This window comes from Plecotus auritus, assembly GCF_963455305.1.
Source record: "Plecotus auritus genome assembly, chromosome: 3".
NCBI classification, from domain to species: Eukaryota; Metazoa; Chordata; class Mammalia; order Chiroptera; family Vespertilionidae; genus Plecotus; species Plecotus auritus.
Window position 1 is genome coordinate 201,989,809 of NC_137772.1, and position 118,318 is coordinate 202,108,126.

A 118,318-nucleotide genomic window follows, 5' to 3' on the forward strand; every position below is an offset into this window, starting at 1 on the left:
TTCCTCCCTCTATACCTCTGGTCTCGTCATAGATGAATGCCTATCCATTCACTGTGCCCAAGAAAGTATGTGGAACAAAGCTCCAGAAAATAAGGGGGTACCTGCTAAGCATCTGCTTCTTATGTCTAAGAAGCTACTGTGTCAGGTCAGATTGAGACATCTAATAGGTAGAGGCCGAAGGAGGACTGCGTTTAGCGTGTGTTCAGATACAAAGTGGAGCTCATTCAGAAGAGCAGCCAGGATGATGAAAGACCAGGAGACCACACCAAATAAAGAAATGCTGAAGGGCCTGGCTGGTGTGGCTCAGTTGTTGAAGGTCAATCTATGAACCAGGAGGTCATGGTTCAATTCCGGTCAGGGCACATGCCCAGGTTGCAGGCTTGATCCCCAAAAGGGGGCGTGCAGAAGACAGCCAATGATTCTCTCATCATTGATGTTTCTCTCTCTCTCTCTCCCTCTCCCTTCCTCTCTGAAATCAATTTTTTAAAAAATTTTTAAAAAGAAATGCTGAAGGAACTAGAAATGTTTAGACTGAAGAAGAAAGGACTCAGAAGACAGGAGAACTAGCCTTAAATATCTGACTGATCAGTTCTCAAGAGGGAGATGACCCCAAGAGGGAGAGTTCACACAAAGGCAAAGAAGCTAATTCCAGCTACTGCTCAGAGCTTGTCCAAAGACGCATGGACTGCCTAGTCTTAGTAAAGGTATTTAAGTTCGAACTGAAGACCATTGGCACCCTTGTTAGTAACACATTCTTTCACTCTCAAAAGAGTCCTAGTTTGGATCTAAATTAATGGTCACCAGGAAGAGGGAACACAGCCCCTGAGCTCCTGGATAACCTGTGTAGGTTTCAAAACATTTCCAAGCATGTCATTTTAAATTTGCATATCCCAGATTTTTTAAGGTAATGGTCCTATTAACTGACTTGTCATTGCAAGAATCATACTTTTTATCTACTGTTCCATCATTTCCATTATGGTATTGAGCCTATTTCTTCCCAGATTTGCTCCATTTTCCTCCATCTGTGAGCTCCACGCCAGCAGAGGAAACAAGCCCAGGAATGTTGTGCCAAATGGAAAAGGCAGGAAAGCGCTGTTTGACTTGGAATTCCATGGCATGTGGCAGGCAGGGTGGAGAAGTGACTGAGCTCTCTGAACAGGGTGTTCTTTGGGGCCAAGGGAACTTGGTGAAAGCATCTAAGTTGAAAACAAATGGGAGGGAAGGGCCGAAGGGGTAAGGAGCCAGGCCTGGGGTTGCTGTGTGCCAGGGGACAACCTTTGCACAGGGATGCAGTTGTCTTTTCCTGTTGTGGCACTGCTTAGTTTAGCTTTGTGCTTTTTGTTTTTTAAAGAAAATACATCACTATTTTAGGGGCTAAAATAGTCATTTTTCAAATTCTTTTTTTTTTCTTCTGGCTGCTCTGATTTGGTGTTTTCAGTCACCTTATCCTCCAAATTGCTGACGTGATTCTCTGTTTCATCAAGCCTGATATTAATTCCTTCTAGTGCATTCTTCCTTTTGGTTATTGTATTTTTCATTTATTACTGGTTCTTTTTTATGGTTTCTATGTCCTTTTTTATGTTTATTATCTCTTTAAGTTCTCACTGAGTTCATTCATTCTTCCCCTAAGTTCTTTGAGCATCCTTATAACCATTGTTTTTTAACTCTATCAGGTAGATTGCTTGCCTCCATTTCATTTAGTTCTTTTTCTGGGAATTTCTCCTGTTCTTTCATGTGGGACATGTTTCTTTGTCTCCCTATATTTGTTTCTGTGTACTAGGTAGATCTGCTATACCTCCCAATCTTGGCACAGTGGCCTTATGTAGTAGCTGTCTTGGGGGCACAATCTCCCTAATCACCTGAGCTAGGTGCTCCAAGAATGTCCCTTGTGAGGGTTATGTGAGCCCTCCTGTTATAGTTGAGTCTTGATTGTAAAATGATCATTTTTAATTACAGTTTATGGGAAGACTTCTAAGAGACCTCAATTAAAGAAAGTCATATAGGAAGATGAAGTGAATAAGTCCTCAGACAGTCTGGGTACCAGGTCCACGTTGCCTCAGTCAGAGGACTAGACTTGAGTTTCCTTCCAGGTTATGATAATTATTATGAAGAAACATTTCAGCCCCGTGCACATTGAGAAAGCAGGGAGCACTCTGCTGGGAGTCCCCTGGTCTGTCCCCTGCTTGACTCTGGAACTTCAAATCACCTCATTTCTTTGAGGTGCAGGATCCACACGTGTCCCCAAGAACGTGTAAGAGAGATGCTTCCAAAGCCCCTTCTAACTCTGAACAGTGATTAAAGTCTAAAGGAGCTTGTAATTTCCCTGGAACATCTTTCTCCAGGTCAAGTGATGAAATGGAAAGAGTAGCAGGAAGAGAATTTGCCCATGAGTGTCTTCAAGTGTTTGCAAAAAGGAATTGAGCCAATGAGACATGCAAGCAGGAAAGTTTTAGACTTTTCCAGAGGATCAATTACCTCTGTCCTCCTCCATGTCTATGATTGTCAATACATGGGGCAAAAGCAACTTCAGATGGCCCCCTCTCGGAAATCTCCTCCAAAAATGGTTGGTCATGGTAACAGGGCCCCTTTTTCTGAGTGACCTGAAGCACAGATAGGAGCCCTATGTGGCATAAGCAACTGATTTTATCATTAGCCAAGTCAGGCTTCAAGCTCCATGGACCAGGTGGACGAGTGAATCACCCAGCACCATGAGTTAAAGCAAAGAATCTGAAGAAGAAAATTAGAAAAATGTGGAATAGAAAGGTGTTAGGGTAAAATACCCTTAAAGCACTAGGAAGCCAAACAGTTGGAGACTGGTCACCTTTTCACAGGGAAATTCTATTCTGGGGTCCTTCAACAGCACCCCAAACACAGCAGTTGCCACCTAAATGCCTGCCAGTGGCCACAGGGGTCTCTGGACCAAGCAGTGACTAGTCAGTGCAAACACACAAGTGTTGGAGTGGAGAGAATATATTCAAGCACATCCCCTTTTGCTTCTGGAGGGCCAGGTGTGGGTCTGTCAGAGCACTGAGAAGGAGGGCCACTGAGGGGGCACATCTCCTGAATTGCCCTGTACAGCAATGCCTCCTGGAAGCCAGCGAAGCGTGTGATGCTTTGAATGTATCTGATTGTCATCTCTGAGCAAGAAGCCACCAATAAAGACCCAGGCCCATAGGTGGGTGACATCATAATAGTATCTGTGTAGATTAACGTCTGTGTACCAGGCTTTACAGTGTACATAGCTTTTATGTATGCTATCTAATCAGATGCTTATGTCAACCCCACAAAGTAAAAAAAACTGATATTATCGACCCCTTCTTCAAAACAAGAAAACTGAGGCTCAAAGTGACCTAATGATATAGTCAAGCTCCCACAGCTAGAGCATTAGAGCACAAGCTCTGATATCTGAATTAATGAAAGGCAGTACTTCAAAAAAAGAAGGAAAGGAGGCATAACCAGTCATCTTTGCTTTGCTCCAGAATCTTTCATTCATTGGCACTGTGGGTGTCAACCCCAGGGTACACTTTCCTGTGTAAGAAGGCTCCGAGTCCCTGGCAAATCAGCAGCCTCTTGCTGCTCACACCCCATTCTACACAGCTCCCCAGAACCGCACTGGGTGGAAAAGTTAATAACAAGTCCTGCTGCACTCCCACACCAATTAGTACTTAATGTATTGAACACCCACGCAGTCCTCACCAAGCCCCACAGAGCTTTATGGCCACAGAGAAAAGGCTGTCTTTATTCTCAAGGAATTTACAGTCTGAAGAGGAAGTAGGAAAAGATGCATATCAAGTTACACACGAGATAAAATGCTTCACAAAACGCCAGGATTAACAGTATATGAAATCTAATTATAGGTGGACAATGTCTCAAGTGAGGAAGAATCATTAGGGTTTGGTCATACTTCTATATCTAAAGATAATTGCTTGAATGAAAATATTTGCTTTGCTCACTGTCCTCAGTAAATAAAAACATATTTTCAAAGGTATGCTTAGATTTTGCAACCCTTACATTTACTACAACTACAACTAGTATACTGCACAATTCTTTTTAACCTTTTAATCCTTTTTATGTCAATTATCTATAGATATAAAAGCCTAAATGACCAACTGTACATCCATCCAACTGTCCGACCGACCAGCCGGTACATATGACGCACACTGGCAATTTAAAAATAAACATTGACTCACGCATGCGTGATACATATAAAGCTCTCGCTGGCACCAATCACATGTGTGTGTTTCATTCTGTCATTGTTGATCGTGAATTTGGTTGTTTTTGTTGACATTCTGAAGCTGAAAGAAAGCAGCGGCATCAACGAAATATGTCTAAAAACCAACTATTGGCAAAACTACCTCTGAAGCTGAAAGAAGCCGGCATTGTCAACAGAATATATCTGAAGACCAACTATTGGCACAACGTACCATTTGAGTGATGATTCCATCAATTCAACAGATGATGCCAAAAAGGAAAATTTTCCCATTGAATTTCTTAATAATATTGCTCCTTCAGGAATGCCATGTCATAGAATTAAAATAGAAAGTAGGTGCAATCATCATGCTATTGAGAAATCTTAATAGTAAATGAGGTCTTTGTAATGGTACTAGATTTATTATCAAAAGATTGCAACCTAACATAATCGAAGCTGAAGTATTAACAGGATCTGCAGAAGGAAAGGTTGTTCTGATTCCAAGAATTGATTTGTCCCCATCTGACACTGGCCTCCCATTTAAATTAATTCAAAGACAGTTTCCCGTGATGCCAGCATTTGCAATGACTATTAATAAGTCACAAAGATAAACTCTAGACAGAGTAGGAATATTCCTATCTGAACCCATTTTCAGACATCATCAGTTATATGTTGCTTTCTCTAGAGTTTGAAGAGCATGTGACGTTAAAGTTAAAGCTGTAAATACTTCATCACAAGGGAAATTAGTCAAGCACTCTGAAAGTATTTTTACTCTTAATGCAGTATACAGAGAGATATTAAAATAAGTTTAATCAATTTATCAGTCGTTTTTATCAATGTTGTTTTTATATGTATTTGTTGTTTTTATATCATGCTTTTGTTGTTTTTATTTCATGTTTTTATTGTTTTTATATCATATCTTTGTTGTTATATCATGTTGTTATGGTTTATTAATCAATTTATATATTATTTTCATATACAATTTACTAATTTTCTTTCATCTGTGACACTTCTATTATAGAGAAAGGGTGAATAGTGGTATTAAAATATTTCTTCTAATTAATTTCCTTTCAATGTGCACCAATCTGTGCACTGGGCCACTAGTTAATAATAATAGCTTCCGTTAATGAGTTGCTTATTCTGTGCCTGCACTATAAAATGCTTTATACTTATTATATTACTTAATTTCCTCTAAGACCCTATGAAGTAACTATTATCTTCACTCTTCAGCTATAGAAATTGAGGATTAGGGAGATTATTTTTTATGTTTTTATTAATTTCTGAGAGAGGAAAGGAAAGGGACAGAGAGATAGAAACATCAATGATGAGAAAGGATCATCGATTGGCTGCCTCCTTCATCCCCCCGCCCCCACCCACTGCGGATCGAGCCCAAAACCCGGGCATGTGCCCTGACCAGAAATCAAACTGTGACCTCCTGGTTCATGTGTTGATGCTCAACCACTGAGCTACACTGGCCGGGCTAGAGAGATTTTTTTTTTTTAATTACAGTTGACATTCAATATTATATTAGTTTCAGGTGAACAGCATAATGCTGGACATTTATATAACTTACAAAGTGATCCTCTCAATAAGTCTAGTATCCACTTTACACCATACATAGTTATTGAGTATATTCTCTATGCTATACTTTATGATTTCACATATATGTGGAATCTAAATAAAACATGAGCCAAAAAAAGCAGAAACAAGTACAGAGAACAAACTGATGGTTACCAGATAAGAGGGGCAGAGGGTTGGGGAACTGTGTGAAAAAGGTGAAGGGATTAAGAAGTACAAACCAGCAATTACAAAATAGGCATGATGAATAGATTTTTAATACACTTGCTCAAAGTCATATAGCTTGTAAGTCAAAAAGTAGATTTGAACCAAGATAAGCCTCAATACAAAGTTCTTTAAAAGTTTGTATTTCTTGCCCAGCCAGTGTTGCTCAGTGGTTAAGCATTGACCTATAAACCAGGAGGTCACAGTTCTATTCCCCATCAGGGCACATGTCCAGGTTTCAGGCTCAATCCCTAGTGTGAGGTATGCAGGAGGGAGCCAATCAATGATTCTCTCTCATCATTGATGTTTCTATCCCTCTCCCTTCCTCTCTGAAATCAATAAAAATATATTTTTTTAAAGTTTATATTTCCTCATTTTAGCTTTATGGCATCCTCATGAAGTGGGAAAGGTTTTAGTAATCCCATTTTAAATATGAGGAAACATTTATCCAAAGTTTCAGTGACTTGCCAAAGATTTTGGACACTAACCTTGCAACTCCATTCTACTTACAATCCATCCCATTGTCTTTCTATGGTACCAGAAACTACTCACATCAAGAGGGAAAGCCAGAATACTATAATACTATAATCCTTCAGAAAGTAGTCCAATCCATGCAGTTTTAAATTGTTCTTTGCTGTATGAGTAGCATTGCATCCAAATATTAAAAATCTACCCTTTACCAATAGAGAATGCAGATGGTTTGGAACTTCAAATCCAAGCTGGCAATGACCCACATTAGAAAACTCCTGTCCTGAACTCTCTCAAAGCCACATCATGCCAGTGATGGTTAGAACCTTGGGCAGACTCCCTTGAGCACTTATCCACTTAAAACTAGCACTTATGTTGCAATCACTGATGACTCAACAGACATGAAAGTCCAATGGAATCCCTCTCCACAAGCCCTGTCCATTCTCAAGTCGCCTCCTTGGAGATTCACCTTCTTTGAACTTCTGCCATATTGGTTAATCACCCTAGTTAGTTGAGTGTGTCCAGGCCCTGGTACCCCTGCTTGCACAGAACTCTGGGAATTGTAGTTCTGCTGTAAATAATCAGAAAGTCACATCACCATCTGTACAGTCACATCCTCAGGTTCCTCCTGGGTAAAATAATATCAATAAGCCTACTTGACTGCATTATGGGGATTAAATGAGACAATGAACAAAAAGGCCATAATATAGTACATTGTAAGTAGTCAATAAATATTAGCTAGCCAATATCATATTGCATTATATTATACAGGGTGTGGCAAAAGTAGGTTTACAGTTGTTCATATGGAAAATGATACAATCTACACTAGTAAAAGAGAAATATGCAAATTGGCCATCACTTCACAACGCCCACCAGCCAATCAGGAGTGTGTATGCAAATTAACCCAAGAAAGATGGCAGCAACCCCACCCCCCAGCCGCTCCAGGCCTCTGGGCAGCATGCATGCAGGCGCGGAGTGGCCAAGCGAGGCGGGACGCCTACTATGAGGGGGAGGTCAGAGGGTGGAGGGAGCTACAGAAGTGGTGCTCTGGCTGGAGCGAAGGCTGTAGGCTCCGGCCAGAGCGAAGATGGAAGGCGGCAGCCAGAGTGAAGGCCTGAGTCCCAGGTGCTGGAGGAAAACTGGTGCTGGCAGCCAGGGGAAGGAAGGCCTATTGCACTAATCTTTGTGCAATGGGCCTCTAGTAATTAATAAATAATAATACAAGAATAAACTGTTTTGCATACTCATAACTGTAAATCTGCTTTTGCCCCACCATGTATAATCACTAAAATATAATATTATTATATTATTCTTATTGCTTCTAATGAGCAGTTTAAGTATATTGAATTTAATTAAGAAGAGTATGACTAATCATACATGCAATTGGATATTTTTTTAATCCAGAATTGGATCCTTTACTCAACCAACAATGGTTTAAGAAGGAAAAAGACAAGAGGTAGGATTATTCATATATCAGATGGGATCATGTTGTGCCTGTGACATCTGAATGGATAGGCAAAAGAAAGCAACGCTGAAAACCACTTACCTTTATGGATTAGAGGGAGGAAAGGCTTGGAAGAAGAGGTGTTTTTGAGACCTTTGTTCCTTTACTCACAGAATCCCTACATATTCAATTTTTCTATGTTCTTAATTAAAAGCAGTAAGGCTCAGAGAGGAAATGCTTTTCTATAGACAAAACTAGAAAAAACATACCTGAATTTACATATATATAAATATAATACAAATATGCATATTATTTGTATATACATATATTCACACAAATATATATGCATATATATTTATGTACATATGTGTGATAGATATATATAAACTCATGAGTTCACACTGATGCCTCTAATTCCAGTGCACCACCACATAGGGTTCCTTCTTTACTCCCCACCCATATTTGATTTCCTTTTCCTATGTGAGAATTCTAGTTCCCAACAGCATGAACACATTTTCACATTTGCCCAATGCTACAATACATCTAAAATAGTTTCAACATTGCTTAACATATCCACCACAAGATGAATAAAGTATATATACTAAAAATATCCAGGAGTTGGTTTCAATTCTCCCCTACTCAACCTCATCCAAGAAGGAAGGTAAATAGTCAAATACTGTGTTCATAAGTTACTTAAATTTTTCTTTCTTTGGCTTTTTCCTCTTCAATGTGGTTGTAGTATTTATTTGAAATATAGTTGGGTTCATTTGTTTCCACTTGTTTCCAGTTTTAGCTTTTTCTTTCCCTTCCCATCTTGCTTTAATTTTATTTTTGAAAATGTAGAACATTAACATGCTTCCAAAAGCCAAAACGATACAAAATTATATATATACTAGAGGCCCAGTGCACAAAATTCATGCATGGGGGTGGAAGGGGTTCCTCAGCCTGGCCTGCACCCTCTCCAATCCAGGACCGCTGGCTTCTAACTGCTCACCTGCATGCCTGATCACCCCTAACTGCCCTCCCCTTCCAGCCTGGTCACCCCTATCCACCTCTGCCTTGACCCCCGCCACTGTGGCTTTGTGCAGAAGGACGTCCAGATGTATGTCCAGAAGATGTCTGGTCTAATTAGCATATTATCCTTTTATTAGTATAAATTATAAAACATAAGCTTTAAGGTAGAATTGCATTAGTAGAAATAAAGAGACATTTCATTAAAAATGTATATTGGTTTGATATGATTCAAATCCACTTGTTTATGAAAAAAATCAAATCTTTAAGAATAGGATTGCTAGCTGGTTTGGCTTAGTGGCTAGAGCTTCGGCCTGAGGACTGAAGGGTCCCAGGTTTGATTCTGGTCAAGGGCACATGCCCGGGTTGTGGGCTCGATCCCCAGTAGAACACATGCAGGAGGCAGCTGAGCAATGATTCTCTCTCATCATTGATGTTTCTCTCTCTCTCCCTCTTCCTTCTTCTCTGAAATCAATAAAAATCTCTTTTAAAAAATAAGAGAATAAGATTGCTTTGCTATCAGTCAAGTAAGGTGTGTCATTTGTTGTCCCTGATGAAGTCTGAGCAGCTCAGCTGCTAAGCGACTTCGTGGGTTCTTATCAAATAAAATCCATGGAGAAGCAACTATGCCCACCATGCATTTAGGCTATAAAGTCCAAAAGTTGGGGAGGACAGAGTGCTTCTGGGGTAGGAGACAGTGAGGGTCAGTGGCTGGGAGGCAGGGAAGACACAGGAATGCCCAGTGCCTGGAAGCACCAAAGGGTCTGGGATATGCAAATCTGCTGGGGGTTGGGTCAGGCTCTGTGCTCCGAGAGGTCAGGTCTGGAGGGAGGGCAGGAGTGCGGTTCCCGGGATCCCCTTCCTGCAAGGCTCCTCCTCCTCCCTTTAACCCCCTAACCTGTCCATTTGGATGAAGGGTGTGGGAAGCAGGTACGCAATGCCTGGGCGGGATACCCCTCAGTTCTGGATCTCTGCCGAGGTAGGGGAGGGGTGTTTGTATTGATTTATTTTATTCTTCTTACACGTTGAAGGGGCTGGCAGGGGAGTGTCTGCCAGACATGGTTTCCTTCTGCTTGCTCGCCAGAGCTGCCCCGTGTGATGCCTTTTCCCTTCCTTCCCCGCTGCCCCGAGCTAATGTGCATGAGATCACCAGGGACAAAAATGGGGCCCCATTGTATTGCATGGCGATTGCACTCCACAGGATTCTGCCTGATCCAGGGAGGGTTGGGGTCATTCACTGCGGGAAAGGCTCAATTTAAATGAAGCCACCACTTAGATAGGCGCTGGCTGAGCTGTTTGCTGAGGGTTTATCATCCCTCCTGGCTGTTTCCTTGGAAACCACAAACTCAAGATAGCAGAGCTGGGGCCGCCCCTGGGCCAGGCGACCTCTGGTCCAGGCAGTGCGGCAGGCCTGTGTGTGCCTCCACCAGTGGCCGCCTCCGCTGGGGGCTGCCCCCGAGCCGGGCAGCCTCCAGGCTGGGCCTCTGTGTGGCTCTCCTGGTGATGGCAATCCCAACCCATCCACTCCTGCTGTGCATGCCTCCTGCTGAGCGGTCGTGACGTTATGGTGTCCCAGCTAATTTGCATATTCCTCTATTATTATATAGGAAGGATATATATATTTTATAAGAACCTACGAAGTCGTTTAGTGTGTGTGTGTTGTGTGTGTGTGTGTGTGTGTGTGTGTGTCGTTCTCAGGGAAGAGTCACTCGCTCCTGAATTCTTTTCATTCCCTTTCTCCAATAAGTAATCAACTCCATTGTTATCTAGTTTATCTTTCCTGTATTTCTTTTGGTAACAATAGGCAAATATACGTATGTTTTATTTCCCCTGCTTTCTTTTTTTTTTAATCCTCACCCAAGGATATTTTCCATTGATTTTTAGGGAGTGGAAGAGAGAGGGAAAGACAGAAATATCAATGTGAGAGAAACCATTGATTGGTTGCCTCCTGCACAAGCCCCAACCAGGGCCGAGGCCAGGGAGGAGCCTGCAACCAAAGTACTAGTATGTGCCCTTGACCAGAATCAACCCAGACACTTCGGTCTGCAGCCCAACACTCTATCCACTGAGCCAAACCATTTAGGGCTCCCCTGCTTTCTTACGCAAGAAAAATGGCATCTATACTAATAAGAGGGTAATATGCTAATTAGACCGGGTCGACTGGACATCTTCCGGATGCCCCACTTCCTCCCTCACAAAGCCACAGTGGCAGGGGCTGAGGCAGAGGCGGTTAGGCACAGTGAAAGGGGGCCGAGGCAGAGGCAGTTAGGGGCCATCAGGCCAGCAGGAGAGCAAGCAGTTAAGGGTGCGATCAAGCCAGCACAGGGGAGCAAGCAGTTAGGGGTGTGATCAGGCCAGCGTTGGGGATCAGGCAGTTAGAGACGATATCAGGCCAGTGCGGGGAAGCAAGCAGTTAGGGGCACAATCAGGCTGGCAGGGGAGTGGTTAGGGGGCGATCAGGCAGGCAGGCAGAGGCAGTTAGGGGCGATCAGGGAGGCAGGCAGAGGCAGTTAGGGGCAATCAAGCAGGCAGGCAAGCAGTTAGGAGCCAGCGGTCCTGGATTGTGAGAGGGATGTCCGACCGCAGAGATTGGGCCTTAACTGGCAGTGGGACATCCCCCAAGGGGTCCTAGATTGGAGAGGGTCCCAGGCCGGGCTGAGGGACATCCCCCTCCCCCACACGAATTTCGTGCACCTGGCCTCTAGTACTATATATTCTCTTTTGCAATTTCCTTTTTTTTTTTTTTTTTCAGTTAATATTTCCTGGCAATCATTCCCTATCAGTTTGGAGAAATCTCCCTTGTTTTGTTTTTGGGGTTTGTTTTATACAGCTGCACAGTACCCCATTGTGTGTACATACCCTATTTTATTCAACCAATAGCCTATGCTTGGAGATTTATGTAGATTACAATATTTTACAACTATAAAGAATGCTACAACACAAACTTCATGTATATTTTTTCATATTGTTGGAGGTGCATCTTCAGGGTAAATTCCCAGAAGTAGGATTTCTGTGGTCAAAAGGTAAGTGCGCAAGGAGATTTATTAAATATTGCCAAATTCTCCTCCAGGGGATGATACCATTCTGGAGCCCCATCAGCAATGAGCGAAAGTGCCTGTTTCATTCAACAGAGCCTCATCAACAGAGCACATTGTCAAGCTTTTAATGTTGCCAATCTGACAAATAAGAAATGACATGTCATTGTAGTTTTAATTTTAATTAACTTACTATAAATGAAGTAGAACATCTTTTGTATATTTAGGGCCAATTATATATCTTTTTAAAAATGATTTGCCTGTTCCTGAACTTTGTAGTATAACTTAATATATGTTAGGGCTAGCCCTCCCCCCCCACTCACCCCCCCCCCCCCCCCGCCCCGCAAGCTTTTTCTTTCCAGTGTTTCCCTAGCTAGTCTTGTGCATTTATTTTTCCATACAAACTTTAACATCACCTTGTCTTGCTCTTTTAAAAAAGGCTCATTGTTTATTCTATTAGGGTTACATTAAATTTATAAATTAATTTAGGGAGAACTAACATTTTGGTCAAGTTAAGACATGCCAAGAACAAGACATTATTCCTTTTGTTCAAATTATAAATATATTGATATTCTCTCCTAGACACTTAGGTACCCTGGCTCATTAAATAAGATAATAAATATTCATTGAGCAGCTATGATGATTAAGCACTACAGAAGTAAAAAAAATAGGTTCTGTCCTCAAGCAGCTTAAAATTTCATGAGAGAAACAGACTAACACACCTAAAGCAATGCAAGCAGCTCAAGACCCCATACAAAGAAGCTATCCATTGTATAACCAGACCACACATGCTGTGCAAGCTCAGAGGAAAGGGTGAGAAATTAGGGCTGGAATAGCAAGGGAAGATTCTTAGCTGGATTGATATGGGAATCAGGTGCCCGAAGGTTGTGTGGGATTTAGGTGAAGTGACAACCAAGAGAACCGAATCCAAGTGACAGCACCCAGGTAAAGCTCAAATGTGGACTGAGTGTGACATGACTCATAGGACAGAAGGCCCCCAGCCCAACTCTTAGCTGCATTAGTGAGGAAGCCACCACCTCTCTCTTCAAACCTGTTATGTCTCAAATCCTCATTATGTACTTACCAAAATTAGTGAACCTCTACTAGGTTTCCAGATAGTAGTCCTTTAGAATGGTAATTTCTATACATCATTACCTTTTGAAGGATGGTCTGGAGCTGTACTATCCAATACAGTAGCTACTAGCCACATGTGGCTCTTGAGTCCTTATAATGTGGCTAGTGTCACTGAGAAACTGAATTTCTCATTTGATTTCATTTAATTTATATTTTTAAAATGGAAGCAGTATAAAATATTTTTCTATTGAACCCAGCTTCATTGTTTTGGAGAAGACTACATTTTATTGCATATCACTATTGTATTGCAGTGTGTGGTTCCATTTTATTTATTTTTTAATGTAGCTACTAGAAAATGTATGTGTGTGTGTGTGTGTGTGGAGAGAGAGAGAGGAAGAGGGAGAGAGAGAAAAAAAAAGAGAGGCTCATATGGTATTTCTAATTGAAATGTGGGTCTCACTGGTTTGGCTCAGTGGATGGAGCATCAGCCTGCGGACTGAAGGGTCCCGGGTTTGATTCCAGTCAAGGGCATATGCCTGGATTGTGGGCTCGATCCCCAGTGGGGGGCATGCAGGAGGTAGCCAATCAATGATTCTCTCTCATCACTGATATTTCTGTCTCTCTCTCCCTCTCCCTTCCTCTCTGAAATCAATAAAAAATATTTTTTAAAAACTCAGTGTGGTCTGGTCAGCATCATGTGGGAACCATCCCAGGCCTTCAGAATCTGCTAGTTTACAAAGACACTCCCCCACCAGATGATTCTTATGTTCAGTCATAGAAGCACTGAGCTGGATGCCTTAGAAGGCATACAGGCCTCTGGTAGGTACACCCTAGAGTGGGCCCTGTCCTTCTGGGAGTTGCGGGGCGGGGGGCGGGGGGGGGGGGGGAGGGCGAAGCAGGGAGATCCCTGCCTGCCACTGTGATGTCACAGAGTAAACCTCATGTGTCAGCCAGCCCCACCCTGACTGGTGAACGAGCTGCAGGACATCCTTTCCATCCTCTCCAGACCACCTCACACCACCTCAGCCCTCTGCAGGCAAGAGGGAGCCTGATTCATCTTCACACCAGATACTCATTCCACTCAACCAGTTAAAACAGAGAAGATAAACTGAAACATCTTGACTCAGAACTTCAAAAGTGAATGAACAAGTCCTCTCAACTGACTCAAAATGTTTGTCTCACCCAGAAGGTAGGTACCTTTATTTTTGAAATCTCATGACTACCTCATGTGTTATCCCTTCTCTCATGTGTATCCAGGAATATTGGATTTGTAATACAGGTTATACAAATTCATCAATTTCTTTCACAAGCTTACGGTAAAGAGCTTGAGAACACACTATAGGATTACACACAATGGAATAAAAATATATTACTCAAGCCCAGTTTTTATTGATAAACCCGGAGATGTCCATACCTTGGCCTCTTGCTCTTTCATCCTCTTCTATTAAAATGTCCATTTCTTCTTCCTTTGCCTCTTCATCTTACTTTTCCTCTCTGTTCCCAGAGCTTCTTGCAGCCCCTAGCTTTTTTTTTCCCTCCATCTGTATGATTCCTGTTGCCAAATTCTGGCTCCTGCTAAAAGACCCAGTGGTGGTGAGAATGAAAAAGATGCATATGACCCTATTGAACTGAACGAGTAGATATTAAATTCTCTTCCAAAGAATGATGAGGCACCCCCAGGTCCTGCTGAAAGCCAGCTCCGGCCTGGAATCTACTGGAACTAAGGAGAGCATAACCTTAAGCTCTTTGGGTCTCTGAGCATCTGTGAGAATCTGCAAGGGTCCTCCCAGACGCTGGAAGACGCTCACAGCCAGCAAAGATGCCTTGGCTTGTTTAGGGTAAAACCTATATCTGGAAGTAACGTGCCTCCCATTTGAAAAAGTTGGGGACTACCAACCTTCAGCTCAAAGGTTTCTAAGAAAGAGTTTTCATTATCATATATCTTGCCATTCTCAAGAGAGAAAAATGAAGCTTATTGTTAAACGCTAGAGAAATGCACACACAGGCACAGAGCAATGTGGTATGCTGCTCGCTGGCTGGAAGTTAGGGGTCTCAGAAGAAGGGGTAAGATAGGGCCTAAGAAAGGGACACTGTGGGGCTGCAGAGCAGAGCTAGTGATGCATTCTGAGGAGCCATCAGTGTGGGCTCACTGCTCCCTACCTCAGAAGCAGCCCCGAAGTGAATAGATGGCCAATTGAAGAATCCTCAAAATTGGATAAGAATATGATAGAAAGGGCCAGCCAGAGTAAATTTTATTTACCACTGGCTTATGAGGAGAGAGTCGGGGAATGTGGGCGAGTCTGGTTATCAGTCTTTACCTGAAGCATAAAGTACACTTAATCCATTGCCTCATTCTGGGTGAGTTTCCACTCTGTGGCCTGCAAAGTGAGCCATTTGATAAGATGGCCGTGCCTTCCCCGTTTCCCGAGGGGCAGCCTGCGGATGAGTCAGGCGCTTACTGGCGCGTGGCCTTGAGCAGTCAGCTGCTCCGAACCTGATTCCTCAGGTTGTGAGGATTCAAGCAGATGCTCGCGAACAGTCTGGCAAGGTGTCTGGTACACGGTATGGGTTCCCTTCCTCAACTCGTTCTCCTAATTTAACTCTGAGGAAATCGTCCCTTGGCGAGAAAGGACTAGCACTCAGGTCGGCTTAGGGATTCGTGGCCCCAACATTTCACAGAAGTGAGGCAAAGACATAGCCTGGTTTTAGCACAGGAGCGAGGGACCCAGGGACGATAGGCGCAGGCAATGTCTGACACTGGGACCCACAGGCCTGGGTGGGAGGAATTCCTCGGATGACCCAGTCCCAGCACTCCCTGCCGCCCGCCCCTCCGAAACGCCTCACTCGCAGCCCCCGCCCAGTTCGGCGTCCACGTGGCGGCGATCCGGCCACGCCTCGTCGCGTCCTAGGCCCCAAGACCACCCGCCCTCCCGCCCGCTCTCGACGGTTCCTTCGCTGGGCGGGGCCCCGCGACGCGGTTCTCCTCAGACGCGGGAGGAAGGGAGGGAGGAAGAAAGGACCCCCGCTCCCCGCCCCGCCCTCCCGGAAGTCCATGCCCGGGCCGCTAGGGCGGGACCCGCCAAACAATGCAAAACACTCTCCCGGCGCGTCGCCGTGGTAACGCGCGCCCGTTGCTAGGCGACCCGGCGCCGTAGTAAACCGCGTGCGCGGTGTTACTCATCCAGGGAGGGGGTTACTCATCCAGGGAGGGGGGCGATGGGGAGCTGGCGGGGACTTGGCCGGGCTCCCGCAACCAGACTGCTGGGGGAGGGGGTTAAGGGGGGGAGGGCGGCTCACCAGGAACGGAAATGGGGCGGCCCCGCGGTGCCTCCCTGCGGCCGCGCCCTGAGCGCCCCTCCAGAGACTACTGGCATTGGGCCCCGCAGCCCTGCCCCCGCCCCGCGTCCCCAAGTGCCCAGGGCCCAGCAGGCCCGAGGGCTCTGACCCGCGCGTGAGCGATTGCCCCACAGGATGTGCAAATGTGGCTGACCCTCTGATTCACTCCAGATGCTTGGGGCATTGAATAAGGCGGCTTCCTCTCCTGGAAATGACTGCTAGAGCTAAAGCCCTCAAACAATTACATTAAAAAGCGGAAAGGAAAAGGCGACGCAGAGGAGAGGCCCCCAAACGCTTTTCTGTGGTCCTTCCCACTGAACATAAGTAGAAGAGTTCCCAGAATTTGGGACCCATGTTAGGAAGAAAGGAGTCGTTTTTATTCTGTGAGCATTTGAGGCCATGTGGACATGAAACATGGTTACAGTTCAGATTGACCCGAAGCTGGGAAATCCCAGAGCTAAGTGTCCAAGGTGACGTGAATATTTTGGACGCTCAGCATGGGCATTTTGCTGGCATTACTCTTCCCTTCCAGTGTCAAAATGTCTTGTGTGAAGACCTTCTGTTATCCTCATCAGTGAACACTTAAATATGAGGCACTGAAGTAAAGATATATATAATTATAGAAGCAATATCTCAGATGCTTCAAGATACATCATCCATAAGGGCTCCGATCCCTAGGGAATCACCGAGCTTGGGAAAGGACAAAACATTTCCAAACTGTCACTGGCTTTTGAGCAATGTGTTTGTACCCTGGACTCTGTGAACTAAAGATAATACTTGTTCATGAGATCATTGCTGTTATCTGGGCTTTGGTCATCCAAAAGCAGGAATGTTTCCACAGGTGGGAGGAAATGTATTGGCCGTGACACTAGGGGTGCATCTGTGTAGAAAGGCAGAGGGTGTGTCTGTGGATCTGTGGACTCTGACTGCAGTTATGTATGTGAATCAGGAGGATTCCTGTCTCCTTCAGCAACCGGAGGCTGTTGGGACACTTTTCTTTATTCACATCTTATCTTCACCTAATAGACTCCCTAACTGTATTCATGGGCCTCCTTCCCATTACACACTTCACTCATTCATGGATGTTAGACAGGGCTAGGCTCCGAGGATCAACAATGAATAAAACATGGCTGCTACCATATCTAACTACTAAAGCCATGTGAGCATAACAGACAAGTAAACCATGTGATGAGTTACATGACAGAGGCACACAGAACATGCAGGAACAGGTGCATGTAGGTCAGAGCCAGTGAGAGCCCACATATTTACACCCCACTCCAGCCTTTTACTTACTGAGTAACAAAGAGGAGGGCATTAATGGGCATGGGCCAGAAATCTGACTCCTGGCGGAAGGACAGAGAACTATTGCCCAGAAGGGCAAGTGAACCTTTGTTGGGAGAATATGCCAGTATGGATAGTGGGAAAAAAAAAAAAAAAAACAGCTGGAAACCTGAGCCCCAGGCTTTGACCTTAGGGAAGTGGTGTGCTATACAGTCTCCTCTGGCTCAGCGTGCTTACCCATTGTTCTAAACACCTCTTATCTACAGTGGACTCACAAATTGAATTCCTGTTTACACAGTATGTGTGGGTGTCCAGAGACCATTGTTTCTCTTATAGATGCCTATGAAATATGGTTTTATACAGTGTGAGGAACAGTGACTGAGAACCTTACAAATATAGGTTGGTCCCAACCCTTGGCTTTGTGATGTCATCAACACTGAGTTGCACATCTATCCCTGTGGGGCTCATCCTTAGATGGTAACAGTCCAACATACAGAAGTTAAATACTGTTTTGAGATGTGGAATCTTCGTGTCTGTGCTGAATCATGAGCTTCTGAGCTGAACCTAATTATATTTATGTTGCATCGACTAGCAATTACTTCTGTTCTAAGAGAGGAAAGAGGAGAAAAAAAAATATTAACACGCCTAAATTACAATGAAAGGAAGTGAGTGGGATGCTAGGCTCTGATTTTTGTGGCCAGGCACAAAACTCATGTTTTGCCAGAGAGAGGAAATTAGACATTTGTGGCCCAGGATCCTTGGGATGGGGGGGGTGGGATCTCAAGATGGAGCACAACTAGAAGCCAGCCAGCCAAGCACTCACACAAAATGCTTAGCCTCCTAAGGGGGTAGATTCGGGCTTTGGAAAGGCCTAAAATAATATAATTTTGGAGGCACTCTTTAAGAAAAACAATACAACATGACAAGTACAAATTAGGTAGCAGGGTCTTGGGAGGGGCCTGCATAAGAGGGGGAACGATGAAGCTGAAGTTTCATTCGTTATATTCTAAATCCACCTCTAGGCCTCCTCATGTAAGACTCCGCCACTCCCATCCGCTTTTCCCTGGAGAAGGCAAATGTCAGTCTATTAAGACACAGGGGGTGCGGTTTATGAGCAGAGGCAATAAAAACCAAAGACATAAGGCTGTGCCAAACGGTGACTCAAGCGGGATATGAGAGTATCTGCAAGTATTTGAAGGGTGTCAGCAGAGAGAGGGGAAAAGAATTGTTCACTGTTCTGGGGTGGACAGGGAATGAGGGTGCAGCTAAGTAAATAAGAATGTGCACAGAATTCATCGGGAAACATTGATAACTGTATTTTCTGATACTATGGTGTAGCATTTCCCATGGGAAGTACTTAAGGATCAACTGAATCACCAAAAACTGGCATTGGCCACAAAAATGTGCTAAAGGAAACAATCCTGGTTCATTCGGAGCCCTGAATTCCATAAGGCTGACACATGTGCTCTATAGATTAGTGTGGGGAGCAGGCCAACCAAGGAAACGAGAACAATCCCGAAGGGAGGAGCCGCCACCTCACCCACAGTTGCTGACTGGTGGGGAGCACATGACTAAAGAGGAAGAATCTGAGGAGATGGTGCCACCCAGCGTTGTGATGACTACTGTAGCCAGGAAACCAGCAGCCAATTCCATCATGAACTGTAACCACAGAATTCCTGCTCCCCGGTCCCAGCGGATAGGGAGTTCTGTCACAACGAATAAAAGGGTCATTGGGTGATATGGGAATAGTGCCTGGGCACAAGCATATTGTGTCAAATGGGCTGTTCACATCAGAGTTAGAAGAATAGAGAATGTGACAGAAGTGAGATCCAGAGAGGCTCCTTTGGCTAAAAGGTAGACTAATAGACTAATTCAAACCCTCTGAGGAGAGCCTGCCTTTGATTCCCTAAGCTGACTACACAAACACAGAATGGGAAAAACCTTCACTTGTTGATGGTGAATCTGGAAGAGGTGGGAGAAGGGTAGGGCAGGGAATAGAGGGTTTCATTAAATATAAGCCCAAAATGAGTCAAACAGGTGTTATTTTAAAATATATTTTTATTGATTTCAGAGAGGAAGGGAGAGGGAGAGATAGAAACATCAATGGTGAGAATCACTGATTGGCTACCTCCTGCACGCCCCTACTGGGTATGGAGCCTGCAACCTGGGTATGTGGCCTGACCAGGAATTGAACCACGACCTCCTGGTTCATAGGTCGATGCTCAATGATTGAGCCACACCAGCCAAGCCAGGTGTTATTTTAATTCCCTGGTTATATATTTTTTCAGTCTGTTCAGCTTTTTACTGATTGTTAGGTCAGAGTGGTGATACACAAGTTGCTTACATGGGGAGCCAGAAACAAGGAGTCCATCCTGGGTATATACTAAGAGTGTTCTAAAATTACAGATTCCTGGACTTCACCCCAGAACTACTGTGGAATCTCAGGATGGGGGTCCAGAAATCTACATCTTTTTCAAAGTTTCAGATAGTTCTGATGTTTAGTCAGAATGGAGAAGTACTGCTCTCAATAAGAGGAATTTATAATCAAGACAAAGTGTTATGAGAGGGGTACAGTGTGACAAGGACAGAGAGGAGGGAACAGCTCCCATTTATTTTTAAAGAATGAGTGACTTTCATACTAATCTTGATGAGAGGCAGATCACCAAGTAAGAAGGTAATACAGAATGTCTCCCACCCTTGTCATCCTAATTAGTATGATTTTTGAAGACAGAAAGAACAACATAAACTTCTAGGTGACCAGAAGCAAGAATATATGCAATCAACACCTTATTCATTTGTCAGATTTTTTTTTTAAGTTTTAGAAACCATCCTATATAATAAAAGCCCAGCAACTGAATGGGGAACGACCAGTTGACCAGTCTCTATGATGCGCACTGACCACCAGGGGGAAGACGTCCAATGCAGGAGCTGTCCCCTGGTGGTCAGTGCGCTCCCACAGTGGGAGCACCCCTCAGCTGACCGGGATGAGTGGCGCTCTCACAGCAGGCCAATCCCCACAGGCCACGCCCCCCACCAGTGCACGAATCCTGTTCACTGGGCCTCTAGTTTAAAATAAAAATAAAAATTGTCATTCCTTTGCCTGGAGATCAGGGAGAAATGGTAGATAGCTGTAGCATTGCCGACCCTGGAATTTGTCTCCTATCATACTCCATCTGCATCCTCACCACATCCCCACCCAACACTCTCTGACTGCCTCAGCATTCCATGCAAAGGGATGATGTTAATAATCCTTAGTAATGATGCTAACTGAAGGGTGGAGACCACCCAAGATACCAGGAAGCTATTTCATATCCATGAGTTCTATGAAGCTCTGACATTGCAGATAATAGAGTTTATTAAAGAGATGGAAAGCCCTACATAAGGGAATGAAAACCTTTGCATTAATGGTGATCCTGTAATATTTGTGTGTCTGCCATAAAATGAAGCCCAATCCATTCACACCAGTTACCTAGGGAATGGCAGTGGGATGGAAACTAAATCATCACTTTGTAAAGAAATGTCCCTCTGTGGGTGCAGGTCTTTGCTTTTCTGTGATTAATCCCAGATCCTCATTGGCAAACGCTCCCATGTAATCTCCCAGAACAGCTGGGCCATAATTGTATTGTCAATTATTAAATGCCCAAGTTTCCTGCAAGGCAACATTTAATCATGAGGCGCTCCAAAGAGAGAGAGAGATGGAAGAGGAGGGATGGTAGGGGGTGGGAGGAGAGGGTGGGAAGGCTAGTTTTCCATTTTTCAACGTTAAACCAAAGAGATTTGGAACCCAGATGGCATCCTGCAGTCCTTTCACACAAGCTGCAAGAGTCTGACCATGGCCAAGGTAACCAGCTTCGCCCTCTTATTGCTCAGAACATACATTGCATAGTTATTTTGCACCTGATTCTTCTAAGAGGTGTGACTGTCTCATCAATTTCTTGTCCATGTCAAGCCTATGATAATTACAAGTTTTTCTGTTAACCAATGTTGATGGAAGAATTAGTGATATTTTGGTACCTATGCACTTCCTATTTATCTGAACCCAAATCTCGGGAAGTCACTCATTGTCCCTTGTCTGTGGAATAGAATTACCTTGGCATGGGGCTTGTCAGCACATGCAAAGATATAACTTTCCTTATGGCTGCTGCTGCTTCATGATCACCTTAAGGAAAGCCCTGCAAAATTATATTTGTTCTTCTATTCAAGAGGTATGTGGATCCTGGGCGGGGCGGGGGGGGGGAGCATATTGTGGGGGAGAAATAAAATATGTGATGAGAAGTACGGTACTATAGGTATCAAAGATAACTCTTGAATGAGGGTTCTTATGTCTATCCTTGGTGGACACTCCTTCTGAAAGAAGCCTCTTTTCATCTTTTGTTTCTCAAATCACCTTTCCTTAAATTCATTGTCACTTTGGTGCTGCAAAGCAGTTGTACATGGTGTGGGGTTCATTATTCTTATTTCTGAATAACCTGCAGAACTTAAAAATATGTGTAAATTGAAATGGATTAAGGGTAGAATTGAAATCTGATGTGATATGATGATAATAAACAAATTTCCAAGCCACCAAAGACTGAAAATAAAGTTGTTGAAAATGTGGGATTGCCTAAATCCTTAGACAAAATGATTAATGAAGGTGTTTTATCTGGAAGTCTATTTCCTATTCAGGCAATGGACAGGAAGATAATTAGAAAAGGTAACTTGTGTAACAGAATAATAACTAAAACCAATAGGGTTTTCATGACTAAAAACAAGATAAAAACATTCTTTTGGGGGTGGCGGGGGTGATGAGCCAACATATGATGCCCATATCTAGCAATATAAGATGTTTCTCCCTTCCAGGTGCTGTGGTTTTTCAGTCCTTACCAAGGTGACCCAGAGTCTTGCACAGTCTGACAATTCTTGGTGGATTTAATTTGTTTTGAGTGCTTGAAAAAAAAAACACAACGAATTAGCAGATTGCTTTCCAGAAACAGTTTATCATGTTTTGTATATTGGTTTTTATATACATATGAGTAGTGTGTATTTCTTATTGCCATAAAATAATCCACATTTTGTCTGTAGCCTGCACTGTTTTAGTCCCTGGAAAGTCTAAAGAACAAACTGTTATATTTCTGAGATAAAGTTCTCTGTTAAATGTAGAAAATGTTAAGCTGGAGATGATGAGAGAGGCAGATTAATGGGCCTATCCCATTTAGCTATGGTTTTATTTACGTCTCTTAAGCTAAGCAGATTTGGGTCTGATTAATTCTGCTATGAGAGTTCCCCTGGAAAGCTCAAGATGGTTTACTTTAAGAAGCATCTGTCAGCAGCTAAGTATGGGCTTCCTTTCCATTCAGAACGTATTAACACAATAGTATAAACATTCCATTACACAAAGTGCAAGACCTGTCAAATTTATTTTTGTTAAATCTGGCTCCAAGCCACCACTCCCCAAAGTTGAAACGTCTAGCATTGGTCATTCTTCAATTAGCCCTTCTCTTAGACTAAAAATATGAGGTCAGGGGCTCCCACCAGAGCCACACGGGCCACAGACCTTTCTGCTGCCACACCCTGTGTCCCGGCTATGAGTCGGGCAGTGCCCCTCCACCGGCCAAAGTCACCCTTTCTGTGGCTCCATGGCCTGGGCACTTGGTGCGCAGCTTCCATGGACACCAAGCAGCCATCTCCCATTTGATTCCTGCATCTCAGTGGCCATGGATGGAAAGCTGGACCCAGATAACCAGGTCTCTCAGAACCCACAGCTCCCTCTGCTCTCCACCCCAGTGGGCCTACTGTTTCCTTTCATCCTCAAGGCCCCATCCCTGTGATCCAGTTAATCATTGGCTGATAGGACCCATCCCCCCTTGCTCCTCTCAGAGGAACCTATGATGCAGGGAAGAGGACAGTGAAAACTCAATTACCATAACAGACACCTCAGCGAGTCACTGCTACTACCTTTCAATGCAGACAACACCAAAAATGACGACCAGCGAGAGCATTTAGAGTGCTCCCAGTTCTTTTTCTCAACCTGATCTATAGCCTAGCCTCAGTGGCTTCATCCCATTCTGACTGAGGTTATTCTCTGATGCCTCTTTGCATTTTAGTATAATATGGTCCAGCTTAAATAAACATCATCGCTAGGGTGCCTACCCCGGGCCACCTGAAGCCCACCTTCCACACAGCTCCTTGGAGGAAACTCAAAGCAGCTGGTGGCGCCAGCAGGTTGGAGGAAAGGGGCCTGTGCTTAGGAGCTGCGGGGAAGGATGTCCGGATCTCCCAGGAGGCTCTGAAAGCAGGCTCCCCCTTGTCTGTCTGTTACAGATGGAGCTCCCGAAGGTCTTCTCTAGCCAATGGACATTCCTATTTGCCGTCCTCAACCTGCTATCACTCAGCTTCTCCACAGCATCCCTGCTCAGCAACTCCTGGTTTGTGGGCACACAGAAGGTGCCCAAGCCCCTGTGCGGAGAAGGTCTGGCAACCAAGTGCTTTGACCTGCCAGTGCCCTTGGATGGGGGCAGCAGCAGCACATCATCCCAGGAGGTGGTGCAATGCAGCTGGGAGACTGGGGATGACCGCTTCTCCTGCCATACCTTCCGGAGTGGCATGTGGCTATCCTGTGAGGAAACTGTGGAAGAACCAGGTAGACTCCTCATCCCCAGCTGCCTGACCGCCCCCTCCCCCATGGGATCTTATAGCCTTCCCCACACCCCATCGGCCTCACCCCCAAGCTCAGCATTTCCCACCACTGTACTGTGTGTTATCTCCTTAGGGGACCCCCTTTTAATAAGGATGAAAGTCCATCTGGCTTTTCACTTCCTGCCTGTCTAGTAGACTCACTGGGTTAAAATAGCATTACCCTTAAAGGGTTTCATTTAGACTTTCAACAATATAAGGATTTCCATTCTAGCAAACTAAAGTTGCTGTTTAGAAACAAAAAAGGAGAGATGATATTACAGGAACAGCCCTGCTCTGCCCAGTTGTGACCTTATTGGGATAACTTCATTTCTATAGGCCTTGATTTTCTCATCAATGAGATGGATCAGAGTAGATCACCCTTAAAGCCCCTTCCTTTCCCTCCCTCCTGAAAAAAGGGTTTTCTCGTTCTAAGTATCTATATATATAAAAGGCTAATATGCCAAGTGTCCCTCCAATTGTCCGACAGGTCACCATGATGCTCACTGACCACCAGGGAGCAGACTCTCAATACAAGAGCTGCCGTGACATGCACTGGCCATTTACAAAGAAATGGCACTGCAGACCTGGTGCTGACAAAGCAACACTTGGCTCCCCCCAAGTGGGACACAGGCCCCGCCACCACCCTGGAGCAACAGCCTATCAAATTGCAGTCAACACTGCCGAGACCCCATGGCGCAAAATGCCGCCTGCAGCCCAGCCCGGAAACGGTGGCTGTGGGCGCTGGGTAATGATGTCACAGAGCAATGCCCGGCTTCCTCTCCCTAGTAACTAGCCTCCTTGGAGTTTCTTCAGCCCAGGAACACAACTTGCTTTATAGCCAGGTAGAAACATTTTACACTTTAACCAAATGTCTGTGAAGCGCTTTCCCATGCCTCATCTCATTTGATCCTCACAGAAGTCCTGGAGTAGGTAGATAGGAGACTTGGTAGAATCCTATTTTCTTTTCATTAGCTGGAAAACAGAGATTTAGAAAGTTTAGAAACTTGACCCGACTGAAAAGAAGTAAGAAATGGTGGAACTTGAAAATGACTTCAGGTTTTCTCACTGCACAGAATATAGTCAAACACTGCTACAGTTAAATATTTCACCCTTTGTTCTCCTGCATGATCTACAATAATAATCTGCTTCGTGTTGATATTTACTGCTGTGTTGCTGACAATTACCTGAAAGAGAAATTGGGGTGCTTCACTGGGTGGAAAAAGTTTAGCTAAATCAGAAAGCAGGTCTAATTAAGCAAGTTTATATATATATATATATATATATATATATATATATATATATATATATATATCTGGCACCAATTGCATGCGTGTCTTTCCATCTGTCACTGTTGATTACGAATTTGGTTGACACTTCTATTATAAAGGGTGAATAGCGATATTAAAATATTTCTTCTAATTAATTTCCTTTCAATGTGCACAAATTCGTGCACCGGGCCTCTAGTTACTTGTAATGTTAAAAGCAGGGTAATTGAAGCTCAGAGAGAGTAATTAGGCCCTATGAGGATGTCAGGGCTCCGGTGTCAGCATGCACCCTCACCCCTGGTCCTCAGGTTAGGAGCAATTAGGTTGAAGTCACCCTCCTTGCTTCCTGCTCAAAGCATTCAAACGTCACCTGGTAGTGAAGCTTTTCTAAAGCTCCAAATCACAGACAATTTGTGATCTGCTCCTTCTCCTGGCTTGGGCTAAGGGGAAAAGGAGACAGAAGAGGAATATAAATGTGTATTGTGTCATTTAATACCACTCCAACTCCAGTCCCTAAACAATTTAGAGCCATTCAGACCAGTGAGACAGCCTCCGCAAATGGCCTGGGTTAACGCTGGGGTCATTAACTCTTCCTGGGGTCATTAACAGGAGCGGGAACATTTCCCTCTCAGGGAAACATTGTCATCTTCATTATCAGGAATTGAGAAATTAATTTCGGGTGACTCTTGTCTATGCCATTCATTCTTCCATGCATTCTTAACTGCTTTCAGAGAGATGTTTACTGCCTGCTGGGCAGGCATTGCGTCAGAACAAATGGAGTGGTGCTGGGTATGGGTCTGGGGACAGATTTCCTCCCAACTGTCCAAGGAAGCACCTCCAAGAAACTGACCCTTGTCTGTTTCAGGGGAGAAATACCGAAGTTTCATTGAACTCACACCACCAACCAAGAGAGGTGAGAAAGGACTACTGGAATATGCCACGTTGCAAGGCCTACATCACCCCACTCTCCGATTTGGAGGGAAGCGGTTAATGGAGAAGGCTTTCCTCCCCCACCCTCCCTTGAGGCTTGTGGCAAGTATGTGGGTTTGATAACAAATTTAATTGCCATTGAGTTTTGGGGCTTCTCTGGATCCAAATCGTACTGTGATCTCCCGCTTTTCTCTTCTTCTGAGCTCCAAAGGGCTGACACAGATTCCTTCTAGAGCTGCCTTTCATTCACATGCAGGAATGCAAGGAAAGGAACAGCAGGGACAAATCAAGTTCACAAATAGAAAACCACAGCTCTGACCTACTCCTGTTGCCAAGTAACCATGTTGAAAAGCTTAGGTTTTTCCTTTTTTTCTCCAATAATTTTTTTGTGTCTGTGTAAAATAGAAGGAAAGGGGGAGACATGGAGGGAGGGAAGAAACAAAACTGTCCAAAATTAAAAAAAGAAACAACAATGGTAAACAGCAAAGCCTATTACTGCAAGATTTCAATGACTCCTCAAATCTCTCTAACAGTATTTACAGTCCATCAATTTTTCTTGATTATATGTTGGGTACTGAGTAGAGTGAGAGCTGTGGGGTGCTAGCAAAGAACCCCAAATTAAGGAATGTTCCCAGCTGGTTTCAGCTTTGTCTCACCCTCCCCTTCTCTGATGCTGCAAGGCTTTTCTCTTTCAATAGGCATCACCTAATTTCCCATCTGATTGTTCTCAGTCCAGTTATTTAACTGGCAGGGTGAGGGTGCCTCTTCCTCTGCTTTCCGACAGAGAACCTATGGCTATCACTGGGAGCCCAGTTTGCCTGCATCGGATTTGAACTCCTCGGTTTCCTCCTCCTATTAACGGACTTGCTGCTCACTGGGAACCCTGGCTGTGAGCTCAAGCTGAGCACCTTTGCCGCTATCTCCTCTGTCATGTCAGGTGAGCGCCCCCAAGGCTGGAGAGGATGGGTGTCCTCTGCGCCCTCTGAAGCACTAGCTGGCTGGCTGGTCTCTGCCCTGAGGGGAGGAAAGAGGAACCTTTGGCAGGGTGTGTGTGGGAGGGAAGAGGTATGAGATACATTGCAAGCCTTTTCCATCTTAAATTGAGATAACATGTGAAATGTCATCTTAGACCATGATGTACTTTGTGAAATGGTTTGTCCCTAGGTTCTTTTTCTTTGCAAATGCCTCGATGTGTAAATTAGCTTGGTTTACTTTTCCATTGTGACACACAGAGCTTTTTAAGACTGTTGGCTGAAGTAAGAGATGCATATATCAGATCAAGACTAAAGCTCACATTGGGGGTATGGGTGGGGAGAAGTCAAGGGGAACGTAGCCCTGAGTGCAGCATTGACTCAGACGTTCTCCAGAGCTCTAAAGTCTGGGGCAGCCTGTTGCAGAAAGTCCCCCTGCATTCAGGGAGTCCCTCTGACAGTTTCGTCTTCCCGGACCTGTGACTGTACCTGATACACAATGAGAAGGTTGCTCTGTTCCCTGTAGATGGCAACGTCAGCCTTTCTCTAAAGGTGCTGCCTTCCTCTCCCTCTGTAGGCCTTCTGGGGATGGTGACCCACATGATGTGTTCACAAGTCTTCCAAGCAACTGCCAACGTGGGTCCAGAAGACTGGAGGCCACATGCTTGGAATTATGGGTGGGCAATCATCTCCTGAACCTTTGACCCAGCCAACCTTTATTAGATTTGCTCCCCTCAAGTAGACACTTGCTTCGTGTTCTTCTACCTTCTCTTCACCCCTCATCCCAAAAGCCTGTCAGTCAAACAGAGGGCTGGACCATCAGGCCACACCCATTCTTTCCCCACCTTCTGAACAGGTACAGAGAGGGTTCTAGTTTGTTTTGTGAGGCTGTTGTCTTGCCCAGTTTTTCTGCTGGTACAACTGTTGCAATTGCTTCTTTACCTGATAAGTATGTTGCCTTTGGGAAACAAGACTGATTTTGTATGGCTTATGGAAATGATGCTCTCTATTTCATATATTTTATGATTTGAGGTATTAGAAGACAGAGAAATGGTCAATTGGCCTTGAAATTTGGATTGAATTCTATTACCTGTGAATGGCTTATTCTCCTGTAATGAAGACTAACTTCTTCCTACCTCCATTCTTATTCCACCAAACTGTGTTAGAAATAAAACTTCCCCTACAATCATTCTCTAATCCTTAGAAAACTAAGGAATCGGTGATTTTTAGAGATCTCTTTAAAAAAGAGAAGCAGCGACCATGACAAAACAAATATAGTCAAGATGAACATCTCCTTTGCTTAAGAGTTCCTCACTTTCTCCCTTGAAGCACATGCTGGATTCAGGCACAGGGGCAACCTGAACTGACAGTAACTATCTGGATAGTGCTATGGACTTTAACAGTGCTGAAAAGATGCAGCGCCAGCTCAAGTTTCTATGCTAAAGAAGGCAATATGGAAAGCTCCACTTGTCGGTTACAAGATCCTATCCCTTTTCTCGCTGCATAATACATGCTATTTGATTCAGGCTGGGTCTTTGGTCTACTTCTCCAGCCACCCTATCAGTTTAGCTCATTTCCCAGACTCACTGTTTCTCAACTTTGCCTGTCTCCAAGCCATTGCTGGCATTACTATAGAGCTCAGACTGCAAAACTCCCACCAGAAGCTTCCCCAGCCTGAGTCTACTTCGTCTGCCAGAGGCTGCAGACAGGAACACATAGTACCAGCATGTGGCCTGGCTTTAACCATCCCTTGGCCTCATGAAATCTCTCACTAACCTCACACAACTTCCTGTTTCCTGGGCCACCCAGAATCACAGGGAGATTTAGGATTTGACTTTCCAAGTTTTTAGGGCCGTGTCTGATCAAGTTCCCTGATGTCTTTCTTCTGTGTTGAACCCATCCAGCTTCTCTTCATCTCTAGCATCCCTTCTATCCATTGTAAACTCCCTAAAGTCAAGAACCAAATTGTTTTCATAATAGGCAAGTTCCACTAGTGCAACCTGTAATACCTCCAAATGTGTAGTAAGTGCTTCCTGAGACTCAACTTTGTGGGCCCTTGAAACTGCTAAGCTCAGAACAAGGGAAGAGGGAGATGATCACTCCAGCATCCGAGTGAAGGAAAACCTTTGGCAGGGTGTGTGAGGGAGGGGAGGGGTTAGGGAGAAGGGGGCAGGGAAGTATCACAGTGGGTGGTGCCAAGCGACAGGTCTATGGAGTCTTGGAGATTACACAAGGGTAACTGCAGCTTGAGAAACAGCAGGCAACAACGTTAAGTGTGTGTGTTTATATACAAAAAATAGGCACAGCAAGTATAAACAAGCACAGCACTAACAAGGAATCAATCCCATGAAAACGAATCTGCTCAACTCCTGGATGGCCTTTAATACCACATGCGTCATTCTCTTTTACTACGAAACATCCAGAGTGTAACCTACTACAACAGACCAAATTAAGTCCTTTTACCCACAGTTCTTTCCCTGCAACACAGCAGAAGTCAGCACAGTCAGATCCCTAAGTCCCTAAGAGGCATTAGCCTAGTTTACTAGTAAGGAAGGGATCAGGGCATTTTTCTTTCAAACCTGTCAGAAAGATTCCGTCTAATTTTTTTTATTTTTTTTGTATGTTTGTTCCTAGTACAGCCTGAATTTCCTTCACCTGCTGCATGGCATCAGCTGTCACCACCTTCAACACGTACACCAAGCTGGTGCTGGAGTTCAAGTGCAAGCACAGGAAGAGCTTCAAAGGAAACTTGAGTTGCCTGCCACACCACCACCAGTGTTTCCTCCAACCCCTACCCAGGTGCAGCCCACCTGGGGGGCTCTCTGACCAGCTGCCACCAGTACCACAATCAGCCCAGCCGCTCTGTCTCTGAAGGAGTTGACTTCTATGCAGAGCTACGCAACCAGGGATTCCAACAAGACACCAGCCAGCTGCTAAAAGAACTGGCTGGGTCTCCTGTAGAAGAACAGTGTTAGGAGTAAGTGGGTTTGGAGAGCAGGCTGAGCCCCACCTTACATGCTTGTTGTCAACACGTGCTTAAGCCAAAGTCTGTTTCTTGAGCATGGTTTTTAGAGGTTAAGGACAAGGGTATGTCCAAGTACAAGTACAAAGTGGGGGGGGGGGGGATGGTTTCTAGAGGTTAAGGACAAGGGTATGTCCAAGTACAAGTACAAAGTCGGGGGGGGTGCCAGGTGCCACTGCTCCCTTTCCCTTCACAGCTCGATCTCCTTTCACCGTCTATACCTCATGCGTTCAGATTCGTTCTCTCCTTTACTCATTGCTTATTATGTGCTGGGTTCTGGGCTAAGCAATGGAGATAAAAAAAAAAAAAAAAAAAGAGTAGTAAAATGCAGTTCTTGCCCTTTAGGGGCTTATCAATCTGGTCATCTGTCTGGGGTTTGGAGGAATGGAGGTGGGCAAATCGAGGATTGTGGCTCAATTTTGTATGGTGCACTTGAATGTCCTGGAAGTCACAGTAGGGAAGACGAAGGCAATTATAGGGGCTTTGACACGTAGATGTCCCTCACACTGCCTTTTACATGCTCTGCATCCACACTGTGGACACCCAATGAAAGTTTAATTAAATATGATCCTAGAAGCCAGAGGGAGATGAATATGGATGAGAAGGCTCCAACCACATGCAGGGACAGGCCCACTTCCAGAAATGGCCCACTGAGGCAGGACTACGCCTCCCCAGTGGAGAACCACACAGGAGACTTCCCCAGTGAACAGGCTGCGGGCTGTGCTCCGCTCTCGATCCCCACCTTCTCACCCATCCCCAGGGGAAAACAAACCATCCTTGATAGCTAAGAATGAGAATGGCACACAAGTATGTTCCTATTCATGGTATTTATTTGTTCTGTAACAGTTCACATTTTATTTATTTTTAAATCCTTATTGTTGAAAGTATTACATATGTCTCCTTTTTCCCCCATTGACCTAACAGTTCACATTTTAAATAGTACTTCCTGACAACACACCAGCTGGTTCTTCTTTAACATGGGCAATAAGGACAGCAATTCACATTCAAGGGGTTGGTGTCATCACACCACACCAGGAAGGACAGCAGACACCATCTGGGGAGTTGAGAGTGTTTCTAAGGGAAGGAAAGATAAGAGACTGGGAGGAGAAACACCCCTGCATTTGCAGCAGTCAGTACTATTTCTAGGGAACTGTCACATTGGCCTTGCTATGGACAGTTCAACCCCATGTTAGGAATAAAGAACGAAATCTGGGTGGGTGGTTGCCTGAGAGGAAAAGTTGTTTAGAGACACACTGAACAAGAAACCCGCAGCCACACTGGTCAGACGAAGCTTCCGCCATCTTTGCCACCATTTACACCTTCTGTACTGGCTGTAAGAGGGAGAGGAAACCTAGAGCTTGTACCATGTTTAGCAAGGAGAGTCAAACTTATCACAGTCAAAACAATCTATGTTAATTTGCAAACGCACCATGAAGAATTAAGGGGCATTATGTTTTTCTAGCTTCCTCTTACATTGTTTCTGGGATTCACCCAGCACAACTACCTAAAACAATCCCCCTAAACCACGTCCTCAGAAAACAACTGCGCGTGTTACTCCTGCCTAAGGGTCTCAACATGGTCGAGAACCAGGCTTAGGCCTACATGGCTCAGCCCAGGCTGCAGGACCACCACCCAAGTTTTAGGTATTCTGTCATCTATAAAAGAGTCTTAGAATTCTCTACTAGACCTTACTCTCTTCTATCCAGGTAGATTCAAACCCTAGAAGTACATCTGGAATCATCCCCATACTCCTGGGTACATTGTTAATGGTCCCTCAAGTTTGTAATAAGCTTGACCTACTCATGTCCCAACACATGCCTTCCAAAGTGTTGAAAACAAATTTGCTTTCACAGACTTAAGGCAGTGAGGTGCCCAGAAACCTGGCAAGGCCAACCTCAGGCCAGGCTACATGCCTGAGGGGAGCTGTTGCTACCAAACTTCTGTGAAGTCATAATGCCTAACAGTAGAGCAGGTAGTATCTATCCCGTCAATGTAGGCTCCCTAATTTTCTGTAATCTATCTATATTCTGAATTCCTTTAGTAACACAAGTTAAAAAATACGGCCTCAAGTAAAGAGAGAACCTAAGTGGCACTCAGAGATGACCTAGCAAAACTATTCACGAGGGAAAGCAGTTCTCTTCCAGCTAACTCGGGATCTCGGCGAAATACACAATGACCTAGTTCAGGAGAGAACTTAATAGAAGAAGGAGAACCACTGGAGAAAATTCTAAAGAACTTAACCAATTATAAAAGTTACAGTATTTACATAGGAATTTTTCTCAAAATACAATGCTTCAAAGATTCTACAAGAAAAGAGGTGTGCAGGGCAAAAGAGATGCATCCTGGGCTCAAGAGCAAGAGGAAAAGTCCAGAAACAGCTTTGCTCTCATGCAAGCAAAGCAAAAATATCCCTGAAGAAAGGAGAGCAAAAGAGAAGCGGTAAGGAGGACGCCCAGTAAAAATGCTAAGGAGGCAGAGTAGAGATGAAGCAGAGAGGAGCGTATCTGCCCCGGTTGTTCCCGACTTCAGTTTTCCTTGATGTTGAGGACAGCATACACATAAGCACTTTCGAAGTTACTGCAGTAAAAACAGATCATGACCGGCAGAACAATCAACACCACAGGGTAACATATGGACCTCATCATTGCTCCCCTTCTGGTGGGAATATGGTGGGAATATGGTCACTAAATATATAGACATGGGAAGTGTGAGGAGACAGGATACATAAGGAAGAGGTGAATGTTGGGGTGGCTCACCCTGGCTCCTGCTATCAGTCTTTCTCACTCTGCTGAGGTTGGGGAAAAGCCGAGGAACAGGTGGGGAAAGTATAGAGGAATGATGAGTGGCCTTGATAATCAGAGGCAGGCCATCTGGAAGCCTCAAGATGACCAAACAAACCAGATGTATTTCAGGACAAGAAACTGAGTCCCTGGAGCTTAGGACATATCTAGAAAATATTTCATCACAACGCTGAAAACCACACACACATGGCATGATGCAAAACAATGCTCCAGTGAGGAACTTCACTGGAATCTCCCAGCAAGAGTTTATAAGTTACACATACAAAAAACAAAACAATTATTAGATTCACATTTCCAAATTATCCACACGGAGTGAGTGCCTAGAGGTGGGGGTTAATGCACAGGTTGAAAAAGTAGGTCAAACACCCCAACCACATGGTTCGTGCCGTTACTGAAGAACTCCAACGTGCCTTCCAAAGTACTCTGCCACAACCACGCAGAGGTGGCGAGAGGAGGTTGAAGACTTCCTTCTCTCCAAAGCACTGATTTTATACCGACAGGAGAGAAACAGCATCCGTTCTGCTCACTTCTTCTTAAACTAGAGGCTGCATCCGACTAGATCTAGGGAAAAGGTGCAAGTATCAGTGGCTGGACTGTTCTTCATGCTAGAGAAATGGAGGAAACCTAAAGGTCAGAATTCTCCTCTCTTTTCCTGTTCTTCTGTGCAGCTCCAACAGCTCCTAAGTGTCCCTCCATAAAGGCCCAGAGACTTTCTCTTGTTCCATGATAAGCTCTTGAATACTGAACTAGACCACAGATGAGGGTTTTAGCATTTTGAGCAAGATAACTCTATGCAACTGCCACAAGCCCAGCATGTTAGCATCACTAGCCTCTACCCAGAAAATACCAGTAGGATCCACCCCCCTCAGTCACTGGGACAATAAATAAAAACTATGGCCCCACCAATGTCCCCTAAGGGAGATGGTACCATCTCCCTCTAAAAACAACTGAGTATCATTTCTCAGGGGTAATGAAGCACCCTTAGAAAATAACACTGGTCTAAACAACTGGTTCCTGACACCCACCTACTCAAGAGGCTCCCATTCTCTCTCTTTTCTAAAGAGCAATGTTGAAGTTGGTAGAATTTGTCCTAAACCCTCAATAGTAACCAGATATTTGTGTCAGAAGCTATTTACCTGTAAGGGAGAATCAACAAACTTGATCCTAGAGAGGAATCGTCGCAGCTCCCCACGGCCAGTTTTGGGGGTGGTCTCCTTTAGCTGGACCATTTGGCCCTCCATCAGTGCCCACCGCAGACTCAGCTTGCTGACCACCAGGGGTGCTGGATGGCCTTTGGAGCTTGGCCCCGTTGTCCTGGTAACATAAAAGGCATCTTTCCAGAGGTCGTTAATTCCAACTGAGGAAGGACAAAAACAAGAGCAGTTAACAAGGACAGGAGACTTCCACTAACAGCAGAGTGGTTTGGTTCAGCAATCAGATTCATTCGTTCATTTACTCCTTCATTAACTCATACAAGAAGTTTATTGAGCACCTGAAAAATGCAAGGCACTGAGCTAAATAGTGGGGTGTAGTGGTGAAGGGCTGGATGCCGGCAAAGCAGCACATTCTTCTGGGTTTTTGTACCATCGTTTCTTTTTTTTTTTTTTCTCACAGGTATGTTTATTATTCATGCCAGCAAGGAAAGGGCACTTCTAGATACAGCGTGTCTCTCATCCCCATCTAACAGCCAAGGTGTATGCCGGGCTGACACTCCCCCACTGCGCACTCGGCTCAGCTGCTAGTGATGACCATGGGCAGGCGTGGGACTCAAACCTTTCAGAGCTGTAGCTTTTTTATCCGCACTCCTGGTCTTGTACACGATGAGGCCTGTCAGCCCCAGCCTCACCTAGATCTCCTGGTAAACGTGGGTGTAGTAGGGCTTCATGGGGACCCACACATTTTTAATGAGGCTCTGAAACATCCCACCACAGGACCAACGGCTCAGGCTGACGCAGAACAGCTCGGGCTGCCATGACCCGCACAGCCAGCTCCTCGGGAAGGTCACCGAACTGTACCATAGTTTCTCTTCAGCTGCTTCTAAGAAAGCCCCAAATCAGAAAACTAGAGGCTATACCAGGGGTGGGCAAACTTTTTGACTCGAGGGCCACAATGGGTTCTTAAACTGGACCAGAGGGCCGGAACAAAAGCATGGATGGAGTGTCTGTGTGAACTAATATAAATTCAAAGTAAAGGAGCAGAGGGGAGAGCAAGAGAACCCTCTGCTCTTTCAGCTCCGCGGGCCGGATAGAACAGCCAAACGGGCCGGATCCGGCCTGCGGGCCGTAGTTTGCCCACGGCTGGACCAACTATGGTGACAATCTGGTAGAAAAGTGAGCACAACAAACTAGAAACTCTGAGAATTCCTAGATTGTCAGCACATGATCATATAAGCCAGTGGTCGGCAAACTCATTAGTCAACAGAGCGGCAAACCGCGCTCACGAGCCGCAGTTTGCCGACCACTGATATAAGCTATTACCTAGCCAGTGTTTATTTCGCCTCATTTTTAAAATATGTGTTGTAATAAAAATGGTCTTGATTCGCCAAAACCGGTTTGGCTCAGTGGATAGAGCGTCGGCCTGCGGACTGAAGGGTCCCAGGTTCGATTCCGGTCAAGGGCATGTACCTTGGTTGCGGGCACATCCCCAGTAGGGGGTGTGCAGGAGGCAGCTGATCGATGTTTCTCTCTCATCTATGTTTCTAACTCTCTATCTCTCTCCCTTCCTCTCTGTAAAATATCAATAAAAATATATTTTTAAAAAAAATGGTCTTGATTCTTAATTACCATTATTAAATGTGCACTAACAGTATTTTATGCTAATATTTAAAAAATTGCTCATTTAGATCACATTCCAGGATTTTGTAAGCTGACAGCTCCCTACTTAGCCCCCTGCCACACACAAAGCCCGTGGACAGGTGTGCTGCAAGCTCCCAATGTATCCCAGTAAGTTCAGAATGCATTAGCTTTGACCTTAAGGCAAATACGTTTCTAAGGAGAAAGCAAGTCTTTGAAGGGCAAGAGGATATGGAAAGACGTAAGGAACGTGGCCAGTCTGGTCTTCCCCATCCGCCCCAGCAGGAACAGATTCCCCAAGGCCAGCCTGGGGAAGGAACCTCTGGGGCGAGACCATCAGACACCTCCAGACCAGCAGGTAGCAGTGGCTGGGTTTTCAGGGCTCAGTTTCCTGAGTTAAAGGTCCCTTATGTATGACCCCAATTTTGCTACATGATACTATTTAGATGCATATATAAAGTAGAGGAACACTTCCCAAATGTTCACAGCCATGACGAGTGGTCTTTTTCCCTTTGCTTTTTCTCCTGGCTGCCATTTCTAGGCAATGGGCATGTTCCCTTTTCCTAGTCAAAGGAGTCTCCACAGATCCTAAACCAACGCCCTGAGCAAACAGTCTACCTCCATCATATCCCTCCAGTTAATTCTAAGTCCTGAGCTCCTAAAGAGTCAAGAAACTACTCTTATTTGTACTCACAGCCCCTGGTGTAGTGCCTGGCATACAACTGGTGCTCAATAAACACCTGCTGAGTGAGTGGATGCATGAATCACCACCACTTAGAACCCTCTGGGAATGGGACCACACTTCCCCCTCAACGTGCAGCAGATTCAGAGGAGGTGGGTCCTCACCCTGTGAGCCTGGTGTGCTTCCCAGAGGGAATGCTCCCGCAATGGCCCTGGGCACCAGGGACACCAGGGAAAACCAGTGGCTCAGCACACCCCCTGTCTGAAAGCACACATCCTTCCCTTGGGGACATGGTCTTCTCACATGCAGCCAGCACATCCTCTCCCCTCGCTGTGTACACAGACTCCCACCGTCGCTGGCACTGACCCTCTGCAGCCGTTACTGTGCCCGTGGCATTGGCCAGATCCAGAAGAATGGAGGGGAACGCCGGGTGCAGGAGGTAAAGGTGGTGAAGGCTGGGTGGCTCAGTTCCCAGGATGACATCCTGACAATGAGGAGCAAAAAGGAAAAGCAAAAGTAATTCTGCATTCCCACACGTGACGGTCCTCGGAGGAGAAAGTGAGGTTACTCATTTCTCTCAGATGCTAAGACCTGATCCCAACTGCAAGGAGAGAGAAACTCCCAGACATAGGAGACATATTCCTAAGAGCTCAAAATCCTAACCACTCACTTCTTCAAACCACTGTAGCTAGAAAATACTTTCTCCCTTTTAAGAAAAACAAAAGGAAGAAAGGAAACGTACATGCCCCGGGACAGAAATCTGAGGTAGATACCGCAGTCTCCTGCCTCTAGGCCTGCAGTAGGAGGGGGAGATGTGTGCAGACAGAGATTATCTATGTATGAAAACATGCCAACGACATTTCCTCTCATTGGATAGTAAAGCCAATTGCAAGTGTCAGGATAGGAGTCACAAAAATCTTATTTACAGAAATAAAGAGAAGGCTGACCAGACAGAGCAAGTCATTCATTATAGAACAAAAACTGCACCCTAACTGGTTTGGCTCAGTGGATAGAGTGTCGGCCTGTGGACTGAAAGGTCCCAGGTTGGATTCTGGTCAAGGGCATGTACCTTGGTTGAGGGCACATCCCCAGTAGGAGGTGTGCAGGAGGCAGCTGATCGATGTTTCTCTCTCATCGATGTTTCTAACTCTCTATCCCTCTCCCTTCCTCTCTATAAAAAAATCAATAAAATATATATTTTTTAAAACTGCAAGGCCTAGTGTCAGTCTCCAAGCTCCCTGTAGCAGGATAAATGCACACTGGAACTTTCTTTAACAGAGTAACTGCTGTGCACGGATGATATCCGGCAGGAGCACGCGGTGCAGCCATGCAGTTGCTACAGCACAGAAATGCCGTGCACGGGTTAGTAAACGGCTGCTCTACTGAGCGCCCCGGGAGCACCGCCCCTTCCCTGGGATCCTCTTGGATCTCCCCTCAGGGAGGAAGTGAAACCCTGAAAAATGACTATCCCCCCTGCTTCTATACTGTCAGCACAGGAAGAAGTCCACTGAGGAGAAGCATGGGCGGGGGGCCGGCAGCCACCACACTCCCACCACATGCTCACAAAGCAGAAGAGGGCTTTTCCACACCCCCTTAGGTCCCAGGCATGACGGGGCAGATCTCTGGCTTAGCTACCAGGACAAGAGAACAGCCGAACTCCTTCCTCACCACCTACAGCATAGGCCCAAATTCCTAGGCATGAAAACCAAGGTCTTACACCATTTAATCCAAATCTGCCATTTCCAGCCTCCTCCCACAATTACTTACCTGCCCACCCCATGCTTCAAGAATGTCTGGTGACTACCTAAACACAAGCTCCACTTTGCTCTATCTAACCTCTTCTCATCTTAACTTCCCCCCCCCGCCAGCCCCCGCCTCAGACTAACTCCCCTATCCAGCTCCTTTCCTCCTGCTAGAACACTGTGTGTCCTTAGGAACCCGACTTGAATGCCACCTCTTTCCTGAAAAACTCTCTACTCTCCCCAGACAAAATGAGTATCTCCTTTTTCGCTTCCATCTAAAATTCTCACTTGTGTTTTCTATTCCCACATTTGTAACATGCCTTTGTTATTTTCAGATACTTACATTTGAGTCATCTGGTCCAATCCCCTCATTTTATTACATGAGAAAACCCCAAAAGTTAAAATGTTAGGTAAACTGCCCATGGTCACAAGTCAGGGAATACCAGAGTGAAGACTATAATCTTTTTTTTTTCTTTTCTTTTTTTTAATAAATCTTTATTGTTCAGATTATTACAGGTGTTCCTCTTTTTTTCCCCCATAGCTTCCCTCCACCTGATTCCCCACCCCACCCCATGCCCTTACCCCCCGCCACTGTCTTCATCCATAGGTGTAAGCTTTTTGTCCAATCTCTTCCCGCACCCCTCACACCCCCTCCCCCCTGAGAATTGTCAGTCCACTCCCTTTCTATGTCCCTGATTCTATTATATTCACCAGTCCATTCTGTTCTTCAGATTTTTTATTCACTTGATTTTTAGATTCACTTGTTGGTAGGTATGTATTTGATGTCACTTTGTTGTTCATAATTTTTATCTTTACCTTTTTCTTCTTCTTCCTCTTCTTAAAGAACACCCTTCAGCATTTCATGTAATCCTGGTTTGGTGGTGATGAACTACTTTAGCTTTTTCTTGTCTGTAAAGCTCTTTATCTGACCTTCAACTCTGAATGATAGCTTTGCTGGGTAGAGTAATCTTGGTTGTAGGTTCTTGCTATTCATCACTTTGAATATTTCTTGCCACTCCCTTCTGGCCTGCATAGTTTCTGCCAAGAAATCAGCTGACAGTCGTATGGGTGCTCCCTTGTAGGTAACTAACCGTTTTTCTCTTGCTGCTTTCAAGATTCTCTCTTTGTCTTTTGCCCTTGGCATTTTAATTATGATGTGTCTTGGTGTGGTCCTCTTTGGATTCCTCTTGTATGGGGTTCTGTGTGCTTCCTGAACTTGTAAGTCTATTTCTTTCACCAGGTAGGGAAAGTTTTCTGTCATTATTCATTATTTCTTCTAATAGGTTTTCAATATTTTGCTCTCTCTCTTCTTCTGGCACCCCAAAAATTCGGATGTTGGTACGCTTAAAGTTGTCCCAGAGGCTCCTTACACTATCTTCATATTTTTGGATTTTTTCTTTTTGTTTTTCTGGTTGGGTGTTTTTTGTTTCCCCATATTTCAGATCTTTGGTTTGATTCTTTGGGTACGTTGATCTACAGTTGAGTTTCTGTATATTCTTTATTTCAGACAGTGTATGCTTAATTTCTGACTGGTCCTTTTCCATTTTTTTGGTATTCTCATTAAGATCCTTAAAGGTCTCACTAAGTTCCTCAGCGGTTTTTAGAAGATTCTTGAGTAACCTTATAAATGTGGTTCTGAACTCTATGTCGTCCAGTAGTTTGCTTTCTTCCATTTCTCTCATTCGTGACATGTTTCTTGGTCTCCGCATTTTGCTGCTTCCTTGTGTTGATGGAGTGGCTTTGTGTGGTAGGTGACCTATAGGGGCCAGTAGCTCAGCCTCCCCAATCACTTGAGGTGGACGCCTTTGGTACACCCCTTTGTGGGCTGAGTGCAAAGTCTTGGTGTAGTTAAGCCTTGATTGCTGTTGGTACACTGGGAGGAACTGACCTCCAGGCCAATTGGCTGTGAGGACCCGCTGTGTCTATAATGGAAGAACTGCTGCGCTGGAGACACGCTTATGGTGCAGGACTTGTTTCAGTGGGGCTTTGGTGCTCACTGAGTCTGCCTCTTGAATGTATCACTTATGGATGTGAGGAGTTGAAATCTGGTGTCTCACACTGACCACTAGGTACACTGGCTTCTGGATCTCCAATGGGGTGCAGGTCAGCTACTGTCTGAGGCCACCCAGCAGGCGCTACAGGGAGAACTAAAGTTTTCTCCTCTTTGCTTGGGGTTTGGAGGTTTTGGAGCTGTCTGACCCAGGCTGCACGTTTGCTAGGTTAAGCTGCAATAGGGCAGACCATTCATATGCTAAAGCCGCTGCTTGGAGCTTGGGTGGGTTTGTAGGTTGGGCGGGGCGGGGTCTCAGGGCGTCACTAGGCTAGGGCGTAGCAAACAGCGATGGCTGCCAGAAGTCGGCTCTGCGTCTCCGTGTCTCCGCCTCCCGCGCCCCAGCACAGTAAACAATTATTCCTGCGCACAGCCCTGCAAGCAAGCCTCCCTCACTTTCCGACCCCACGGCAAACAGTCCAGCTTCTCCCCGTAGGAGTTTGGGTCCCCCGCGTCTCCCCAGAAACTGGAGTTCGGAGTAATCGGGAGCTTGTCTCCCTTTGGGTTGAAAATAGCAGTGCTCCCAATTCGCGCGTCTCTGTACCTCAGCTTTTCCGCCCTTGTGCACCCCTCAATGCTGTTTGCTCTTTCCTTCTAGTTGTAGAATTTCCACTCAGCCAGCTTTCCCGTGGTTCTGGGTGATAGACGTTTTGTCTTTTAGTTGTAGTTTTGAAATTGTTGTGCGAGGCAGCAGTTTAGGTGTTTACCTATGCCGCCATCTTGGATCCTCCTCAAGACTATAATCTTGATGTTAAGCCAATCTGATCCTCAATAAGAGGGAATATATTAGCACTGTCATTCATGGATAAAGAGCTCGAAGCTCAGAAAAGTTAACTGACTTGTCTGACAGCACACAGTTGGTGAGTTCAGGACTCTTCCTCCTTCGATCTCTGCATGCTCCCATCATTGGGGACCATCTCTCTTCTCTGGAGGTGCAGCACTGTTTCCAGTGTATCCTTAGGTCCCTACAGAGAACATGGTACCTGGCACAGAGCAGGTACTGGTCAACATGTGTTGAACGAAATCAAGGTGGGTCTCCCTAAAAACTCACCGGCACCTCTTATTCTGCCTGACTCATCAACAAAATACCACAATATAGCATGTAAGACTTTCTGCAATCCGCCTTCTGTGTATCAGATCTTCTCTCCCACAATCTCCCCAAGTGAACTCTCACTTCAGCCGAGCAGGGCCCCTCTGTTGTAGCAGCAGCCAAGGGGCTGGGGTCGGCTGCCCCACAGCCTGGCTGAAAGGCAAAGGCGGGAAGCAGAGCTCAGTAGGAAGCAGGCTCCTGCTCTGCCCACTCGAAGGCTGCTTTATTCTACCCACAACCACCTGGAGCTGTGGCTGGTCTAATGACACCTTCAGACCCAGCCAGCCCCACAGAGCAGCCACCATCCGACAAAGTGACAGAGGGACCCTCCCAGGCTCACTTACGGAATTGGAAGGTGCAGCTGGCAGCCCTTCAGCCCAAAAGAGGAAGACGGACTTCTGGTCTGAAGTAACTGCTGAGGTGGTTGGTGTTCTTTTCAAGTGACATGGAGCAGTGTAATTCCAAATAACAGAGCCAGAGTCCCCATCCACCACCATCATCTGTACGAGAGAAGACAGTGAGGAGAGCCCATCCTCAGAAGGGCAGCAGGCAGACAGACACACACAGACAGACACACACACACACACACATTCAAATAACATTTATTAACAGGCTGAAACAGATGCCAACAGATTCGTCTCCATCCTGCTCCTTCCCTTGTGCAGCGGCAGCAACGCTTCAGAACCATGATTAAGTGAACGCCGTCTCCTATACGCTGCACTGAGAGCTTCCGTGGCATGTGTAGTTCATCCCTAGGGTAGTCTCAAATTTAAAAGAGCACCGTCCAAACAGGCAGAAAATAAAGAGAAAACGCACTCCTTAGCTGCATCTCTCAAAGGATACTTAAAGAAACTGAATTCATAATCCCTGGCAGCATTTAAAGTTCCTTTCCCCACAAACACCTCACACCCAACAGCTGTAGAGCCTGTCACCTGACAAAACGCCCCCTTCTACCTCTAGCTCAGTGTCATTCTCCCTTTCTCCTTGGTGTCTCTGTTCCTCAGTGTGTGGAAAGACTACATACACCTCTTTCTACCATCACTTCCCTATTCTTCCTGTCTCTAGGGACTTGCTCTTCTCCGTCCATGTTCAGACGCAGCCTCACATAGGTCCTAGAGAGACAAACTCCTCTGAGTGAGCAGACAGGAAAATGGGCTCACAGTTTAAGATTCCCTTTGATAGTCTTGGGAAGAAAAGAAGTCTAGAGACATAGCACTGAACAATTTTATCCAGTCATGCGTATTATCTCATTTAGCTGCCACAATAACCCTATGAAGTAGTAGGCAGTGTTGTTACCCATTTTACAGATGCAGAAGCTGCAGCTAGGCAAAATTATGTAATTGGCCTAAGGACACCAATAAACAGTGGAGCCAGGATTAAAACTCAAGTCTTAACTAACCTACTATATATATACCCTCTCCCTCAATCCTGCCAGGAATGCCAATGAACATTCCAATCTCTACCTGAAGTTTCTTTGAAAGACAATCAGACATTGCTTCTGGAAGGCTCTCCCTGAAGGGACACTTGATCACGGGATCTGTCCTCTGCTCGTGACCGAAAAACCCTACTGCGTCCACACTTCATCCAAATTCTGCAGCTTTGCTTTCAATACCCTCCATCAGCTGACTTTATCCTGACCTCTCTGGCAGGAACCCTCAGCCCATCCTTATCTGTAATTGGGCAAACCTCTTCTTTGCCCCCATGATTCTGCACATCCGACCCCCCGACCACCATGAAGCGTCTCTTGACTTTTTCACTCAATCTGCTCTCCACGTCCCCGCGGCAGTGTGAGCCTCCATTACAGCACAACGTGGCAGAGCTGTGTACGAACAGCACCCCAATGACTGTGAGTTACAGACAGTGGCCTGGCCTTCATTCACACTGTGTTCTCCACAGACATCATGTGCGTTCCAGCACAGAATTTGGCACACTTTAGAGGTGATGATTAAGTGTGTGTTGAATTCGCTCTCAGGGAACAGTGTGCAATATATAAATACATATTTTACAGTGAAGATAAACCAAAAAGCGAGGTCAATTATAAAAAGGAAAACATAAAAACTCTTGTTCTGCTTCTAGTGTTCAAGAAATGAAAACTGCCTATCCAATCATTACATCCTCACATTATGCAATCTCACGTAAAATGAGAAAGAACTATTACGTGTCCTTGGGACATGCCATGCCTTTCTGTCTCTGGGCGTCTGTCTGGTCTTGGTGTTCCCCGCCTGGCATGCTTCCCCATCCACCCCTCACAGGATACAGTTCAACTTTCAAGTCCCTGCTCATCCTTCCCTCTTCTATAAAGTCCTCCATAAAAACCCAGCCCCCACAGACATCCTGCCTTCGCTGAAATGTTAGGTGTATATTGGATGCACGGAAGTATTACATGTATTTATGCCTGTATTTATGCCTTCCTCCATGTCAGAAGGCTCCTACTGCCTCGCTGTGAGGAATCCACGAGGTCTCCTGTGCAGGAAGGTTAGCCAGAAAAGCTTCCGATGCTACAGACTTTAGCACTGAGTTGTGCGTATTCACTTTATCCATTCAGCTAGACTTTGAGTTCTTTGAAGGAAGGAACGTATTTTGGGTTCTCTTTATTTCTCCCAGTGCTTAGCGCAGAGCTGCACACAACGTATATACTTTATATGTGTTTTGATTGATGTGAGTCCCAAGGATTTACCTTTTTCATCCCGACTCCATCCTGTATCTGCAGGAGGAAGTCTAACGTCTGATCGTCAGTGAAATACCCAGGAGTGGGCTGGCTACAAATGAGAACAAGGTAAGAGAGCAACGGTGAGAAAACAAGGACCTCTTTCCCTCCCTTCTCCTGCATCAGCCCCAGATATCAAACAATTGTTCTGGGCAGTTTTTAAACACAGGAAAGTGGTTCAAAGCAGCATACGTGAGAAGGAGTGCACTGCCAACCTGGGTAGGCCCTGAAGACTCAGGGTCCAGTGCGGTGTGAGGTTCTGCCCCCGGAGCAGGACGAGGGCCTGTCTGGTTGTGATCAGGAGGTTGCTGCAGTTGGAATCCGGTGCCTTCACCATCTGGAGCAGCTCAACACCGTCGCTGAATCACCAAGACCCCGACAGTCAGTCTCTGGATTAGATGAGGCTCCTGACCCACTTGTCCTGTCCTTTTCTCTTGGTACACACGTTTGTATAACTTCTATATTCATCTCCCACCATTAGGGGAAGTTTGCCGTTCAGCGAACTCTCATTTTCCTGACCTTTAGAAACCAAGAATCCCTAGAAAATCCACGCAAGTTCATAAAGAACTCACAGAGGTGCCGCATACCACTCACGTTGGACACTCTGGGGAAGAAAACAGAGCCAAAGAGAGCGGCAGGGAAGGGAGGTGCGGATTTGGGCAGGAGTCCTGAAATTGCCATTAAGCGTGGACAGTGACTCCTGGTAAATATACACTGCATCACATTATTTCTTTCTCTGCACAACTGGGACCATTTTACTTAACATCTCTCCAATTCACTGGAACAATAGGACACTGCCTCCGAAAATGATTGAAAACTCCTAGTATTAAAGAATGAAGACAATTATTACTAAATGGGTAAAATCCACTGCATATGACAAACAAACTACATGCTTTTAGTTAAGAAGGAAACAAAAATAAAAAGTAAGATTTCATGGATGCTATTCTTGCTTCTGCCAAAATGATTCTTCAACTAAGAGAAAAAAATACAGGGAAAGTATGGTAGATATTTCAGCAGTTTGACAGTTATTTTAAATAAACCTATCTCACTAATTTAAAGTTCCCCAGCTTCACCCCGACTCAGAACCTAAACAAATATCCTTCTTTCCAACCTGCATGCAAAGGGATCACACATCATCATCACTAACACAGAGATATCAACACAGTATGTTATCAAGAAAATTTCTCACTCACTTTAACCAGATCACAAGGTAATAGCTTAAGACTATCACTGCTTCCCCCCAAACCTCTGCCCACATATTCACCAGCCCAACCAAATTCAGAGACTCCATGGCACGTGAGAGTTTGAAACCTCAATGACAAGGTCCTACCTGTAAATGTCAATGAGTTCTGACAGGTTGATGGATCTTCGCTTCTCCCATTCTGGCTCTTCCATCTGCAGAGAAGGTGGTGCGCTGTCTCGATTTTGGGCCTGAACAAAAATGTCCCGCAGGGTGACAGCTTGGATATTTCCTAGCACCACAGGAAGAGCCAACACTGAGAAGCTGAATTTAATAGACCTCCCCCAGGATGAGGATCTGAGAGAGACTTAGAGCCTGATGAGATGGGTCTACCGTAGCCCCCCTGAGACTGGTCCAACAAGGAGTGAATCGGGAAGTGATTATATAGAGGCTGGACAAAAAGTCTTCTCTTTGGAGAAGGCAGCAAAGGGGAAGCAGAGTGAATAACCTGCAACAGGTAGGACAGTGAGCACTCCCTACTATAGGAGGTGATGAAAGGGCTGGTGTCAGCAATTCCCCAGCTTTCACCCAGTCTCACAAAAGAGGCCTAATCACCTACATCCACGGGGAACAGCCAGCCTTGCTTCTTACCAAAGCCAAACAGGATGTAGACAGCCCCATTTGCGGTGATGTAGACCTGAGGACCAATCAGATTCCCCACTCCGACGATGTTGTACTTCACAGGTCGGCCCACTGGACTCCCTGTCCGGCCAGACACCAGCAGAAAGCACAGATCTTGCTGAAGAATTGAAAGAAGGGGGTCCAGTCAACAGAAGCCCTATTGTTTCCCAATCAAATAGTTTCTCCACATAGTCATTGCTTCATTGTTAGCTAAGGATTCAGAAACACTTTCCAGGTTGGAAAGCACCAAGCCAAAACTGCTTTACTTTATTCCCTGAAAGTAAGAAAGAGAGGCAACTGTCCCCTTCCCTTGTTAGACACCCGCAAAGGGCATGTTGATGGTAGCTCAGGCAATTTCTCTGAAGTGCAGTTTTGGCTAATGGACAGTCTCTTGAGACCAGAATTCTAGCCCAGAGCTAAACAGGATAGCTGACCCCTGGTCTCTGCTCTCATACCCAGAAATCCCCAGTAATATTTGGTCCCAGCAAGAATCAATGCAGACACTGATCTCTGGTCATAACATTACACATCTGCCTGGCCACTCTCAAACAAAGATGGGCAAACTTTCTGTGAAAGGCCAGATGGTTAATACTTTAGGTTTTGCGAGCCAAATGTTTCTGTAACTACTCTACCACTACAGTGTGAAAGCGGCCATAGATAATATATAAATGTGTTCCAATAAAACTTTATTTACAAAAACAAGCAATGGGCCAAATCTGGCCTGCAGGCAATAGTTTGCTGATCCCTACTCTAGAGGATTTTCTTTTGGGGAGAGTCACTGGTTGGGAAATATGAGGACTGTATCAATATCCTGACCTCAGTAAAGCTTTTGACAAAGTTTATCATCCTGAGTTCTTATGCATAAGATAAAGACAAGTGATTTCCAGTGTACCAGAGGAGGAGTCAGTGACAATGCAGAGGGAGGTTTTAGTGGAATGTCACAGCACTCTGCTTTTGTCCCAGGCCTATTCATCATTCCTATCAAGGTCATGGATTTGACTGGACACAATACGAACCAAATCTGATTTGGCCATAGATTGTAAAAATAATAACATTACCATAGTAAGTCTATAACAAGGCCACAGAACTACAAAGTGATAATTATTCAGAATTCACACACAGATCTATCTGGCTGCAAAGCCCCACCTGCCATAGTTAGTGGAACCATAATGAGACTGCCAGGGAAATGGGTTCATAGTGGTAAATTATCCATTTAAACTCACAAAGCAAACTTATTTAAAGCTAAGCCCTTGTAATAAGAGGTTTCAAGCAGCATTTCTAACAACAATACTAGGAACTAACTAAAGATGAAGTGCTTCCAGAAGGAAATACAAGGACCATTTTATAGAGCATACCTGTGATTCCCCAACAGCCAGAACCACAAGATCTCGAATGCCATCTTCGTCCACATCTGGCAGTACCACCCCTGGGGCAGCCAGGGTACCGTTGGATAGGTAGTTTGGGTTTAAAGTCCAAATGGCTTTCCCTAAAGAAGGACAATAGGCTGATCACAATGATGGCTTTCTGCTTCCTGAAAAGGCTGGCCACAATGCTCCCAGGCCAGAAAAGAGAAACTCAGTGGCTGAACAACAGATAGTAACTCCTACTTCCTTTTTACCTTACTGGGAGGAATGGAGCAGAGAGTGTGAGAGGAAATCCCCAAGTGCCTAGGTAACAAACCCACGTAATAACTTCACACCTGATGTTTTAGATAAATGGAGGTACTAACATCTCCCCAAGAGAGAGGAGCCCACTTGTCTGGGACAGAGGAATTGATCTGAGATTATTACAACTATTAAGGAACCACCAGGGCAGCCAAACAGAAAACTAACTCTCTCCTACCATGTGTTCACCTGAGTAGAGAGATCAATCGTAGATTTTCAACATGACCTCAGCTCTAGAGTTAACTCGCATGCAATCCTTTTCCATTCAGAAGTACCCAGGACCAAACCCCAACCTCTAAAATTGGGAAGGATGATATTTATTCAGTCCAAGGTGTTAACAAGCATACCAATAGTATACTTATGACTCTGTAAAGAGCCTTCATTACACATTATTCTTTTTCATACCTTTGCCATGTATGTCTAAATGCAATAAGAAGATAAAAAGCCAAACAACATGCCTCAACAAATCTTACTTTCTTCACTGACATATTTTTAAGTAGTTGATGTCCAAGTTCACACACGCACCCCATAGCTATCAAATATGAAGAGACAATGCTCAGCTGTCTTTTGTGGAAAGAACAAAGTAGGGAGACTATCTAGAAACCAAAGGCCTCAAGGTAGTTTCTGTTCAGACTAAACTGTGGATCTAGCACTCAACCTATTCCAACCCTTTCTGTTATCTCCCTAAAATAACCGCCTTCCAAAGCAGTAAATCAAATTTTCCACCATGTGAGAATGGAAGGTCCTCCCCTACCAGATTGTTCTAATCCGAGACCATGGCTCACTGGAGCAGAGATCTTTTGTGGCAAATGATCTTCACCTGATGTCGCATTGAATGCGCTGAGCATCTTGTGCATCCCTGTCACAAGGCAGATGGTCCCGGCCACGCTTCCTGGCATCAGATCCAAACATGTAATATCTCGAGCCTCCTCAGGGAGAGGACTAGACCAGAGTGTGCTGCCATTCATCCCCGAAAGGCACACGAGAACAGCAGGAGGCCGTGAGACACCTAAAAGCACACAAAAGAGAGAAGAAATGAAAGGAGGCAGAGGAAAGAAGAAGTAGAGATAAGCAGGAGGCCAGAAAATCAAAAGTAAATGGTGGTAAGGCAGCAACCCACACCTGTGTACTCGGCTCCCTCCCATATTTCTGGTAACAGACCTTGTCCTGTCCTGTCTGTTCAACACATCTTGTCCAGGACAAGAGCCCTGGACCTCCTCCAGGCTGCCTTATGCAACTCCACGCTTGCACCTCTCCCAACACCTCTGCTCCCATGCCTGTCACCTGAGCCCAACAAAATACTGACATCCTTAAGGATAAAGGCTGTGGCATTAATTTCTGTACATGCAGTACCTTACAAAATACTGGTACATAGCAACCAATTGTTGTCTGAATAAAGACAGGAACAAAAAAAAAATTGAGAATATGAAAAAATTGAGAACAACAACAACAATAAAAAAAAAAACCAGCAGGGAAAAGTATGCTCAGAAAAATGAGGCTACTAAACTAGATCATCTGCAGAGCAGGGAGCAAAATACCTGAATTTTAATTATCACTAGCAAATGCTCCCTGAGGGCAGAAAAAATATTTTTTTTAATAAACCTTAAGATTACACTTAACAACAATCAGTAGGTAGGTCTTCCTGGCCTAGAGTTCATTGGAATCAGCTGATTTGGCCCCAATCAGTAAAAAAAATACTACCTGGGCAAATTTATACCTAGGTCCAAGGATAGCTGGTAAAGGATTGGAGTAGCTCACCTCTTTAATAAATAATCCTTTGTGTCAATCAAAAGCAAAACAGTATCTTTCTTTGGTGCCAGTTTTACATCCACTTTCAGTACTGACCCATCTCACACACTTTCCACCTCCAGCAACAACTAATACAACTTTGTGGCCCCTATTCCTCAGTGCTGATAGTTAAAATCACAACCTGAAAACAAGAGTCAAAATGTAGCTCACAGTTTCAGCCTTGGTTGCCAGAAGCAGTGGCACCCATGACAAGTGTGGTGATAAATGTTAACATCTTGACTTCTCATGGATGCTCTGACATACTGTGCTGCCCTTCCCCTAAGGGGCCCTACTGACTCTACATCAATTCTCTGACATCTTTTTCTGGATGGTGATGGGTTATCCCTTCCCCATTAGTCCATGACTCCCTCAGGCAAAGACCACACTCATTTTGTTTAGATCAATATAATCAGCAGAGCTCTGCTTAAGGTACACAGCAGGCATTCAATACGTAGTCACTGAATGAATGGATGGACAACAGAACAAACAAATAAAAACACAATCCTTCTTATGTTCAGGGGCACAGAGCTTTGAACCCACTGTCTGGGGTTAAGGGCAGCAGTTTGACATAAAGGTCAAAAAACATGAACTCCATAGCCAGACTCCCAGGATTTGGGTTGCAGCTCTGCCATTTATCAGCTGGGGGACACTGGGCAAGTTCCTTAGCCTCACTATGCCTCAGTTTCCTCATCTGCAAACAGGTGAGGAATAATTATATTGTCTACCTAATGGGATTGAGATAAGGGACAAATTCATCCATAATATATGTTATAGACTTCATATGGTGCATAGCACATATGTTAGTGATGTTATTATTTTTGCAATCTATGGCCAAATCAGGCTAGTTTGTATTGTATCCAATTTAAACCCATGAGCTTGTCACTATGAATCTTGATATGTAGCAAACCATACAAATAACAAATGACCAAAAAGAAATCTCTAAATCTAAGCGTGGATGGGGGAAATTTTTACTTCAAAGCCTAGCTAATGAGTCATAAGCAGGAAAAAATATAACTCAGGTTCAATCACATCGTCAGCTTTTTGCCTGGAGGTTCTCTCTGTAACAGATCTATCCCCAAATGGCTTTTATTTAGTGCACAAGCCCCAAAAAGGTATTTCTTATAAGAAGGGCACATAGCCTAGAATTTTCTAGAATAGACTTGGATGTTTATTTCAGGGCCTGAATGATTAACAAGTAGTTACTAGTGCATCCTCAACCTCAAACTGGAGTTCCTATATCAGCTCACAGACTATAGTTCTAATCCCCTTTAACGGAGGCCACAAGACAAGCCAAAGGTCCTGTGGACCTATGCTGAAAACCAACGCTTTTTTTTTCTTCCTTTTGCAGTTGACCTGTGTAACAGACACTCAGTTAGGGTAGGTTGTGAAAGGTTTACTAAAGAGACAAGATGTGGTCAGGGTATAGGAAAACCACCAGGAATAGTAAAGCCCTCATAACTGTTACTGCTCCCAGGCCCAGAGGGACAGTGGAGGAAGTGATTACTGGAACCCAGAAAAAGCAAGTCCTGTAAGAGGACCACCTTGACAGGACTTGACAGGAGCTGCAACCTGTGATCAAGGATGTAGCCAGGCTGAGGTAATCCAGCAGGGAGGAGACCAGAGGAATTCTCTCCTCCCCTCCCTTCCCCTCCCCTCCCCTCCCCTCCCCTCCCCTCCCCTCTCCTCTCCTCTTCTCTCTCTCTCTCTCTCTCTCTCTCTCTCCCCCCAATTTCTTGCCTGTGCTCCCCATTGGCCAAACCCAATTGGAAGTCCACAGGCAAGGGAGACCTCTGACATAATCCATGCATGGTCCTCCCCAAGCAGAAAGCAGAATGGAGAACAGAGACAAAGGGAGTAAGCAGTAAAAGGATGGCAGTCACAAAAGAGTCACAGGGATGTAAAGTAAGCAGAAGAAAGTGTGATATATTAGTATGTGAACATAAGCTTTCTGCCGGGGATGAGAAGGTAGGAGAGTCAACATTTACTGTAATCTAAGAGGCAATGGAAAACGAACTGGGAGAAAACTCAAGAAACCTCAGTACTAATGCTGAGCACTGCAGGCATGTGGGCAAGTCACTTCCTCACTGGTCAGCTTCCTCCCTGGACTGGTGACCACGAAGAGTTCCTTCCAGCTGCAGAGCTCAATGGTTCCTTGACTGAGTGGTATTTAGAAGCAGGAACTTCCTGCTGGGGGTTATCTTGTGTGACAGCTCATGATGCCTTCCTATTCAGGACAGGCCCTTTTCTACATGGCCCCTTGGGAGAAGCTTTCTGGTCAAATCACTGGAGCAGCCTCTAAAAGACACGTCTCTTACCGACGGCACTGCCATTCCTTGAAGTTACAAAGGAGAGAAGCACATCCCGCAGGCCATCTCCATTCACATCAGCCAACCTCAATGGAGACAGGTCCCCACCTGATAAACACATTAAAAAAAATCCTTAGCAACTTGCCACAAACCAGTTAAAAAAAGAAAGGGATACATAGTGCCAGTACTTCATAAAAAACAGGCAGACTTTCAGTTCCAAGTAACAGAGAGTAGACACAATTCTGCCTATTCCTCTCACTGAGTACAGCTAAAATCCCTGGGCATCATACATAAAGCAAATACGAGAAGACTCTGGAAGGTCTGGCCAGGCCTTGAGCCTTACTTTTCTCTTTAAATCGCCCTTCCTACAGCTTTGCTGTCCCCTGAACAGTGTTGGCTGCGTAGCAGGAACCCAGCAAGCCAATGCTCTGTCCTATCTACAGCTAATTAAGACCAATGCCAACACCTCTTTCACCCTGTCCCCTCCCTTCTGGCAACCACCAGGCCCCTCTCTGTGTCTATGAGTCTGTTTCAATTTTGTTCGTTCATTTATTTTGTTCTTTAGAGTCCACATATAAGTGAAATCACATAGCATTTGTCTTTCTCTGACTGACTTATTTCACTGAGCATAAATAGCCTCTAGGTCCATGCTGTTGCAAATGATAAGATTTCATTCTTTTTTATGGCCAAGTAATATTCCATTGTATTAAGAAGTACAAATTGGCAGCCACAAAAGAGTCACAGGGATGTAAAGTACAACATAGGGAATATAGTCAATAATATTGTAGTAACTATGTACGGTGCCAGGTAGGTACTAGAAATATTGGGGAGAACACTGTGTAAAGTATATGACTGCCTAACCACTATGCTGTACACCTAAAACAAATACAAAATGATATTAAAACTAAATTGTAATTGAAAAATACAATGCCAACAGAAACACAAAAAAGCAGTATCTTCCCAAGTTTTTTGAGCTGTATCTTAACCTCCTAAAGGCAGCTCTATACACAGGGGGAGAAATGCTATGTGACACATGTTAAAGACTTGGAGGAACTTTTCAAGGCAATCAGAAGCTTTACAGAATTAGGGATAAAAATCCTGCAACTCACCTCCCTGGGGGCCCAAGTGGCGGCTCCAAGTGCTGTGCAGATCTCTGGGGGGACAGGGGATCAGGAACGCACATACGAGCACCAGGACCATCGAGATCACCAAGGTCAGCAGAAACACAGATGTGCGTACATAGGACACGATGGAAGAGGTTGTCTTCTGCTCCAGGCCTCCGAGGGGTTCCGAGGGATACCCCTCTGTGGGGCCCTCCGAAATATGTGGCTTTGCAGCCCCTGCCACCTCAGCATCTGAGTCAGGCTCTGGGGCTTCTCCCAGAGGACTCTTCCCATTTTTGACCCCTCCGTTCTTCTGCTGCAAGTCAAGCACAAGATCGTCCTCACTCTCATCACTGTCGGCCTGTGTGAGGGGATCATACTCCCCTAGGTCTGGGCTCTTCTTCCCTGAAAAGACAGAAAGAACGGGCTTCACAGAGAACAAGGAAGGAGAAACCCTCACCAAGTACATGGCAACTGCAAACACCTAGGAAAACACACAGAACTAAGCAAACTGAAACAAATCTAGATTTACAACCCCGGACTTGCATCGCTCTGCAAAATAGACATCAGCATGGAGGAAAGGGTGGGGGAGGGGAGAAATCACCGTGTTCTAGAATCATTGCTTTCAGGAGTTTAAGAAACTGGAAAAGAAATGGAGAAAGAAAATTTCAAATATCTTTTTAGGTTTTTGTTGTTGTTGTTTTAAACTCTCCTAATCTGTTTGAATCTCACTAATGAAAAAAAAACCATGGCTCTTATATCATCAACCTTCCATATGGCTAATATGAATATTTTCTTTGCTGTTCTTAGGTATGTGATGTTCTGATCTTTCCTGGAACTTCCCTAAACCTTTAGAATAATGATTCTCTATACATTGCTCCTCACAGTCCAATATTTGTGGCTTCCTAATTGTTTCTATGAAACAATTTAGAAAGTTGAACACTAAATGCCACCTGGACATGTTTCACTGGAAATTCACTCCTAAGAACTTCACTGGGATTCCAATGCCTTTCAGTACATGTTTCAGTAAATAGTGTTTATCTATAAAAATGCTATTCTGAGCACAGATTCCAGGAGGGAGCAGGAACACAGAAGTAGAGGACTTGTCTTGAAGTTGATTTACACAACAAGGACCTATTTTTACTTAAACCTTATGTTTATTTGGGGGTGGTAAAGAGGCAGAAATTACAGGAGGGCTTAAGCACACCTCCTTGCAAGCCACCCCTTGGCCCTCGCTGCCAATGACTGGATGATTTTATGCCTTTATTTCATGTTATAACCAAGTAAAAAAAAAACAAGAAAAAGTTTCTGTTTTGGAAATTACCTGGTAAGCTGTTACTAATGTAAATGCTACTTTAAATCTTTTGTTAAGAAGAAATATAGGGAGAAACCAAGATGGCTGCGTAGGTAAACATCTAAACTGCTGCCTCGCACAACAATTTCAAAACTACAACTAAAAGACAAAATGACATCATCCAGAACCACAGGAAGGCTGGCTGAGTGGAAATTCTACAACTAGAAGAAAAGAGAAAAGCATACTGAGACTCACAGGAGCTGCGGAAGGCAGAGGTACGAAGGCATGCGGAGAGGGCTGGCAACTGAGTATGCAGCTGGCTTTCTCAATCGGGAGGGAGACAAAAGCTCCCGACTGCTCTGAACTCCAGTTCCAGGTGAGACTCTGGGGACCCAGACTTATACGGGGAGAAACTGGACTGTCTAGCACAGGGGTGGGCAAACTTTTTGACTCGAGGGCCACAATGGGTTATTAAACTGGACCGGAGGGCCGGAACAAAAGCATGGATGGAGTGTTTGTGTGAACTATATAAATTCAAAGTAAACATAATTACATAAAAGGGTACGGTCTTTTTTTTTATTTATTTCAATAGTTTTATTCATTTCAAACATTTTAACAAGAAGAATGTAAACACTAATTATTATAATTTGAAACTTCAAAAAATGGAGGAATCATAGCACAATAACATACCTTATATTGAAGATGGCAAAGGCAAAATAAAATTGCCTAACAAAGGAAAGGTACAAAAGCCTTTCAAATTAAACTTAAATATAATAAAATAATTTAAAACTAAAACAAATAGAAAAGAACAAAATGTGCAAACAGTAAATTAAACATTTTCTTTAGTGCAACTTCCAAATTATGCCCGGGACATAGATGTAGATGGCAATGTAGACTGGGTTGAAAGGTTTTTGGTCTTTAAAACATCAACTTCAGTGGGAACAGTGTTGTTGGTCTCCTTTTTAGCTAATGCTCTGATACTGTGCTCTCCAGGGGCGTGTAACCCTACATCACCAGGATAACGTGTCTACGCATTCCCAGGGTGATGTCGGGGGACGCATCAGTGGGCATTACAAGGAGCCTCTGGAAGATTGAGAAGTTGTTCCTTCTACTGATTTATATCCGCCCACTCAGAAGAAGGAGCTGCGGTCGTGTTTCCCGATGTTGCCATGTTAACACTGCTGCTGGTGAAGGAGCGGAGGGGAGAGCAAGAGAACCCTCCGCTCTTTCGGCTCTGCGGGCCGGATAGAACAGCCAAACGAGCCGGATCCGGCCCGCGGGCCCTAGTTTGCCCACGGCTGGTCTAGCAGCAGGCGAAACTTGAGGGCAGCTTTCTCTCAGAGGTGCTTGCAGCAATTACCATAGGACACTGAGACCCAGGGGCCTCTTAGGGCAGGGCTGACAGGAAGCCATTGCTGTCTGCTCCGCCCTGAGACTCCACCCCATCTAAGCTGAGTGCAGAGGCTTTTGCATATGAATAGCCTGATCCTTTGAATTCTAAACTTACCTAACAAACTGCAGCTGAGTCAGTGAGACCCAGAACATCCAAAAGAAGGCCCAAGGCCCTGCAGCAGCTTACACTGCTTCACACCTGGGCCTCATCTGGCACCTCCAAAACCCAAACAAAGAAGAGGAATCTGCAGATCTCTCCGTAGCTCCTGCTGGGTGGCCTCAGGCAGAGGCTAAATTAGCACCTCCTTGGAGATCCAAGAGCCAGTGCACCCAGGGGTCAGAGTGGGACCATCGAGATTACAAACCCTCAGATCCATAAGGGACATACTCAGGGGGCAGACTCAGTGAGCACCAAAGCCCCACTGAAGCAAGTCTTGTCTCATAAGGCTGTCTCCAGCACAGAAGTTCTCCCAGCATAGACACAGCTGATCCTCACAACCAACTGAACTGGAGGTCAATCCCTCCCAGTGATACCAACAACAATCAAAGCTTAAATACAACAAGACTGTGCACACAGCCCACAAAGGGGTGCAACAAGAGTGTCCACCTCAGGTAACTGGGGAGGCTAAGCCACTGGGCCCTATAGGACACCTAGCACACAAAGCCACTCTATCAACTCAAGGAAGCAGCCAAAATGCGGAGACAAAGAAACAGGTCACAAATGAAAAAAATAGAGGAGAGCAAACAACTGGATATAGAGTTCAAAAACATGGTTATAAGGTTTTTCAAGAATTTTCTAGAAAAGGCCAATAAATTTAGCGAGACCCTTGAGGATATGAAAAAGGACCAACTAGAAATTAGGCATACACTGACTGAAATAAAAAATAATATACAGAGATCCAACAGCAGACTAGAGGATCGCAAGAATCAAGTCAAAGATTTGAAATACAAAGAAGCAAAAAACACCCAACCGGAAAAGAAAAAAGAAAAAAGAATCCAAAAATATGAAGATAGTGTAAGGAGCCTCTGGGACAACTTCAAGCGTACCAACATCCGAATTATGGGGGTGCCAGAAGAAGAGAGAGAGCAAGATACTGAAAACCTATTGGAAGAAATAATGACAGAAAACTTCCCCCACCTGGTGAAAGAAATAGACTTACAAGTCCAGGAAGTGCAGAGAACCCCAAACAAAAGGAATCCAAAGTGGACCACACCAAGACACATCATAATTAAAATGCCAAGAGCAAAAGACAAAGTGAGAATATTAAAAGCAGCAAGAGAAAAACAGTTAGTTACCTACAAGGGAGCACCCATACGACTGTCAGCTGATTTCTCAACAGAAACTATGCAGGCCAGACGGGAATGGCAAGAAATATTCAAGTGATGAATAGCAAGAACCTACAACCAAGATTACTCTACCCAGCAAAGCTATCATTCAGAATTGAAGGTCAGATAAAGAGCTTCACAGATAAGAAAAAGCTAAAGGAGTTCATCACCACCAAACCAGTATTATATGAAATGCTAAAAGAAGTATTCTTTAAGAAGAGGAAGAAGAAGAAAAAGGTAAAGATAAAAATTATGAACAACAAATACATATCTATCAATAAGTGAATCTAAAAATCAAGTGAATTAAAAATCTGATGAAGAGAATAAACTGGTGAATATAATAGAATCAGGGGCATAGAAAGAGAGTGGACTGACAATTCTCGGGGGGAAAGGGGTGTGGGGGTGCGGGAAGAGACTGGACAAAAATCGTACACCTATGGATGAGGATAGTGGGGGGGGGGGTAAGGGCAGAGGGTGGGGTGGGAACCGGGTGGAGGGGAGCTATGGGGGGAAAAAAGAGGAACAATTGTAATAATCTGAACAATAAAGATTTAATAAAATAAAAAAGGAGAAATATAAAAAATCTAATTAAAAAGGGAAAAAGAAGAATCCTTGATCCTAATCTCAGTCTCTGGTCACTGTGATCTTGGTGATATCACTTCATACATTACATCTCAGTTTGCTCAAGATATGAAATGAAGCAATAAAACACTATATGGAGACCCATATGGGACCCATATACTTTAGTGTAAAGTTTAGTGTTTGGTACATAGAAAGTCAATAAATATTTGATTAAAAAAATGAACATTCAAAAAAAATGAACATTCCACAGAATAATTTTATAACATTAAGTACTTTGCAAAACACACACACACACACACACACACACACACACACACAGAGAAAATACTGAGTAATCTGGCAGTCTGTTAACTACAAATTTCTATATATTTTCTCCTTCAAAGCTATTCATTTGGTCTGATAAATATTATATTTGATTTTAAAGGCAAAAATTATTTTTAAAAAATTATTTTTAGGAATTTCATTCAGAATAGTACTTCAGGATATGCCATAGAGTCACTACAGGTTCAAGCTAATCTCATCTAGTTTATATATATCTACTAGAGGCCCAATGCACGAAATTTGGCAAGGGGCTCGGCCCTCACAGCCCCCCGCAGCCCCTCGCAGCCCCCACAGCCCCTCGCAGCCCCCACAGCCCCTCGCAGCCCCCACAGCCCATCGCAGCCCCTCGTAGCCCCTCGCAGCCCCTCGCAGCCCCAGCTTCGTCCGGAAGGTCATCTGGACGGTCATTCTGCCGCTCTGTCTAATTAGCATATTGGCTCTTTATTATATAGGAGGATTCTATGAGCCAAATTATTTTATTAATTAGGGCATTTCATGCCCTAACCATCTCAGGTAACTTGATAATAATTTACAAACAGAACCACAGGTTGTTGTAATAATATTAACCCTACTATTTTTTGAAGTGCTTCTTTTAACTAAATGAATATACCTAACAGGATCTTTAAAATGTCCTATACACAAAAATGGGTATTATTCAGCCCATAAGGAAATTCTGACACAATGGATCTTCAGTACATTATGCTAAATGAAATAATCCAGTCACAAAAAGACAAATACTGTATGATTCCACGTATATGTAGTCAAATTCACAGAAACAGAAAGTGGAATTGTGGTTTCTATCTTCACAAGAAGCAGGCTGTCAGCACAACAGGTTAGAAAAGCAGCTGTGACACAGTCAGTTGAGGAGAGGTAGATTTTTTTTTTTTTTTGACAGTCTGGGTCCAATCAAAAGACAGAAACCAGACAGTAATTCAAAGAGGGCAAGTTTAATATAAGGACAGGGGAAGAGAACGCTAAAAGACAGCATACAATTGAAAGGAGAGGGCTAAAGAAGGGCAAAGTTGACATTTAAAGGGCCCAGAACCACTTTCACACATCAGGCAACAAAGGTGAATTTGGAGTTCAGGGGCAATAAACTGACAACAAAGACAAGTAAATGCAAAACCAGCATGCCTAAGACCTTGGGACAAACTGGCAGCTCCCGGCAGGACAGTGACATCCACCGAGGAGGCGGGGGAGGCGGGGGTGGGGGTGGTGGTGGTGGTGGTGGTGGTGGTGGTGGTGGTGGGTGGGTGTGTGGGTGTGTGGGTGTGGGTGTGTGTGTGTGTGTGTGTGTGTGTGTGTGTACTGCCCTAGCTCACTCCTCTGGCCCCAGCCACTGCTCACTTGTCAGCCAGTAGCTAGCTGTTAAACAAAGGCCCATATAAACATGAATAGCAAACAGAAAGGAACCATCACTAGGTTCCAAAAGAAAATGGAAAATGTAGTCATTCTGTAAGATACTACAAAGTTCTACAAATATTCAAGAAAAAAGTTACAACAACACTTCAGACGAAATCACCTCAAGAACAAATGCTGGACAAATGATACCATGAAATGTAAGAAATAACGAACAGCTGCTTTCCCATGGAATTCAAGAAAGTAAAGAGCCTTTTCTGAAATAAGAAAAAATATATTTCTAAGGAGAAAGACAGTTCAATAAGTAAACAAGCAGGGCTCAGAAAAATGGAAGAAATAATAAAACAATTTTTAAAAAGGTATCTTTGTTGGGATCAGCAAAAAAGAACAGACTCTGCTGAAAACAGAGTCAGAGGTATAAAGAATAGACTGGTGAAAATCAAGAAAAGTGAAATGTAAATAACAATGGCTGGCAATTCTGAGCCCTTACTATGCACTTTTCCAAGCCCTTTCACTCTTATCTCAGTAAGTGTTCAGAACAACTCTTTAAGGTAGACACATTATTATCTCCATTTTAAAGATGAGGACAATGAGATTTGGAAATTTAACTAACTGGCCCAGAGCTAAACAGCAAGTAAGTGATAGTGCAAGAATTCAAACCCAGGCAATCGATCCAAAAAAAACCCAAAAACAACAAAAAACAAACAAACAAACAAACCCAGGCAATCTAGCTTTGAAGTCTGTACTGACTACTACTTATGGGCCTCCCACAGAAAAGAGCAAGGCTGTTAAAAGGACTAGAAAGAGCCCTGGCCAGCGTGGCTCAGTTGCTTGGGCGTCATTCAATGCACGGAAAGGTTGACTGTTCAATTTCTGGTCAGGGAACATGTCTGGGGTTTCGGGCTCAAATCCATTACCCCTCTCCCCCGTGTAGGGAGTGTGCAATAGGCAGCCAATCAATGTTTTGCTTTCATGTAGATGTTTCTCTCTCCCTCTCCCTTCCTCTCTCTCTAAAAAAATCAATGAAAATATTTTTTAAGAAAACTAGAAAGGTATGACTATAGAAAACAAAGGTGATCCAATATATGCATAACTGAAGAAGAGAAAATGGAAACAAAAACAATACTTTAAAAATATACCAAAAAAAAAAGTTCCTGCAATAAAGCAAGACCTAACACTGCAGAATAAAAGATAAAATGAGTCCCAAGAAAAAGTGATACAGCCCTGCCAGCGTGGCTCAGTGGTTGAACTTCAACCTATGAACCAGGAGGTCATGGTTTGATATCCGGTCAGGGCATGCCCTGGTTGCAGGCTCCATCCCCAGTGGGGGGGACATGCAAGAAGGCAGCCAATCAATGATTCTCTCTCATCATTGATGTTTCTATCTTTCTCTCCCTCTTCCTTCCTCCCTGAAATCAATACAAATCTATTTTTTAAAAAAAGAAAACTCTTACAGAATAATCAACACTGAAACATATCCTAGTAAAGGCATTGAACTTCAAGGACAAAGAAAGAATCATATGAGCAACCAGGCCAAAGGAAAAAGAATCAAGTCACTAATAATGGGAACAAATATCAAGCTGACTTCTCCACAATAACATACATTCCTAAAAGATCATGCCACAATACGTAAAAAGTTCTGAGAGAAAAAAAACATGGGTGTGCAATGCAAGAACTTTCATCCAGGCATGACATTTCTGAATTATAAAGGCAAGCATGCAAGAATTCAGAGGCTATCTTACTCTTGTGTCTTTCTTTTAAAGATCATGGAAAATGAGGACCCATTCTTGTCCAAACTCTTAAGATAAATATTTACTTTTACAGTATTAACAGTACATATTTTTCCAGGTAGTTCAAAGGCAAACCTCAGCTTAATTATTATTAAGTTTTGGTTTGAGAGCTCCTAAGTAAATATTTTTTTCTGTGTTTCACAGAAAGACAGCATGGGTTGAGGAGATAACATCAAAACCATGCTTCTAAGCTTAGGATACTTTAGCCCTCTATTCTCTGATGATTTCAGTTACCATCCATATTTTTAAAACCAATAGAAGGTTTTCAAAGAATAAGGGAGAAGACAATGATTTCACAATACATCAATATTGTGATAAATGAGCTTTCCATAGCTATCACTTTTCCCCATACGAAGACTGAGGATGCTGTTACATAACCATTCCCAAAATGGTATGAAGGAAAACATAAATAGCAAAGAGATGCAACTATACCATCCACAAAGGTTCCAGGAAAATATAATACATGCTACTCTAGAGTCTATACTTTATATCGACTCTACAGCAATGCAAGGTAAATAATTCACATCATGGATTAGTTTATCCAGGGTACATAATCATTCTAAGATACACATAATAAAACAAATCACTACAATAACATTATGCTCTGATGTTCCCTTCAGTGTTTGACCTTCAAACTTTAAAATGAACTAAGAAAATATATACTTAAGAGGTAATTGTCCCACAGGCTGCTTTATGAATGTCACATTGTCCTTCTGTTATTGATTAACCTCATTCTATGCATGTGAGCCAAACATCTTTCCATCTTGAGCTTAGTGGAAGGGTTTGAGGCTGTGAAACATGACTGCTTTTTCTTCATGAGGATGAGGATATCTGTCATTACCTCACCATTACATCGGGCCTTCCTTCAGGTGTCACATTCATAAAAGATCATGGTGCTGCTGATGATAATAACAGCTAACCCTTACTGAATAACATGTGTCGAAGGTTAACAAACCTCTCAAGTATATTCATCTCTTATACTTTGCCAAATAACCCCATGAGGTCAATATGTAGTGAGTGTGTGGAATACAGTGAGTGTTCCATAAAAATATTATAATTACACATGAAGAAACTGAAGCTTGAAGAGATTAAGTAACTAATCTGGTAAAGACTGGATTTAAATCCAAGCCTGTCTCATGTTCTTAGTCTCCATTCTATTTGGCTTCCTTACATAAAAATAGGAAGGACACCATTGTGGTGATCATTTCGCAATATATACAAATCCTGAATCATTACGTTATGCACCTAAAAATAATGTTATATGCCACTTCTGCCCCTTTAAAAAAAATAGTAAGTTAACTAAGGTAACATGACAGTAACCCATAGGCCAAATAATTACAGTGCATCCAAAAAGAGCTAAAAGAAAGCAACTTGTACCTAATATAAAAGCAAAAAAAAACAAATGTATTGGGGTGAAAGGGAGAAACAGCAAGAGGGAGCCAAGCTAAAGTACAAGCTGAAAAAAAAAAAACACACACCCCTATCACATAAAAGAATATATGGCTACTGTATCTGGGCCTAAAGAAGTATCAAAATACTTGACTGCTCAGGGCAAGCTGCTGTGCAAACATAGGCCCAAGGACCAGACTGTGTTTTCTCTACTCTATCAGATGACCAAGTTACTGAAACTGAATACTCCAGGGAGTAGAAATGCCACGGCCTCAGGATTAGAGAATGCAGACGAGCTCAAGAGTTTTGAATGCAAGATTTTCTTGCATTCCTATCCTCAGAGAATAACTATTACCTATGCTGGAAACTAAAAGAAATAAAGCTAAATATGTCTGACCATCTCATTACCTCCCTTGGGAGAATATCATACTACACTAAGGATACATAAGGCTACTCTCTTCAAAGTTAATTAATCCTGCAGGTACAGAGACATGCCCCCCCCTTTATTTCAATGTTACATACACAATCCAAAACAGATATTATCAATGTTCCTTCCAATGTTCTAAAGAGCCCATGTGAAAAGTAATGTCTTAGATCATGAAGTCTGGAGACAGAAATGCAAATTCATATCAAATCCATACCCAACACAGTCATCCAAGGCTCAGTGTAGCTGGCTGCAAGCTCCTTGACCCTGCAACCCTCCCTGCACTTTATGCTGGATATCCACCAGATACACAACTAGCCCTTCTAGCGATGCCTGTGAAAGCAACTGCTTCTCCCACTAAACCCTTAAGTGAACAGCAAACAAATGTGTATAGCTTAATGTTTAAATTTTATTTAGGTGGAGCCATAAAAACTTTAAAGTCTTATCGTTTAAATTTTATTGGGGCAGAATAAAATATACATTTACTAAAGTAGCGAGTTTCTAGCAGTACAGTTCCGTTCTGAAAGTTAAAAACAAAACAACAAACAAAAACTTGGAGCTGCTGCCCAAAGTACTGAATTAGCTCTGGAAGTTGTGCTCACCACCAGTGCCTCTTTAAAGAATATCCCATACGTTACCTGCAAGTTGCAGGTGCCAAATCATCTCCCTCCTAGATGCTCAGCCTGGACAGCCAGAGGCTGACCAAGTGGAATCAAAAGCCCGGGATCTAGCGTTAAAAGACCCCCGGCATTCAAGTTCAGGTTTTTCCAATACCGCTTTGCGACTTTGGACAAGTCAATCCAGCCAAATAACTCTCATTTTCCTTTTCTGTACACTCGGAGGTTAAAGACCTGTCATTAAGTGGAGAGGCTGCTCCAGAGAGTCACAAGTCGTCGGCTGCCCCCGCCCCGCCCCCGCCCCAGGTGCAACCCCGGAGAGAAGGAGCTGGAGAAGCTAGGGAAAGGATGCTCCCTCTCAACCCTTCCCTTGAGGCGGCGGCGCGCGCGCTGACATTCGCCATCGCAGCAGCTCAACCCGCTCTCGGCACCTGCCTGGCGCGCCTCCAGCGTCCCTCCCTACCAGGGTCCTGGGCTCGCCCCGCGCCCGCGGTCCCCGACCCGCCTGGCGCCACTAACCCCAGCCCAGGGGGGGCTGCACTGCTCGCCTCCTCGCGCCTGCATCTCCGCCTGGGTTAGGGCCAGGCCCCGACCGGATTCACCCGCAGAGCCTTGTCTCCCCAAGCCCGGCGGGGGCAGGGTGGTCTCGAGGCTGCAACTCCTTACCCGGGAGCTTGAGCGCCCTGGACAGCACTGTCGCCATGGCGGAGGCCCCGGTGCGCGTGCGCGCGCCCGCGTCCTGTCGGGAAATGTAGTTCCGGGCGGACGGTGCGCTGCGCTGGGTCCGAAAAGGTAGGAGCTGCGCGGAGAGTCAAGGTCAGGAGGCGGGGCCGGCTGGCGGCCTCCTAGCCCGCTTGCAAGCTCCCGCGGGCTCTTCTCTCGCCCACTCGGAGCCAGGCCCCTTACTTGACAAGTGACCTGAGTCTTACCTTATCCTCAGTGAAGTGGGGAGATGAAGCCTACCACGTAGGTTTGCAGTGAGAATGGTATGACACAACCGACTCTTGTGTTGAGAAATGAGCCGTAGGCTTTGGAGACAAGACAGACGGGATTTCAATCCTGCCTGCATCCCTTACTAGCAAGGTCTTCTTGGGCAAGTTACTTGGTATGACTAAGTTTCAGCTTCATTTTCTTTTCTTTTTTCTTTTTTTTTTTTTTTCTTTTTTTTTTTTGAAGAGTACATTTATTGGGTAAATTACAGGGGTAGAAAAAGTAATTCCTAGAAGAAATAGGCGTAAGAAACAAGTCTAGAGGTAAAGGAAGGGCCATTGGAGGTTGGGAGTGAGGAAACTAAAGGTAAGGTTGGGGCCAGGAGGGGGAAGGAGGGAGGGTAAGGGAAAGACATGGGCATGCTCCCTGGAAGGAGAAAGCTCAGCTTCATTTTTTAAAATGGAGACAATACTATCTACTTCACAGGCTTACTCTGAGAATTGATTATATAATCTGTTTAAAACACAATGCACAATAGGCAACTGTTTCTTTCTTAAGAAAAGGTCGAGGCTTCCTGGAGCTGTAACCCTAATTTCTTAGTACCAGTTTAAGTACTTGACACCCTACCCGCAGCTCCCAGCTTGAAGGGTCTAGGAAGCAGAAACTGACCTGCTTCTCCCTCACAGGCACCAAGAGATCAGCGTTTTAGTGCAGGAATGCTGAAGATATCTAATCCATCCTCTTTGTTTTACTGAAGAGAAAACTGAGTTCTAAAAAAGTGACCTAACAAAAGCTGTCAAAACAAAAGGTCTAAGATACCTCTCAACTTGGAAGCTGCCTCATTCCCATGCAAAACTGTAGATGGGACTATCGTAGAAATCTGAGAAACTCATAACAGCCATCCCCGTCACCCATTTCCCCAGGAAAAAAAAGGCCACTGACTCTGACAGAGCACAGACTCTAGAGCCAGGTCATGAGTTCAAACCCCAACTTCACCATTTCCTAGCTGTCAAATCTAGGGCTAGTTGCTCAGTCCCTCTCTGCCTCAATTTCCTCATCTGCAAAATGGGGATGAAATAGTTCTTATTCCACAGAGTTGTCCTGAGAATTAAATGGATACATGCAAAGCACTGAGAACAGTGCCTAGCACCTAGTAGGTGTTTTATAAGTGTCAGCTCTTCTTTTTAATAGTAATTTATTAATTTTTTACAATTTAATAATAAATATAATTTAATGGACGGTGGAGTTTTTGGGGGGTTTTATTGTTGTTGTTTTGCCTTCTACAACACCCAAAATTTCTATTGTTTGCCACTTTTCTGGGGATACAGTTAAAAACCATATCTGAGTTAGTCCAGAGGCCGCAGCTACAGAGGAACTACTGAGAATCTGAAAAACGTTGTCCATGTGCGGTGCCGTAGCTGCGGCCTGCACCCTTCCTCAGCGGGCCAGGCTGGTCTCCAGAACTGCTTTGGGATCATCCTTCATTGCTGTAAGTAATCTCCATGCCTATAACATTCGTCTTAAGAAGACTGGCACTGCCAAGATATTGGCACTGCTCTGTTATTGAAGAGCAGATTCTTGGAGCTCATACCTCTGTTGACCGTGAAGAGACTGGCACTGCTCTATTATTGAAAAGCAGATTCTTGAAGCTCATACCTCTGTTGACCGTGAAGAGACTGAGCATGTCTTAAGTATTGGTGATGGTATTGCCTAAGTACATGGGCTGAGGAATGTTCAAGCAGAAGAAATGGTAGAATTTTCTTCAGTCACTGAACTTGACAATGTTAGTGTTGTGTTTAGAAATGAGAAACTAATTAAGGAAGGAAATATTGTGAAGCGCACAGGAGCCATTGTGGATGTTCCCATTAATGAGGAGCTATTAGGTCATGTAGTAGATGCCCTTGGTCATGCCATTAATGGAAAAGGTCCAGTTGGTTCCAAGACCCACGGGTGAGTTGGCCTGAAAGCCCCTGTGATCATTCCTCAAGTTTCTGTGCAGGAACCAATGCAGACTGGCATTAAGGCTTTGGATAGCTTGGTGCCATTGGTTGTGGTTACTGTGAGCTGATTATTGGTGACCGATAGATTGGCAAAACATCAATTGCTATTGACACAATCATTAATCAGAAATGTTTCAATGATGGGTCTGATGAAAAGAAGAAGCTATGCTATAGCTACACTGTTACTGGTCAGAAGAGATCCACTGTTGCCCAGTTGGTGAAGAGACTTAGAGATGCAGTTGCCATGAAGTACACCATAGTGGTTTCAGATACTGCTTCACATGCTGCCCCACTGCAGTACCTGGCTCCTTATTCTGGCTGTTCTATAGGAGAATATTTTAGGGACAATGGCAAACATGCTTTGATCATCTATGGCGACTTATCCAAACAGGCTGTTGCTTATCGCCAGATGTTTTTGCTGTGTGCCAATCCCTGATTGTGAGGCCTATCCTCAGGTGTGTTCTGCCTGCATTCCCATATGCTAGAAAGAGCAGCCAAAATGAATGATTCTTTTGGTGGTGACTCCTTGACTGCTTTAACAGTCACAGAAACACAAGCTGGTCATGTGTCTGCTTACATCCAATGAATGCCATTTCCATCACTGACAGACAGATGATCTTGGAAACAGAACCGTTCTACAGAAGTATCCACCCTGCCATTAACATTGGTTTGTCTATGTCCTGGGGTGTATCTACTGCCCAGAGCAGGGCCATGAAGCAGGTGGCAGGTACCATGAAGCTGGAATTGGTATTGGGAGTTGCTGCTTTTGCTCAATTCTGTTCTGATCTCAATGCTGCCACTTAGTAACTCTTGGTGTGCGTCTAAGTTCTGAAGCAAGCAGATATTCTCCCATGGCCATTGAAGAACAAGTGACTGCTATTTATGTCGGTGTAAGGGAGTATCTTGATAAAATGGAGCCCAGCAAGATCACAAAGTTTGAGAATACTTTCTTGTCTCCTCTTATCAGCCAACACCAAGCCCTGTTGAGCAATGTCAGGGCTGATGGAAAGGTCTCAGAACAGTCAGATGCAAAGCTGAGATTGTAACAAACTTCTTGGCTGGATTTGGAGCTTAAATCCCTGTGGAGTCACATGAAGTACCAGCTTGGTTTTGTCCTTGTTTCTTCTAGTAGTCAGTCCCATTTGTAAAAGGATTACCCACATACTCTAGGTGTACAGAAATCACCTAAAAAATAAAGGTTCCATATTGCAAAAACACACAATATATCTTATCTTACATCTATGTAGGTCATCTGGGAGAAGAAGCAACACTACAAGTCACAAGAAGTCAGTGGTGGCTTGCCTCAGATCAGATTAGTTCATTTGAACACATTCTTGAGATATGAAAATGGATCAAAAGAACCTTTCAGGTGAGCAAGATGTAGAAAATGTTCATTTTAGCTGCAGAAGAAGAACTTGCATTTCTAGGAGACGGTACTATGGACTGGAATAGCCAGGACACACAGGAGAGAAGGAAAGAGGAAATATGCCCACTTTCTTAGTGAAAGGGTATATCCTAGGAGAGGCTCTTCTTATGCAGTGGAAGTAAAATAAAGTTGTACAGTTTAAAGTTTGATTAAAATTTTGCTTTAAATGATGTAGTCGCCTTAAGCACCAGTGTATATAAATAAACACAGTCCCATGTGTCCACATAAACTTGTGTGAGTGTGTACACATCTCACAGATGTGGCATCTCCAGCTCCTCAGCTTTCTGTACCTACTTTCTGTGGCATTTCCACTCTCCCTATGATCACCCCAGCTTTGCCCAAATGCTTTTCAGGGGAAAACATTTACTCCTGGTTCCCAGAGCTTTCCTCCTCTTTGCCTTACTTGCTCTCTGGAAATCTCTCCCATACCCCCACATTGTTTTCCATTTTAACACAGGAACCAGAGTTTAGAACAGTGTTTCTCAAATTTAATCTTCTTTTTCTTCCAATTAAAGGAAAAACTCAAAGCAGCCATCAAATGTATCAGGATCTCTACCATTTACATCAAGAAAACCTGTGAGTTCCTCTCTAAGTTACTTGGCAGAACATGAGTGTCTTTACTGCCTAAACATCCTCTGAGGTCACACCCCACCCCAGGGCTTCTTGACTTACCTTTCCGACAAGTGAAACAAGAGTGGTTGGGGATTAACTTGCCAGACTGCTGTGCCTGCTGTGAAGAGGAGAAATTCTATATCTGAAAATCACAACTAGAGGCAGAAGAGCCCCCTCTATTCTTCCTATGTTGATCTGCAAGGGAGTCTTCTTCCCCAAGCTTCCAAGCTTCCAATATCTTCCAGCAGAAACCCATATTTGTTGGCTCTTATTACCTTTATGATATCCCAAGTGTTGCTCGGAATCGCTAAGTGTCCTGCATGGGCTCGTGATCAAATCTGGTCGTCTAATATTTACCATTCCCTGAACACTGGCACTTCTGCTCGTCCTGAGCCTCCCAGTAGCTTTCACTGCTTCCTCCTGGAACCAATACCACTATGTTCACCAGCAGCTCCCCCGACCCTCCCCCGCAAAAACAACAACAACAAAAAAAAAAAACAGTGAACCAAGCATATTGTGATTTGTGTAGTTTTCCTGAAGAGTCAAGGGGACTAGAGGGAGGATCACAGGGCACAAAGACTATCGCCCCCCAAAAATCTGTTAGCTACATCTCTTCTCCCAGGTCTTTGCTCCTGGCTCCATCACTGCGACCTCCTCCGCCAGGACACTCTCAGGTGTGTCCTGCTTTTAATCTTTCTCCTCTTCCCTTTCCTGCCTCTTGCTGCAATTAGCCTCAAAATAAAGCTAGAATCTCACCTCCATCTCACAGATGGCAGAATATTTGCATGGAAGCTGCCACATCATGCTCACACTACCCTTCCAATATATTCTCGTATTTCAATTCCCAAGATGATCCTATGAGGTAGGTATTACTACCCCAGTCTTACAGTGAGGATGTTTATGATAGATAAAGCCACTTGCCCAGAGTCACAGGGTCTACATGCTTGAAGGAGGACTTGAATGCAGGGGTGTCTGCTTTTTAATTGCGAGCAAATACATCAAATACATGGCACATGTACTACAATTTGTCCTTTCTTCATTCATGGCACACATCAGTCACAACATTCTTTCACAGGGAGTCTACACTCAGCTTTAGAATCCCTAACTCAGCCATCCAGGGGCCACGACCTATCAATTTGACTTGGCTAAAAAATGAAAATTATTTGTAACCCGTGCCTCACATATATCATAGTAACCAGACTACAACCCTTGCTAAGACAGTACCTGATTTATGGTAGGTATTCAGTGTAGACTGTAGCTGATATTTGGCCAACGTTTGTTCTACTCTATTGGGAGCTTAGCTGATGAGTCCGACATTTTCTGATTGATGGTCAGGACCTAGGCAGTGTTGGTTTGTTAATATTTAGACTACACCCCTAGTTGAGTCTTTTTAGTTCTGCACTTCTAGCTCACTGGTTAAGTCCTAAGTAATGCTCTAAAAGTCAATAATTAGGGTGCCACTGGTGTGTCACTGGCATGCCAGAGCATTTCATTTTTCTCTCCTTCATAGAGTATTTATCACAGGAATCTGTGTGCTGTAATTATTTGAATATATGTCTGCCATATTCAAACTCTCCTACTAAATCTTGAGATCTTAAGAATAAAATGAAATCTTTGTATATTTTTAGCCCTAAACAATGTAGAGCACATTGCCCCAGATGTTTATTGAATAAATGTGAATTCACAAATGAATAGCACATTATAGGAGAGAAATGAAATCAATTTAGAGAAAAGTTTTAAAACCGGGGAGGTCGGGGAGAAACCAAGATGGCGGCATAGGTGAACATCTAAACTGCTGCCTCGCACAACAATTACAAAACTACAGCTAAAAGACAGAATGGACATCATCCAGAACCACAGGAAAGCTGGCTGCTGAGTGGGAATTCTACGACTAGAAGGAAAGAGAGGGGCACATGGAGACTCAGAGGAGCTGCAAAAGGCTGAGGTACAGAGACAGGCGCACGGAGAGGACGGGCGGCTGAGTGCCTGGCTAGCTTTCTCTAGTGGGAGAGAGATGGAAGCTCCCGACTGCACTAAACCCCATTTCCGACTGCACTGAACCCCAGTTCCGACTGCACTGAACCCCAGTTCCAGGCGAGACCCTGGGGTCCCAGACTCATACGGGGGGAGTCTGGACTGTCGGGAAAAGAGAGGAGTGCATGGAAACTCAGTGGAGCCAAGAAAGGCAGAGGTCTGGAGGCACGCGCACACAGGTGCGCGCAGAGAGGACTGACTTCTGAGTGTGCCGCTGGCTTTCTCCAGCGGGAGGAAGATGGAAGCTCCCGACTGTGCTGAACTCCAGTTCCGGGTGAGAATCTGGGAATCCAGATTCATTGGGGGAGAAAATGGACTGTCTGGCAGCAGGCGAAACTCGAGGGCGGCTTTCTCTCAGAGGTGCCTGCAGCGATTACCAAGGGACACTGAGACCCAGGGGCCTCATAGGGCAGGGCTGACGGGAAGCCAAGGCTGTCTGCTCAGCCCTGAGACTCCGCCCCATCCAAGCTGAGCACAGAGGCTTTTTCAATTTTGTAAGTCTTGTCTCATAAGGGTATCTCCAGCACAGAAGTTCTCCCATCATAGACACAGCTGATCCTCACAGCCAATTGTCCTGGAGGTCAATTCCTCCCAGTGATACCAACAACAATCAAGACTTAACTACAACAAGGCTGTGCACACAGTCCACAAAGGGGTGCACCAAAAGTGTCCACCTCAGGTAACTGGGGAGGCTGAACCACTGGGCCCTATAGGACACCTACCACACAAAGCTACTCTACCAACTCAGGGAAGCAGCGAAAATGCGGAGACAAAGAAACAGGTCACAAATGAAAGAAATGGAGGAAAGAAAATGACTGGATAGAGAGTTCAAAACCACGGTTATAAGGTTTTTCAAGAATTTCCTAGAAAAGGCCGATAAATTTAATGAAACCCTCGAGGATATGAAAAAAGACCAACTAGAAATTAAGCATACACTGACTGAAATAAAAAATATTATACAGAGACCTAACAGCAGACTAGAGGACTGCAAGAATCAAGTCAAAGATTTGAAATACAAAGAAGCAAAAAACACCCAACCGGAAAAGAAAAAAGAAAAAAGAATCCAAAAATATGAAGATAGTGTAAGGAGCCTCTGGGACAACTTCAAGCGTACCAACATCAGAATTATGAGGATGCCAGAAGAAGAGAGAGAGAGCAAGATACTGAAAACCTATTTGAAGAAATAATGACCGAAAACTTCCCACACCTGGTGAAAGAAATAGACTTACAAGTCCAGGAAGCGCACAGAACACCAAACAAAAGGAATCCAAAGTGGACCACACCAAGACACATCATAATTAAAATGCCAAGAGCAAAAGACAAAGAGAGAATATTAAAAGCAGCAAGAGAAAAACAGTTAACTACCTACAAGAGAACACCCATACAATTGTCAGCTGATTTCTCAACAGAAACTATGCAGGCCAGATGGGAGTGGCAAGAAATATTCAAAGTGATGAATAGCAAGAACCTACAACCAAGATTACTCTACCCAGCAAAGCTATCATTCAGAATTGAAGGGCAGATAAAGAGCTTCACAGATAAGAAAAAGCTAAAGGAGTTCATCAACACCAAACCAGTATTATATGAAATGCTGAAAGGTACTCTTTAAGAAGAGGAAGAAGAAGAAAAAGGTAAAGATAAAAATTATGAACAACAAATACATGTCTATCAACAAGTGAATCTAAAAATCAAGTGAATTAAAAATCTGATGAACAGAATAAACTGGTGAATATAATAGAATCAGGGGCATAGAAAGGGAATGGACTGACAATTCTTGGGGGGAAAGGGGTGTGGGGGGTGCGGAAAGAGACTGGACAAAAATTGTACACCTATGGATGAGGACAGTGGGGGTAGGTAAGGGCACAATGTGGGGTGGGAACCGGATGGAGGGGAGCTATGGGGGGGGGGGGTGAGGAAGAGGAACAATTGTAATAATCTGAACAATAAAGATTTATTAAATTAAATAAATAAATAAATAAATAAATAAATAAATAAATAAAAGCGGGGAGGTCATCTTTATAATTAATAAAACCCTTTCTTTCTAAGTTCATATTTCTTAATTCATGTCACCCAAATGTTCTCAAATTCTGTCACTGCTCCTGGTCACACCAAGTTACAAGAAAGAGGTCACAGTGAATTAAGTTATTCACGCTTTGTCTCTGACACAATATGTGCAGATTCTGACTTGTCACCTGCTTTCTTGTTCTGGCAAGAAAGAAAGGGTGGTTCCTGTTTATTTTCCTCTTATTACACAAACTATTAAACCTTACAGAATTCATATTTCTTCTCCTGGGAGAAGATGGCACACTTACCTATACCCAGCCTGAAGGGTGGACCTGCCACTCCAGCAGCCAGTCTCCCAGCAGCCTTCACCTGTCAAAGGACTAGATCAACCCACAGACACTGAGGCTCCTGGCTCCCTCCAGCCCTGAGTGATGCCGCTGGGCTATGTGGAACCATCACCTTAGATGACACCCAACACACGATGTCTTTCCCTCCATATTGATCTGTCCTGAAGGAAAGATAGCCATGATATGAGATATACTACATGAAAGTTCTCCCTAACACACAATTATATTAAATACTATAGATTATTCTCATTTCTATACAATGAGCATTTTCAGCTTTCCTTATTTGAAGCACATTGCTATAATGTAATTTTATGAATTACATTCAACCTAAAAAATATTTGACCTAAAAGTTATTTCTTAGATGCCCTTCATTATAATATTATGATCTAAAAATTATTTCTTACATATTTTTATTATAATCTTGCCTCTAAAATAATCTGATAAAACCGATCATCATTTAATCTGGCCGGCTTTCTGGGTTTGGCAAACAAGCTTGATTTGTCAGTCTGAAGTTTAATATGACACAGTACTCGATCTGATGCTTAATTCATCCCTCAGATGTTATTTGAGGGTTTGAGAGGAGCAATCACAATGGCTGAGCCAAACGGATGTTTGTGGCCACAAACCATGCAGAGGTTGTGAGAAATAAATCTATCTTTGCCACCACAAATATTTTCATTCATTCCTTTCCATTTTGTTTTCCTCCCAAGAGCGTGTCTTTAAAGAACTAAAGGCTCTAGAAAATGTTTCTTTTTACTTATCTAGTTTCTAAAATCTTATTCCTTTTTCTTCTCTCTTATAAATATTATCTTTTTATACCTTCATCTTCAAGATTTTTGAATTTTATTCTTTCATCTGAGTAATTACTTTGTATTCCCTACCCCAGTCTTAAAGACCAAGGTGGTTTGCTTAAAGATGAGATTTTGTGTAAAGGTATTTCCTCCTTCCTAACACAAATTGTCTCATTTTGTGTCTTTTTTCTAAGTTAATCTTAAAAACCTGAGTTTTGTTCTTCACTTAGAAGATTTTGCATGAAGCTAATCTTCTATTTCCTCTGTCTCAAATGCCACCTTATTTGATATGGTCTTGTTTGAGGAGATATTTTCAAATAAGCTGTCATATTTTCCTTCATTACTTTTTTAGGGGAATGCTTGTTCCCCACTCCTCAGATTTCTGCTAGAGCATCATGGAAGAAGTGAATTTTCTGACTGATGAGTCAGAAGAAGGAGAACATGCTTACTTCGCTATCCTATCTAATAAGAGAGAAATATTCAAATTAACCATCACTCCACTACACCCACAAGCCATGCCCACCAGCCACACCCACCAGCCAATCAGGAGCAAATATGCAAATGAACCCAACCAAGATGGCTATGGCCACAGAGAGCAGGAGGGAGGCTTGGGTTCCCCCGGCAATGGAGGAAGCCAAGCTTTCCACCTGCCCTTGCGGGCCTAGGCCTCCACTCAAGGCTACAAAGTTTCAATGATAGAAGATACATAAACCCAAACAGAAATGGCGGCAGCCACAGAGCTGGAAAGAGCAGGAGGCTAGGGTTGTCCCCGGCGATGGAGGAAGCCAAGCTTTCTGCACACCCTGGCTGGCCCAAGCCTCTGCTTAAGGCTACAAAGTTTCAATTATAGAAGATACATAAATCCCAACAGAAATGGCTGCCGCCACAGAGCAAGCTGAAGGCTTGGCTCCGCTCCAGGCTACGAAGTTTCAATTGTAGAAGATAAATAAACCCCAGATACCAGGTCCTCCGCTTGGGTTGCCAGGGGGCATGGCCGGCCTGCAAACCACCACAGGCCCCTCGCTCGGGCCGCCCCATGCCCCAAGGGAACCCCCACCCTGATCCAGGACATCCTTCAGGGCAAACCAGCTGGCCCCCACCCATGCACCAGACCTCTATCCTATCTAATAAAAGAGTAATATGCAGATTGACCATCACTCCAACACACAAGATGGCTGTCCCCATGTGATCAAAGATCCTGCCCCCATGTGGACACAAGATGGCCACCACAATATGGTCAGCAGGGGAGGGCAGTTGGGAGGGACCAGGCCTGCAAGGGAGGGCAGTTGGGGGCAATCAAGCCTGCAGGGGAGGGCAGTTGGGGGCGATCAGCCTGCTGGGGAGGGCAGTTAGGGGTGACCAAGCCGGCAGAGGGGGGAAGTTGGGGGTGACCAGGCCTGCAGGGGAAGGCAGTTAGGGGAAAACAAGCTGGCAGGGGAGCAGTTAGGCATCAATCAGGCTGGCAGGGGAGTGGTTAGGGGGTGATCAGGCTGGCAGGCAGAAGCAGTTAGGGGCAATCAGGAAGGCAGGCAGGCGAGCAGTTGGAAGCCAGCAGTTCTGGATTGTGAGAGGGATGTCCGACTGCCCATTTAAGCCCGATCCCACCAGGATCGGGCTTAAACGGGCAGTCGGACATCCCTCGAGGGGTCCCAGATTGGAGAGGGTGCAGGCTGGGCTGAAGGACACCCCCCCCCCCCCCCCGTGCATAAATTTCATGCACTGGGCCTCTAGTTTCCCTATGGGACTCATTCATTCATTCATTTTTTTAAATTATTCATTCAATAAATATATGAGTGACTACTACTTTCTGGAACCTATTCTAGATGCTAGAATTGTAAGATCAAACAAAATAGACAAAAATCCTGTCCTCATGGTGTATGGAACCAGGCAGGGGAGAAGGTGTCATATGTTACGGAGAAAAACAGAAGAAGGAAGGGGAATGAAGTATAGAAGTTGTAGGTGGTAAGTGTTGTGGGGTGTTCAATCTTAAACAGGATCGTTAAAGGCCTCAGTAAAAGGGTTACAATTTCAGACTAAAGAGCAGTACAGCCTTCACACCTTCACACTGGGGCAAAAGGGGCTACTGTTCTGGGCCTTATGCCTCAAGGCACCCCAGGCTTTGAAGTATCTTCCTTGAAATGTTCCAAGTCCCCTTCAACACCTGGGACCCAGTGGGCTTTGGTGCCTTCTGGGGAAGCATATCCCTTCGGGCTCCTGTTTCTCTCTTTAGGGGAGCTCTCTGACCCTGCTCCCACCCATATGCCCATGAACTTCGCAATGCATTTTTTGTTATTTAAGTTCCTTATTGTTGAAAGTATTGCATATGTCTCATTTTTTTAAAGTGTTTTGATTGAAGAGGCCTGCTAGAAATATTTCCACAGCCCCTCCTACGCCCACCAATAGTCTCCCCACCGCAAAGAGCCACCCCACTTCACTCCCACCCCCATGTCTAGTGTCAGCCCTGCTGAAGGGGATTTGACTATGCATGGTTATTCCTTTTAATAACATTGGATCTCAATATTGGAAGGGATCTCAGAAGTCTGCAAATCTAATCCCCACTGAATAGGAATTGCTTCTGTAATCCTCAGTCATTTCATCTCTGCGTGGACATTATCAGATCCTGAGAGTGGGTGGCATGCAGTAGATATCCACAGTTGGGTAACTTTGTGCCTGTTACCCGTGACCACACCCAGCAATACTAACTCTCCCTTCCAAGGCCATAGGAAACAAAGTCTAATCCCTGGTCCATATGGCAATTGTTAAAATGCCTGAAATATGAGGCAGGGCTCTTAAGAAATTTCGCCGGAAGTTATTTCCTCCTTCTTATAAAAAATATTTTTCCTCCCCCCCTTCCCTTTGCCTTAAGTACATGAAATTTTGTCTCCTAATGCAAGAGGCTTCCTTTGACATTAATTTCTCCTTCAGCAATCAGCCTCACGTTCTATAGAGAGAAGTTTTTTTCAGGAGAATTCTCTCCTTGTTTCTTTTTCTATGTTAACCTTAAAGACCTGAGGTTTTGTCCTCATTTCTAAGCATGAAGCTCCTTTCTTCTTTAACAGGCCAACCTTAAATAAGAGAAAGCACCTTAGAGAAAGGAATTTTGCATGAAGTTTTTCTGCCTGCCCTATATAATCTCTTACAAATTATTTCGTTAATGTTCATTTTAATCCTGCACCTTTGTTCCCTTATCTGAGAAATTGTTGAAGACATTTTCCTCCACTCTCTGGTCTTAAAGATCAGGATGCTTCTGTCACTAATGTATTGCTTCTTACCCCTGAGCATTATGTATCTGTGGCTTTGTTCTCTCTTTTAGTGAATGAGCAAAATATACATATCAGCAACTTAGAAAAGAAGAGATACAACTAGGGCCAATGACTATGCACTACTTATTCAGAAGTAGGTTCACAGTTGTTCATATAGAAAATAATACAATAATCTATACTAATAAAAGGGTAATATGCTAATTAGACCAGATAGACTGGATATCTTCCGGACGACCTTCTGGACATCCTTCCTGACAAAGCCAGGGTCCCGGGTGCCTGTGGCCATCCCGGGAGGCACCGCCTGGGTCCCAGCTGCCTGCAGCTGGCCAGAGGGAGGGAAGCCTGGGTCCCAGTTACCTATGGCCGGCTGGAGGAGGGAAGTCTGGGTCCTGGGTGTGGGGGCTGAGACAGAGGCAGTTAGAGGTGATCAGGTAGGCAGGCGAGTGGTTAGGGGCGATCAGGCAGGCAGGCAGGCAAGCGGTTAGGAGCCAGCGGTCCCGGATTGTGAGAGGCTGCAGGCCGGGCTGAGGGACCCCCTGCAACCCCCATGCACGAATTTCATGCACTGGGCCTCTAGTTAAAAAATAAAAATTCAAGAATAAACTTTTGTGTATTCACAACTATAAACCTAATTTTGCCCCACCTTGTATTTATAATGTTTTCATTTTAAAAGAACCAAGAAGGTCTGATTCATTTCAATGTTATCTTTTTGTGTGTCATTTCAATAAAATAAAAATGTACAAAATACATTTCAGCTCCCTAAAATAATGACATAGATCTAAATGTATTAACAAGGAAATGTGTGTGTATGTTTGTACATGTAAAAATGTCTCATACATATAAAAAGATTCAGTGGACTGAATGTTTGTTCCCCCCCACCAAAATTTGTATGTTGAAACCTAATCCCCAGTGTGATGGTATTTTGAGGTGAGGTCTTTAGGAGGTGATTAGGGCATGAGGGAAAAGCCCTTATGAATGGGATTAGTGCCCTGATAAAAGAGACTCCAGAGAGCCCACTCCCCACTTTGCCATGAAAAGGCACAAGTATATGCCATCTCTGAACCAGGAAGCAGGTTCTTACCAGACACCAAATCTACGTGTGTGGGAGGCAATTAGGCAGATATGAGCAGAGCAAAGACGATGGGCCAAGTACAGAAGGTCACTAGAGTGGAAAGCCCCAGGTGCCTAGCAACGGAAGATCAATTGTAGGGTGGGACCTCACCTCCAGGGTGACTTTCTTACCCTAGCATATTGCTGGTCTTGTGGTTTGGACCCCCTGACCTTTCTTCCCTAGAGATAACATCTAAGCCTCAAGTTGTATTTCAGCTCCAGGCCCAGATAAGCAACAGAACCAGCCTCAGGACCAGCAGCATCAAATAATGACCCCTGCCCTGGTGCCAGCCAATCAATCAGTGGAGACCACAACCCTGAAAGGACACATCTGGGAAGCTACTGAATATTCTAATAAGATCTTCCCCCTGGAACCTTTGCTAAAATCACCACCCTTAAAACCCTTAGGACAGAGGACCCAGGGAAAGATCTTAATAGAATATTCAGCAGTTTTTCCAGGTGTGTCCTTTCAGGATTGTGGTCTCCACTGATTTATTGGCTGGCACCAGGGCAGGGGCCCTGACTTCAGCATGGCTGGTTTTATTGCTTATCTGGGCCTGGAGCTAAAATACAACTGAGGCCTAGATGTTATCTCTAGGGAGGAAAGGTGAGGGGGTCCAAACCACAAGACCAGCAATCTGCTAGGGGAGGAAAAGTCACCCTGGAGGTGAGGTCCCACCCTACAATTGATCTTCTGTTGCTAGGTACCTGGGGCTTTCCACCCTGGTGACCTTCTGTACTTGGCCCATCGTCCTTGCTCTGCTCACGTCTGTCTAACTTGCCGACAACATTTCCATTGAAATACTTTTCTAATATCTTTTTAAATTTTTACCTCCAATTATGTTATCTAGTTTAATTTTATAATCTACCTCTCCTGTGTATTTTAATGGGTGATTGTACTTTACATCGACTGTAACTTTTCTATGAAATAGTCCGTGGTGAACTTTGATATCTTTCCCCTTGCATACTTAGACAGGGAAAGTATCTCTTGAGGAGACATTACACAAGTTTATCTGTGGTAGAATTTCAGAATTTTTGTTATAACATTTCTTTACATAGAAGACTTTTTTTTTTCTAGCAGTAGTCAGTTTTTCATTTTCTGACCCAGTATGCAGTTTCCAGCTTTGTTGAATCCCTGACTTGACTCTAATCAGGTTCAATCTCTTTGTTATGTTTTCATAGGATGTTTGAAAGAAGATGATAAACCAGAGTTTCCCCATATTTTTTCTCGTAAAGATAAATAAATATTTGTTTTCCTTGTTTAATTAAAAATCAAACAGAATTTCTAGTTCCTGTAAAGATGGAAACCTGGCACAGATTGCTGACTCCCTTCCCAAGAATCAAACAAGGAAAAGCTTAAAGGGAACATGAATTCTAGAAGCTAAGGACGTTGACAGTAAGAAACTTCTGGGGAGATGAAAGCAGTACACCTGAAGGGGGTGAGGCAGGGGTTGGCTATAGCCTGGGGCAGAAGATTGCAGAGAGAAGTAGGTTAGTGGCAACAACTACACTTCCTTTTGCTTCTTCCCTACTCTGCTTTAAGGCAATGATTGCTTCTGTGTTCGCCAGGGAAATCGGGGAAATTGTGTTCACAGCAAATAAAATCAGGCAACCAAAATCTCAGCCAGAGTTAGGAGTTAATAAAAACAGGGGAGAACGGACGGGCCTGAAGCATGTACTCCTCCATTTCTTCACCATGCTTCCCGATTAACTTCCAAGTTACACATCTAGTCTGGACCTTGCCTTTGAACTCTAGACTCATACAGATGAAACTGTCTATTCATAACTCTCTGTGGATGTTTAATAGGCATCTCAAACAAAATGTATCCTCAACCAAACTCCTGATATTCCCCCTAAAACCTGGTCCTTCTGCAGCCTTCCCTATTGCAATAAGTGACAATTCTATCCTTCTAGTTACTGATTCCAAATCTATTGGTACTGTATTCAATTTATAAATTCACACAATGGAGAACTATGCAGATGTAGAAAGGAATTCACATTATATGGAGTAAATTCACTGATGTGTGGTTAGGTGAAAAAAAGCAAGTGCAGGATAAAGTATATAGACTCCACTTTTTACCTAAAAATGGAGAAAATATGAAAAAATGCACATATTTTCAAAAATGGAAGAATATATTAAAATGTAATAGAAAAGGGAGGAAGGAAGGAGTAGGTTAGAAAGAATAGTTAGAAGTTAACTTCTCTGAATATACTTTGCTTTATAGCTTTTAACTTAGAAACCATTTAAATAGTTTTAAAACAAAACTAAATCAAAATAGAATATCAATCCTTGAAAATGAAAAACAAAATATCAAATATATCATGTTGATAGATTAACTATATAGAGAAGAATTAATTTGATAACTTAAAATATAGCAATTTGACTATACCATCCTAGTGGAATTCATTCTAAAGGGAAAACTAGAATTGCAAAAAGAATCTTAAATTCCATGCAGGGGTCATATTGCTAATAACAATAGTATGAAACTGTTATGCACATGTATATAATAAGATAAAGCAAATAAGAAATCTGTTAATGCTGTTTGAAACTACCATATATACACATAGGATAAGCTCAAGAAAATTAAGTAATTATGTTCATGAGTAAGAGTAAAAAGATATAAATATAAAATCAAAGAAGTTAGATAAAGGAAACTATAACATTGTATTTGAATTGGAAATATGAGTATTAACTCATGAGGTATTTTCCTTTTTCGTAGAATACATTTCTAGCTCTATCAAAAGCAATGACCAACCCAATGAGGACCCCTAGTGCCCAGATTGTAATCTCTAAATACCTTTTCTCATGAAAAAGAACCTAAGCTCCTTGGGAAAATGGATGAGTTCCTGTGGGAGCAGGAATAAGATGGCATACCTACTCATACTAGGAAACAAGGGTGCTATTGAAGTCCACTGGGGTCACTTTGAAAGGTCACAGGAACCAATGTGAAGAAGCTTGCAATGGTCAAAATTGAAACAGTTTGAAAGGGCTCCCAATAGCCAAATATGGAACATTATCAATAAGAATAATGATTGCAGTAAAAACATATAACATATGGTAAAGTCCATAAGTTTATGATACTTTAAAAAAAACCTAAACTTTAGCGGATACAAAAGAACTGAATAACTTTTCTAAAAACTGGAAATGCAAGAAAGTTAATACCACCTGGGCCACCCTCATACAAGAATGGGAGTGAGCGATAAACATTCCCTTCTTCCCTCTCAAGCAGACAATTCTCACATGCACTCTACATTGCTTCCCAAAGAATCCCCAGGAGGATTAACCTCTAGCTCCCCTCAGTGGGATCAACTCAGCGAAGTGTTCTCAGGTTATCTTTTCCCCCTTTTCTACTTCATCCTTCCTTCTTTTGTTTGAGACTATCAGAAACTAGAAAAGAGGCCCACAATAGACCTTTTCCTCCCAATCCTCAAAAGGAACCAACCCTGCCAACACCTTGATCTTGAACTTCTAGCCTCCAAATTTATAAGACAATAAATTTCTGTTGCTTAAGCTACCCCATTTGTGGTACTTTGTTATAGCAGCTCTCACACACTAATTCAAGGAGGGAGGTGGACAACCAATATACTAAATTTATTATTCGTCATTGTAGGGAATTAATAAGCATTATCTCAAGAAATACAGGTGAATTAGAGTGCTATAATTAACATAGTTATAAAGGGAACCACTTGTACAAAAACACAAATACTTTAGTGTTTACAGAAGAAACACACAAAAAACCAAGATGCTATAAATTGTGAAAACAGAAAATATAACTTAAAATTTTGCAACCAAACATTAGTCTTGTAATTAATGTGAAATTACTAAACTCACCTTTTAAAAGAAAAACTTTTCAGATTAGATCACAAAGTGAAACTCTTGCTCTGTATAAGGGCACATGTAATGGAGATTTTCTACTGCATATTGCTTTGACCACTTGAAAATGAATCTCTCATTGCTCAGTAGGAGCTGAGTCAAGAGGAGTATGCTACCCCTAAAGATAACCCTGACCCTATATTACCTTTGTATGTCACAAATCAATTTGGAAACTTCTCTGATACTGATTATACATTTATGGATGGATCTCTGCAAATGAAAGTGTGATTTCAGATATAGGGTACATTAAAGAACATATAGGCAGAGGTAGGATTATTTGTCCATAGTTCAAATATGTGTACCCCAAAATCAAAAAAAGTTAAAAATAAAATATGGCAAAGGCATCAGAAAAATCCAATGGAAAAGAAAGCCGGGGCTATGATCTAAGATGTAAGTGGGAACTAGATCCTTCTACCATTCTAGCTGCAATTTTAATATAGACTCTGTCATCAAAAATAAATAGCTGATATTACAATTGAGTTATGGACATAATAAAGTTCCTCTCTTTTGATTCCTCTTTTTCTCTAAAATTGCTGATTGTGATCAGCCTCTAAGTTTCAAATATAAGCATATTTTACATATTTTCCTTCTCCCTTCTAAAAAAAATGTATTTGGTATAGGACGGAACCCCAGAGGCTAATACACACACACACACACACACACACACACACAAAACCTCTCCAGTAACCCTGTTCACGTTGCCACTCTTCCTACAGTCTGCCCCTCCCACACCATCCCACTTTTATTCATTCAGCAAATGCTTATTGAGAGCTTATGTTTCTGGCATGATTCTCTTTTTTTTTAATATATTTTTATTGATTTCAGAGAGGAAGGGAAATGGAGAGAGAGATAGAAACAATGATGAGAGAGAATCATTGATCTGCTGCCTCCTGCATGCCTCCCCCTGAGGATCAAGCCCCCAACCCGGGCTTGTGCCCTTGACTGGAATCGAACCCGGGCCCTTTAGTCTTCAGGCCGAGGCTTTATCCACTGAGCCAAACCAGCTAGGGCTGGCATGATTCTAAGTTCTGGGGACAGATTACTGATCAAGGTCCCTCCTCTTATGATGTGTACATTCTAGAGGAAAGAGGCAGACAAAAGGGAACATTATCTCAGGTATCAGGAAGGGAACCTTCCCCCTAAAGTCTCTTTCTTCAAAATCTTCCTCTTTTCTCAGAAACTGACTTCGCTCTCTCTTTAACACTTTCTTCACCAGCCTCTCTTCCCATAGCCCCTGGTCTTGCATTCCTGCCCTTGTAACTTTTTAGTAGACCATTTAACATGCATACAACTTTGTTGATAGGGTTCTGCTTTGTCCTGCTTTGCACATAGATATTCCTACCTCCATTACTTCACTCTAGGCAAGGTCTGCTCGGCTTCTGAGTGCCTCACCCATCAAGCTCCATATTTTGAGTAGGTTCTTCTGCTGCTGGTAACAGCCCCCACCTCTCACCCGAGATCCCTTGAACTAATCTCTCTTCCTGGGTATCATTTCCAGGGAAACAACTACAAGCAGCAGCAGCAATTGCTCTGATTAACTGTGAAGTCCCCTAGTGTCTTCTTTCCCACCCTCTTCAGCACTTGGGGATTTGGGAGTTTGGGTTCATACTTCCTGCCCTGCTGCCCTAGGTGCTTAGAGAAGCCTTAAGAGCATCTTGATTGGCCCTTTAATACCTGCCTTTGTAATCTGCCCTCACCATTATTGGCTGTCTGCTCTTAGCTGGATAATCAAGCCTCTCTATGCCACAGTTTCCTAATCTACAATGTTGGGGAAATAATAGTACCTTCCTCCCAAGGTTACTGTCAAGGTTAAATGAGATAAACCAGCAGAGCACTTACAATACTTAGTGGCTCATTTTATTATTAAAACCATTGCATAACAACATGTGCAATTTCTTTTGTCCACAGTACACACACACACTCAACAGTATCCTATATAATACTACATAATAAAGAGGTAATTTGCAAATTGACCATCACGCCCTCACACAAGATGGCTGTGCCCATGTGGTCACAAGATGGCCGTGCCCATGGAGGTCACAAGATGGCCACATCCATGTCATCACAAGATGGCTGCTACAAGATGGCCAGCAAGGGAGGGTAGTTGGGGGCAAACAGGCCAGCAGGGGAGGGCAGTGGGGGGGACCAGGCCTGCAGGGAAGGGCAGTTAGGGATGACCAGGCTGGCAGGGGAGTGGTTAGGGGGTGATCAGGCAGGCAGGCAGAAGCAGTTAGGGACAATCAGGCAAGCAGGCAGGCAAGCGGTTGGGAGCCAGCAGTCCCAGATTGTGAGAGGGATGTCCGACTGCCAGTTTAGGCCTGATCGCACAGGGCCTTAACCGACAGTCGGACAACCCCCAAAGGGTCCCAGATTGGAGAGGGTGCAGGCTGGGCTAAGGGACACCCCCCTTCAGTGTACCAATTTCATGCACTGTGCCTCTAGTTCAATCATAATACCTAATAAATTGCAAAAGAAAGTTTTTCACAACATATCAAAGTCTTTAGATAAAGGAAAATACCTAGTAATCTGTGCTTTAAAATGATGTATCCATGCAATGCTCTTGAAGCAGCTGGGTTCAGTTCTTGGTAGCAGAACCAACTTGGCCCTGGGAGTGGAGAGAGTTCATCCCCTAACAGTATACAGAGGGCTTTTAAGTTCCTGAGCTCCTTTAATCCTCCCAACAGCACTGTGAGATGACCTTATTACCCCAATATTGCAGATGTAGAAAATGAGGCCTGCAGAGGTTAGGAAATTTACAGAAAAGACACTAGTCACAGTAGAACAGAGTCAGGTTGCAATCCAGATTTTCTGACCCAATGTCTTCTGATTCCCAAATGCTTTTGCTACTTGACTATGCTGAGTAATAGGCCCATTTCACTGTACCTAGTTCAGTAACTAAAATAGGTAATTAGATCTAATATCAAGAAGTCTTGCTAATCATTCCGCTGTTATTAAGCAACTCGTAGGTGTGGCAAGTGAGTTCAAAGCTAAAGGAAAATACATCTTTGCCCTTTAAGAGATTAGTCTGTAAAGAAGACAATGTGGCTGTGAGCAGGAAAAATACTCAGGAACTCTTACAAAGCAACATACAATCTTATGAATTGTAAGCTGTATGCCAGTTCACACGTTGAGGTCTCTGGATGCTTTCAAATCAATTAATGTCACAGTTCACTTGGTAGCATTTTTTTTTCTTGGTGGCACATAAAATACAGTGTCTCTTATAATCAATGGCATCTTAGAGTCAAGAAAATATAAAATCATTAAATGGCCATTTATTTTATAGCAATCAGCAAATATCTATTTGTCAAAAAGTAAACCTTTTTTGTATGCAGTTAATTAAGTTAATATCTGTTACCACAAAACTAGAGGTCATCAGTATCGCCATTATTGATCCTCACTGCCTGGCTCTCAAGTTCAATGTTCCCTCTCTTCAGATGCAGGTACAGCAGAAAGTCCCTCAGCATTGGTTCAGAGCTGCCTGTGAGAAAAATAAACAAAATAGCACGAGTTCAGACAGAAGGATCTGACCCAGTGTTCCAGGAGGCACAATAAAAGTTGTGTTTTCAGAGAAGTCAGATTTCAAGGGGTGAATCAGAGGGGGAAGATGTCCTATAGAGGCATCAGTGTGGCACAGAGTCAGGAATATACAAAGGGTATATGTGGACATGTAGCAGGTGGGGTGACAGTGTGCAATAAAAGCGTGATGGACATTGACACCAGAGTGAGATTCAAATCCTGGCCAAGCCACACACTGGTTTTTGACCTTGGGGAAAGTCACTTAATTATTTTGAGCTTCGAATTCCTCCCTAGTAAAGTATTTATGTTTAGTTGTGTGAGTAGAAATAATATTTGCAAAACACTGGGCAGGGAGAGTAGGCACTCAGTGAATGGTAATGGCATTGGTTAGAAGATTTAGAATAGAAGGAGTGAATGAGCAAAGCCATGCTTTGGAACCGTGGTCGGCAAACTGCGGCTCGCGAGCCACATGCGGCTCTTTGGCCCCTTGAGTGTGGCTCTGCCACAAAATACCATGGCCTGGGCGAGTCTATTTTGAAGAAGTGGCGTTAGAAGAAGTTTAAGTTTAAAAAACTTGGCTCTCAAAAGAAATTTCAATCGTTGTACTGTTGATATTTGGCTCTGTTGACAAATGAGTTTGCCGACCACTGCTTTGGAAAATTAATGTAGAATCTGTGATTAAAACAGATTAGAGGAAAAATACTGGTAAGTAGAGAGCTAGTTAAGATGCTTTTCCAATCATCCAGAAGGGGGGTGGGGGGAGAGTGACAAACTAAGGGTATCTGTCGGTGGAGATGTGGCAGTCAGATGTCTGGGAGGGGGTGGGGTGGGGGGGGACGGTGACTAACAAGACTGTGAACCTGGGCAGCGCAGTGGGACCCAGCCTTAGGATGGAGGCTCAGAACAGAAAAGCACGCAAGGAATGGAGGGGGTCGGGGCGAGGAGGAGAGGGGTGCCCTCCAAGTTAGGCGCCCAGGTACATGAAAGAGGCCACAGCAGTGGACAGAAATGGAGGGCGGGAGAGGTAGGAAGTTCTACACCGCCCCTGCCTAAATCCTCTAGGGGGATGAGAGGGGGAGGGAGTAGGGAGGGGGAAGGGGGAGACAATCAGTTTGCAGACAGACATCCTGCGAACCAGTGAGAATCAGCAGAGGAGGCGGCCTGGGGGACTTCCCCAGAACCTGGAGGAATTCCAGGCAGAGGCGGAGCGCGGCTCTTCCCGCCTCTTCCCCGCCCAGTGCGCCCTGCTCCGGGTCGCCCCACCAAGCGTTGTTCCGCGGGCGGAGCCCGAGGTGCCCCGCCCTCCCGCCCCCTTACACGCTGCCGAGCTAGTTTGCACCGGTCGCCCCCGGTCACCCAGTTGCCCCCGCCACCCCACGTCCGCTCGTGTGTCCCGATAGCCGCCGGCGACACCATGTTGGGCATGATCAAGAACTCGTTGTTCGGGAGCGTAGAGACGTGGCCTTGGCAGGTCCTGAGCAAAGGGGGCAAGGTAGGCCCGCAGGGCTTGCAGGGGGGCTGCGCCCCGCTCACCCTGAAGGGGTTGGAGCGGGTCCTGAGCGGGCTGTGGCACAGAAATGTGCCCCGGATTGCGCGTTATGGCTTCTGCCTTGGGCACGGCCCTCCATTGCCCAGCACTTGGACTGGGAAGGAGGGAAGGGAGAGGTCCGGTGCAGCGGGGCTCAGGGCTCTGCTGCGAGAAGGGGACACACACCGGCAAGGTTGATTGGGGGGAGAATCCCAGCTTGGCGAGGTGGGCAGCGCCTGTTGAATGCATCTAAACATTCTGAACTTTGGTTTGCTGAGAAACTCTCGGTGGCAGAAAGGACTGAAAAACTGCTGTCCTTAAGACACATCCTTAAGAACAAGATAGAGGTAAATGTGCAAGGCCGGAGCACAGGGGAGAAGCAATCATTCCGCCTGGGGGTGAGGATGAGCCTTCGTGGAGGAAGTGTGGTCAGCTGGGCCTCAGGAATGTGCAAGAGTGCACAGAAAGGAGAAAGCGTGTGCAAAGGCCCGGTAAAACGGCTGTTGGCCCGCGGGACTCCCAGAGTTGGGTGCCTAGAATACAGGATGAGTGAGTAGGGCATAATTGCTGTGTTACCCTGAGGTTGACATCACTGCTAACACAGGCAACTAGGACTGCCCCCTCAAAACAAGGAGTCTGCCACTAGATGATCATTTGCTTGCCGACAGGTATTTTGTGCACTTAGCGGCTGTATACTCAGCTTCCAACTCAGTGCCTCGTTTGTTCAAGGACTGTGTTGTCTGGGGGCCAAGTTCTGGTACCTAGTACAGTGATCATCACACAAAAGCCCTCAACCGGATTCTGGATTCTCCAAGCAGCCATAGCCAGAGGCCTGCCACCTCACCTGTCTGTATTTGTTTCCTCAGCTATAGGATGAGCAGTTTAGCCCTGAACAAGGGGGACATTCAAATGCCTGTGAACTCAGCCTAGGGATCTCTAGGGTCCCTGTTGGCTCTAACACTTGAGGAATCCACTTGTTACCATCAGCTCTCAGAGCTTTTCTTTCTGTAGTGGAGTCTGGCTCACTTGGTCTGTTTGGGTTACCAGACAATGCAAATGCAGGCTGATGGTCTGGGCTGGTCTGCTGCCTGTTTCCCCTCAGATCCCTTCCTCGCCCCTTTCCTGTTCCTCTCTCTGTGTCTGCTCATGGAGTGGGGGCTGACCCTGTGGGCTGTTTCCCAGGCTGCAGTGTCAGCTCGCTCCCATCGAGGTTCGCCCAGTGGGAGACACTAGTGGGAGATAAGAGAGCCTGAGGAAGGGAGAAGCCAGGTATTTCTCCCTCTCCTTGTCCACCCTGTCATATTTCTGGCACAAGGTGCTTCTCTGTGGCTCTTGCTAGACAAGTCACCATGGTTCTAGCTTCTACCAAGTGATCTAGGTACCTGAACTCAGGTAACAGATAATCCTCCTTCTACCTCTACTAAGGCGCTTACTGACCTCTAGATTGTCTCACTGTCCACTGTTAGGTATCTCAGTCCTTTATTACCTGTGAAATCAAGTCCTTGAATTAAGATGCCTCTGTTAAAAATACTCTAGTTAGTTTCTGCTTCCTGTTTGACATTTATTGATACAGCACCACCTGCCCCTGATTTGATGCCTCTAGGGATAAATGCAGCTGCCTGATAAGCATCTTCCCTCAGCATCTGATGGGCATATGGGGCAATATGGGATATTGTCACCAGACCGAAGCAAATCATTTAACCTGAATGAACCTCAGATTCTGTAGTTGTAGAATAGGTATACAAATGCCCTTCCCATCTGATTCCAGAGTTACTATAAATATTAAAAAATTTAAAAACATGAAAATATTTTGTAAACTAATATACCCTACCAAGGTGGTAATACCATTATGTCAGAAGTCACCTCATTTCCACTCTTAGTAGTTGTGTGGTCACAGGCAACTTTCTTAACCGCTCTAAAGCTAATCATGAGAGAAAATAATGTCATATCTTATAAGATTGTTTTGAAATTTAAATGAGATAACCAATTATAAATTGTTCAACACACTACCTAGCATTTGGTGGGGGTGGTAACTGTTAGCTTCCTCTTAGTTTTACAAGTAATTTTATAGGAAAGTTACTTAACCTCTCAACCACTCCGAATCCTAAAATTCCACAATTATGAGAATGATAATATCTGTGTAACAATTAAATATTCAGATACTTGTAAACTTGTCATACATATCAATATATATACTAGTATGGATATATATATATATATATACATATATATATATATATGAAATTCCAGGATATTATTATTTTGAAAAGAGCCTCTCCCTGAAATTATCTCTTACCCTGGAAAGAGTCTGAGTGAGAAACTGTTGTTCACTCTCCTGGGCACATGGGTGGCATATGATGTGTCCCATGTGACTTGGGTTTGGGCTCACCAGATGTTCAAGACTGATTCCATGCACCCAAAGGGGAGGCCCAGGCTGCTGCAGACCTTATCATGTACCTTCTGCATTGCTCAGGAAGGGAGGAGGACACATGGTCTCTGTGTTGGGTTGGGTGGGTCTTGTGGATGCTCAGAGCAGACTGATATTAATAACTGACATCTTTATGAGATTTGTGTCCAGCCTGTGTACACTGCTTGGGACCCGACTGCCTGGGTTTGAATCCTGGCTCCACCACTTGCACACTATAACTTGGGCACATTACTTTACTTAACCTCTTGTGCTCCTGTTTCATCTGAAAATAAAGATTAAAAAAACTAACTTCCTCACAGGGTTGCTGGAGGGATTGAATAAATGAATCCAGGTAAAATGTTTAAAGTAATACCGGACACATAGACAGTACTCAGTTAGGTTGATGATGATGATAATGATGATTAATATTTTCTTATAATGAGAAAGTTAGCTTCCAAAATCAGCATGTGACAAGGGAAAAAACTGACCCTGCAGAGGACCTTGCAAATCCCATACCAGGAAGCATTCTTGCAAGGTCTCTGTCTGGGACTTGAACTTGACCAGGGTTCCCAATGAATGTTGAAAATTGGTGTTTGTGGCCATGGGCCAAAATCCTCATCTAGTAATCAATTGGGAGCATGAGCTAGCTGAATACGGGGTGGAGAAGGACTATTCTCATGTTCCATGTAACAAGGAAATGCACTTAAAGATATTAGACTTGAAAAATCAAATGTGTTAACTGTATTAACTTAGCTGCTTTATTTTCTGCAAAAATAGAGAGAACTCTATTTAAATTCAGCTCCCTGAAGAACTAAAATCCTATATAATAAAGAGGTAATATGCAAATTGACCCTCACAAGATGGCTGCCTATGACCAGGCCGGCAGGGGGGTTAGTGAGGGACGACCAAACGACTGAACAAACAGGCTGCGTGTGGTGACCAGGCCGGCAGGGGGGTTAGTGAGGGACGACCGAACGACTGAACAGCAGGTTGCATGGGGCGACCAGGCCAGCAGGGAGGGCAGTTGGGGGCAACAAGGCTGGCAGAGGGGGGCAGTTGGGGGTGACCAGGCCAGCGGGGGAGGGGCAGTTAGGGGTGACCAGGCCAGCGGGGGGGGGAGGACAGTTAGGGGTGACCAGGCCAGCAGGGGGGGGCATTTGGGGGTGATTAGGCTGGCAGGGTGACAGTGAGGGGCAACTAAGCCAGCTGGGAGGGCAGTTGGGGGTAACCGGGCCAGCAGGAGAGGCAGTAAGGGGTGACCAGGCTGGCGGGGGAGGGGGGGGCAGTTAGGAGCGACCAGGCTGGCAGGGAGGGGGCAGTTGGAGGCGACCTGGCCGGCAGCAGGGGGCAGTTAGGGGTGACCAGGCAGGCAGGCAGGTGAGCGATTAGGAGCCAGCAGTCCCAGATTGTGAGAGGGATGTCTGACTGCTGGTTTAGGCCCGATCCCACGGATCAGGCCTAACCAACAGTCGGACATCCCCCAAGGTGTCCCGGATTGGAGTGGGTTCAGGCTGGGCTGAGGGGACCTCCCTTCCACCCCCATGCATAAATTTCATGCACCGGGCCTCTAGTAGTTTTATAATATCAACTAGGGGCCCGGTGCATGAAATTCGTGCACTGGGGAGGGGTCCCTCAGCCCAGCCTGCCCCCTCTCACATACTGGGAGCCCTCAGGGGATGTCTTTCTGATGGCTTAGGCCTGCTCCCCATTGGGAGCAGACCTAAGCCACAGTCTGGCCTCCCTTTGCGGGAGGCAACCAGGCTGATCAGGGGAAGGCGCCAGCCCCATCACCCCGCTGCTGCAGCCACTGCCAGTCACCGCAGCCACCAAGGTATTTTCATCAACACAGACTCCAGTCCCTTCACCATGAAAAAATGACAACTTTCTTTAAGCATTTTCAAGATGTGTCTTTCATAGGATATGACATTTCTTTCTTTATTTTTCTTTTTACCCTCACCTGAGGATATGTTTCCATTGATTTTTTTTCCCCTTCCTTCTGATCCCAGGCTCGGCCCCTGCCCAAGCCTAAAACCTCCACCCCAGGCTTTAGGCTTGGGAAGGGGTCCCCCCCCCCACCCGCCCCACCTCCGATCGCAGGATTGGCCCCTTCCCAAGCCTAAAGCTTCCGCCCCAGGCTTTAGGCTTGGGAAGGGGGGCCCCCCACCCCTCCGATCGCAGGCTCAGCCCCTTCCCAAGCCTAAAGCCTCCACCCAATGGCCAGCTGGGAGTGACCTGGGTGCCAAGGAGGTTCCCAGGACCCAGGTATGTATGCAAATTAACTGCCATCTTTGTTGGGTTAATTTGCGTACTCACTCTGATTGGCTGTGGGCATAGCAGAGGTACGGTCAATTTACATGTTTCTCTATTATTAGGTAAGATTTCTCAAACCTAAATTTTCTCAGAGATCCAGTGAGTCCAATAAGAGGTTATGGACACAGAGGCTGTGAAAACAGGCAATAGCTGCCATAGACCCACCTTAAGACATTGTAACCAGCTTCTCTTTAGGATAAATATAACTAGACAGGGTTCTCATCTCTCCATCCAGCTATGGCTATTGTATCCCTTATCATTAGAGAAAAAAAACAGATTTCACTCCTCAGCCTTCTTTCCCACAAATAGTGTGCCTACTATGTGCAAGACGTAGTGCTTAGGTGTTAAGAGATACAGTGATAAACAAGACAGACAATCCCCTGACTCTATGAGGCTGGCTTATGGTTGCAGGCAGAGGTTAAAAACGTTATCATTCAGTTATAATTACAATAAGTATTGTGTTGTGAAAGTACAATGGCTTATAAAAATATCATTGGGAAGCTGTTTTTAATAAGGGTCCTCTCTGAGGAAGTGACTTTTAGATGAGTAGGGGCAGAGACAGGAACGAATACTCCAGGCAGAGGAAGCCACAGATACAGAGGCCCTGAGGCAGGAATGACCATGGCATTTAAAGAGATAGCAGAAGGCCAGTGGAAGAGGTGCTCTGGGTGTAGCTGGCAAGGCAGGTAGAAGGTAGGTGGTCCCTGGACCATAAGAACTTGGTGAATGAAGGCTTATGGACAGGGGATTAATTAACATGATTGGATTTATATAGAATGTTCCATAAATGTTCTCTGGGCAATCTCATCTTCATCACAGCTTTAGTTACCCTTTATGCTGATGACTCCCAAATTCCTATCCCTATGCCAGTCGCCTGCTGAGCTCCAGACCTGTGTGTCCAGCTGCACAATGATCAGTTTGCTTATTTATAGCAGGAGGCAGGCGAACAGACAGATATGGAAGGAAGGGCCCTTCCAGTTCTAGAGTTATCTGCCTTTGGAGTTCATAGGAAGGAAGGATCACTTATGAAGAAGAGGTTGAGTTAAGCCTTAAAGGATGGTAGACTTTTCATGGGGCCCTTGGCTCTCTGCACCAAACTGGATTGCTTCCTTGGCAGCCTTTCTGGGGAACAGGCTAAGAGCACAGATCACCTATACCAGTGGTTGGCAAATTGCGGCTCACGAGCCACATGCGGCTCGCGAGCCGCGGTTTGCCGCTCTTTTGACTAATGAGTTTGCCGACCACTGGGATAGGGGCTTAATCACAAGAAACAACAACAGCCTATAATTATTGGAATTGAGAGTCTAGTCCAGTGGTCGGCAAACTCATTAGTCAACAGAGCGGCAAACTGCAGCTCGCGAGCCGCATGTGGCTCGCGAGCCGCAGTTTGCCGACCACTGACCTATACCATTCCTCAGAACTGAAGATTCAGACACACTTGCAAAATTCTATATGTAGATCACACAAAAATCAGTTGAACTAATTTGGGGTAGATGAAACTGACTTGCTGTCAGATCGCCATCATTGGACTGATAGTCACAAACCCAACTCCCCATGACAGCCTACAAGTTCTTCAGGTTCCGGCCCCAGCCACACCTCTGGCCTCCTCTCTTGCCCTGCCCTGCTGGACAGTCATGCTCCAGCCACAAAGAACCACCTGTATTCATCACCAGCAATACACTGTTCTTTAACTCTTCTCTTTCACCCTGTGGTGCCTACTATCTGGAATTGCCCTCCCTAAACTATCAGAACATTTACAACATTGTATAACAATTATGTAATTCTTCTCACCACCCAACAAGACTGCCTCTGTCATATTGAACTCTAAATATGTAGCACCTGGCAGAGGTTTTCAATAAATGTTTACTCAATGAATCAATGCGGCAGTGACTGAATGTCCAGTGGGATGATCTGTAAGCACCTCAAAGTCAGCATAACCTACCCAGACACATAAACATACACACCCATGCCCCCTAAACTAACCTAAGTAACTCTCTTCTGTGTTCCCACACTGCCCTTACACTCCTCTCCCCTTAAACATGTCATCATATTATAATCTGTTTCCTGGCTACTTCTATTAGACTGTGCCTCTCATGAGGTCAGAATCATATCTTTTATTTCGGTTTTGTAGCACCTGGCACAGTGCTCAGCACATAGTAGATGTTCCATAGTTGTTGGCTGAATGAATAAAAGAAGAAAAGATCCTGCTAGCTTTCTCCAGTGAGAACTTGTTTCTCCATTGTAAGATTTCCTTCAACTTAATCATCCAACCTTTCTACAGAATTTTTAAATTTCTGTTGTATTTTTCATTTCCAAGGGCTCTTTGATCTCTGAACATTCTATTTTTTACAGCATTCTGGAGATGTTCAGGGTGGTGTTGGAAGCAGTATCTTCTCTTATCTCTCTGAGAATACTGATTGCATGAAGTTTTTTCTGCTGTCTCTACCTCGTAAGAAATCCCAGAATCTATTTCTCATGGCCCTTTATATTCAGGCTGTTTCTTCTACCCTGTGGACATACCCAGGCTTGTTATGGAAAGTTCCTTAGCAGCTTGTGCCTCCTGTAACTGGATTGTTTCTGTTTCTAATGTCATCACAGGTTGCTCCCATCTATCTCATAAGCACTGTATATTCTCTGTCTCTAGGAAGACGTGTCCTATGAGGAAAGGACCTGTGAAGGCGGGAAGTTTGCCACAGTGGAAGTGACAGATAAGCCTGTGGATGAGGCTCTAAGGGAAGCAATGCCCAAAGTCATGAAGTATGTGGGAGGCACCAATGACAAGGGTGAGTGTCCCTGAAGGGTGTGGCTCTGGTCTCAGAGGCGAGCCTTACATGGTCTTCACTTCATTAGTGGAAAACCCAGGGAGGGGCCACAGTGCACCTGTCACTACCTGTTTCAGTGACGTGAACTTGCTGCACTGACCTCTGCCCAACCAACCGCTCACTCTGTATATACCTGTTTTAGGTTGGTTTATTTGGTTTTTTTAATGTTTCCATTGATTTTGAGAGAGAGAAAGGGAGAGGGAGAAGGAGAGAAACATTGACCAGTTGCCTCCCGCATGCACCCCTACCAGGGATTGAGCCCGTAACCTGGGCATGTACCCTGACCAAAATCGAACCAGCCACCTTTCCATGCACTGGATGACGTTCAGCCAACTGAGCCAGCCAGGGTGGTTTGTTGTTGTGTTTTAACCGTACGGTGCTTATCACGTCTTTGGATTGGTGAACTCGGTGAAGTGTGCCCACGGTAAGTCAAGCCACAAAGAGAGGGCCAGCCTCTGACTTGAGATCTTAACTCCCAGAATGGAAATCTCCAGTCAGCCCCCTGGTAGCTCAGTGTCTGAGGGGTCCTGAGAGTCAGTGAGTGATGACTATGGCAGATCCCTGACAATGGAAGGGTCTGAGGATTCTAAAGCTGTCTCACTCCTAAAGACTGGGCAGTTGGTATGGGCTACTTTTCTACTTTAAAATGATAGGCCTGAAGTTTCCACAGACCTGTTAGCATATAAACCACATTTAAATATGAATTTAATTCTTAAACTCTCTAATTTCAACTATACTTTGGAATCACTAAAAACTTAAAATGTGTCAGAAAGCAAGGTGAAAAAAAGAGATGGCATGGTTAATTTTTAGGGTAGTTCTCAAGCTGATCATCTAGAAGGCTAGAAACTGGTATTAACCTTAGCTACATTTACTAGGACCACAGTAATCAGGCTTTGAACAATAAGCTGACCCATAGGAGGTCAAGAAGAAGTCTTTTTCTTCTTAACATTAGCATAACATATTTTATAAGAGAATATGTGTAAAAATTATAAAACTCATTAAAGAAAATCTTGAAAATCACAGAACAGCACCCCTCATCCATCTTTTCTAATACAATCATTGTTGTCTTTTGAATGTATTTCTTTAGGGCTCCTTAATAGGCTTTTTAAATATAATCATAGTGTTTGTGTAATCGTATATCCTGCTTCTGTTACTTATTTCATCACTATTTTCCACTGTTGTGAAATAGTCTTCTTCAGCATAATTATTACTAGCTACATTGTACTGCATCATGTGCCTATAGTTTATTAGGACATATTCCTATTTTGAGCCTATTTATATGGCTTCCAGTTTCTCACAATTATAAATTCCGCTGCAATGAATATCCTGTTACTAATAGCCTTTTCCGTATTTTGGGTATTTCCTTAAAACTGACATTTAGATAGGAAGTAATTAAGTACTGATAATATTTACGGTTTTGATATATATTACTAAATAATTTTTTCTAAGAGAGTTGAATTACTACGCCCCTACTTCCAATATATGCAAATTGGAGGTCTTTTGTGTGTATGAAGTGTGCTCACCATATTTTTTTGATGCCTCAAGTGTTTATTATTAATTTCATGACCAGAAAATATTGTCATGAAAGGAGAAGGAAACTAGCAGATTTTCACAGGCCTGAGCAAGTCCTGTCTCTCCATCCCACCTCACTCCATGGGCTTTTCTGTTTGCAGGAATTGGGATGGGGATGACAGTCCCCATTTCCTTTGCCGTGTTCCCCAGTGACGATGGCTCCCTACAGAAGAAAATCAAAGTCTGGTTCCGGATTCCAAACCAGTTTCAGAGCAACCCGCCCGTTCCCAGTGACAACAGCATTAAGATCGAGGAGAGGGAAAGCATCACTGTCTATTCCACGTAAGGAGACATTCTTTAGGCATCCAAGGGGGTGCTTGAATCATCCGCAGTGAGCATTTGCATTACATCTATATTTTTTCTAGCTCTACTGAGATATAATTGACATATAACATTGTATTGCTTTAAGGTGTACACACAATGCTTTGATAAACGATTACCACAATAAGTTTAGTTATCATCCATCATCTGACATAGTTACAAATTTTTTTTCTTGAAATGAGAACTTTTAAGGTCTACTCTCTTAGTAACTTTCAAATATACAATACAGTATTGTTAACTGTAGTCATCTTACTGTACATTACATCCCCGGAACTAATTTATCTTACAGCTGGGAGTTTGTACCTTTTCACCACCTTTGCCCATTTCTCTGCCCCTCCCCCTTACCTGTCAACTACCAATATGTTATGTGTATCTATGAGTTCTTTTTCTTTTTTTAATTCCACATATAAGTGAGATCGTACAGTATTTGTCTTTCTCTGTCTGACCTATTTCATTTAGCCCAATACTCTCGAGATCCACCCATGTTGTCACAAATGGCAAGATTTTCTTCTTTTTTGTGGCTGAATGATATTCCATTTTATAGCTATACCACATCTTCTTTATCCATTTATCAGCAGATGGATACTTAGGTTATTTCCAGATCTTGGCTATTATAAACAACTAGAGGCCTGGTGCACGAAATTCATGCATGGGTAGGGTCCCTAGGTCTGGTCGGCAATCAGGGCCAATCAGGGCCTTCTGCCTGCTGGCCGGTGCCTCCCTTCCCCAGATGCTGGTGGGGCCTTCCTTCACTCTGTGCTGCCGCCTGGTGGTCAGCACACGTCATAGTGAGTGATCGAACTCCTGGTCTCCCAGTTGAACTCCAGAGGGGACACTTTGCATATTAGCCTTTTTATATATATATGTTGCATTGTACATGGGGATTCAGATATCTCTTCAAGGTAGTAATTTTATATCCTTGGGATATATACTCAGACATGGAATTATTGGATCATGCTAAAGTTCTATTTTTAATTTTTTGAGGACTCTCCATACCATTTCCACAGTGGCTACACCAATTTATATTCCCCCCAACAGTGCACAAGAGTTCCCTTTTCTTCACATCCTCAATGCTTGTTTGTTATTTCTTGTCTTTTGGATAATAGCCATCCTAATAGGTGTGAGGTCATATCTCATTGTGGCTTTGATTTGTATTTCCCTGATGATTAGTGATATTGAGCACCTTTTTACATACCTTTTGGCCTTTTGCATATCTTTTTTGGCAAAATGTCTATTCAGATCCTCTGCCCTTTTTTTAATCAGATTGGTTTTTTTTTGCTATTCAGTTTTTTATATACATGTGTTCCAAAAATTGTATACTAGTACACACTTTAACAGCTGATAGCTCAGTTTTGAAAATGAAATGTATTTTAATACACACTGCCTTTATCATTATTCAAAGTGTGTATATACATTTTGGGGGGACACCCTATATTTGGATATTAACCCCTTACCAGAATTGCAAATATTACTCCTTTTCAGACTTGCCCCTTATCAGATTTAACCTCTCCTCAGATTTGGCTCTTACCAAATTAACCCCTTATCAGATTTGCAAATATTTTCTCCCATTTGGTAGGTTGCCTTTTCATTTTGTTGATGGTTTTTTTGCTGTGCAGAAGCTATTTAATCTAATGTAGTCCCACTTGTTTATTTTTGCTTTTGTTTCCTTTGTTTTTGCTGTCAAATATAACCATTGCCACACTGATGTCAAGAAGCTTACCACCTGTGTTTTCTCCTAGAAACTTTACATTTCAGGTCTTATGTTTGAGTCTTTAATATCTTTAAGTTGATTTTTGTATATGGTGTAAGATAGGGGTCCAGTTTCAATCTTTTGTATGTGCTGTCCAGTTTTCCCAACATCATTTATTGAAGAAACTATCCCATCCTCATTGTATATTTTTTACTCCTTTATTGTAAATTAGTTGACCATATATGCATGGATTTATTTCTGGGTTCTCTATTTTATTTCATTGATCTATGTATCTATTTTTATGCCAATACCATATTGTTTTGATTACAATAGGTTTGTAATATCGTTTGAAGTCAGGAAATATGTGATACCTCCAGTTTTGTTCTTCTTTTTTCAAGATTTCTTTGGCTATTTAGGGTCTTTTATGATTCCATACCAATTTTAAGATTGTTTTTCCACTCCTGTGAAAATTGGGGTTTTGAAAGGGATTGCATTAATCTATAGATTGCTTGGGTAGTATGGACATTTTAACAATATTCTTACACTCTATGAGCGTGGATTATCTTTCCATTTATTTGTTTCTTCTTCAATTTCTTTAATGTCTTACAATTTTCAGTGTACAAATCTTTCACCTCCTTAGTTAAATTTATTTCTAGATTTTATTCTTTTTGATGCAATTGTAAATGGGATTCTTTCTTAGTCTCACTTTCTAAATTTAGATTGTTGATTAAGTAAGAAATACTAAATCCAAACAATTTCTCACTTCCCTCAGCCTACAGCACACAAACGTTTGCATTGTATCTGAATAAATACCTTTGTCAGTTGACAATTGACTTGACTATAGAGAATATCCCTTCAGTTTAAGCTGAACATTAGCCACAACAAGGTTCTGGGAGACTCAGAAAAAAGCTTAAGTCAAGCTGTAGTTTGGGGTCATAAATACATAGGAGGCATAAGGCTGGGATACCTCATTTTTACCTCACACTTCCCTAAATGCTGCAAGGGCAGGGAGTATATACCAGAACTCTTGGTGGTTTATGATCTGTGGTCCTTTGAGCAGAGCACACATGCATGCGATTTTCATCCTCGTCCTGTTTCCAGGGCCTCATTTGTGGCCATGTTCCCGTGACTGCAGTGAATAACAGGTGCAAATGGTTGCATGCTCTTATTCTTTGGACCCCAACCTCCCCTTAGAAACCAAGTCTTTTCTAGATAATCAGTGACTATTTGTTAAAATCCTACAGTGTGATGGGTACCCAACCATGTATAGACCGACTACTAGTTACCATAGAACAACCTCAGGAGTTTCACCACTAGTTACCATAGAACAACCTCATGAAAAATAAATATACAATCAGTCTTGCACTGGACAGTTTTAGTCCACTCGCAGGGGGGCCTCCAAACTTAGTTATTTGGCAGACTTGCTCCAACTCTACACCTGAGGGTGCAGTTTTCTCTGTAGAGGATGCATACTGATACTGTGAGCGTGGCTGAACTGGGCAGTTAGTCCAGGAGACCCAGGGCCCCCCAAAGGACACTGAGTGTACTACAGCTGGGCAGCAATAAATGGAGACCCCCCAACTCTTCTACTCCAATCTTCATTCAGACTCTCCAGCCTTCACTATAGAGGCTGCAGAGAAAGCAAACTCTAATTAAAGAATATCTTTCCAGTGCAGGGACTAGGGTGGGGAAGTGAGGCACCTGTGATGCAAGATTTAAGGAGGCACTTACTCTCAAGTTGTCCAATCACAGGATTGGCACTGAGAGTGAGTACCTCCTTAAATCTTACACACTAGGTGTCTCAGCTGTCTCACCCTACTTCCGCTCCTCTTCTCCATTCTCTTTCCTGCATCTTGGGAGGCAGCCTGATGCAATATAATGAACAGTTACATTTTAGTATAGTTTGAATTACAGGATGATGCTTGTGAAGTTTTTAAGACTTCTTTCCCCATCCATTAAGTACTGATACTATCATCTACCTCATAGGATTATTGTTAAAGAGTGTCTTTCAACCAAGATGGCGGCATAGGTAAACACCTAAATGGCTGCCTCGCACAACAATATCAAAACTACAACTAAAAGACAAAACGGACACCATCCAGAACCACAGGAAAGCTGGCTGGGTGGAAATTCTACAACTAGAAGGAAAGAGGAAAGCACATTGAGACTCAGAGGAGCTGCAAAAGGCTGAGGTACGGAGACACGTGCAGAGAGGACGGGCAGCTGAGTGCATGGGCAGCTGAGTGCACGGGCAGCGGAGTGCGCAGCTGGCTTTCTAAAGCGGGAGGGAGACAGAAGCTCCCGACTACACTGAACTCCAGTTCCAGGCAAGTTTCTGGGAATCCAGACTCATTCGGGGAGAAACTGGACTGTCTGGCAGTGGGCGAAACTTGAAGGAGGCTTTCTCTCAGAGGTGCTTGCAGCAATTACCAAGGGACACTGAGACGCAGGGGCCTCATAGGGCAGGGCTGACAGAAAGCCAAGGCTGCCTGCTCCACCCTGAAACTCCCCCCCATCCAAGCTGAGCACAGAGGCTTTTGCAATTTTGCAAGTCTTGTCTCATAAAGGTGTCTCCAGCACAGAAGTTCTCCCATCATAGACACAGCTGATCCTCACAGCCAGTTGGCCTGGAGGTTAATTCCTCCCAGTGATACCAACAACAATCAAGACTTAACTACAGCCTTAGCTGGTTTGGCTCAGGGGATGGAGCGTCGGCCTGCGGACTCAAGGGTCCCAGGTTCGATTCCGGTCAAGGGCATGTACCTTGGTTGCGGGCACATCCCCAGTAGGGAGTGTGCAGGAGGCGGCTGATCAATGTTTCTCTCTCATCGATGTTTCTAACTCTCTATCTCTCTCCCTTCCTCTCTGTAAAAAATCAATAAAATATATTAAAAAAAAAAAAAAGACTTAACTACAACAAGGCTGTGCACACAGTCCACAAAGGGGTGCACCAAAAGTGTCCACCTCAGGTAACTGAGGGAGGCTGAGCCACTGGGCCCTAGAGGACACCTACCATACAAAGCTACTCTACCAATCAGGGAAGCAGTGAAAATGCGGAGACAAAGAAACAGATCACAAATGAAAGAAATGGAGAAAAGAAACGACTGGATATAGAGTTCAAAACCACAGTTATAAGGTTTTTCAAGAATTTCCTAGAAAAGGCTGATAAATTTAGTGAGACCCTCAAGGATATGAAAAAGGACCAACTATAAATTAAACATACACTGACTGAAATAAAAAATGTTATACAGAGACCTAACAGCAGACTAGAGGACCGCAAGAATCAAATCAAAGATTTGAAATACAAAGAAGCAAAAAACACTCAACCGTAAAGCAAAAAGAAAAAAGAATCCAATAATTTGAAGATAGTGTAAGGAGCCTCTGGGACAACATCAAGCATACCAACATCTGAATTATGGGGACGCCAGAAGAAGAGAGAAAGCAAGATACTGAAAACGTATTTGAAGAAATAATGACCAAAAACTTCCCCCACCTGGTGAAAGAAATAGACTTACAAGTCCAGGAAGTGCACAGAACCCCCAAGAAAAGGAATCCAAAGAGGACCACACCAAGACACATCATAATTAAAATGCCAAGAGCAAAAGACAAAGAGAGAATATTAAAAGCAGCAAGAGAAAAACAGTTAATTACCTACAAGGGAGCACCCATACGATTGTCAGCTGATTTATCAACAGAAACTGTGCAGGCCAGACGGGAGTGGCAAGAAATATTCAAAGTGATGAATAGCAAGAACCTACAACCAAGATTACTCTACCCAGCAAAGCTATCATTCAGAATTGAAGGGCAGATAAAGAGCTTCACAGATAAGAAAAAGCTAAAGGAGTTCATCACCGCCAAACCAGTATTATATGAAATGCTGAAAGGTATTCTTTAAGAAGAGAAAGAAGAAGAAAAAGGTAAAGATAAAAATTATGAACAACAAATACATGTCTATCAACAAGTGATTCTAAAAATCAAGTGAATTAAAAATCTGATGAACAGAATAAACTGGTGAATATAACAGAATCAGGGGCATAGAAAGAGAGTGTACTGACAATTCTCGGGGGGAAAGGGGTGTGGGAGGTGCAGGAAGAGACTGGACAAAAATCGTACACCTATGGATGAAGACAGTGGGGGGGGGGGGAGGTAAGGGCAGAGGGTGGAGTGGGAACCGAGGGGAGGGGAGCTATGGGGGGAAAAAAGAGAAACAATTGTAATAATCTGAACAATAAAGATTAATTAAATTAAAAAAATAAAAAGTGTCTTTCAGTATTTACTAAGATGCTATTTATAAGTTACTTAATGTTTATGACCTGTAATACGTCTCAGTAATATTTCTTTCCCTTCTTATTCCATAAGGAATTAGGTTGATGATTAAATTTGTTCACATTAGACTCTAAGCAGGTGGGCCTGGTTTCTAATTCAGGGGTGGGGAACCTTTTTCCTGCCAAGAGCCATTTGGATATTTATAACATCATCCGTGGGCCATACAAAATTATCAACTTAGAAACTAGCCTGCTATATTTGGTCAAACATTTAATTAACTCACCCCTAATGCCTTGGCAGGGCCAGACCAAATGATTTTGTGGGCCTTATACATCCCATGGACCGGATGTTCCTCACCCTTGTTAATCATATATATGACCAGACCCAGGATAATGAGTTGGTACGATATTTTTTCATTTGTCTTTAACATTTTAGTATGGAAACTTTCCAACTAATAATAAGATAGCAGGAATAAGATTATGAACCCCTATGCACCCATCACTCACCTTCAATAATAATTATCTCAAGGCCAGTTCTGTGTCATGTGTACCTTCACAACTTCCACCCAGTCTCTACTCTGGGTCAGTTTTAGGTGAATTCCAGATATTGTATTATTTCATTTGTAAATATTTCAGTGTGACTGCTGAAGACTCTTAAATAATCAGACTAACGTATTACTCCTAAAATTTTAGCAGTCATTCATTAATGTTATAACAATATAAATCATCCAGTGTTCAAATTGCTCCCATATCTCATTTGTTTTTTAGTTTGTTTAAATCTGGATCCAAATAAGATCCATCCATTTCAATTGGTTGGTACACCTTTTACATTTTTATTCATCTGTAGCTTTTCTCACCACCACACCTTTTCATTCTTTCCTGCTGTTTATGGATCGTTCGTCCTATTGTTTTTCATGGTCTGAATTCATGGTTGCCTTTTTAACATGTCCCTCTGTCCCCTGCGTTGCCTGTAAATTAGTAGTTGGAACTAGAGGCATGATTAGATTCAGGTTTTTGCCAGGATATTTCACTGGTGGTGTTGTATTCCTCCACACTGGCTCATAACATCTGATTGCCTCTGTTTTTGTGATGTTAGTGATGGAGTTCACTCTTACCTAGATGCCTTGTCTCACCGGAGGTTGTAAAATGATAATGTCCTCTATTTTTCCCTCTTCATGTATTAGCTGGAGTCCTTTGATAAAGAAAAATTTCCCCTTATCTACTATTTAATTCCCGTGAGATAGAAAAAACAAGATGCCTTCTCTTTAGCATGATACCTTCTCTTCGTTAATCAGTTTTCAGAATGATGATTTCATTCCTTAGCAGCCTCCAGAGGTGAGGTAGTGTTGCCCTCTGGTATGTTTCAAGCACACCTTGGCATTTCTTGTTCTACAGCTGGAATTAGCCATTTCGCTAAGGAACCCTGGTTCCTTATGGTGGGATAAGGTATCTATTAAAAGGTACTATTAAAGCCAGGTCTGTGGAAGTTTCCTTTCAATTCTCTGAAATCTAAACAGATGAAAGTAACAAAATGGTGTGCAGCCTTGCTCAGTGAATTTTTTTTAACCTAACCTACAGTCTTAAGTTGGCATACAAACATTCCTCAACTAGCCACTTGGTGTCGCTGCACAGTCACATGTGCATTTAAGAGTACCTTAGGGTGGAAGGCAGAATGAATGAGGTAGTAGATGGTAAAAACCCTATTTCAAATATACCATAAGTGCATTAGATGACAAAATTCGTTCTAAAAGGAAAGTCTGGTGTCCTGAATTCAGTCTTCCTGTTCTATGACCTTGTGAAGGATGTCCACAAAGGGATTATACATTTATTCACAGTATTCATTACAAGTGCTTTTAAAATGAATAGAAGGCTATGAAAAAATAACACTATCAGAATATTTTTCATTTTCACAAAAGACCATAGAATTATCCTTACACTTAGATGAGTAGCCACATCCCACCACACTGCCCTCCCTATGTTGTCTGTAAAGACCACTTAGGTTAAAGCTCAGCCTCCTCTACTCATTTCAGCACTGGGTTCTCAAGAGAGACTAACAGCAGCAGAGGTCTGATAGTTTTAATGAAACTTCCATGGTTTTAATGAAATGTCTGGGTATAAAGGAAAGGGTTGGACACATGGAGATCATTGTCAGGGCAACCTGTCCTTGAGTCCTAGCTCTACCACTTAATGGCTAGAACTTTTTGCTTGTTATTGAGCCTCTGTGTGCCTCAGTTTCTCATCTGTAAAATGGGGTTGTTGTGAGGATGGAATATGATACCTGTAAATGCCTACACAATGCTAGACGTGAGGTAAACACTCAGGAAATGTTCTCTACTTCTTGACTTCACCTCCCTCTGAGATTAGTTTTCTTAGAATTAACAACAAAAAGGTCAAGTTACTGCAGGTACACTTGAGTTCAAACCTCAACTCTAATAATTGAGTTTTTATAACTTTGGGCTTTCTGATCTATAAAATAGAATGTATGTTGCATTGTTGTGAGGGTCCAGGGTCTTGATCCTTGTCTTCCCTGCATTTCTCTATTTTTCCTTCTTCCCTAAAGATCGTAGTCCCCTTCCATAGTATCACTTGCTGCCCTTTCATCAGTAACACTCCAACCTGACCTCTGTCCATCTCCCTTGAATGTCTTATTATTCTTGCACTTATCGTGAAGACTGAGGCAGGGCATTTACACATTCATTCATTCATTCATTTTAAAAAATCACATATTCATTTTTTACTTACTCTGTACCAGGAATTGTTTTAGGTCCCAAGCAAAGGGACTGCTCCTTGAAGTGGGAAAAACATCACAAAAGAAACAAATGTCTCAAGATATTTCGGGACTGTGTTGTTTCAGAGATAAGAACTGGTATCTGGATTGAAATTATAGGAAAGCATATTTCTATTCAAAAATAAAAACATTCTGGCATAAGGTATCTATCAGTAAAATGGACAGATGATGAGGCAATAAGTTCTTGCCCTGGAGGAATTCAAGTACCATCTGGACAGACATATGACAATTATGCTATGTAATATTTGTACTAAGTGGGAAGTTTGGTTCAATTTGACAAATGTTTATTGAGTACCTCTGATACGTAAGCCTACCTTACCTCCAAGAGTCCTGTCAGTGATAAGATGCTATTTCTAAAACCTAATCACCTAGAATTTAAATTAATCACCATAAATTAATCACCCCCAACTCGTCAATTGTCCCACCAGTCTTTTATAAATGATGACATTTCTGGGTGGATGAGCCCAAGTCTACCATTTTCTCCCGAGCACCAGCCTTACATTCCTGCTCACCAGGAGGTATCACCACATCTACTTCCTCAGCCATCTTCCACATCAACATGTCTGAGATGGAACTCAGCTTTCCTCCCCAAACCTGATCCCCATCTTACGGAAGGTCCCCTCCATCCTCCTACCCACCCTGTTCAAATGTCATCCTGACTCCTTCACCTAATTATTGGGCAAGTTCTAGTCACCTCCTAGCTGGTCCTTCCTTCCATCCACACTGCCACAGGTCTTCATCACCTCTTGTCTACACTACTACCATGGCCTCCTGATTATTTCTAGTTCTTCCACCTCTGCCCTTTCTAAGGTGTCCTTTGATCACGGCCAGCTGGAAGAACAGGACCGATCACACTACTTCCCCCTGCTGCTCAGCTCTGGCTGTGGGCCTCGGCCTGCCTCTAACCCAGGTACACATTAAGGCTGGGACCACGGCCAAGCTAGTCATAAAATGCTCCTTCGCCATGAGTAGGGGAATGGGTTAACTTTGGATTGGGTCCCCAAATGCTTGACCAGGGAGGGAAGCCTAGTAAAAATGCTTTGATGTGGCATTTACTGCCCTCCACACATAGCCCCACTCCACTGTCCACCTGATCTCAGAGCATCTCACCCCCACTTCCCAACAGCCCCCCAAACACACATACAGTGTCCATTTCCACTCACACTCACGCAGCTCCTCTCAAATGTTCTCCCCAGTCTCTGCTTATTGGAAGCTCTGAGAGGACAGGAATTTTTGTCATATTCTTTATTGCTAGCATTAAGAAGAGATACTTAATAATAGTTGCTTAATATCTCATCTTTCATAATGCCTTCCCTTCTTATTCAAAGACAGATCATTTCCTATTGCCCACCATTCTGTTTGTGCCTTTTACAAAACTCCATTCTAGTGCCTTCTGCCCTGTATCATCTTTATGTCTTTCTGTCCCAGCCACTAGTTAGACCTCGCCAGGGCGAAAAGACATCTTTATCATCTTTACAGCTGTGCGGTATCTAGCTTGTGCTTTGTGCTCAGTGATGCTCAGCTCACTAAGCTTGATTCAACTTGATAGAAGGACATGTGTTATGGTGTTAAGCCTCTTTCTGTTAACATGAGATTGTCAGCTGCTAGTCTTACATTTCTTTGGTCTGGCACAGAGCTACATGCCAGACTCTCCACAAATCTCTGTTGACTTGTTGATTGTTAAAGTTTTAAACCAAGTTGGATGGTCAGGCTTAGAGTCATTTTATTTTTCTTTCTTCCCCACTGCCTGCCTGCAGCAGACACTCCCTGAAAGACAACACATTAGGATTTTTTGCATCCTTGAGCCTGCATCATCTCCTCCCCCACTCCACCTCCAACTCCTCCAGCCCTTTTTAGTCAGTGTCTTTTGTGTTTCTGGAATCCAAGACAGGTGTTAGCTCCTTGGTTCCCATGGTAACCAAAAGTCTTTGTTAGGAATGCTGAGCTCTGATGCTGGGTGAGATAAAATACAGTGCCCCCAGGAGATCTTCTTTGAAGATAGAGACTGAGACTTGTTAATAGGCTTACAAAAATAATGTATAGACTTCATGTTTATTTCCTTTGAGAAGCTCAAGGCACTTTACGAGCATGCCGTAACTCATACTCACACATGTGGGTGAATTTGGAGAGCTGTGCGCACTGTGTTGTTACCCTCCGAGTACAGCTTGGAAGCTGAGGCGGGGAGGAATGAGGGAGCTCATCCCAGAACACAAACGAGGCAGCCAGAGCTGGGCTTCCTGCATTTATCAGGGTTATGTGCCTGGTAGGGTTTGGTCCTCTGGCTTGTCCATGCACTTCTGTGACATGGTTAGATTGGCAGGAAGGGGAACACAAGCATCTGTTCCATAGCCCTCCTAGCTTTGCTTGTTTCTAGTAGAAGGCTCCCAGGATGAAGCAATAGTGAAATTTTTATGCTCATTACCAGCATCTCAATCCACTGGAGGGTAAATATAAACAGTTGGGATGTTTTTTCCAATAATGAACTTAAGGGAACCCCAAATGATGGCATTCTGTGTTTCACTCCTCTGCCAATCTCCTTGTACCTCTCAGACAACTTCTCGGGGTCCTTGGCCAAGTCCTCAGTCTTCCCACCACTTGGGGACTAGGATTCCCAAAAGCAGTTTACTGATTCTGTTTGCTCACCATCTATGCCTGGTCTCCCTCCTTACCACGACTATAACTAGCACCTCATTGGTGACTCCCACATTTCTCTCATCTATTTCCCAAATCGATAGCTCTGACTCCAGTTCTTCCCCAAATCTAAGGAGATTTTCACAGTGCCTGCCACATACTTAGGTACATAATAATTGTTGCATGAATGTATTTTACAGTGGCAACTTCATATCAGCATGCCACAAACCAAATTATTAACCCTCCCAACCCTCCTTCCAAAGTGACTGTTCAGCCTAGAACCCCTAATCTGGCTAGTGGCATCAATCCATCCAGAGGCTTAACTGGAAGCCCTGGACCATCCCAACTCCCCTCTTCCCATCCCCCCAGTCCCCACCCATCCAGGCACCTTTCAAATTTGCCTTTGTCCAGGCCTTTGTCATCTCATAATTGGCTGTTCCTGGCCTCCAGTGACTCCATTTCTCCTATCCCTCCACTGCCACCAGAAGTATCAGTCCGAAGTACAATCTGATCCTATTTGCCCCTTTATAAGTCTACCTTTGCATCTAGGGTAGGGTTCAACGTCCTTAGCATGGCATTCAAGACCCTTCACAATGTACCTCCAGTCAATCCATGTATCCTGTTTTAATTCCCTCTACTGTCCCCTCAATATGTACTTCCAGTGTTTATTATATGTGAACATGGAGGCAAGCAGACTTAAGTGCTACCATCTTTAGGTCTGTCAACCCGAAGACAGTAACTTCCGTTGTTTATCCCAGAATTGTTCATCTACCAAGGAGTCTAATATGTGTCAGGCAGTGTGTTAGGTGCTCAGGATACACCAGTGAACAAAAAGTGACAAAGATCCTTGCCTTTGTGGAGCCTGTATTCTTTCAGGGAACTCAGACCATAAGCTATGAACACAATGAGTAAAGAAAATGATCAAAGGAAGAAGAAAGAGGAAGGGAAGAAGGTTTATAAGATTAAACAGCGTTTTGAGATTAGATCTAATTGAGAAGGTGAGGTTGCTAATGGAGTTTGTTCTTTATTATTAGGCTCTCTTCCTGTGTCATATACTACTGTATATGAACATCATGTCCCTCACCTCTGGAGTCAGGGGATTGAATCGTTGTTCTGAGCAAATTATGAAATAACAATAATAGCTACATTTTCCTGTGACAGGAGCTTACTATGTGAAAGGCACTGGGCTGAGCAGTCTGTATAGTCTTTTCTCCTTTAAGCTTTACAACAGCCTTTGAAGATTGATACTATCCTCCCTATTTATCAGATTACAGACCGAAGATTAGAGAAATTAAAGCATTTGCCCAAGCCCATGAGCTAGAAAGTAGCTGAGGCAGGAGTTGAGCACACAACTAGCCATTTTGCCTCCAACTGACAAATGAAGAGAGTTGAGAACCACTCCTTTGGATGTTTCCCAAAACCAGTAGCTTAAAGAGCCAACACCATCAAGAGAAAAATTTAGTATCACAGCATGAGAAGGGCTACAGAGAACACTCAACACCTGCTCCCACATCCAGCATCTGATTATTTTCAGACAGATGGTTCTCAGCCTCAGTGTAAGCTTTTATTGCCAGAAAAATACTTCCTTCATGTCCATCCTCTGTCTACTAATCCAGTTTCCTCTCATTTGAGCCTCAATGAAGCTAGAGCTCAACTTTTTTCCTGCCTCATAATTTTTCTTCGATATATATGAAGAGCCAAGCCTCCTCTATTCCAAATTGGCCTCAGCTCTGTCCACGTTCTGTAGCTGTTGTCTAGACATTATAATAACCAATCTCTTAAAGATGAAATCCTGGGTGTTTTCACATCAAATAGCCCTGTAATCAACGTGCTGAATGCTTGTGGAGCATGACTAACCACTTATAAAAGAGCAAAGCATGAGTCAGAGAACCCCACCAAAAATAATGCATTTGGCCTAATCTTGGCCTGATGCAGATTCAGACTTCTGAGTCATAAAGCTCATTAGAAATGGGAATGAATTTGACTCTCATAAAGATTTTAGGGCAACACAGATTTAAAGTGGTATATTTAGGGTAGGCCACAGGATGAATTTTGGAGCGTAGGCAGATGACGTAAGGAGAGAATAATAATCTTGAAAAGAGAGGCTTTATTGCTTTCCTGTTCCCACCTTCTGCCATCAGGAGAAAAGCCTGATTTAGGGAAAGTCTCTTTATTTACTAGGAAAAGAAGGCTTCCGTGATTTGAGCAGGGGAAGGGATTTATTAGAAGCCATTTCTTTCTTTGGGCATGCTTAAAGCTTGCCGAGGGGCTCTCCAAAGCTTCCTCAGGTCCCTGCCTTTGGCAGCTCTGTTTTTTAATAAAGCTGGCTGTTGCTTCTCACTGCCGTGAGGTGCTCACTCATTAGAAAACTGCTCTGCTATGGGAGAAATGTTACCTACAGCCGCACCCTGACTCCCCTTGATCCTTCCTCCTTCCCCAGCTGGAGATAGAGGCCGAGAAAAGGAGCCCCTGGGCAGTAGAGGGAGCTAGAGAAAAGGGTGTGCCTTGGGGCAGAAGGTCAGCCTGCCATCTAGGGGAAATTTCAGTGAGGGAAGGGGAAGCTCACATTTCCTATGGAACTACTCTGTTTCAGGCTCTGCATTAGAGTTTTTCACATCCATTATTGCACTTAATGCTCATAAAAGCCTTGGAGGAAAAAGAAAACATATCCCACTTTTACAAATGAGGATCTGAGGCTCAGAAAGCCCAAATCTACTCATCTAGGAAGTTCACAATCTCACCATAGTAATGTGATTGTCATAAGTGTGATGTGTGACCTTTATTGAAAGATCCCCCTCTCTCAGAGACCATGTCCTTTCTTAACCAGCCCCTTGCTCTTGTACCCTCAGGCAGTTTGGGGGTTATGCCAAGGAAGCCGACTACGTAGCCCAAGCCACCCAGCTACGCACCGCCCTGGAGGGCACAGCCACCTACCGAAGTGACATCTACTTCTGCACTGGGTATGACCCGCCTATGAAACCCTATGGACGTCGCAATGAGGTCTGGCTGGTGAAGACATGAGTCGTTCAGAGCCAGCACTTCAGGGATGTGTGCTGGGTCCACTCACTGGACGAGCAGGAGGAGCTTCGAACTGCAACTTCAGCTCAACCGACTTTCCTTCAAAGCCAGTTACTGCCGATTTTCTGAAATAAGCATGTTCAATACACTAGGGCTCTTTTCCTCGTGGTGGGAAATACAGCAGAGATAGGCCCCAGCAGCATTTTCCCAGCTATCTGGGTTCCAAAAAATTGATATTTTAAAATTATCGAATCTGTATTTCTGTGATTGAGGGGGGAATGTAATTTGTGTGTGATCTTTAATCTGTGATTCTTATAAGAGCTTTGTCTAAAAAGAAACTAAAAATAAAGTTATTTGTCTTAAATAGCTAAGACAAATCCAAGTATAATTATTTCAAGATTCTACAATCCATGGTTGCCAGAGGGGAAGGGATTGGAGGGCTGGGTGAAAAAGGAAGGGATTAAGTACAAATTTGTAGTTACAAAATAGTCATGGGGATGTAAAAGGACAGCATAGGGAATATAGTCAACAATATTGTAATAACTACCTATAATGCCAGGGGGATATTGGAAACATTGGGGGGAACACTTTGTAAAGTATATGATTGTCTAATCACTATGCTGTACATCTGAAACCAATAGAAAACAATATTGAAAGTAAACTGCCATTGAAAAATAAAAAGTGATTTTACCATCTTATACTAGTAGGTAATACAGTTATGAGTATTACTGATGGTGTTTACTGTGGCAGGAATCCAATATTTAGAATTCCAAAATCCTTCCGAATGTAAACCCAAAGATCCTGGGGTAGGAGGAGGACATGCACCAGACTTGGGGCCAAAAATGCAGCTGCAGGAGCCTTAGGTCATGTCAAGGAGTTTGAATTTTATCCTAAGAAAAATGACAAGTCGATGGCTTTGAGCAGGAACATGGTATCTTCATGTGTAAGAGGGAAAATTCTGCCTTCAATATGGAAAATGGATTGGAAGTACATGGGACAGGAGGCAGGGAGACCAATCACAAGATTCTAAGTAAAAGATGATAGAGGCCTCCATTAGGGTCATGGCGTGGGGATGGGGAGAAGTGGACAGTTTGGAGAGAGAAATAGGATCAACAGGACCTGGTGAACAGCAGGTGAGTGAGATAAGGGAGCAGGGGTCAAAGTGCCCAGGATGGGGCTGCCACTCTCTGAGTAGGAAGCACAGGCGAGAAGCAGGTTGACTGGGGAACCATGTCCACAGAGGGTATTTAGGCCTGTGGTTCATCTTGAGTGACGCTGTCTTGTGGGCAGCTGGAAGTATGTCTGCTGCTAAAAAGAGAAACCTAATCTAAAGATATATGGGTGATATCAGCAATATACAGACAGAGTGCATGAATTATGGACCCTGTGTGGAGTACAGAGAAAAGAGAGCCGAGGGAAGAATCGGGAGGAACCCCAATAGTTAGAGGAGAACTGAGGAAAAGAGCCTGCCAATGATCGAAAAGAAACAACCAGTGGTATAGGAGGAAATCCGAAAATTAAAAAGGAAGAGGTGCCCAGCGAGTGTTAAACTCCATCAGGAGGTGCTATGAAGCAAGTCCTCAATGATCTCCAGTTTATCTCCACTGCCACCATCCTAGGACACATCACCATCTTTCTTCCCTGGACTCCTGCAGCGGCCTCCTGACTGCTTGCCACATCTCCACTCTCACCTCCCTTTGTTCCATTTTCTACCCAATATCCAGAGGGATCTTTGCTTAAAAACTCACTTTGCCCTCAGACTAAAAGACAAACTCCATTTTATGACCTGCCAGGCCTGTGTGCTTTGGCCCCTGACCACCTCTCCAATTCCTATCTTTCCAATCTCTCCCTTACTATCCTCCAGCCACAATGAGCTTGTACTTCCTTGAACCCACTTAGCTCTTTTGGCCTTTGCACTAGCTGTTAAGTTTGCCTGAAACCCTTTTTATTTCCTTTGCGAATGGCAAGGTCTTCTCATCCTACGGGTCCTAACTTTACCTCCTCCTCCTCCAAGAGACTTTTCATGACCCCTAATCTAAAATGGGTCCGCCCTAGAGTTCTCTATAAAAATAGCATTATTTTTTATGTCATAACACAAACCACCCTTTATAATTTTTGGACTTATTTCTTTCATTTTTTTCTGTGCCTCACACTGATTATGTTTGATAAGAAGGAGCCCCATACCTGCTTTCTTCTTCATTATACCCCCAGCACCCAGCTCGGGGTCATATATCATTTAGAAATGAATTAAACTAACAGAAAACTGAATCAACAGTAGCTTAACCTACTAAGGTTTCATTTTCTTGCATAGCAAGAAATCCAGAGGTAGATTTAGTGGCTACCTGATTACATCTCTGCTTCCCTCATGGCTGCAAGATGGCTGGCGCAGCTCCTGCCATCTCATCCATGTTCATTCAAGTCAGGGGAAAGGGGAGAGGAGGAAAAGCTGTATCAGTTGCATCTGTCTCATTTTCTGAAGAAACAAAAGAGTTCCCAGAAGTTCCCCCAGAAGGTTTCCATTTACCTCTGACGGTCCAGAGCTGACATTGCAGTGGAGATGGGAAAGTGTACGTGTTTGGTTTTCCAGCCTCTCCAGTGGGGAGCAGCAAAGGTGAATGAGATTCAGAATGGCTTTGGGGCAGTTAATTTACAGTGATTTCTGCAATGGGACAGTGAGTAAGTATGTACACCTTGAGTCAAGAGTTTGGAAGGTGAGAATTGGAGGACAGCTGGAGAGACTGACTGAGGCCGGATTGCACAGAATCTTAAAGGTTTTAGTTCTACATTCTAACCTCTGAGCCAATGCAGATGGATCAGGAGCACCAAATACTCTCTCTTCCCAGTGTCTCCTGCTCCCCCCATCTCTCCTCTCTCCCTCTATGAAAATCCAAAACAGCCCAGCCAGTGTGGCTCAGTGGATTGAGCATCATCCTATGCACAAGAGGTTGCTGGTTCGTTCAATTCCCTGTCAGGGCACATGCTGGGTTTCAGGCTAGATCCCCAGTAGGGGGCATGCAGGAGGCAGCCTATCCATGTTTCTCTCTCTCACGGATGTTTCTATCTCTATCTCTCTCCCTTTCCTTTCCTCTCTCTCTAAAATCAATAAAAACATATTTTAAAAAAAAAAGGAAGGAAGGAAGGAAGGAAGGAAGGAAGGAAGGAAGGAAGGAAGGAAGGAAGGAAGGGAAGAAAATCCAAAACAGTGGAACATTCTCAAGGTGAAAAAGGAAGTGGTTGTCAGTCCCCTCCCCCACAGTGAGGACATAGCGTTGACTGGATAGTGTGGATATAGTGATTAAGAAAAAAGAGGGGCCCTAGCCAGTTTGGCTCAGTGGATAGAGTGTTGGCCCACAGACAGAAGGGTCCCGGGTTTGATTCTAGTCAAGGACACATACCTCAGTTGCAGGCTTGAGCATGTGTGGGAGGCAACCAGTTGATGTGTCTCTCTCACATTGATGTTTCTCTCTGTCTCTCCCCCTCCCTTCCACTCTCTGAAAACCAATGGAAAAAATATCCTTGGGTAGGATTTTTAAAAAAAGAAAGAAAGGAAAAAGAGGGACAGGAGCTAAGGAAATAAGTTGTTTATCCTCATTCTGGATTCAATAATGAAAAACAGAACCACAGAGACCAGGGTTGCTAATTGCCAATCTATGGACCAGTAAAGCAATCTCTCTCCCTTATTCCAACCCATTCTTTTGTCAATATCTTTCCCAAAATAAATGTTGATGAAACGACCACCCTGTGGTCCCATCTCACTCCTCCTCTCCCCAGGGTCTGGAGTAGAGCATATGGCCCATTTTTTAGATCGCTGTATAATTAAGTTGGAAAACAATCAGCAGTAGAATACAGGTATTAACAAATATCCAGACTACGCTCTGGGGTTAGTGCTCAGGATGACAGGCTTAAGGCTGCAGCCTCTCTGGAACTGCTTATATAAGGATGCTCCGCCTTCTGCCCGAAGCCATCTTCCTGTGACATTAATCCCCTTGTACATTTTGTAAGCAACACCCAGTAAACACTGTCCTGCATGCAGCACAGCACAATACCACATTGTCCTGCTCATGTGAGTGTTTAAGGGCCACCAGGTGTGTATAAACACTGTGGAACCCTTGGCTGAGCTCAGGGAGTTGATCACCACTTGTTTAAGGAAGACCTCCCTCATTTACATTTGGCTTCTCCACTCTTGAGTAATGGCACTTTGATCTTTGAGCACAGTAATTAAAGCTTCACAGCATGCCACATTGATGGGTATTTATTTGGTTGAATGCCATGGATTTTGCCTTAGAATCTATTATCTTGACTAGTTCTAGTGTGTGTGTTTTTGCTTTAGAAATATTTTGTTTCTATAGCAACCATCATTCTAGGAATTTGGGGAAACACCCAAGCAATATCCAGAAATGCAGAATCAAGAATCAATTCATGTCAAGTGGGAATTCCAGAGCAGACTGAAGGTGTGGTAGAAATTGATGTGGGCTGTGTAGACCTACCTCATAATCAAACTTCAGGTAGAACATGAATTAAGTTTTCCCTGGCAATGAATTAATTAGACTTTCATCAAAAACTCATTTTATGAGCGGGCTCAAATCCCAGCCTCTTCTCTTATCATGCTTCATCCTCCCTCCTGGGTTCCTTTTACTCTAGTATCACGAGAATAAATGCTTATTCCCCTAAGGCACTCCTCACCTCCCCACTCAAAGCCTTTGTTCACACTGCTCCCACACCTTGAATCCCCTCATGCCTGCCTGTCCATCCTCTACCCATCCCTCGAGTCCCACCCCCAGAGTCTGAATTCTTCCCTGATCCCTCCAGTCACACCCCACTTCCTCTGTGTTTTATGGTCTCCACATCACCCCTAGAGGATAAAGATATGTGCACAGTAGATGTTCAGTCTTATTAATGTAGATTAGTTTTAAAACGTACTAATTTAAAAAATAAGAGATATTAATAGCTCACATTTATTGAGCATTCACCCTGTTCCAGGCACTATGCAAACTCATTCCATGAACTGCCTTATTTATTTGACACAATAACCCTAAGAGGTAGTCATAGGCACTGTATTCTCTATCCCATTTACAGATTAACTGGGGCAGCTTAGCAGGTTCATTAACATGCTCCAGGCTACACAGATGGTACATGACAAAGCCAGAATTTGAACTCAGGCAGTTTAACTCCAGAACCAAATACTACTAAACACTCAGTTGGGTGTCTGGTGTCCTTGTCTGGCAAGAAAGGAAATGAGGCAGAATGTGACTCTACAAGTGAGTACACTGGGTGGATGCTCCCTCCTCCCTGTAGAAGTTATTTTGAGGCTCAGCCAAGATGGCAGTGATATAATCCTATGTCCCTAGGGTGTATGCTGCAGAAATAGCACAGGTACCCAACAGCCACCTACGTGCCACCTGTTAGATCCGCAGCCCTGTCTATCTTTTCTCCCTTTCCCTCTCTAGTTTAAAATTCAGCTAAAAGAAGGTCTTATGCCACCAATAAAAACACAGGACCATTTCCCCTCCTTAAATAAAATAATGTTTATAAAAAACGTTTAAATATATAATGTGTGCTTGTAATCATGTTGTCTCTGCTCTCATTTTAGAGCCCTTTCTTATGAGCTAACGGATTGTGGGTGTTCGCCCTGTGTTTTATGAGTGGGGGGTCCTAAGCTAGAAGCAGAGCCCAGTGGAGGCTCAACCATTAGAGGAATCTAGAGGAACTTTCAGCACTTGGATGTCTCCTCAAGGGCTTCATGAAGGAAGTGGAGCTCAGGGAATTGATTTCACTCCTAGAAGAGGTTCGATGGCCGTTAGAGAACTCCATCCTTTCATTCCATTCACTCTATTCATCCACATTTACTTCCTCTGAAATGGATCTCCATTCACAAAATTCAGCAGGTGCATTTTTAGTCTTTATCAGGTTAGTTGGCTCCTCTGGCTCCTCTGTACCCCTTGACACTAAGATCGTTTCTTCTTTCTCTTTTGTGTTCCTCCTTTGGCACCTGCGATCTGTCATTCTCCAGGTGCACCTACTTCAGACTACTCCCCTACTTCCTTCATAGTCTTCTCTCTCCATGCCCAGGCCTTAAATGTTGATGTTCTCTGGGGGACATACTCTATCCTCTATCATATCACATCACTCTCTCCCAAGATGAGCCCATCAATGACGATGCAGATTATGCCCATAGGTTCTGTGACATCCATGTCCTGGTGACTCCCAAGGATTCACTTCCAGCCCACCTCTCTTCCTGACTTTTTTTCTACATATCATCTCCTTTCAAAATGTGACCTTCAGGCATGCAGAATTAAGAAATGGGTCCATTGCTAAGACATACACTGAATAGTCCCTCCCTTAGTGACACAAACAAATAACTAAAGCTTTGAAATTATCATTCATGAGGGCTCATAAGGAATTGATAAGATTCATTCTCTTTTTGGGGGGGTCTCTTTCCAGTAGAAAAGGACGTGGAAGTATTAATTTATTCTTCAAGTTACACATAACTCAGAATACATAGATTTCGATGACTTGTCAGCATATCTCCCCAACTAAATGTGATTTTCTCAAGTGCTGATATTTAATATTATGGCTTTTCCACTCTCGGTTCCCAGAGAATACTCGTTCACAACAAAAAAAAAGCTCAGTGTGTGATTGTGGGAGGAAATAAATGAATGAATGTGTTTCCCAATTCATGCAACTGCTGAAACATCACTGGGAAATGAGGATGAAGAGGGCTAGCCTGTCTGCCTGTATGCTACACAGCTTGGCACATGTCTAGGAGGCCAACAGGAACCTGGCACATAAAGAAAAGTAGAAAAAGACAGAAGTAAGTCTGTAAGTCCCACATGTTATGACCCACTTGACATAGTCACACAAGTAATTCACAGATATCTCAGACTTGACATGTCCAACAATGAACTCTTGCTTCAGACTCTTCCATCCCCCAAAATCTTTTCCTCCCTCACTCTTCCTCGTCTCTCTAAATAGCACCACCATTCACCTACTTGCTCAAGGCAAAACTCTGGAAATCATCTTAAGAAGAGACAGAGTTTCCCTGTTTGCTGGGTGGTCCTCCCCCGCACAGCTATCATCTGAGATCAGAATGTTTCTCTTGCCAATGAGGCCATTCGCCCCCCCTTGGACAGCCCTCCTGTGAAAATGATCAGTTGGCCAGTTGTTTTCTGTCTCCTCCCAACTTCTCTTACTTAAAATGAAGGGGTGGGTGGGACAGAGAGGGATCCTCCCAGAGCACAAGCCCATAGTGCCTCCAGCCAGGCCTGGCCAAGAGTGAGAGCTTAGAAGACCACAGGCATTTTGCTACCCTTCTGTGTCTTTCTTCCCTGTTAACCCTGGTTTGCCTGTGCTTGGCTCCACTCTCCGACTTAACACATTCTTGGATTCCATCTCATCACTCATTCATTTCATAAATATTCATCGAGCCCCTATATGCCAGGCATTGTTCTGGGGATTAGTTTTTACCAGTGAACAAAACAGACCAAGACCTATTCTTGTAGAATAGGGGGTATAGATAG

At 43.9% G+C, this 118,318-nt stretch overlaps 3 protein-coding genes and 2 pseudogenes across 7 annotated transcripts; 3 read left to right on the top strand and 2 right to left on the bottom strand.

The window, feature by feature from the left end:
- Positions 1-14,144: 14,144 nt before the first annotated feature.
- GSG1 (germ cell associated 1) lies at positions 14,145-30,415 on the top strand (the record flags this gene model as incomplete). The annotated part of the gene is given in 8 exon segments (XM_080660922.1): positions 14,145-14,192; positions 23,921-24,239; positions 26,405-26,452; positions 27,254-27,406; positions 28,018-28,127; positions 30,075-30,082; positions 30,084-30,249; positions 30,251-30,415. Coding segments are annotated over 8 exon segments (1,017 nt in total).
- On the bottom strand, positions 30,240-64,547 carry FAM234B (family with sequence similarity 234 member B). 3 transcript variants are annotated; one of them, XM_080660918.1, is made up of 14 exons: positions 64,472-64,547; positions 64,209-64,341; positions 53,055-53,453; positions 51,955-52,053; positions 48,672-48,860; positions 47,543-47,673; positions 46,158-46,305; positions 45,657-45,798; positions 44,542-44,685; positions 44,297-44,378; positions 41,964-42,119; positions 37,104-37,221; positions 34,400-34,620; positions 30,240-33,824 (listed from the first exon to the last, which is right to left on the bottom strand). In XM_080660918.1, the coding sequence occupies exons 2-14, from the start codon at positions 64,243-64,245 to the stop codon at positions 33,819-33,821; spliced, it is 1,872 nt and encodes a 623-aa protein (XP_080517044.1). In that variant the 5' UTR covers positions 64,246-64,341; positions 64,472-64,547; the 3' UTR covers positions 30,240-33,818. The 3 variants fall into 3 exon arrangements, with proteins under 3 accessions (XP_080517044.1, XP_080517046.1, XP_080517045.1); XM_080660920.1 differs by lacking the exon at positions 64,472-64,547 and having other exon boundaries at positions 64,062-64,234; XM_080660919.1 differs by lacking the exons at positions 64,209-64,341; positions 64,472-64,547 and adding an exon at positions 63,564-63,971.
- Positions 34,664-35,184, bottom strand: LOC308244718 (ATP synthase subunit ATP5MPL, mitochondrial-like; annotated as a pseudogene). Its single transcript has one exon. The product of its transcript is annotated as an ATP synthase subunit ATP5MPL, mitochondrial-like (transcript).
- Positions 64,548-65,874: 1,327 nt separating the features above from the next.
- Positions 65,875-67,547, top strand: LOC308244288 (ATP synthase subunit alpha, mitochondrial-like; annotated as a pseudogene). Its single transcript has 2 exons — positions 65,875-66,031; positions 66,083-67,547. The product of its transcript is annotated as an ATP synthase subunit alpha, mitochondrial-like (transcript).
- Positions 67,548-86,707: 19,160 nt separating this feature from the next.
- On the top strand, positions 86,708-111,167 carry HEBP1 (heme binding protein 1). Its single transcript, XM_080661103.1, has 4 exons — positions 86,708-86,941; positions 94,339-94,477; positions 96,190-96,370; positions 110,633-111,167. Exons 1-4 carry the CDS (start codon positions 86,864-86,866, stop codon positions 110,802-110,804), a joined length of 570 nt encoding a protein of 189 aa, XP_080517229.1. The 5' UTR covers positions 86,708-86,863; the 3' UTR covers positions 110,805-111,167.
- Positions 111,168-118,318: the final 7,151 nt, after the last annotated feature.

Coding starts and splice junctions, on each gene's coding strand:
- FAM234B (XM_080660918.1), bottom strand. CDS start 64,245: ATGGCGACAGTGCTGTCCAGGGCGCTCAAGCTCCCGG. Junction 45,799..46,157: donor CTACATCCTGTTTGGCTTTG/GTAAGAAGCAAG, acceptor CTGTGGTGCTAG/GAAATATCCAAGCTGTCACC. Junction 44,379..44,541: donor AGTCTTCAGGGCCTACCCAG/GTTGGCAGTGCA, acceptor TCTCATTTGTAG/CCAGCCCACTCCTGGGTATT.
- HEBP1 (XM_080661103.1), top strand. CDS start 86,864: ATGTTGGGCATGATCAAGAACTCGTTGTTCGGGAGCGTAGAGACGTGG. Junction 94,478..96,189: donor GGGAGGCACCAATGACAAGG/GTGAGTGTCCCT, acceptor TTCTGTTTGCAG/GAATTGGGATGGGGATGACA. Junction 96,371..110,632: donor AGCATCACTGTCTATTCCAC/GTAAGGAGACAT, acceptor TTGTACCCTCAG/GCAGTTTGGGGGTTATGCCA.